This window comes from Ambystoma mexicanum, chromosome 4p (genome assembly GCF_040938575.1).
Source record: "Ambystoma mexicanum isolate Mex_15411 chromosome 4p, UKY_AmexF1_1, whole genome shotgun sequence".
NCBI classification, from domain to species: Eukaryota; Metazoa; Chordata; class Amphibia; order Caudata; family Ambystomatidae; genus Ambystoma; species Ambystoma mexicanum.
The window spans coordinates 979296133-979440311 of NC_090927.1; the positions used below are offsets into that span (position 1 = coordinate 979296133).

The 144179-nt window shown below is 46.9% G+C and overlaps 1 protein-coding gene across 1 annotated transcript; it reads right to left on the reverse strand.

The window, feature by feature from the left end:
- Positions 1-5745: 5745 nt before the first annotated feature.
- NR2E1 (nuclear receptor subfamily 2 group E member 1) lies at positions 5746-93877 on the reverse strand. The gene is made up of 9 exons (XM_069606552.1): positions 93546-93877; positions 54107-54252; positions 45152-45239; positions 39803-40038; positions 34217-34366; positions 14277-14373; positions 13736-13885; positions 11604-11709; positions 5746-6938 (listed from the first exon to the last, which is right to left on the reverse strand). The coding sequence occupies exons 1-9, from the start codon at positions 93568-93570 to the stop codon at positions 6776-6778; spliced, it is 1161 nt and encodes a 386-aa protein (XP_069462653.1). The 5' UTR covers positions 93571-93877; the 3' UTR covers positions 5746-6775.
- Positions 93878-144179: the final 50302 nt, after the last annotated feature.

Consider the following 144179-nt stretch of genomic DNA (forward strand, 5'->3'; position numbering starts at 1 on the left):
GAACACTACGGTTAGGCATGGGTCAGGGAGAATATGTACGGCCTACCAAGGGAAGGGACACACACCACCAAATCAAGATGACGTCACAACACCACCGAAGAGACAGAAAGTGACAGATGTCCCTAAAAAAGGTAACACAAAACTGGTGAAATTGTGCGAGGACATGTCAGAAATGAAACAATTGTTGTGCGAAATGAGGGGGAAACAATTACCTCAAACAGGGGAGCAGGGACCCACAAACCCCAACATACCCTTAGAACCTACCATAACGGTTACCCCCTCCAGCAACGATCCAAACAACAGCAGCCCCAGCCACACCACTGCCACAGGTGCCAGCAATACCAACAGCTGCAAGCACAATTGCGGCAACTGCAGCCACAGCAGACCCAACAGGTGCTTTAAAGCATGGGCAACCCGAGTACAGAACCACTGGGACTGACAGGGCAAAGCAACAGCAACCCAACAGACATAGCAATGATCTGCAATGCCCAATTAGAATTAAAATTGAAATCCTTCCAGACTTAAATACTGAATAGATATAAAAGATGCCTAGCATGGAATATTGACACCACAAACAAAGAGGCCATATGGGCCAAAGAGTTAATAGAAATCTTTTCACTTATAGAATACCAACGCAAAGGGAAAGATGCTTTTAAGGATCCCAAAAAGATAGAAGAGAAAGCCATAGCCAGAAATGCGCAGGTAGAACAGAATTGGGACAACTGGCTACAGGCCTTCGCCATCTTGGCAACAATACACGAAGAGACATTCCCCAATGATGGCAGAAAACTATGGGCTTACATGGATAAAATAAGAGAAGTAAAAATCACTCCAAAAGGGAAGACCTGGCTAGCATATGATATCAGATTTAGGAGAAGCATGTCAGGGAGGCAGCCATAGAATGGGACGAGGTCAAAAATGACTTATACATGTTAAACGCTGAGCCCCCATCGGAGGAAGAGGCCTCACAGAACATCTCCAAAAATAGCAAAAATGCACAGGGTCCCAGAAATAATGATAATGAGAAACATAAAAAGGGGGAACCGCCCTTTTGGAAGAACCAGCCATGGGCGGCTAAGTCTAATACCCACAGGCAGAACAAAAACCACTCTCCAAAAGCCAACATTCCATGCAGGAATTTTGGAAAAAACCTTTGCACTTGGGGTAAGGAATGCTGGTACAAACACACTTGCACAAACTGCAACAGTGACCACGCAGCAAGCAACTGCACCACAATGCCAGCCAAAAATTCTAAAGACTAGCACCAACAACCCCCCTTACATCCCCAACCCCAGGCTTAGCATCAGGCAGAACCCCCATCAACCCAAACAATTTTAGGGAAGCACTCATGAATTATCCGGACAAGGAAACCAGCGAAGCAATCAGGCAAGGTTTCACCAAGGGTTTCATCATCCCTTTCAAGGGCACACGGTCACAGATCATCCCAATGAACCTGAAGTCAGCCAGGGACAACCCCCAAGTGGTGGAGAGCAAAATCAAGAAGGAATTAGTATTAGGCAGGATTGCAGGACCCTGGGACCACATGCCCCTCAAAGATTACATAATAGCACCATTAGGGCTGGTCCCCAAAATAGAACCAGGGAAAATGAGGTTGATTCATCACTTATCCCATCGAAAAGGCCAATCACTAAACGACGGCCTTCCACACACAGAATCTGCAGTATCCTACACACACTTCCAGGTGGCGGTAAGACTCATACAGGAATGTGGTAGGAACGCCCTGATGGCCAAACTAGACATCGAATCCGCTTTCGGACTACTGCCAGTCCTCCCAGATTCCCAACAATGGCTAGGTTTTTTACTTTTAACAACAAATTCTATGTAGACAGATTCCTCCCCATGGGGTGTGCAGTATCCTGCGCCATATTCGAGCAATTCAGCTCCTTTTTTCAATGGCTTTCCAAAAACAGAGACCAGGTACCAAAATAGTACACTACTTCGATGACTTCATGGTAATGGGACCAGCAAATTCTGAAGAATGTAACAGGGCCCTGGCAAAACTAGAAGGAATGGCCGCACAGTGGGGCATACCTCTAGCAAGGGAAAAAACGACCAAACCGACCACCAACATCATTTTCCTGGGCATTGAAAACGACTCGGCACAGGGCTTATGCAAGATCAGGAAAACAAAAATAGCAGAACTCCTGGAGAAAATCCAAAGCCTAACAACAAAAGACAAAGGCACAGTAAAAGAAATTCAGTCATTAGCGGGAAGTCTCAACTTCGCAGCCAGAATTATCCCTCAAGGGAGGGCATTCTCCAGAAGTCTGGAACGAATAATCAAATCTTACACCAAACCCCACCTGCACATCCAACTAGGCACAGATGTGAAACTGGACCTGGAAATTTGGGGGAATTTCCTTAAAGATTTTAACGGGACATCACTTTGGCGTACGCCATTGAACACTTTAACAAAAAGGGTCCTTTTCTCCGATGCAGCCGGGAGCAGGGGGTTTGGAGCCATACTAGACTCAGAATGGGTGGCAGGACACTGGCCCATAACATGGCAAGCTGCAGGGTGGACAAAAAATATCCCCCTCCTAGAAATATTTCCCATCTGGCTTACTTTACACATCTGGGGCAGGCAGCTAGCGAACACGGAACTCTTGGTCTGGTGTGACAACATGGCCGTGGTAGGATCCATAAACAGAAGACCCACTAAATGCCCTTTAGTGCTGAAAGTCCTACGAGCCATTACAGCAGTCACACGACAAGGAAAGATTGTGATCAAAGCAAAGCACATCGCTGGAGCAGACAATAATATTGCAGATGCTTTATCTTGCTTTCAGTGGCCAAGATTCCGGGAGCTAGCACAGCACGCCCGCGAACAGATGACGCCAATACCAGCAGAATGCTGGACAATAATGGGAATACAAAAATAACGGCATCAACGCCTGCGCCAGAGAGCCCGGGCCGAGATGACCAACAAGAACCAGGCACCTGAAAAACGGGTGCCAACAAAATACCAACATCAACACCAGCGCCAGAGAGCCCAGGCCGGGATGTCCAACATGATACAGGCACCTTTAAAACGGGTGATAACAACTTGCTGCCCATAGAAAATACAAACCCTGGCTCAGGTTTCTTAATAGAGATGGCAGAGAAAGCCCTAGCAAGCACTACAGCAGCTCAGTACAGTAAGTGTTTGCAAACAGTATTTAGAGCCACAGAGTTAAACCATGTCGAGTTAATACTGATTAAAGACATAGAAACATTCTTAAAATCGGCGCATGAGCGGGGCTTTAAGAGAGACTGGGCAAAAAGACACCTAGCAATCTCATATTTTTATAAATACGGGGTGACTCAGATCCCACTCAGAACACCCTCATTTCCTACGCTGTGAAAGGATGGGCCAGAGTGGAAGGGCCCCAGGTAGACACCCGCCTCCCTCTTGATTTCAGCAAACTGGTAAAAATAGCTGACCAGTTAGAAGCCATATGCTGGCACCCATATGAGATCATATTATTCAAAAAAGCATTTTTTCTGGCCTACTTCGGGGCTTTCCGGGTGGGAGAGCTCATCGCCTCCAGCACCAAGGCCACAAACGGTTTAGGCGTTATGGAGATCAGGGTCAGACAAGACAGCGTCAACATAGAAATCCAACAGTCAAAAAACTGGGGCCAAAAGAACCATTAACATTTGCTGTATTGATGAGGTAACAAACTGCCCAGTATGTATTACCAACCTTTATTACGCACAAAGGCCCAAGGTAGGGGGGAGGTTTCTAATCCACAAGGACGCCTCGGCACTAAGCCGTTACCAATTCAAAGGGGTGCTGATGAAAGCAATCAGCAAAGCAAGGTAGGACCCCAAGGGCATTGGCACCCACTCCTTCAGAATAGGTGCCGCCACCTCAGCATGGCAAGGAGGCCTAGCACCCAAACAACTAAAAAACATAAGGGGATGGAAGTCTGATTGCTACAAAAGATATATCAGACCACAGCTGATATAGCCATCCGCCCCCATTTTTCTTTCTCCCACCCTCCCTTCAGTAATAACAGGCGAAGGGAGAACCTCTCTCCAATCAGCATGGATAGTTGGCCACTCATTTATCTTCAGGACGGGCCGATGGGCATAGGAGACCAAAGAAAGGCAACCTTCAGAAACACCATTGCTTTGTGGTGGGGATACAGAGGCCTACGATGGGCCGATATCCACGAAACACTAGCTGTGCTGGTCACATACAGAGACCCGCCAGAATTTCTGGTCATACACCTAGGTGGCAATGATCTGGTTGACATTGGAAGGAGAAATTTATTCGAAGACATTTGCTCCTCCCTAGCAGGCATTTCACACAATTGGAGGGAAACAGAAATAAACTTCTTGGCCATTCTAGCCAGAAGGAAATGGCAAGGGGCCAACTGCTTCAAATCTATAGACATTCCCAGAAGAAAATTCAACAGGGGGCTAGAGAAATTCTGTACAGCGAGAGGACTGGGCTTCATAAAGCACCCGCTCATTACACTGGGTGACCCGGACCTTTTTCTCAAAGACAGCACCCATTTATCTAACCAGGGCATGGAACATTTCTTTCAAGAAATTACAGCAACTCTAGCCTCCAGGGGGGGTCACTAGGAGATACTTTCGGGGAAACGCGGTCAGTCGCCAACCTGCCCACGTGTGGCGGCACAGGCCAGAGGGGGTAACCCCAGGACCCGGTGCCCAAAGGTATGTTACTATTATGATATGTGATTATTGTTATCTCCATAACCATATCTGTACAATAAAAACCTACGCCCTTTTATTGCCAACACTTGACAAACACTGTGAGCCAAATTATTCTGGGTGAGGGTATGGGGTCGACCAATAATTATGCATGCATATCGGTTCAGCAGTTATGGGCAATGCTGAAGGGCCGCCCAAAGCAAGGCAAGGTAACTGCTGTTACCATCAGCAGGCCAGGAGAGGGGCATCCCAGCTTCGCCCCCCGTCTGCTCCTCTCCTCCCCCGAGCTAGAGAGCCACACAGTCTATGCAACACAAAGCTGAGGAAGGGCGAGATGTGAACAATCACCTCACCCTTTTCTCCAGGCACCAAGCTGCTAAGCACCTAAGGAAACCAACAGTCAGGCAGTGCCCAGGTTCAAAGACCTGCCCCCACAGGGGGCCAGACAGTCGACTATCCGGCCGGGGGCTCGACCACAGCAGCCCCCACTACTATACATATCAAAGACCCAGGGCTTCCCTTATAAATGAGAGCAGCATGCTCTGAGAAAACACAGTCAGTTTGTAGCCCTGAACGGGGACCCAAACAAACAGGAGGTGCACTGTTTACTCAGTGCCTTCCAACCTTTGCTTCTTTACCACAGAACCCTCCCACCCTACAAACAAGGGAGAAGAACAAAGGAAAAGAGGTACAAGGCACTGTACAGTGACCACAACAAATCATGGGACATGAGAAGGCGGGCACGGGCCAGGGGGAGTAACCCCAGGACTCGGTGCTCAAAAGTATGTTACTATTATGATATGTGATTATTGTTATCTCCATAACCATATCTGTACAATAAAAACCTACGGCCTTTTATTGCCCATACTTGACAAACACTGTGTGAGCCAAATTATTCTGGGTGAGGGTATGGGGTCGGCCAATAATTTGCATGCATATGGGTTCAGCAGTTACTCCATCGCAACCATCCGTTTATGTTTTCAAAGAAGTTAATTTAACTCTTTATTAAGATGGTGTGTGCAAAATACAGGAACCACAAACCACAGGAACATTTGACTTAAAATGCAATATATACTTTTATTCTGTGTAAAGACGATGAGTACGACTCTTAAATTCACAACTTCGTTAATTCACTGTATACAAGAAAATATTTACTCATGTTGCGATAGGCCAAGTGCTGATTTGTTTCTTCTTCTGAGCTAGTACCTAAAACGAAACCAAACCTTACAGCAGCTATTGTAAAGGTTTGTGACTACGTGTTCCTTAAGTACATTCCAGTAATAAAGAAGCAGGTATTAAGGTTTTTTGTGATCAAGGATTCCATGTAAAACCGATGGTTTGGCATTTATTAGCCTGTCTGTCTGTAGTCTGTCGGCTTTTCTCCCTTCAATGTACATTGGGAAGTTTGTGAGGAGTCTGGCATCACTTTTTTCACATCTCGATGGCTGAAGGATGGGACCCTCTGGCCTTTGGTTTCAGCACTAGTCCAGTGGGCAGCATACCACTCACTGAATGCAGTCCTTTCAGTCGATTTGGTTGTATTATTACCTTTCCTTTGAGGGATTCATGTTGCCTTTTTTTAAGGAGATCTATCTTTGAAATGCTGACCAAAGTGCTAGTTTTACTGACAAAAATCACGAACAACAAATTGAATGGTTACAAGCTGTCTTTAAAAAAGTCTCCAAATGCTACTTTCAACATAGCAGCAGAGGGCATTAGTGGCAGCTATTTTGATTTTGTGTTTGCCAAAAATCAAAACGATTATTACAAATGTTGATCAAAAAATGTCCAAAGCACCTTTTTGTGTCTTTTGGGTCAATCAGTATCATTAACTGAATGAAGGAAAAGCACATCAAGTAATAAATGCACCTCCTATGGACCTTCCGAAGTGAAAATGACCTCTCTCTTGTGGCAAAATCATCTTGTCCAAAGCAGTGAACACCACTGAGTTCTGTAAATATATCCCTGCTAGAAAGGATAACATTCCAACCTCCAAGATGGTCACAGATTGCGCTGATAGTGGCTCCATTCCCATAGGCACCGTTCTTCCAAATGTCCATCCTCACATAGGATTGAACGGTGAGGTTGATTATATGTCACTGGATTTGTACATGTCTGAAAGGAGTCTTGTGATTGGCACATTGCCAATGGTCTTCTTGAAGAACACTTCTTCTATGGTTGATGGGCTAATGGAACGCAGAGCTGGCAAAAGCAATAAGAGCTTTCCGAAACGACATGGCTGTGTGGGGTACCTTGGGAGACAGAAAATTGAATAATTTAATTATTATGTTTCAGATTCCTGCCATTAGGGAAAAACAATACATATGATATGATTGTTTATTTATATAGCGCCTATACACAATGTGTTTCAAAGCGCTACACGACAAGGGAGGGAACCAGGGAAAATACAAAACATTCTTACAGGCCATGAACAACAAGAATGTGAAATAACTATTGTACTCGGCCTAGCGACATTTTAAGTGCTAAGCCACAGATAGGAAGGAAATGGGAACAGACAGGTGACTACAGTATTAGGCCTGGTGATATTTCCGGTACAGCTGGAGAATTACACGAGGTGAGGGAGAGGGGAGGAGAAGGAGGGAGAGGAACAAAACAAGCGAAAATCGTACTAGGCCTGACGACATTTCAGATAGTGCTGGAGAGGGAGGGGGGGGGAATAAACAGTAAGGGGGGGAGACAAACATTTGTTTACTGTCATACTAGGTCCAGGGACAATTCTGATAGAGTAAGTGCATAGAAAAAAGTAAGGGAGGGGGAGGAGAGAGAGAGAGAGGATGGGGGAGAGGAGAAGAGAACAGAATAAGAACAGTGAAAATAGCAGAGAGGCAGAGCGAAAAACAGTGGCAGGGGTCAGTAAAACACACAACGTTGCAAGGGAACAGAAAATGTAGGCAAGGATTCATGGTGACAATATGCACAGCATGATTTAGGGCCAACCTGAGTGCGAGATCCAGGGGAGGTCCAACATGAGAGTTGAGGGGTGGAGCACCCAGAGTCTGTGTGTTCAAAAGTGAAATCCAAGCATTGGCAAAAGTCATTGATGGTGAACCCTTTGTGAATCAAGACAACTCCTGCAATGAATGGGAGGAGCGGGAATGGAAGAAAGGAAAAAGGGGAGGGGGAGGAGGAAGAAGAGAACAGGGAAGGCAAGAGGGGGGGGCATGCACGGGGGCAAGAAGCGGGGCACACAGCGACATCACAGGGGACCAGAGGGGGTGGGGGGCACACAACGACATCACAGGGGTGCAGAGGGGGTGAAAGGCACACAGCCACATCACAGGGGACCACAGGAGGGTGGGGGCAAGCAGCGACATCACAGGGGACCAGAGGGGGTTGGGGGGCACACAGCAACATCACGGGGGACCAGAGAGGTGTGGGGGGCACATAGTGACATCACTGGGGACCAGAGGTTGGTGGGGGCACACAGCGACAACACAGGGGACGAGATGGGGGTGGGGGCACACGACAACATCACAGGGGTCCAGAGGGGGGTGAAAGGCACACAGCCACATCACAGGGGACCAGAGGAGGGTGGGAGCAAGCAGCGACATCACAGAGGTCCAGAGAGGGGTGGGGGGGAAACAGCAACATCACGGGGGACCAGAGAGGGGTGGGGGGAACATAGTGACATCACTGGGGACCAGAGGGTGGTGGGGGCACACAGCAACAACACGGGGGACCATAAGGGGGTGGGGGCACAAAGCGACATCACAGGGGACCAGAGGGGGGTGGGGGCATACAGCGACATCACAGGGAACCAGAGGGGGTTGGGGGCACACAGCGACATCACAGGGGACCAGAGCGGGTGGGGGCACACAGTGGCATCACAGGGGACCAGAGGGGGGTGGAAGCATACCTGAAGCGGACAGGCAGCAGACAGGGGCCTTCGTTGAGGGCCTTGTTTGAATGGGCCGGCTCCCGCCTCCCGGTTGCAGTGATTGGCTTAAACAAGCCATGAACAACCAATGGGGAGGGGGAGCAGGCCAAGCCAGGAAGCACTGTCTGATGGACAATAAGGCAGCCATAATGGAGTGCAAAAGACAAAGGGCAAAGGCTGCAGGAGTACTGGCACAGTCATTTAAATGGTCACAAAGGACAGGCAATGTCCTAAAGAGGCATCTTCGCTGGGCACTTTTCATTCAGGTATATGGGTAATATCTTTTGTCGAAAGGCCTGAGATTTAAAATGTGTTACCCCCAGATTCTCTACCCAAGTTGCATGCTTGACACCCTTCTACCTCAGATTCCCTGATGCATATCATGATAACCAGCCGTGAAGAAATCCCCTCACTAGTTCTGGGGACATCTAGTGGTATGACCTAGTTGGTAGGGTGCCTGCGGACTAGCGAGTAGTATGGGGAGTATCCCCTGGTCACCATCACTTAGTACCCCATCTCAAGGCAGAGGACAGTCACACAAGGCCAATTAAGGACGCTGCCTCTGCAAGGATAACAGTTCCCAACTCTGAGAATCTGAAACAATATGGAACTGGTAATAGATGCCTCTGACTATTCCTAAAGGGGAGCTCTTTGTTTATTCATGCAGTAGGGATGTTTACAAACACTGCAACACAAAGATTATAGCAAAGGAAATACAATTCTTCATTACAGGTAGTAAGCACTCACACAGACATCAATGCCATAGCACACTCTTCTGTGGTACTAATGCAGCACGTCTGTTGCAGATACAGCATTCACTTCCCCGCAGTGCGAGCACAGAGCTCCTGCAGGGGGATGGCAGCACATTCAATAATTCTTTTCCTCTGTCCACCTTCAAGTAAAACACCTGCTAAGCCCAGGCACACCTTACATAATCTTTCTGTGCTAGAGGGACGATATGAGGGACGATGTGAGGAGCCTGGGGCAGTGCAGGAGAGGGATGATAAATCCAAAATGGCTGGTTGGCATTTTAAAGGTTTTGCCATTCCTATGCACAAGTGTTCTTATGCCTGCCTATGGGTGACGGAGAGATGGAGAGATTTGTGTGGGCATTTTGCAGGCAAGAGGTTGCACGGTCACATCCATGAATACGCTTTGTTTTGCGCATTTGAGAGTGTGCTATGGACTGCCTACGGCCCGTCCCTCGTTAACACCCACTTTCCCCCTTGTTCTTCCTCATTTTCCGAGTTCCGCCCCCTACTCCACCCTCTGCGCAGGCCTCGCCCACACTCTGCGTTTTGTCTTGCGCAAGGCCATTGACCGCTCGCAGAGACATTCCACGCAAATAATTCCATGAATCGGGCCCACAATCTGACAAGTAAACACAGTTGGAGAGCTTCATTGTAAAATGTATTGCTTCAAAGGCACATTGCAGTGTGTTTTTGGGGCCAGATAAGAAAGTACAAAATTAATGTAAGACCAACAAGGGTAGGCAGAGAGAGAAGCGCCAGATCTCTGTCCTCCTTTATGTAGTGAAAGTCTGTTTTTATGTTATTGTTATGCTTTGACTGTTACCATAAGGTTATGACACTCTTTACTGCCTGTAGAAGCACGTTATGCCAATGTAAGGCAAGCTCACAAGACTGAGGAGCAGGGAGGGTATTTTTCTGGTTGCAAGCCAACAATGTGAACATCAGTGCATTCATAGATCAGGACTGGGGAACACTTGAGCCAGCGGGGAGAGAAGGGGTGTGAAACAGAAGGGAATGCGCTCCAAAACAGACTCCCAGGCAAGAGTAATGATGATCTAAGCAGCTTGTATACTTGGAAACCCTTTTAATGACCACATTTGAGAGGTCCCCCACCAACCCAACCACCACTCTCTCTACCCTCACCCACCCTACCACCACCCTCTCTACCCCCACCCACCACCACTCTCTATTGCCACCCATCTTACCACCACTCTCTACTCACACCCTACCACCACCCACTCACTCCCATCCCCCAAACCTCACTCTCTCTCTACCCCCACCCTACCCCAACTACCCCCATTCTCTCTACCCCACACCTCTGCCCTAACCCCACTCCCTCTCTACCGCCACCCTACCCCTACACTCTACCCCATTATCCCACTTGCTTTATTTCTTACCCTCTCACTCTCAAACGTTGTCACTCATATTTCCTCTTGCTCATCAATGATGGCATCCTCTCTCATCGGTGGTCAAAGTGAGTGGGAACAGTCGGGGACGGTGCTCCACTACTTTTATTTGTTACTGTTAACAGCTCCACTACTTTCTGTAACCATTTTCACCATTCCAGAACTGTTCTTTGCGAAGTTACATCACACATAGCCATTTTAGCACGCATATCGGTTACAGGTAATCGCAAATCTGCTTCAACTCAATTGGATGTCCACCAGCATAACTACAACCCTGGAAAAACGTGTTGCACTTTGCTACTTACCTTCATACTCTGTCCCCTGCCAGAGTCACAGTTCACCTACTTTTTTGATACACTTCTATCACTGCTCTTAATCATGTCCTCCCTTGCTCTATTCTCCTTCCTTCTCATTCTCTTGCACACCCGTGCCCCTTGTCGCATCCTCCTTTAAAACTTTGCACGCTCCTCCTTGCACCCTGATGACTATAAATGCATAATGCAAAGAACAACATTAAAAACGCCAAAACTGTTAGCATTTCCAATGCTTGTTTAGGGTGTCGGCGTGTTCATTTGAAGTTTGCAGAGTGACAGAACAAAACAACATGGCTGCTGAAAGCAATGCCTCTCCAAATTTCGGAAGACAGATTCTCTCCAAAAAAAGCTGCGTCTCTGTGACTATTCAAAGACGCCACCTCAAAAAATATGACCGCTTCCAAGAAAAGTAACCCTTGGATTATCTAAGAACCGAGAATGATTACTGGTAATAAAGAAAAAGGCTGATCTATAAGAAACCAACCTCAGAGATGCTGGTATTGTAAAGGCATGCACTGGAAACCCAGGCAGAATCCGTGTTGCTCACCTGCTGTGGATGTAACTGTTGAGGGTAAGTTGTGCTTCGTCTTGCAGAGCTGCAATCGCAGCAGCATTCCGAAAACTTCTCAGGTCCGCCCCGCTGTGTGTTGGCACTAAAAGACACATTCATTCCCGTTAAGTAACCTGGCAACTGTATTTTTTCACACAATAACTCTTAGGGCCCAGTGGCCAGTTCACAACGATATGATTGTACACAGGTCAATGTGCCAATATACTCCACCCACATGTGCCAGTGCAAATTACGCTTTTCCATTAAGGTCATAAAGACTCATGTGGCACATGTGCGTAAATTATGCCGCCATGAGTAATGTTTGCATGGAGTTGGACTTCACAATGATTGTGCATTTACACCTACATCAGTAACTATGTGTGCATGCGGGATGCAATACCTACATGATGCGTGGCGTGGGTGGGGATAAAAAATGACTTTCGGTGTACTAACTTTGGATTTTGCTTTTTCGGGGCCTGACGAAACACATGCTGAGAAAACCAACACCATTTGGGTCACTGTTGTACACGTGCAGCACTACTAATGACCACATTGTGTATGCGCACGTTAAGTACACGGATACATACGTGTGCCCAGACCATGCACAGGCATGGTTGTGAATACTCATGCAGTTTACGACTGTGTGGGTGGTCGGCAGCATTTTCATTCACCTCCCCCAACGCCCCCACCCTGACACTCAACTGGAAACAGACACATAGGCAGATCAGGTAACAGATGACATGCACATAATGTATGCATTCCTTCATACATGCATGAATTACTCACATCTAATTTATACTGGCGCATTTGAAAAACACTTCTTTTGAATTGTATGTTATTTGCGAGTGCGTAATGTGCAGTATGTCCCTTTGTGCTTGCAAAACCACACATTACAAGTTATCCTGCTTGTGAAAATAAATGCTTGTTGTTTTCTTGTGATTTGAAAAGGCACAGGGGGTTAATTTTTAATGAGCCGTACTGTAAAGAAAATGCGTAAAAGCCTTTTGCGCATTTTCCTTACAGTATGGCTCATTTGCATTCATTTGTATGGTGGAGAGGAGGGGCAGGACGCAACCTGCGTTTCTGTCGCCTCCCTTCCTCCCCGTCATACAAATTACATCCTGGGCATGTACGCCATCATGCATTTTCACGCTGGCACAAATGCCGGGGAACACCTATGGAGTCTGCTGACTTTGGGCATGGCAGACAGCATGTACAATTAAACACTACCTACCAAGCTCACATGTCAAGCAGCGTTTACAATTAATGCTGCCTGTCATGCTCGCATGGTAGCCAGCGTTTACTCATTTGCAAATGACCAAATTACAAAAATGTGCAGCAGGGACCTGGATACGCCTGTGAGAAAACATACTAGGTACCCAACAACAAATTATGATTTAATATAAAATGAGCTCCACAGTGCCACACTAGTGTCATCACTATGATCACTTTTTAAAATAAAGAAAATGCCAGTTTGACAAACACTTCGACAAAAAGCTAGAATTACGCCTTTAGTAAGCAGAAAGTAAAAGAAAATATACACTTTTTTTTTTAAAGGCAGAGGAAGGTGGCATAGTGTGAGCTGTAGGGTTAGGATTATGGTCAGAGGGTATCAGGTAATAATGTCCCCCATACATAGTGTCCCCATACATAATGTCACTGGGAAAAGCCATTGGCAACATTATATATGGTGACATTATGTATGGGGCGGGTTGCGGGGATGTCCCCTGCTCCCCTTGTAAAAAAAAATCCAAACAAATATCAGGGGTTGCAGGGGTGTACCCCACATGTTCAATGTAACAATGTCTCCGGGACATTATTACATGGAACCGGTCAGAGATAGTGATGAAGGGAAAACATGTAAAATGTGGAAGAAAGGGATGGGCGGATAAGGATCAGGGTTAATATTAGGGAGAGTTAGGGTTTGAGGTTTTTTGTTTAAAGTCGTTACAAGATTAACTCGTCAAAAGGGCACACGTCACCACAGGATTCAGAAAAGGCTGTGCATTGCCAACTGGGAATCCTCGCCCTGTCCTTAATTCACAACCCCATTTAGTGATGGTTTGCTGGCCCACATCTCCCACACACCGAACAGCAGCAGATCGCACACAAAGGCCTGAGCTTCTTACCAGCTTTAAAGGTGACAATGCACTTGAGGCAGGCAAATTCCGTGGCATCTAGCCGAAGCTGCCGAAATCTGGCCACAACCTCTTGCAGTGCTTGGATTTCTGAAAGGATCTTGTTCAGTTTCTGCGAGTCTGTGTTGTCGCTATTCATGCCTAAGACACAAGTATGAAGCGCAGGTTAAAAGATGAACCCAGGTCACAGTTGAAGCACTACCCCCTGACAAGGTCCTTGGGGTTCAGTGTCTATTAAACTGTCACTCTGGGATATCAGACTCCAGGTCGCCTGGCAGTGTTTTATGACAGCTAATATCAAATCTTTGCTTGGGATGGTAACAAACACAGCAATTTGCATTTGAATCATAATGCAAGCAGTCATGAATACAACAAGACAACATTATTTGCATATAAATGTGTATCTATAAATGACAGGTATACTCCATTGTTTGGAGGGGATTTGTTATTCTTCGCGTGTTGTTCTTTCTTCCCTGTAATGTATTTTAATGGTAATTCCTAGAACAAAATCATCAAATTGAGCAATTCTTACCCGATACAGCGAGTAGAGTGTTAGCGTCAACTGGAATGGCCCATTGTGCGATGCCCAGAACAAACAGCTCCCTCCAAGCATCTTCCAAAAGCATCAGCTGTCAGAAAATAGATCAATTACAGATTTATAGCCAACATGAGCCTGTGCACGTCCATTATTATGAATACTGCGGCAGATCTTCTCCATTTAATTGTTGTTTTAGATCCTGAACATTTTGCTTCTTACTCTATTTCTGTCAGTGATTACATTGGAGAGAAGAGTGGGTCAACCACACAAAGAACTATTAAGATGACACTCAACAGCTTTGTTGCTTGTGATGCATTCTAATTAAAGCGTCGGCTTCCAGTCCCTCAGCGATCGTTAATAAAACAAAAACATCCGAGAATGGGCACGGACGCGAAAACTGAGTGGCTCCAGAAAAGTGGTGCCATTTCCATTCTAAGAACTTTTCGGGTATGTCTGCTTTGGAAGTGAACAAAACCAAGGCACACTCCAAATATCCTGCATTTGGAGCACAATGTATTAGAGGAAAATCCTGTAGCCCCGCATATGCATCTAGATGTGTAGGCACATTAGTGGTGATTGGGATGTCTTTTGGGATCTTTTCTACATGGAACAAGAAGAGGTGCTCTCTTATACTTCCGTATCCGTTCTTGCGGCGCCAAGATTTGGAGCAAGGTTGGTGCCAGATACACACTGGACTGAAATGATTATGAAAATAGATGCATTCAATATGTATTTTGGCCATTGCAAAATGACAATCACCTGGAACCATCATGAAACTGACAAACCACAATGTCAGTTCAACGAGGTAGTTGGTGGCTTCTTTCTCTAACAAATGGTTGCCTTCTGTATCATACTTGGAGAAGTAACTCATTAATGCACCTTGGGCTTCTTTAATCAAAATAATTTAGAAAAAGTATTTTGAGTCTGTATGTGTGTGCTTGGTCTTAGATTCTGAGCCAAAGCATATACATGGAGAGGCTATGTCCACGCACGAATGCCACCAGAGGTCTTCCAGAAATACCACTTGAAATCATTCATTTTAGATAGTTCCCAATATATTTGTAATAGCAAAATTTGGACTTTCAAGGCTGAATACTATCTTGCAATACTGTGGTATTTTTTATTGCTGTGGTATTCACTTAGAATAATGCCAGAGATCAACACCTCCATAGCTGTAATGAGGTCGGTGCTAAAACTGTCAAATTGCAAATACAGCATGTTTTTGCGTTACCTCAAAACTCCTAATGAGGCCCAAAGTATGAGCCCAATGAGCAGCACATTAAAAGTGTCACTTTGTCTCTTGGCTGAAATAGGTCAGGGAACAGCCGAGTGTCTATCTGAAAGTAGTTCATTTTAACATTTTCTGACTCTGATGCCTTTGTGTAGAAATTAGGGGATATTTCCTCAACACCAACATAACAATAAAAGATAACCAGCTACGTGCAATAGAATACCACAAACCAACTGATCGGGACAGCTATTTGAAGAGTGACAGTTTCCACCCAGTGCACACAAAGCATGCCACAATATTCAGCCAAGAACTAAGATACCAGCTCAGACACAAGAGACCGGGAAAAAAATATACACAGTTTGAGATCAGATAAACTATGGATTCAGCCACAAAATTGTGGACAGCCAGATGCCTAGGGCAACAATGATCCCCAGGAGCAACCTCCAGCAATACAGAGCAAAAGAGACCCAAACCCTGGTGCAACTAGTAGTCACGTACAATCCAAAGTTGGACGCCCTCCACAAGATTGCTCAGGACCTACAACCCACTCTGCAACAAGATGAATGAAAAACGTTTTCCCTGAGATGACCCACCTTGCTTTCCGCCAATCGGCCAATCTCAGAGAATTTATGGTAAGAAGCAAATGACTGCAAATAGCACAGAAAATGGAACCATGCCTTTCCAAAACAAAAGATGCCTACTCTGTCTGCATACCTGAAGTTCATTAACAATCATGCTACCTCACACGGGGCAGGATTGCAATGTTCTAGGGTGATTTACATGTGCATTCAACAATGTTGTGTACTTGAATGTGTGCATGAAATGGCTAGGGGGCTACTGTGTGGGTGCAAACAGACAAAACCTACATAGGAACATGCATCCCGACTGGCAAAGTATCAATAAACAGATATAGTACAGCCAAATTAGTTAACATTTCTTGGAGCTAAATCATACCCTTGATGATGTTAACATTGTTATTCAAAGATAATTTCATGGCTGGCAAAGCCAGGAAGGCCTATGAATTCAATGAATTAAGATTTTAAATACACTGACAGGGTACTTGAAAAGACGTGGCTTCATGGGCTCCCATTCTAATTAACTGGCCCACTCTTTCCACCCTTACAGATGCGGGGGCTATGACATCTCCGACACCTCACATCAATTCCTACAAGGCCCTTCACCAGAATTTGGCTGACACTGCACCAGCCTCACAAGTTGTTCTGAGGCAAAGGTTTGTTGCTGGACTCCCTCCATATCCTACCTATCACACCCCACAAGCTTCCCAGAGTCCAGCGAGTGCTCTCATCTCATGCCAGACTCTGCCATTTCCTTTTTCGGTGTAGAGCAAAACAATATGTGAAAATGCTTTTTGAACCCCACATTGCCACACTTGACTACACAAATTAAAGGCCTAATAGATGATCAGCCTTCTAGAGACAAGTGCATTATGTGGATGAATGTGCAATCAAACATCTGGCAAAGGGACCATCCTGACATATTCAGGACTGCCCTTATTGTGATGGACACTACACCATCCCCTCGTAATTCCAGGGTGTGTTTTTCTCTCACCCCCGCCCCAGTAGAGTGTGCAATTCAGACCTTAAAGATTGCAATGTGTGGTGGATTTAACATCTGAAGTGAATACCTTAATGAAACGACAATTCAGGCACACAGACAGAATGGTCTGGCTAAGTTGTAAACATTTTTGAATCTTTCATTCCATCTCAGCCTGAGGAGGTGATCACAAGATCATAAAAGTTTGCATCGAAGCCCTATAGTTAAGATAAATGGGCTGATTCACGGAATTATTTGCGCCGAAAAACGGGGATTTCTGCGCCATTCTGCCTGCAAATCCCCATTTGTTAAACAGGGATTTGCGGGCAGAAAGGCGCACAAATCCCCGTTTTTCGTCGCAAATAATTCCATGAACCAGCCCCAAAATCTTTTCCCAAAATTATATTGCAAATAACCTTTGCTCCTCCAAACTGGAATTATTTTGGGAAAATTCGCTAAACAGTTCAAAAGTTATTAAGTGAAAAAAAGCAGACTTGGGCCAACTGCCATTCATTTTCCCATAGAGAAAGGGTGTTTCCATTGAACTCCTGTAGCTTCAGTTGAAAATCACTGGATGAATTACCACCAAATAAGAAATAAATTAGGCACGAGGCATCACAAAGGTGCCCTTTTTGGTTTGATTTATCTCAGTACAGTATTATATTTTCCCGTTATTTTAAATCGATGTAGAGGAGGGTGTCCTTGATATAAAATGCCATTCAGACTTGGATGGCTAATAACGGAATGAGTCTCAATGCAGCAAAACCGAACTGCTTTTTTTTGGCTCACCTCAGGCCCAAGGGAAACTTGGAAACTGCTATTCGGGTTTCATTATAGATAATCATTCCATTCAAGCTGTTGCTAAGGTTAAAACATTGGGAGTCATCTTCGAAGCACCAATGAGCTCAGATGATCGCATTCTAAACGTGGTTCATAAAAACCTATACCATAGACTATTGCAATAAAAAAAAAACGACGTCTCAGAAACCAACTGTACTACCCTGGTGAGACCATTGATTGTGCCTAGGATAGACTACTGCAGTGCATTACATCTTGGTCCCACTAAGGGTGGTTTAGGATGCCCTCATATGCTACAAAACAATGCTGTCGGTATCGTGAAAAAAGTGTGCAGACACACACCAGTTTCGGCACACAGAAAGAGCCTTCATTGGCTTCCAGTTGAAGCCAGGACCCGTTTTAAGGCACTCACCATTGTCCAGAAGTGTCATTATGGACATGCCCCAGTTTATCTAAAAACTTGTATAAAAGCCCACACTCCCAAGAGAACCACTAGATCTAGTAAGGGCATCTGTATGATGGTTCCTAGAAGTAACCGGTCTAGAGGCTTGGGAAGATCTTTTCCTGTTCAGGCTACTCGATCTTGGAACAACCTGCCCAAAGAGCTTCCAGTCATCACCTCTTGTTTTGCGTAAGTCACCCCGAGTGGCACACGTATGCCCAGAAGTGGGTCTTGTGCCTGCTGGGCTTAGAGACCCAAGTTAGTACTCACTGATGAGGCCCAACGAGGCTGAAACATGTTTGGGGATGCTTGTGATCTTGTGCAGCAAGTATGTGACCAAGAGGTTCAGGCTGGACTGCCCCCTTTGGGGGGGGGGCAAACCTGATTTGCATGCCAGCCTGACCAAGCCTCCCTGTTGTGTCCCCCCTTGTGCCTCCCTCCTGTCTGCCCCCAGTGTTACCCCCCACCTCCTGCTTGGGCTTCCCCCTCTTTCCGCCTGCACCCTCTATGGTGCTCTTGGTCCCCCCTATTTTCTCTAACTGCTATTCTATCGACTATCCTATCCCTCTCACTAAGTATGACAAGAAGCTCAAAAGGGACATCCTGGTCTCCAACCCATGCCTCCCTATTGCTGATACCTGCACCAGTGCTTCCTCCAGACAGACCCTTACCGACACCCTCTTTGTTGTTCCCTCTCCAGACCTATGCACCCCCCATATGGTCTCTGGTCTCTCTCCTTTTTTCTCTTCTCTCTTTAATGGTGGCACCGAGTTGGAGGCCCTCCTGGCCCCTTTGCACTCATCTAAGACCATCATTAATGTTTACTTAAATGACACCGTCTTGGTCCAGGGTCCTCAGGCCAGTCTCCTCCTTTTTGACAGACACTTCCGGCACCTTGTCAACTTACTTTCTTCTCCTGCTATCCCTACTTATCCCTCTCTGGCTCCTCTGCCACCTCCTTCTTCCGCCGCTTCTCCGGCACCCTCTGCTGCTTCCTTGGCCACCCTGTTACCTCCTTCCTGTGCCACCTCTCTGGCTCTCTCTTCTTCCTCTCCGACTACTCTGCCATCTCTTCCTTCCTCCCCTGCCCATTCCTGGGCACCTCCAAAATGTGTGCAGGGCGTACCTCTGGCCTTTACCACTCCACGGAACACTTTCAAAGGTGGCAACCTGTTCCACATCGCTACTCTCAACACTCACTCTGCTGTCAAACATTCCTCTGACATCTGCCGTCTCCTGGAAGAGCTTGATTTGGATGTACTCGGTCTCCTCCTTCCTGATAGGTACGAGATCCTCTCCGAACCCAGAACCAACCATCTCGGAGGGGGTGTAGCCCTGATTTTCCCAGAGTGAATCCCTGCTCTGTCATTTCAACACAGCACTTCTCCTTTGAATGCCTGGTCTGCAGGCCGTCTATCTCTCCAGGCCTCTCTCTCACTGTGGCCACTATCTACAGGCCGCCTGCCCAGGTCACCCTCTTCCTCTCTGAGTGCCTGACCTCTCCTCCTCTCTCCTTGCCTCTACCTCTCAACTTCTCCTTCTTGGAGACCTGAACATCCACCTGGATGCTACTAGCCCCTCTCCGGGGCTCTTTCGCAACCTCTGTGACTCTGTCTCTCTCCCTATTCTTCCCTCTGGCCTGACTCACACTGCAGGGCACACCCTGGATGTTCTGATCTCTTCAGACCCCCCCCTCTCTTACCCTCTCATCACTCCTCTCTCTTGTAGCGACCACTTTCTTCTTTCCTCTAACCTCTCTCTCTCTCGCTCTCCCTCTACCCCTCAGGTCAAGCCGACTCCAGCACTGACACCCACCTTCCCGGTCAACCAGCCCATGAAGCTTATGTCAGTTGAGGCTTTACTCGCTACTTTTGCTTGTCCTCCTACACCTTCGGCTGACTCACACTCTTACACAGCTCTCTCTAAGCTTCATCTCTCTATCTCCAACACTCTTGACGTCCTTGCTCCTGTCACGAGGATCCATTTGAAGCCCACATCCAAGTGCAACTCTTGGCATGATTCCGACCTCGCCACCATTAAAAGCAACTGTAGGGTGGCTGTGAGGAAGGAAAGGGCATCAGGCGCACCCCCTGGCAAACTGGCCTACCGCCTGCTCCAAAGGCAGTACAGACTCTCTGTTCTCTCTAAGAAGAGAGCCTACATCCAAGCTCTTGTCCAGGGGCGTTGCTAGGGGGGGGGGCTAAGGGGGATATAGCCCCTGATATTTTGGTGTAGCCCCGGATAGAATCTCAGGAGCTACAGCCAAAAGACTAGCTAGCCCCCAGTCCCAACAGTACCGACATCAGCGTTGCCCCGGGTCTTTTCCAGACCTAGCAACTCCCCTGCTCTCATCCCTGCAGCATCTAACAACTCGGCTGAAATGTTTAAAATCTGCAAGGAGCTGGCCAATCCTGTTGCAGTCTCTACCTCTACTGTTCCCTCCCAAGCCCTCTGCTTGGCCATGGCTTCTCATTTCACCACTAAAACTCAGGACATCCTGTCCACTCTCTCTTCCTCTACCTCATCTTCCTCCTCCTCTACAACCCTTGACCCCTCTTCTGACATTTCTCCTCCTCCTTTCCCCTGTTCACCCCGGACGATGTTTCTAGACAAGTCCAATCTATGAAAGTCTCATCAAAGCAGGTTCTCCCCTGCTCATCAGAACCATCAAGGACCATATATACAACTTGCTCCAGCCATGGGCAATTTCTGCAATCACTCTTTTGCCACTGGAACCTTCCCCTCTTCCCTTAAGCACTCCCTTTTGAGCCTCTTCTAAAGAAGACCTCTGCCGATCCTTCCTCTCCGGCTAACTATCGCCCAATCTCCATCACTCTTTTCATGGGCAAACTCCTGGAAAAGCTGGCCATCTCCCCGCTTAATCTGCATACTGAATCTGTTGGTTGGCTCCACGACCACCAATCTGGACAGAACTGCCAGGAGCACAGAAATTGCTCTCCTGAACACCCATGAAAACTTGCTCTCTAATCTTGACTCTAACCTTCCTTCTGTCCTCATTCTCCTGGATCTATCCTCTGCTTTCGGCACGGTCAACCACAGCATCCTGCTCAATTGCGTCTGCGACAACCTGAGTATCAGTGGTCCGGCCCTGGTCTGGTTGACCTCCTTTCTGACTGACCGACCCTCCCAGGTCCAACTTGGGTATTTCCACTCTTCTATCTCTCTCTCTCTACATGTGATGTTTCCCAGGGGTCTAACCTTTCACCCTGGTTGTTCAACCACTACCTGGCACCTCTTGCCCACCGCATCGCTACATCCTGCTCTAACATTCAGTGTTATGTGGCTCTCCTTCAGGCTCCCCTCAGACACCTCTGCTCCTTCTCTGTCTGGCCGCAATTCAGGAATGGTGTGCCGACAATGATCTCTGCCTTAATGCCAGTAACACTGAGATCCTCCTCTTCAAAACACCAGCTCCTTCCTTTCCTCTCTCTGGCCGCCCACTCTGGGCCCTCTTCCTGCTCCTTCCCGTGAGGCTAAGAACCTTGGTGTCATCTTCGACTCCACCCTCGCCTTATCTCCTCACATCTGACGGCTCTAAGAAGTCACACTATCAGCTGCACCTGCTCAGAGGTATTCTGCCTTTGCTCACTTTTCCCCAGAAGCTCACTGTCTTCAGTGCCCACGTCGTCTCTAGGTTGGACTATTGCAACAGCCTCTTTCTAAATCTGCCTGTCTCTACTCTTCGCCCTTTACAAATTATCCAGAATAGGACTGCAACACTTGTCTTGGCCCCAAGCCCAGGGATTGTATCTCTCCAGCTCTGAAATCCCTCCACGGGCTCCCTGTGGCTGCAAGGATCAAGTTCAAGACCCTTTGCATTGTCCACAAGGATTTCTGGGGCCTGGGACCACACTCCCTCCAACGTTCTCTTCCTAAAGACCTTCCTTCTCGAGCCCTCCGCTTATCCACCTCCAACTCTCTGAGTGTCAGACGCTTCTCCAAGCAGAGAGCGGGGGGTAGATCTCTTTCCCCAGCTGGGGCCTCCCTCTGGAACCACCTCTCCGCCTCTCTCAAACTTGTGCAGAACCATCTCCGGTTCCGGAAGCAAGATCTTCCTTTTCACTTCTGCTTTCTCTCTTCCTATCCCTTGCTGATGCCCCTGACTGCTCCGCACACAGGTCACCTGGCCACCCACTGGACCTCGGGCCCAGGCTCCTCCATGTCCAGTTGCCCTTGCACTGCCTCCAGGCTCCCCAGCACGTAAGTGCCTGTATCTGCAGCCCTACAGTCCCTTGTCTCTCTGCACTTATGAGCCACCCTCTGACAGCACTTATTGGGTTACCTGCACTTCTCCCTTCCCCCCACCCCCAGCTCCTCTACCCTCCCCCATCCATCTGGATGATACAAGGCCTAGGAAGATCACCGTTTTGTACTCCTGTCCCCCCTCCTTGTCTTATTGTGCCTAGAAACACTTGTGTACAGGCTTATCATATCATATTATAAGGTTTTTACCCTTTTGTAATGGCTTTGCAGGCGAAGAGCAACGCCAGAGGTTAAGATTAATTCTTAACCTTCCAGCCATCATCTCTTTTGTTTTGCATAAAGCACCCAAACTTAATTACATTTTTACCATACTTCCCATTGCCCTCAATTAATCGTGGTGGGCAACGTTGACAAGGGCATCAGCTCTTTTAAATGGGGAGGAGCCAAATCATGGCTCAATAAGAACAAAATATAGGCAAGAATAACTTCAGCAAGCTTACATTGCCCGAATATGCAAATGTACGTCTTAGCATCTCAAATATATCAGGTAGTCCATCTCCAAGCCACTGAATATAATTGCCCCTATTGGGTCAGTATAGAAGAACAAGTTACTGACCCCTGGTAATGTTCTTTCAACTGGATGTTCCTAACATGTATTCCGCATCTTTAGATTTCAACCCTTTCAGCGTCAGCTGCTTCGGAATGTTTTTTTTCGGCAGAGAGCACTGTGCGTCAATGCGGTCGACTCAATGTCCCTCGAGGCCTCTGTCTCGAGGTCGACCTCATCATGGGTATATATAACACGCGCATCACCGTTAGTTTCAGTCTGTTTTTGCACCTTCTTCCCACAGTATTACCGACATAAGCATATCCAAGACCGTATCAGACAAAGAAGGAGAGTAAGGTGTAATTCACAAAAATTCTACTGCGGGGTAGGCTGGGAGGGTCGATGAAAAATATGTGGGAGGCACATCAAGTCGAAAGAATGTTACCAGGTGGAAGTAACTTGTTCTTCAAGTGGATTGTGTCCTTCCACATATTCCTCATCTTTAGATAGATAGACTCCTAAAGCAGTGTCAGGTTTTGAGGCGAGAGTATGAATTTTTATGAATTATGAATTTCTTTCTCAAGTTTTGTCATGGACAGAATGCAAAAACGCCTTTCCAAATCCTGCTTCCTGGCCTAAAGACGAATCCAGGCAGTAGTGTTTTGTGAAGATATGAATGGTAGACTAGGTGGCTGTTGCACAAATGTCATTTATCAGCACCCCTCTTTTCAAGGCAGAAGATGTAGCCATGCCCCTTGTGGAGTGAGCCCTCAGGCCTTCTGGGGAATCCTTTTTCTGCAAGCCTGTGGCATTCTGTAATGCATAGGGTTATACATCTGGGTAATGTTTGCTTTGTGACCGCCAGACCCAATTTGTGTCCGGTGTACTCCATACAGAGTTGGTCATCTTGAGGTGGATAGAATGTTGGCAAAGCAATCTTATGAGAGATGTTAAATCAGATACAATCTCCGGAAGAAATGTAGGATTAAACCTTAGAACAACTTTGTCCTTATAACGAGTTGTAAACAGTGGTTTACTGGACAAGGCCTGTAACTCCCTCACCCTGCGGGCGGATGTCAAAGTGACTAATAAGATGGTTTTAAAAGTCATCAGTCTCAATGGACATCAGTGAAGCGACTCAAATGGAGCACACATAAGACATTTTAGCACAAGATTCAAATCCCAAACTGGGACCAGAAAGGGGGTAGGAGGGAACACATTTGTGAGCTTTTTAAGAAACTGGATACTCAATGGCATCTTGGAATATGAGGTTTCTTCCGACGTGCTCCTATAGATTGAAAGCACCGCCAAGTATCCCTTGATGGTTCCAATCTGGAGCCCCAGATTTGACAGATGTAATAAGAAAGACTGCTCTTGGAGGGAAATTCTGGAGCAGAACAGTTTTCACTTTCTGTTGACACAGGTCGCTAACACATCCACTTCAGGGGTCCCCCAAAGCGCAAAGATCTCTTGAAGGACATCCTGAGCTAGTTCCCACTCGTGGGAGACTGTGGTCTGCCTGCTCAGAGCGTCCGCTGCTGTGTTCTGCTCCCCGGCCAGGAAAACTGCTGCTAGGCAGATTCCTTCTTGAATTGCCATGAACCAGAGCTGCATTGCCTTTCTGCACAGTGGGAGTGACCCTACACCTACTCTCTTGTTGAGAGTAGAGGGCCACTGTATTGTCAGTCATTATCAGGACATTCTTTCCGCGTATAGAGGACAGAAAGGCCTTCAGCGCTAGTCTGATCGCCCTCAGCTCCAAAAGGTTGATGTGTAGTTTGGACTCTAAAGACCAATGACTGCTGACTGTCAGATCATTGGCCTGTGCTCCCTAAACCGTGAGTGAGGTGTCCATAACTACTATTATCTCCGGCAATGGGTGCAAAAAAGGTTCTCCCTTCAGAATGCTGTCCTTGCAGGCCCACTGTTACGCTCACCTGGTATCCACGGGGACGCCACCCAGCCCTGGTTGGATGATTTGCACTCTCGAACCCTCTCCCGGTCCCTTTGTAATGCCTCTGGTTAAAGATGGATCTGCAATATAGGAGAGCTGAATTCAATACCAGATTGTCTTTATGTTTTCCCACCTCCCTTAATATTGTAAAAGGTGGATTCTCCACCCTGCTCCTCGTGGCAGGGGCGCATAGATGTGGGGGTGAGCAGCGACCAGGTCACTTCACTGGTGCAAGCCCCCCTGTGGGAATGCAGGCCTGCTGCGACTCTGTAGGTTTGCTGCTTTACAGTCTTTATATGCAGTTCTTATGTTCCTCTTAGTTCGAATAATAATGTCTTGCTTATTTCCTTTTAGGTATGGAAAGGTATTTTGGTGCTGTCATGCAGTTTGAAGATGAGCATGGGCCGGTAGGCGAAAGCACGGTGTGCGTGATGCTGTTTGGTGAGTAATGCGTGATGCGCGGCGCTGTTTCGCCTTTTATATTGCTAACCTGTGTCTTTTCTCTCCTTGCAGGTTGCGATGTTCCTTGCCGAGCGCCGTAATGTTCCAGCAATGATACTGACCAGGAGATGACTACCCAGGTAAGAATTGTGTGGCTTTCTTCATTCAGGAGGAAACGTGGTAAACGCTTACTAATGATGTCTTTCTTTCTCCTCTTTCCAGGTTATGGTATTCCAGGATGCATGTGGTGCCGGATGATGGAGTTCGTACCTTCAGGTGAGTGGAAATGAAGTCAGTGATGGATTGAAGACAGGATACTATTCCAGGTAGGTTTTGTAGTGTTCTTTCTCTCTCTGCAGGTCCATGGTTTCAGGTAAGCTGGCATCAAAGAACTGGACATGGTGAGCGTTACACTGCCCATAGCAGAATAACGCAAAGCATGTTCTGCTGTTTGGGTGTGGTTTAAATAGTCTCAGGTAAAGTAGTCCAGGTAAAATAGTCCCAGGCCTGCCGCACCCAAAGTAGTCCAGGTAAAGTAGTCCCAGGCCTGCCACACCCAAAAGACTAGACCGCATAACTCAGTTCCTTGTAACTGAGCTATGTGTGTGGTTCCATGTTTGCTGAACCCCCCAAGTTAAATAGTACCAAGTAAATAGTCTCATTCTAATGTTGGTCTTCATGATGGTTATGAGCCTGGCGCCAAGACTGACTCCAAGAGAGTCTTGGATGAGGTCTTAATGCCTTTGACCTGGACCTAACTGGAAGGCTGACTTGCCAGTGAGGGCCAGGGGCAAGGGTCATGACACCCACCACAGGAGATCCTGTGTGACCCTGCTCGTAGCCTGAAGCCGATCTGACATCTTGCCCAAGAACTGAGACCTCTGAGTTTTGAGTGCCCATTAGATAGGTCTCATTCTCAGGTGAGCCTCTGGCACCAGGAAAATGCAGGATGCCATGAGACCTAGCAACCTCAGAAAATTCAAGGCTGGAAAATGCTGGCCACTCTGGAATTTTGTGATCATATGCAGAATGGGTTTAGCCCTCACCTCGGGTGGCAATACCTTTCCCAAGGATGGATCCAGGACTGCTCAGATGAACTGGAGCCTTTGAGATAGTAGCATGTGGGACTTCTTGAAATTTAGGCATATTATGCTGAGATGTTCCAAGACCTGTTCAGGAGAACAGGCCCTGATCAGCCAATCGTCTAGGTTGGGGTAGTGGTGAATCCCCCCTCTCCTGAGAATTGCTGCCACCACCGCCATCAACTTGGTGAAAACCCTTGGGCGGAGTTCAGCCCAAAGGCAGAACTCAAAATTGATCATTAGAACCGCAAATGACAAACCTCAGGTACTTTCTGTGCTTGTGATGGATCGGAACATGAAAGTAAGCATCTGAAGGTCCAATGACACCACCCAATGCTGAAGCTGGAGGGCCTGAAGGATCTGCAAAAGAGTTACCATCTTGAACTTGTCCTTTGTGAGGAACTTGTTCAAGCATCTCAAGTCCAAGATAGGTCTCAATCCTCCGTCCTTCTTGGGGATTAGGAAATAGGGAGAGTATCACCAATTGTTCCTCTTCACCACAGGTACTGTTTCTATAGCACCTTTCTCTAGCAGGCTTCACATTTCCTGCAAAAGGAACGGATCCAGAACTTTGAACAAGTGGCTCCCAGGCGGATGATCCCAAGGCCTTCTTAAAAAGCAAAGGCAGTACTGAGCTACTATTTCCAGCGCTCATGCATCTGAAGTAATGCCCCACTATGCTTGGATGGACTTGGAACCTCTTCCCCATCCACCACGAGGGAATTTTGTTTGGCCCGTTTGACTGGCCAGTCCTCTCGCTCTACCAAAAGAGGAGTAGTATTTTTATTTGTATCTTATTAGATATTTATAAGGCGCTTATACAGCGAAACAGTGTTTCAAAGAGCCGCAAGACATAGGAGAAGGGAACAAGGGAGCAAATAGACAATGAAAATGACAATGAGTAAATAGAAAGGAAAGCGGTACTACTAGGCCTTGTGACATTCAGAGCATGGAAGTGCAGTGAGAGACAAAGGGGGCGGGGGTAAGAAGTGCTATTAGGGAAACCCTAGGGGAGGAAGAGCCAGAGGTGCCTGTTGGGGAGGCAACAAGTAAGTGCATGGGCAGAGACATCCCAGGCAAGGGAGGTCTACTGCCCAAATGTAAGTGCAGAGCAGAGGCAACCACCAGACAGGCGGGCATGGCTCCAGAGGGACGTGCGGGGGGAGGGTTGCTGGGGACGAATGGGCAGAAGGCTAGGACCCTACTGGACTCTTGAGGGACCAGGCTGCCAATCTCAGTGATAGAGGGGATGGTTAGTACGGGAGCGGGAGAGGAAAGGAGGAGGAGAAGAGAAAAGTCTTCAGTTGCTTGCAGAACCTGAGGTGGTCCTGGAGGTGTCTGGCACTAAGCACCTTATGTTAACACTTACATACTGACCTTTGAGCACTGCCTTAGACACAAATATGGCCATTTCTATGCGTAACAGTGCACAAAAGGTCAGCTTTTAGAACTGTTTATGCTCATATACATTTTATGATGTTATTGTGTACATTATTTTTATTCTATTGTAATTTTTGATACTAATAAAATATGCTTCTATTAATTTAATTGCCTGACTGAGCCTATTCTCCCTTCCACTGTTTTGAGGCGATGGTACTGTATCAAATTGTGTATTTCCCTGTGTGACCATCCCTTTTTCGCTTTCTGAACCTATTTGCTCCCCTGGTCCACGGTTTAGAGGACACCCATCCGTTTGAACTTTATTGGCGGATTTTAGCACCATGTTTCAGGCTGAAAACACCTTTTCGCCATTGCGTCGAAATGCTTATTGTCCCTATCTGGCGGTAAGGTAGGGTATGCTGCTTGCTTGGACTTGGAAGTTGCTGCATGGACTAACAAGCTTTCTGGTGTCGAGCATCTGGATAAGTACTCCAGATCACTACTTGAAGGTCTTTATTTTCGGTAGGGGTCTTGTTGACAGCCAAACTTGTATCTGGTGCCTCCCAATTTGCCTTAACCTTCTTCTGGAGGGCAATGTGAAAGGGTAATACAGGATCCTTTTGTGGTCCCTTATTCAAAGTATCAGTAAGGTAGTCCTGTTCAAATGGAGAAGCCGGCTGCCGCATGCCAGAAATTTAATTACCTTAGAGATTAAGGGCCTGATTCACAGAGCATATTCCTATGGGATTGTTCCATTATGAAACACATCTGTGAATCAGGCCCTAACTGTCTATAGTAAGCATCTGCGTTCTGTGCTGGGTCTGGCTTGCCAAAATCTAGCGGTGGCGATGTATCAATGAAACTTGCTGACTGTACATTTTCATAGAGGTCCTTCATTCTGGATTCCTCCGAAATGAGGGCCTCAGGAACATTGGGTGTTCTAAATTCTAGTCCGAAGGGCTGTGTGTCCTGGTCAGATGGCTCATGTTCCTCATATATGGAGGACAAGGACTTAAAGAAGTCCTTTCTGGGCGGTAGTTTAAAGGTCTTCTCTATTTCCTTCGATGGACTTGCAGGTTTTGACGCTAACAGCGCTGATGACTTCACCGCTGAAGGCGTTGATGATTCCGCTGCTGATGGAATTGATGATTTCGACGCTGATGGTGTCAAAGACTTCAACGCTTTTGGCATCACAGGATTCGACACTATCAGCGTTGATGGAGTCCTCGAAGAACTCGACCCCCGACTCGATGGAGTCTTCATCGTGTCGTCGAGTCGAGACCTCAACGGTTCCCAGTGGGAGGGGGGGTCAATGGTGGTCTCCCAGGCTCGAAGTCTTGCAGGATTTGGCCTTAGATTTCTCCTTGTCGGCTTTTGACAGTGCAAAAGGAACATTACTTTTTGTCTTCTCCTTCAACAGGGATGGGGCCGCCTTCTCAAAGATGGCAAGCATTTGCTGCCTGAATACCTCCCATTTGGCCTGAATCACGACTTACTTGGGCAGGTTATTTTCCTTTCCGGCGTGGAATCAGAGGATGTGAAATGAGACCTATGGCGTCTTTTCTTCATCTTTCTAGAGGAAGATGAGGAGTGGTGTGAACCGCTTCTGGAATTAGAGCGTTTCTTCGACCTCTTCCTCCATGTAGAGTTGCCTCTCGACTCATCCGACGAGCGCCTTTTCAACGTTGTTGGCGAAGGGGATTTCGTAGGGGGCCTTCCAGCTGCTAACTTCCACTTACGCATCTTCAATGCCTTACCTGTCATGGACGGGCATGACCCACAGTTTGCTGTCCAGTGCTCGACACCAAGGCACCAGAGCAGACCCCATGGGGATCTATAATGGACATATTGGCGCCACAGTCATGACACTTCTTAAAATCGGTCTTCGGGGTTGATGAAGCCGATGATGCTGCCATTTTCTCGATGTCGCAGTTTCTGAGTAAACTGAAAGCGTGCTGTAATCTTCGAAGCGCAAGCTATCGCAGAAAAATGGAACTGAAGCTAAGGGGTGCTGTGCTTCTTATGTATACCTGTGATGATGTTGACCTCGAGGCGGCGGCCCTCGAGGGTCTTAGAGTCAACGGCATCGACGCACAGTGCCCTCTGCCAGAAAATTAATTCCAAAGCAACTGACTCTGGAAGGGATGAGATCAAAGATGAGGAATACGTGGGAGGACACAATCCACTCGAAAAGGCAGCTTTTGGCAGGAGTATTTAGAAATAGTATCTTTAGTACTCCATCACACAAACTAATGCAATTATCTTGAAATGAGGGTATTCATGTGTACATCCGTTTCTGCACACAGTCTCCGATATAGCATACCTGTTCCCTTTAAAATAGACTCTAAACTACTATACTGGAAGACATGAATGGATTGTAGCATTACAAACTGCAACAACGTTCTGATAATGGGCCTCATCACGAGTTGGGCGGTAACGCCATGCGCTAATAGCACTGGCGCTATCTGCCCTACCGCCAACCCCCCCGGCGCTATTAGCGCTGGATCACGGGTTTGGCGGTAATGGAAGTCCCCATTCCCCACTGAGCTCATTCGGGAATGCCCCACTCCCCATTGGGCTCAATGGGGAATTTTCACGCTCATACCGCCGGCGGATTTCCCGCCGGTAGTATGAGCGCGAATTTTCGTCGGATTTCCCCCCAGCTTATAGCTGGGGAGAAATCTGCCGAAGCCCTGATTTGGCGGACCCTTAAATCCGGCGGTAATAGCGCTACCGCCGGATTTAAGGGTTACCGCCAAACTCGTGATGAGGCCCAATGTGATGGTAACATTTAAAGATTTGATGTCTCAATTTTGAGTTGCTGATCACGGAACATGGAGATTCCTTCAATTAAGGCACGATGTCTCATCTACATTACAGACAGTTCAAACAGATTTGTACTCCTCCCCCTTCCGCTCCATGTTTCCAAAGGCCAAAGTTTGTGCAACATCTCTGTCGACCTTATACTTGACACTGATCACAAGGTACTATCTACAATATTACGGGAATAATCATGCAAAAAAAAAAAAATAGGAAGATAAACTACAATTACACAAATTCATAGTGGTCACTATGGTGGTGACTTCCCATAATCAGTGCATCTGGAAAGCCAAGTTAAAGCTCACACAATTTAAAATTCTTTATGAATTGTATTTGACTCCAGATAAACTAAAATTCCACGACTTGTGTGTTACCAATAACTGTTGGAGAAATGGGTTAGTGTGAGGGGTGGTATTGGACATGTCATGACAGTGCACTAAAGTAGATCATTGTTGTCTGCAACATGACTGAATTGGTTACAGGATTACAACTGCCTAAAACTGCTAATGTGGCATTATTGCATGATATCGGAGGGACGCCATCAGATGGATAAGTGTAGCAATAATGAATATCAAATTATGTAACCTAAGGTTATGGAAAAGAAATCTCCTCTAAAATGAAGCCTGGCTAAATGACATGGCAACGACTGGACATTATGAAAAGATTATGTATAGGCTTAATGATCAGGGGGCTCTCTTTCTTATTTTATTTATTCTGTATTTAAAATGTGCCTGTACACAAGGTGTTTCAAGTAGCAACACGACAGGGGGGTGGGGGGTGGGCTGAAGAAAAACAAAGGCCTTGTGAAATACGGATCCTGCAAGTGGCAGGGGAGAGCAGAAGTGCCAGTCAGGGCGGAAGGGCATGCGGGTTAAACGAGTGCCAAGGTGGGCCAAGTGGACAGAGCAAGGAGAATGCAGAGAGTGCAGGGGAGAGAAGGTCCACGTGCTAAGTGCGAGGGAAGGGGCTGGAAGGACTCAAAGGGTGCAGGCCCAGCTAGGCTAGTGCAGGGGAAGGGATACCTAGAAGGGCAAGTGCAGGTAGGGGGGAGTAGGAGTCAAGGGAGATGAAGAGCAGGAGTAGACTGGTCGAGGAGGGCCTGGTGCCCTGTAAGAATCTGAAGGAACTAGGCAGCCAGTCAAAAGAGGCAGAGGGGGCAATTAGCCCGGGAGAGGGAAGGAGGAAGAGAAAAGGATGGTTTTGAGAAGCTTCCGGGAACTAAAGGAGATCTGGTTCAAGTCTGAGAGGGGCAGGGAGGCCATTCCAGAGGGAGGCACCTGCGGAGGAGAGAGATGTACCTCTCCACTCTCTGCTTGGAAAAGCATCTGATCTGCAGAGAGTTGGAGCTAGAAGACCGAAGGGCTCTAGCAGGGAGGTAGTTAGGGAAAGAAAGCTGGTTGTAGCAGGCGCCCAGGCCCCGGACAACCTTATGGATGATGCAGAGGGTCTTCATCTTGATGCTCGCAACCAGAAGCCAGTGGAGAGATTTTAGGGCTGGAGAGATGCGGTCCCTGGGGTTGAGGCCAAGGATAAGTCTTGCAGTCCTATTCTGGGTTAGTTGAAGGGGGCGAAGGGAGGAGTTAGGAAGATTGAGGAAGAGGATGTTTCAGAGGTCCAGTCTGGATAGGACCAGAGATCTGTAGACATTGAGTTTCTGGGGTAAGGTGAGGAAAGGAAGAATGCCTCTGAGGAGGTGCACCTGAAATTGGGCCTTCTTGGCAAGGTCAGTGATGTGAGGATAAAAGGAGAGAGAGGAGTCGAAGATGACACCAAGGTTTTTTTGCCTCACAGGAGGGTGAGGGGAGGCGGCCCATGGAGGGCGGCCATAGTGTAGGAGGGAAGGAGGGAGCTGGGGTCCCAATGAGAAGGATATCAGTTTTATTGGCATTAAAGCAGAGATCGTTAGCAGTGCACCATGCCTGAATAGCTTACAGACAGTCAGGAATGGGAGAGGAAGAGGATGAGGCAGAGGAGGGAAGCTTGACGGAGAGTTGTGTGTGGTACGCCTAACACTGGAAGTTAGGAGAGAAGGCAGAGATCAAGTGGGCTAGAGGGGCAAGGTAGATGTTGAAAAGCCATGGCAAGAGGATAGAACCCTGAGGGACACGACAGGTGGAGAGTGAGATGGAGGAGAGAAAATGGCCCAGTTGAACCTGGGAAGGTCGGTCAGAGAGGAAGGAGCTCAATCAGTTCAGAGCTGGTATTACCCAAATTGATCATTTACAAACAATTGTATGGTAAATGTAGCCAAATTCGGCCTGTACCATTTGATCGTTTCTAAATAATAATTTTGGGTAATCACTACCAAACATAGGGAGCGGGGGTTGCGAGGGTGTCCCCCGCTCCCCATGTTTGGTATTGATGGCTTTTGGAGGTAGCAGGGGTGTCCCCCACTTCTGGACGTTTGGAGGCGGGGCACAGGAAAAAAATAAAATAGAAAAGCGGACCCTGCAGCGTTGCATCCAACCCGCGTAGGAGGGACGGATCCAACGCTGAAGGGTTACAAGATGAGCAGATGGCGAAAAGGTAAGTAGGGAGTGGGTGGGGATTTCAATGTGGGTGGATTTGGCCGCGGCAAAATTGGATTTGCAGCTGAATTGACCGCGGTCAATTTGACCGTGAATATTTGTGCCACAGCCGAACCGTATACATCTTCAGAGCCAGGTCAGTGATGCCACGGGTATCACAGAGCCATTTTATAAGGATGGCATGATTGACTGTATCAAAAGGCAGAGGAAAGGCTTGAGACATGGAGCCCATTCTAACATCGTCCATCTGGAGCCCAATACGGAAGGAGCCTATTAAAGCTAACTCTTTGCCCCATGACATGAGTTCAGCATGAAATATAGTCATTTATGCAGGAAAATAGACCAAGTTGGACGTGTGTGAATGTGAAATTTACAGTTGAGTTCAGGCCTTTTTATTGTTGCTCTGTTTTATTTATGTTTCCAGTTAATCCATGTTTTGGATTATGTGGTCTTGGCCATTACATAAAAATATAATTGCAGTAAAGAGTTAATGAATGGCTCAATTGCAGTTGTAAATATGCTACTTGTGTAATAAAAATGTCTTAACCAAGAGTGCCTCCAGCTACTTGATTGAGATATGTTCCTTGGATTGATGTCCTGTTAACAAACAGTTTTGGTTTGTGTATAGGTATTGAATAGTAATTGCCAGGCACTGCTATCATATGCCCAGGTAATCACATAATTTTCCAGCTGTTACCATATTATGGCCCGGAAGCACAATTATGACAGTGTGGAAAATTCCGATCCCATGCCCACACAGAAGCCGAAACTATTGCCCTGGATAATGCTTGTTAACTTTCTGTCTCATATCATCATTGATTACATTTTCACTTGCCAAAGGAGGTAAAACATCAGCATTTGTCACCAGAACTCACTGAGACACAGGAAACTGAATTGTTTTATATTGTCCAAGTCACATTCTTTTGCACATACCTGATCTTGTAGCGATAATGTGGAAAAGGCAGGGACACTCTTGGCCCACTTGATGCTCATAAAGAGAAGCCTTGCCGCTGATTCACAGACTGACTCCGTCGCCACTTCATATAGGTACATAGCAGGTGCTCCGCTAACTTCGTGAGGATACTGCACAGGAAGAGACAAGAACAGATGTAGGGCCAGTCTTCCTGCTTCCTGCTACAGTATTAAAACATGTTTGGGACATCTGATTTTTAGAAGCACCGATATTGCATTGCTGTATTCATTTAACAGTGTTGAGTGCCCATCCAGTGCTTACAGCTATTATTTGTGATGACATTGGGGGTCATTCCGAGTATGGAGGTAACCATGCCGCCATTAGCGGCATGGCTACCCCCATACCGGGTACCGGATCCGGGTTCCTTGAATGAAGAATTACCGGGCCATTCCGACCCTGGAGGGCCCGGTAATTCCTCATTCAAGGAACCCATCCCCATTCCCATTTGAGGCCCCATAGGGCTCAATGGGGAGCATGCTAACAACGGGCCCGTTAATGACGGGCCCGTTGTTAGCATGCTGGTCTGCTCGCGGGGACCCGCTAAGGATGCCTGGTAAAACCAGGCGTCCTTAGCGGGTCCCCGCGAGCAGACTCGTAATGGGGCGGTAAGGGGTTGACGGCTCCGGCACCTTTACCGGCGCCGTTAATCCCTTACCGCCAAGGTCGTAATGACCTCCATTATCAGGATCCACCTTACACACTGTAGGACCATGAACAATGTTACCTCCCCCCATGACTAATTATCTATCAGTACACAGCTGAAGCGTGATTTCCAGGTCCAGCAGCCTTTTGTGGTAGTGGGTCATTATTTGCGACTGTGATTCATTGGACCTTGTTTCCCCACACAAGTAGGAAATATGGGATGGGATGGGATTGTCCCCGTAAAAGGACGCCTTCTTCATCTACCAAGCACAACGGACATGGCCCCTGCATTGCGGGAAGAAAGAGAAAAGGGGACAGGAAGACCTGGGACCAGTGAAGGGCAGCAAGGTTAAAGCAAAGGTTATTACGTGGCTAGACAGGGCTACATTCAATGTAGGACAGTTTAACTAGGTTTAAAGGCTTGCCATGTTGGCTTTACCCTTGATGAACAGTTACTGTGTAGTACATTTCAGTAACTGTGCATGATGGGTAAAGTCATTATGACAAGCGTCATTAACTGGTTATACTGTCTTACATTGAATGTAGGCCAGTCTAGCCATGTAATAAAACTTATCATTACACTTAGCATTTACTTTCTTAATGTGGTATGACATTTCTTACTTGGCATCAAGGGTAAAGCCAACATGATATGTGCTATTGCGTCGCTAGTTTGCCATATGCCAGTCTGCATTTACTTTCTTACTGTGGCATGGCACTTGTTACTTTTAACTTGACATCAAGGGTAACGCAAATATGATGAGTGTTGTTATGTAGCTGGACTGGCTTACAATGGTGGCTCCTGTCTAGCCATATATTCTTTGTGTGTGTCACAGCACGTTTGTACTTTCCATTAACAGTAACAACAAACATAAGTGTGAGTACTTGGTACACTGGAGCATCTTGGTGTGGCCAATCTACATATACTTTCTGTCGCCTGGCATTTTTTTCGACCTAGGAGTCCTTATATGATACTAGCATATATTGGTGCAGCATGCATGGGCGTACATGGGCACAGACAGCATGAAGATGTTTTATGTACTGTCATATGGTGTGGCCAAAGCATCATGAAAATGCATTGGAAAATGGTCTTGTGCATTGTTGGTGACTTGCATCTATTGTTTTTTTTACATGTGCTACCATACAAAATTAAATGCAAACTGTGTGTCTTTTTACCCAGCCTTTCACAGAAAGTGCTGTAAAATGCACCATGTTAGCGCTTTTTTAAAAAAAAAAAAGGTCGTGGGAGGAGAATGTACCCTGAACCCCGCTGTTTGGTTTCGGATCCCCTCCTGCACTCGGTTGCTCCTGCATATTAGACAAATACATTTACGTCCCTCAAATTCACAAATCCACCAGCCACTGCTGCTTTTGTATCTAGCAAGTTTATTCAAACAGTATGAAGCTTTAGGCAACATTCAACTAGCTGGCCACCAGCCCGTGCCACAAAGTTTTGTCTTGTCCCACATGTGGACTTATGGATGATCTCTGGCAAGCAGGATCTGGGCATACATTTTTACATCTGTGCAGTGATATAAAAATCCACTGCACATTTTTAAAGCCACACGAAACGCACCTAATTGGAGGCATTCTAGAAACGGTCTCAAGGCAGCTATTTGGTTAGATGTGGTCCTTCTCTGTAGAGAAGGACTACATCTCCCATAGCACCCTCTCTATTTTCAGTCTCTGCAATTGATTGAAAACAGATATTAGTGTTCTTCATGAGTAAAACAAACGTGTGTGTGTATCTATCCAACTTTGGTTTGCTGGCATCTGCTTGCACAAAAATAGGCTTAGTCTGCATTTCACACTGGTCTGTTCCTGCGTGCTCGCTGCAGGTTACAATGCAGACTGAAAAGGCCTCTTACAGGGTGGATAAAGAATTTGGATGAGTGCCCTAATCATTGTTCTCGTATTTGGTATCCAGTTTCTTAACAATACACACAAGTATGCCTGGTTGATCCATTAAATTCCCTTAAATTATGCTCTGCTTGCCATACCTCCGAACGTGTTGAGTCTGCAGGAATGCTTCTGTCCGAGGTTTTAGGTGGGTGATCTCATAGAAATCAGCAGAGGGGAAACGTTTTTAAAGGTTGATACAGTTTCGCCTGTACAGCGAGGCCATGAAAGTGTGTGGGGGGCATGTGGCCATGGCATTTAGGACAAGCTGATTGGAAGTGCAGATCAAGTCAATACGGCCAGGAGACAGGTTTATCTCACTGTTAGGGTGATGGCTGGATGAAAGGCATGGCACTGCTTGTAATTGTGTAATCAATGTACAGATTCTTGCCCAGGCCATTAAAGGGTGAATGCTTGGATGCAGTGTGTCATGAGTTGCAATAAACGATGCAATGTTACGTACTTTATGGACGAATTATAATAGTTAACATTGGGTTCCCTGAAGCTATCAGTCCTACGGAAGTCGGGTTGAGCCAGCAAATTCGTTTTTTAGGGTCTAAGAAAGGCTATAGTGCGTGAATTCTCTTTCTTATTCAGAGTATGGTTTTCAGCTTGTCCAAGACTCTAAGGGGATGAAGATACATCAAATGTGCTTTTTAATAAACAAGTGAGTGTGTTAGTGAGTGAAGAGAAATTGAACTTATGTGGTACCCACTGTGGGCTGAACAGCTCAAAGACACTTCATCCATTTACCTAGCAACCACGCTCCCCGTGACTAGTTGAGCCGCTTTGTACTTGTCTCCTTCTCAAGTGGAGGGTATTCTAGAGCAATGGTCCTTTCAATGAGAATTCGCAAACCTCACAGAGATTGACACTTGACCCTCTGGCAGGTGCAAATGAATGAGCTTGGGAAACATAGGCTCCAGGTTGGAGCCATATTGAACCGCAGTGTAATCGGGTTAGAGCAGGCCTTGTTGGTAGTCCTGTTATAATAGCCAATGAAGATGTGCTGGGGTTGGTGAGATGCACCAGGTGATCGAGCAGCCCAGCAGCCTGGCAGCTGTATCCTGCGCTCAACATAGGCTGACATATTGTATGCTTGGATGGATAAGGTAGAGCCTGTTACCTTAGTCCAGCCAGCGGGAAGGATAACTGTAGAGAAATCCCACCTGGATGGGTGAGAAGGCAGCGACAAAGAAGAAGCCGGTGCTCGTCACTCTGATCCTCCTGGCTCTTTCTCATTAGTTGTGAGGAAGGGGCCTCTGTAGCCAGAGAAGGAAGGCGGTGTGTGGAGGTGTTGCAAAACGCTGATTTGCCTTACATACAAGTGAGAATATTTGCAACGAAAAAAACATTGCAATCATATTTAAAATGATAGGTTAGGATTGTTGAGAATATTAACCTAGAATAAAAACGGATAATGCTATAGACAAAAACGTCTTGCTGCATACTGCATTAGAAAGAAAATATGCAGGCAATGTTTATGACATCGCTAGAAAAGTATGTTGTGTGGAATTAACACGAGCATGTGTCACTTGGCATAAGCGTTGCACACAGGTATCATCAGCTGCTTGAGTTATACAGGTGATATGCCGGCCCCTAAATAGCTTTGTGTGGCCTGACAGTGCTCTGTTAATCTCGAGGAGGGGTCTGCAACCTTTGGGCCTCCAGATGTTTTGGACTATAACTTCCATCAGCCCTAGCCATGATAGTCAATCGTGAGAGATCATGGGAATTGTAGTCCAAAACATCTAGAGATCCAAAGGCTGCAGACCCTTGATCACAGGTGTCCTGGCAACGCTCACATCCAGCGTGTCTGCTGGCCTTTTTCGGAGCCTTTTACCAGGCCAGCCAACACGCCCCAAAAGCTCTATAAAACACATTGGCCCTCATTACGACCCTGGCGGAGATCGTGGTGCAATATGCACCATGGAGCACGGCGGAAAGCTGCCGATACCGCCATGGGGGTTGGCGGATTTACCGCCCCATTCCGACCTTGGCGGGGCGGTAAATCCCCATTCCCCATTTTACCCTTCCCCGTTCCCATTTTTGCCCCATAGGGTATAATGGGAGTGGGGAAGGCGTTAATTACGCCACCGTAAAATACGGTGGCGTAATTAACAACAAGGTCCCGTAGCGCCATGGATTTCTCCGCCCGGAAAAACCAGGCGGAAACCGCTCCATGGCGCTACGGGAACTCGTAGTAGGGCGGACGGGTCCGCCGCGAATACCGCTGGCGTAAACCCACTCCGCCAGGGTCGTAATGAGGGCCATTGTGTCACCCTCAACTACCATCCTACCATCAGAAACACATGTGCAAACCAACGTCCGCCCTGCCCTGAACCAGGGTTTATAGTGAAAGGTTCGAATACAAAAGGATCGAACGTAAAACTTGCGAATCAAAAGGATCTGAAAAAAAAAATCGAATGCACTTTTGGGGGGGGTCATCCCCCAAAACCCTTGTTCTTTGGGGGAAAACTAATATTTTTATATTTAATATTTTTTCCTATACGAAGGCAAAAAAAATACATTTAAAAAAAGGCATTCAAATTGTTTTTTTTCGGTCCTTCAAAACTATTGCAGTTCGAAACAATGTATTCGACCCTTTGACTGGACACCCTTAACCAGTCGGTAAACTGGAAATATATAATCTGGTAGCAGTTAGGGTTTGAAAGAGCCACTTCACCGTATGCCACTGCATGCCTTAGGGGGCATTTTGCAACGGGCGTTCATGAGGGAGGTTTACTCCGCACAATCCTGCTGTGAAACAAACGGGCTGGGAAGGGCAGCACACGGGGAGTAATATAGTTTTAGGGATATGGGGAAGCAAGCACTGCGGGCGCCACAAATCCAGAGCTAAAAACCTGCTGTTTCGAAGGGTCCCAAGACTTGGAGGATGAATACTCAGGGGCAAGGTGTCTAGACATCCTCCACTCCTTCTCAAGAGGTGACTGGAGACAACATTCGCTTGTTTGTTGAACTGTGGTGACAGTGAAAGTGCGTCTTACCTTCGGCGTGGGCTGGGCCAGCCCCACCAGTGTCTGTCGGTCGGGAGTGCTGGAAACGGCAGCGAGCTCCAGGTTGTGCGGCTCCAGCTGGGTCACCGCGGTGAAGAACGTGGGGGGCGGCAAGACTGACGAGGAGAAGTGAGGAGTCCCTCCGTGCGCTTCCTTGTGGCCTCGGAAGTACAGCGCCACTTGCTTCCTAATCGTGGACGTCCTCGGCCCCCTTTCGTGCTGAACAGCTGCAAAACAGTGGCTTTCGGTGAGTGGGACACGATGAGGAACTGATCACTGGTCTTGCTGGGTCAATGGCTAGAGTAACACAGGGGTAACATCACGCAGGGCCACCAAGGTCTACATAAAGTACTTGGAAACAGGAGGTTTCGGGCGCAAAATGGGGGTGCAGATCTTACTCCAAATAATATTTAACTGGAAAAAGACATTCTCATTCCTCCCGAAATTGAAAGTATGACAGTTCCAATGTTTTAGAAGTGTATAAACAGCATCTATTTTAGAATTCGGAATGGTTTAGTTTCAGGAATGAAATGTCGAATGTGGTAAACAGGCATTGTATAAGTAACTAAAGCACGTGCTGTGATACTTCCATTCCGATTCTGAATAGAATAAAGTAGGCAATTCAAATAATTCGGCCACGCAATACATAACAGGGCCAGCAAGCAAATAAAAGATTACAATTTGAAAACGCAACTTTCGGATCTTTAGTCTGAAATCAGAATTTGATGATAACATTTTGCCTTCCAATAGGTAGGCAAAAAGGTCAAGACACACAAACACTGAACATCACGTAAATCAGTGTTATCTCCTTGATTTCAACGGACAAATATTAATTATAAAAGGTATGTGGGTGTAATTTCGGTCGCCCAGCAATCTAAATAATAACGTACAATTTTAGTAAAGTAGAATAGGCCAACAAATATGCTGAACTTTCTCAAGGCCGATTGTTTGAAGATGAGTGTGGCCTAAATTCCAATCATAAACGGAAACTTAAATGTGCTTACACCACCTTAATAGTCATATTGTAATCAACAAAAGCTTTTTGTTGCTTCAAAATATATATTTTGTGAAAATTACAGACCACAGTCATCTCACTATGCGAGTATTTCAAAAACAATTCGCCCAAAACAAAAACAGGGCCAACATTTGGGCACACACAGTGGCAGGAAGAGCTAATCCCATGTTACTGCTTTGAAGCCTTGTGATTTAACCACTCTGATCACCAATGTTTTTAAAATTAGGAACATCTCCAGCTTGTTCTCGTTTTCTGAAAGGGCGTTTGTGCTTGTTAGCAATTGTTATTTACTACCGTAATTCAGTCTCATGTTTTCATAGGATAGCATTTGAAAACATACTATATAATGGTTCATCCTCATGGTCATGGGATGTCACTGAGGGGGTTTGAAGTGGTCCCCTGCCTGTCTCTTCGGGTAGTGGGTGCAGTGGCCACGGGGGCTGCCACCAGTGTAGGTAGTGCGGGTTCCATCACCTGGCCTATTCCACCCTGCCGCAGTCTTTTGGCAAGGGCTTATCACACTGTGTAGAGACATGCCCCTGTCTCTTTAAGAGGAACTCCAAGCACAGATAATAACATCCACATTTCGAGCATCTCTGTGCTACAACCACGCCGAATGGTTGTTACTTACAGCAGGTAGATTAGGGGACCCCTAAGCCCCACAATGTATCTTTACATGCCATTCAAAAACCTTGACAAGATAGCTCCGAGGTCGGCTGGGAGGAAGGGTTTGCCAAGACCTGGCCATGTAGATAAGACAGTATCAGAAGCAGCAAAATCTACAAACACATGGCCCACTGTAAGAATATGTCTCCCAAATATTCAAGCAGCGTCTGCAGGAAAGTCCACTGTTGGTTTCTGGTCCTGACGGGACAAGCGCCTGCAAAGACGACAGGCATCCTGGTGTCTACCGTAGCGCTTATCCTGGCTTCATGGCCGAAACCTCTTTCCCAGAACTACACAGCTCCTGTTCCTGACATCATCATAACTAATGGAATGGTCTGCAAACGACGAAAAATGCCTGGGACTATTCAGTGCATGCAGAAGAGGAGATGGCGCTTCTCAACAACTACAAGTATCTAGTATTTCTTTCTTGGTGTGCTTGGAGTGATCTCCGACCTTCTGGCTTGTTATTAGGAATGCCTCCTGGATCATCCCTTGAACGTGCTACCGACTGCTCCCTATTGGATATTGAACTCTGGGTGTGATTTGGATTGCCTCTAGGATTACCCCTATACTTGCTACCTGACTGCTCCCTATTAGTTTTTGGGAACTTTGCCTGAAGAGTGAACTATCTGCCATTTATCTAAGTCCTGACCAGATTGACTTTTCTTCTACCCTGACCTCATTTAGTTTTGTCCTTGAGCCGTTCAGGTGAGCCCCCTTATGGACTCTATTGAACTGCTTCAGCCGTCCTCTTGGCAACTATCGTTGAGCGGGATCCTCTGACCTATGGACTCTTTATTTTCTTCTGGACAGGAACTAGCTTTATAAGTTCATGGTTTTCTCTGGAAACTCCATGACGTAGGGGTCATCCCCCTTTTTGTTATAATATTTTTACTTTGAGCACGAGTAAATGTATAGATGGTGACATGTTCTCTTGCAGGTTTTGGTAAGATTGTCCTGCTTCACATAGGCCATGAACAAGTGTATGTAAATGCAGGATGTGGAACTTCACTACAGCAGACCCGCTCTCGGTGTTAAGGAAGTGATGTTCCAAAATGGTGTTGGCCTTCATATCGGCTTGAACCGCAGGCCCACGTGGTGGATGAAGACACAGAGGCTGCAGAGAAGCCACTAATAATTACCTCTTAAACAATCCAGTTCAAAGATTAGAAAAGATAATCACCTGAATGTGATTAAGCAAGGGCGGTATGAGTCCACTATATAAGCTTCATGCTATTTGCCAGTCAGATGCGCGTTTCGAGGTGGAGGAAGAGCTTTGGAGAGAGTTGGAGGTGCAAGGATAAGGAGATTGAGTTGAAGAAGCAAGGAGGCATTTCTCGAGAGGTGGCCAGAGGAGAAAGAGTAGAAGTGATAGAAGAGTAGGGGGGTGGTGAAGAGGAACATCTGCAGGAGTGAGGTGGTTGGAGGGAGAGCTAAAGGAGAAACAGATAGGAGGAGGTAGAGTAAGGAGGTGGGGGAAGATCATCAGAATGAGTGAGGTGGGGAAAGAGCAAAGGGAGGAGGGGAAGGAGGGAGTACAGAGAAGGTTGGAGGTGACATCTATGGAGGAGAGGAGGAGTATATCAAAGAGGTTAGAGGTGATGTTAAGAAAGAGGAGGAGTGTATTCAAGAGAAGGTCAGTTGTGGCACTGAGGAGAGGGAGGAGCATGTTAATGAGAAGCTCAGGGGAAGAATTCAGGAGGAGGCATAGACTATCAGAGAGGTGGTCACAGCAGAAGACCAGAAGAAAGTGAAAGTGGAGCAGAACACCCTGATACTCAGGTGAGTGGAGGAATGAAGGTACAAGTAAAAAGTGAAGCGTCAAGGAGGCAAGAGCAAGAGAGAACGAAGAGGAAAAGAGGGGAGGTGCAGGAAACGTATCTTTGGACACAACACCAATATGACTGGAAAGGGGGTGGAGAAGGTTCCCTGGCCCAAACTGGAGAGGAGTTCAGCTGGCTAACCTCTTGGCAGAAGCTTTGAGACTTCTCACAGTGTCGCCCAGGCCTAAACTGCTGGCGCTGTCCAGGCCTAGCATGCAGGCGCATTTGGTGTCTGAAGACCCAGGCAAAACGTCTCCCAGAAGTTGAGGATGAGAAGCAGAGGACCCGAATCTTCAGAAAAAAAGAGCCACGAAAGAAGTGTGGGAACACCCTAATCTGCAAAACTGTGTGAATGAAATGAGGGAATATATCTGGGAAGGGATCCTCGGATTCATGATTACAAAACCAAGAGACTTTGTTAGTTGAACCCCAAGGAGAAGGCACCCTGTTGTTAAGTTATATTTTCCTTAGTTGGCACACTTATGTAAGTGTCCCTAATAAATCTGTACTTTTTAACCCCAAACCTCTGCCTTTTCGCTTGTGTTGAACAGACTTGGCTTTGTGACAAGTGGTTAATAGGTGTGTGAGGTCAATTTGGCTATTCTCTATGGTATTACTGAAATGATACTACTGGCCAAGGGATTGGTAGATTACTGCGCTGCAGATTTGGTCGCAATTTAGGGATATAATTAATGTAGGGAGGTAAAGGGGGAGGAGATGCGGGGGTTCTCCACCCGCATAAATATGTGGCACAATGAACCTGATCAAAAAGAATTCTACCAATTCTCCAACGATCAAATTGATTTGATGAAATCAAACTAAACCCTGGCCAAACTTCTCGATTTTGGCTGTACAGCCATTAGATGCTAACCACAAAGAAGTGCTCACATAGTAATCTTATAAAAAATATATTTCATTCAAGTGCTGACTTGACTTGCATGGCTGAACAGCTAGCCATTTCCATGGGCTATCACAATTCCAAAAGCTGCACCATCACAAGACTTAAAAAACTGTCAAATACGGAAAGAGAAGACCCGAAAAGGCTCCATTGCTACTGTGAGCCAACACACCAGTGGACATCCAAAAAGCTCCACTACTATAAATATTTATGAAATCACTGACACCCCTCTAGTTCAAAAAGATATGTTCAGAGAGTCATGGCCCTTAAAATGCCTCCCAGTCATCCTCCGACACTGCCTTGACAAGCTTGTATTTAGCTTTTTACACTGTTCTGTTGCTTCCAAACTAAATGTGCGCTCTATCAATGACATGAATGCCTGCATGTTTTGCCTGCACACGCAGAAATATTTGATTAATTCACACATTGGGAAATGTGTCTGTCCGGGCTGCATACACTTGGTACTGCAAAGCACAGCATGAACTTCTAATAAGTTCACACCAGAAACATAAGTATATTTATTGTAGGGAGAACCTGTATATTGTTATGCGGCCACTTGGAGGAATGCCTCGAAGGGCAGAGGTGGATAACAAAATGGGGCCTGACATTTAGTCTTCTTCCAAAGAGCCAAGTCTTTCAAACTACCAAGGGGGGTGTTAAGGGGGGGGGGGGGGTACTAATTGGAAGAAAAGGGCAAAGACTGCTAATGGACAAACATATCCGGCTTACAAAAATACCCAATACAGTACATGACTAAAGCAACAAAGTGTCCAGAGGCCCGCTGCAAAACAGGAGTTTGGGGTCTACCTTAAGGTAATTGTCTATGGGCATGCCAAAATGTGGTTCTCCTGATGAAGTTAAATGGAAAACAACAATATTATATAAGTGAACGACATCTAAATAAAGTACTAATTACCATCCAAAAAAGTACTACTTACCATCTTTGTTCATATTGACCTCCAGACATTTCTTCAGTCGACACGCCCTGCATTGGTTCCTGTGGGTCTTGTCGACCGGGCAGCCACCCTGCAACAGAGAATGGCCCTTTCCATTAACACATAGTACATAAAACCTACAGCAGCAACATAAGGAAAATAATGTGTCCTGCGCAGCCCTTTGCTCTCTGACATGTCAATAGGGCGCGATCGCATTTATAGGTTGATGCAGAACATGCTTTTTCCTGCATTCTCGATGCACCCCCTGCTCTCAAACCCCTGACCTTATCTGAACTCCCCTCGCTCTTCATTGAAGCTGTAATTGTGCGTCTATTTGTGTTCAGAAATGGCGTCGGGTAGCATGCAGCACAGTACAACCCCCATGCTAACAAGTAATAGGCATATGCCCGCAGTTAGACCCGCCCCTATATGCACACACTCCTCAGGAGGCCTGCTGAACAGGGAGCAGAACACAGCTGCTCCACAGGCTGGGCATCTATCTACTCAGATGGACTGAACAACAGTGGAGCTCTATGAGTGCCAAAGGTATTTGTCAAAGTATTGCTTATTGTGAGACTGAGCAAGCATATTGCCATACATTACAGTTCCCTCCTTTTTATGTATGGCTTGTGCTAGCCTTGCTCACTGCCAGAACTAATGAAGATAGATAACATAGAGCATCCCTGGTGTTAGTCAGCTGCCATCCATGACCAGAGCCACCTGCTGCAAGCTCTGTAACAGTAACAGCCATTTTGAAGGAAAAAGTGAAGAAGCAGTCTGTGTTGCAGAGATAGATTTGCTGATAGTTGATTTTAAGTGCTTGTTTGTTTCCCTTCTGCTTGGTACACTGATGTGTTTTCACTTTTGTGCTGCATTACATTAGATAGAGTGACCAGACGTCCGGGTTTTCCAGAGACAGTGCGGGGAAATAACCCTCCGTCCCGGGGTCCCAGAAGTTTTTTCATTTTTGAAACCGCGTCCGGGGTTTGCATGTTTTGGGGGCTACGGTAATTAAACCCGTAATTATTTTTCACAACACTATCAGAATTCTTAACTTGGAGGTTTAGCTCGAACCCCCAACCTCTCCGGTACCAGTCAGAACACTTCCTGACTATGCCACAGAGACTGGCTTGGAAATTATTGCAAGCCATGTTATATCAATTCGAACTAAACCTCGTTTTGAATTAACATGCCAAACTGCACAAATGAGATTATATACTGTTTATAGAAAGGAGAAGTGCTGGAAATCTGGTTGGGGGGTGGTTGTGGGGGCGTGTTGAGGGAGGGGCTGTAATTGGTGGGCTGCGATGGGGTTGTCCCTCTTTTATGTTGTTGGCCGTCCCGTTTTTTTGTTTTGAAAATCTGGTCACCGTACATTAGAGCCTCTCGCCAACTCGGTGAAGTGATTTCAGGTTCTCACAACATGCCTGATTTTTTCTGCCCGTTTCATGTGCTCACGATCATTCATATTTCTTTCGTTTAATCATTAAATATGTATTTACTGTAGCGTTAATTCCACTTGGAATGTTTTGCTTAAAATAGGAAGAGCAGAATATGCTTAGAGTCATTCGGGAACGCATCAGTTAAAACAGGACACAGGCAGTTTGTGACGGACTGGAAGCAGAGAAGATCAGGCTTTTGTATGTAGCTCTCCGATGGTTATATACTAATATCCTTCCCACCTTGCAAATAAACCATTCGAAGATGCTACTAGGGATTGCTGGAAGAAGCTATGAGAAGTGGCGCAGAGAAGATACTGGTCGCCAGAATGAGAAGTGCCTATAGGAGGGCTGAAGAACAGAGGAGCACTATGAGACTCAGAGGCATTAGTAGATGTGCCAATAACAGCAGATTTAACATTGTGCTTAAACGCTGTGATAACATGTGCTGTAGGATTCTAGGATCTTTGGGGCAAAACAAAGGAAATTGTCCAAAAATATAGTTTAGAATGTTGCGAAATTGCTGTGAAAAAGGACACACTGGGAAAATACAGGACATCACTGCACCATGTATTGGTCACATGCTGGGCCCCTTTTGCAGTTTTATTCGTTTCTTAGATCTAAAAACCCCATGTCATTCAAGCTGTTTCTTACAAAGTAAAGAGATCCTTTGACCAACAACCCGCTTTGCAAAAATACAGACTTCACAGGGAAGTGAAAATTAAAGGGCAAGACCATACTGAAATAAGTTTCCATGATTTGCTGGCACCCCCTGCTGGAAGTGTATAAACAGCAGAGTTCGAAATTGGGGGGAGCTGAGAGCTGTTTAGCTCCTGCTTCTTTCCTAGGAGAGTCTGGTTAGCTTGACACCAACAGCTACCAGGTGACACTTTTGGCTTCCCAGGCCAGCTGATGTCAAACAAACACACCTACGTGTATTTAACTCCGTTTTTATTAGAACAAAGTATAAATAAACATTAGGACATCTTTATACGACATTTAAAGCAAGATGGGTAATAAATAAGGGACAAAATGAAACGTTTGCATTTTATGTGGAAGTTAGATTTGTGGAATACTTTGCACTAGCTCTTTGTTCTTCAGTGGTAGCTCCTGGTCACTGGTTACTGCTACCAGGAGCTGGTTTTAGCTCCTGCTTATCCAATCTCAAATTTGGTCCCTGAAACACGTGTCAATGATTTGCAATAAAAGAGCGAGGAGGGTGCCTAACGGTTTCGTCTATCAATGTCAGAAAGAGAAATTAATAAGTCAGTGTTCATGTCCAAACTAAATTCTACGAACCTCTGATATTCATATGTGCACATCATGATGACAAGATACACTCTGAAGTTGATGCAATGTTACAAACCATAGTGATGCAAGAAGGGATGGCTAGCACTATCAGTAGGGGTTCAGCTAACGCTGCATGGGAGACAGTATGATGGGGTGCAATTAGAAGAGGTGGGAAGTGGCATTACTTGCTCGTGTCAAAACGAGAAACGATAACAGAGGGGAAGAAGCACAAGTGTAGAGCTGTACTGCTGAAACCTGTTTTAATCAAGGCCTTTCCCTCAGAGATCTTAAGCTCTTTAACCATTCTTCGTGTTTCTCCACACCTACAATTAGACCCATAGATACTATGTCACAGCTCCACCAATTGACACAACCAGATCCACCCATCCACATAATCACACCAATGTATTTATCCAATCAATCATCCTCAGCCATTAATTAACACTCATCCAATCCCACCAAATACACACATATCTACCCATTGATCAGTCCACACAGCCACACTCATTCATCCAATCCCACACATCCTTGTAACCTATCCCTATAGATACATCCACATAATCACACCCCTCTACACAAGGTCATCTTTCATCCATCCACACAATCCCACGTATCCATTCTTCCAACCATAAATAACACGTACCTATAAAAAGACAGACCTATTGGCTTTGCCAATGCTTGTTAAAGAAGTCATGGGGCACTTACATCTTTATTATAAAGTGAAAATGGAGATGTATTAACAGATGTATTGTGTCAATGTGATTTGAACAGCGGCAACATAGGCCATATGGCCACTCTCACTAAATAAACTGGAAACATGAAAGCCACATTCCAAATATACAGACAGTCAAACTGGAGAGTAGAAGCCTTGCACATTAAAGTTATAAGGAAGGCAGAGTGGTGATTGGGAAAGAGCCTAGTACATGGTGATGCAGACAATCTGCATGGAGTCATAGAAAGTGAAGGCAAACAGGCCGCCAGGCATATTCAGTTAGCCTACTTTAACCCCATAACACCCTCCCCCGAGAAGTAAACGGTATCCCGTTGCTTTCTCGACAGTAATTACTTTGTAGTGATTAACCACGAAGTAATTACTTCGAAATCACTTTGACAAATAAGGTTATTTATGGGTTAAGGGATAAAAAGAGCGCGAGGAGGGTTTTGGGTAGGGGTAGTAATAAAGGGGAGGCACGGGGGTACCACCAAAAAAAAAATGTTCGGTGGCTTCAAAAGCCCAGCCCCAATAAATTCTTATATAAAAGAAAGACGTCTCCAGTTCCACCGGAATAAGGAGTGGAAGTTATGTCAATTCGGAACCTGAGACTGAAATAAAAGGAGTGCATTCCTCATCCTCAAATTGCCTATTCCTATATAAAATTGAAACTGCTGTTGTAAAAAAAGAAAATATCAACATGACACTGCCGCGCCCTGTGCTTTTTTATTTGGCCATTTTTAGGTATGCTATGCTGTTTTACACACCAAAAACCATAAGAATCCTTTCTCCATCTAATTGATATTTCATTCTCCTAAAGACCTCGCCTTCATTTACAACTTTGGTGAAAAGGATGTTACCACAGACAAAATCATAGGGTCCCAGGAGGATGGACGTGTTCACCCGTGAGGGTGACTCTGAATATCTGGTGGCAGACAACAAGGTGCAGTTCTGTTCAGATATGATGCAACCATTTTTGAAGAAAATGGGTATCGCACATTTTCAGACCTCCACATACCACCGCGATTCCAATGAACTGGTGGGTCACACGATCCGGTTGATCAAAGAGTATATATGCAAGTGGCCTTGGTCAATGGACTCGATTAGAATGAAGCCACCCGAGAAACAATGGGGGCTTACGGGGTGACACCCCATTCAGCTAAAGGGGGACTCTCTTCATGTTGATGTGGGGGAGAAAGGCATGTGATAGACTAGGCCCACACTGAATGACTGGAGGCATTGGCGTGGAGCAGGGGTAAAGGTGAAACAAGAGAAATACTAACAAGTACTTTGACAGGCAAAAGAGTTCTAAAGAATTTCTCTTTGAGATATCGGATGCAGTCGGGGTGAGAAACCGGAGCTGGGTGCACAAAGGACTTCTGGTCTACATGGTGCCCCAAAAGTAACCAGGGAAGGCGGTGCCTACCTGGTGTTAGAGGGTGGCAAACGATGGATGTAATATAGCACCAGCTGTCTGTCAAGGAATGTAGGGGTCACCAGCCTGCAGGGATGGACTGGGAACTAAAAGAGGCCCTGGAAATAATTACTGGGAACCAAAAGAGGCCCTGGAAATGATGTTCGAAGTGGCCCCATATGGCACATTTTCAGCAAGCCCAATGCCTTTCCTATGAGAACATTTCGAAATACCACACAAAAGAGGTCCAGGGTGAAGAGGCCTACCGGGAAGTCTCTAGAGTTTCCTATAGGCCAGTCCACCCCGGCCAGCCTGTTGTGGAGAGTCTCGCCTCTGAGAAGGGAAAAGGTGAAGTGAAGAGAAGAGAAGAGAGATGTCAGGATGGCCGGTGTGTGTGGGCCATGTACAAGAAAAGTAAAAAGATTAAGCTCCTGGGTGATTTATGTACAGACCTTGGAAGTGCTTGTGGGACTGCTGGATTCCTAGTGCTGTTCTGAAACTGTTTTATCATGTTGTCCTCATAGCCTGTTCTTTTTCTGTACCTTTTCGTTATTGTTAGTCTTATCATTTGTATGAGTGTAGCTATTGAACGCAGGTTTATGTTGGGATGTGCAGCCTGAACCCTTTCCATGTAACCAGGATCTAGTGCAGAATTAATACCTCTCATTGTGTTCCATCAGCGACACTAGGCCCATGATGGTGGGTGCAGTGGAAGAGAACCCTTATCCTCGTTTTGCTAATAATCTCTAATTCTTTCTCGTGAAGCCCAATCTTCTTTTGCAACATAGACCTGAGGTCCAATCCTGGCCTTCCACACTTGGCCAAACTACAATCCTTGACAAACCACATTCGCTTCCTGTGCCCCAGTCCCCTCATCTAGGAAATATATGTGCCCTCAGAAACAGGCTAGACATCTGTAATAGACACTATTAAAAAAAAAACAGAGCATTTACATTTGCTCACAAACCCATCTGGATGGCGCACGATTTATGGTTGAAATCAGCAATTGTTTGTGAAGAATTTGTGACATTTAAGCAGATTCACAAAGTTTGAGGGAAATTTGAGTAACTTACTCCAGGCATAATGTGCATTACTCCTCGGAGTAGGCCCTACATTTTTAGTGATTCCCATTAATTGCTTTAAATGACATGTGTGTAAAGTGGTGTAACAGTCATGGTCTAAAGTGTTCACACAAATGTAGTCATACACAGAAACAAACAACATTTTGGATAGCAATTCTGCCACAAGTCCTGAACAGAAACGTGATTTGCTGAACTTATAAACGTTCATTTGAATAGGGCAAGAGATCCTTTTTTTTAACCTTTCTTTATTGGTGTATGGTCTGACATAAAACAACAATCAATCATTACTGGTCATACATGTATACAAAGGTCTCGCCAAACCTCTGTCAACCCTGACAAGTCAGTACATACACCATATTTTTAACAATAGAAAAATCATAACCCAAAACAGACTACAAACAGTGTGGCATGGGCTATTCCTTTCATACAATCATAGCTGTGTTCTACACCTATTATGGCGCTTTCATTACAATACCGAAAAGTGCTTTAGTATAGAGGGTCTCTAATAATGATGTTCCCTATCCATTACCCACACGTGGAACGCATGCCACACCTGCAGCGCACCTATCTTTTCCATAGCCATAACATTCCATATTCTCAGCCACCATAGAGCCACTTCTGGCCGCTTTCCATTGGTGCGCCACACCCATTCCAGCAACAGTAAGCATGTGCGTAATCAAGTTGCTCATGGCCCGCTCGCCACATAAACTCCCGCCTCAACCTTCCCCAGAAAAATCACAATCAGTGCATGAGGCAGTTGCACCCCTACAATGTCTTTGATGTGCCCCAGGATCTCCTTCCATAAAAACTCTTGCCTTAAGGCAGGATCACCACATGTGAAACAAATCCCCGACCTCCCCACAGTTCCTCCAACATAGAGGCGAGTAGTGACTATGAATATTGTGGAGCCTCTGTGGCGTTAAGTACCATCGAAAACAGAATTTATATGCTGCCTCTTTGATTGTGGAACACCTCAATGTCGTGCGGGCTCTCCTCCAAATCTGCTCCCACACTTCCAAAGAGATCTCCTTTCCCCATGTCCTTTTCTCATTTCTCCATTTATGACAGTTTGTCTTCCAGGCCCGCTATATCTAATAACCAGTAGGTTCTAGGTACCCTCTTTTGATTAACTCCCTCCCTCATAGATATTTCCAACCCTATCGGGTGTCTAGCTCCCGCTGCTCTGACTTCCTTATGCGAGATCCTGTGTCAGAGTTGTATGTAATGGAACCACTCCCCTTTGCCTATCTGAAATTTCGCTTTCATATCTTCAAATGTGAGGGGGGATCCCTCCTTATACAGATCCGCAAGCGTCAGTGTAGAGGACTTGCGCCAATTTCCCCAAAATCTACCAGAGTAACTGGGATTCAAGTCTGAATAATCCCTCACAGGCGTGTAAGGACCCAAACCAGGGGTCAGGCCACTGCGTCACAAATCCTGCGTCCAGCAGCACAGCGCACATTTGGTGGCCTCCAATGGGACCCTCCCCTTCACTTGTGCTAAGTTTACTGAAACGGTAAACCCTGAGTGGTATGGACGTCGCACCCTGTTCCAAGCCGTGCCATCCCTTCCCACCACCGCCCCCTGCCCACACCATCATGGGAACTATTTGCACCGCCATAATATATCTTTCAATGTCAGGGACACCCATCACTCCCAAAAACGTGTCTCACATTATTACTTGCCTAGGGACCCTGGGCTTCTTCTTTTGCCGTATAAAGGTGCAGATCTCCTTTTGTATTGACTGCACCATGGCTGCTGGTATGGGAATCGGCAAACCATTCACCACATATAAGAGCCTGGGAAGGAGTGTCATTTTGAGAGCTGTTATGCGGGCGAACCATGACAGGCCAAGTTTATACCATTTCTAGAGGTCATCCACTAGTTTGCCCCACAATGGAGTTATAATGGCCTTATAAAGGCTACGGTAATCCGCGGTCAGTTTTGTCCCCAGGTAATCTATGTCCATTGTCGACCATTTCATCAGGAAATTGCTCACCATTCACTCATTTCACCGATACCTTGGATAGATTATGTGCCTTAGACTTTGCATAATTGATCCAGAAACCTGATGCCCCTGCAAAATCCTCCCACATTAATTTTGGTAAAGAGTGAGCGGTGTCATGCAGAAACAGCAGCACATTGTCCGCATATAAGGCAAGCTTGTGCGATTGTCCTTCCTCCCGTACCTCAAGTATCCCCTCTTTGCTATGTACCACGGCCGCTGGGGGTTCCACTGCCAGGGCAGAAATCAGCAGGGAGAGGGGGCGACTTGCGAGAAACATCCTGACAAAGGCCGGCCCACAGCCAAATGCTTCCAAAGCCTTTAGCAGGTAGCCCCAGTCGATGCAGTGAAAGGCCTGCGAGACATCCAGGGCTGTGAGTGAAAATCTCTGCCCCATTCTCTGGACTGCAGCAGGCACATTCTTTAAACCAAAGGGCATGGCCTTAAACTGTTACAAGCCTTCTGGGGTTGAGAATGCTGTCTTCTCCTTGGACTGGTCAGTCATGGCAATCTGCAACATATGTGGGAAGAGACGACTTTCTTAAATTGGAGCCACCCGTTACTGTGTCCATGAAAACATAAATAAGGTCACACCAAGCATCACAATGAGAGCAAAATTGACGTCAAGGGTGACATCTATGAGGGTGACTCTGACTTAAGATTGTCACATCGCAACAAAACCTATGAAATTCGGTTGGTTGTTGGAGAAGTTGCTTCATCTTAACTCTCTCTTAACATAGGTTTTTTCAATGAACATATATCTGCCATGGGGCCACACACTTAATAGTGTGAGCAGTTTTCAAAATCCTGTTGATTTCAAGTTAATAACATCTCAACCTGCTAATCAAAGTACTTTATTGTATTTCGTGTATGCTATGCAATACAGTCAAAGAAGGTGTTCACGCCTGGCATCTGGGATGCACTTCCAGCACTGGCACAAATCGCTTAAAGCCAGTTAATGTCATCAAGTGTACTTTCTAAGGTGTGCATTAAGGTCGGGGGCAACTGGTGGTTACCTGGGTTCCAGACTTGCAGACGTAGGTTCTGTTCCTCCGGATGCTTCGCTTGAAGAATCCTGAACACCCATCACAGGCGTAAACTCCATAATGCTTCCCAGAGCTTCGGTCCCCACACACCTTGCAGGGAATGTCCAAGATTCGACCTGGAACCGGGGGAGATATGTGGAAAGCGGGAGGTGGTGTTGGGGGTGGGTGAATTATGGCAAGATAGAATTGAGTTTATGGCAGAGAGAGGGAAAAGTTATGGAAATATGCACAGAAACAGGAATATTGAGAAAGGGTGAAATAAGAGAGTTTGGTGGGGTTGGAGATAAAAAGGGGAAAGCACAGAAAAGGAGTTGGATAGAAAAGAGCAAATGATGTGATGGATTAAAATATGAAAAGTGGTGTCCAGTGAGAAAGAATGGTTGGGGTGAGAGAAGAGATGGGATAATTGAGACATGGGTTATGGTGGATTGAAAGGAGAGAGAGGTGATATTGCAAAAGAGGGGTGTTGTGAAAGATTGAAGGGAGAGGGCAGGGAGGGAGGAAAAGAGAGAGAAATGTAATCCATCAGCAATCTGACTCCCAAGGTTTTAGAACCCACTCTGCAACATACACATATAATTGACTAGAGACATTTTGGGACCAAAAGCAACCCCCATTTTCCTTAAACAAGTGTCAGATACTATTAGTAGTGAGCTTTACTAATGCAATACTGTGTTCCTTCAGAGGCCCTCTCCTCGTGCGGAGCCCATGGTGAAATACAAGACGCTGTCAACAACAGATTTTCACCCATATCCTTTTCAGACAACAGTACAAACCAGAACAGGCCCAGACATCATATACATAGGAAGTACTATAATCTGTCAAGTAGTGACAGAAATGTTTTCGGGTTCTCCTTTGCCAGGTATTGCCATTATATACCAGGTAATGACATCAAAGACCCAGATAGTCAGACCATATCAAGGTTTTGGTATGAAATTCCCAAGGACTCCCACCATTGCCAAGTAATGCCATTGTCAAGGATATGTGTAGATAGCAGAGCAGCACCAGGTTCCACTGTTCCCAGTTAGAATAGCAGTGTCAGGTTCTGTCATGTCCAGTTAGCTAAGAACAGCCAGGATCAGCTATGCCTACTGTGGTGAACTCCACAAGTTGGATGAATGTCACATCTTGTTATGTGAGGAGGGCGAGAAGCTAGGTACTGGGTTGGTCCGGCTGTTACCCAATATGTCACCCAGACGGCAGAAGTAGATACTGCAGCTTAACCACCCCCACCAAGGAGCGGTATCACCTGCTCAACAGTGTTAAAGAGCCCTCAACCAAATACAACCCCATGTATACCATCAGGTTGGGGCATACACTCTAACATGCTCTTATCCAGGATTTCTAAAATAAACTCTAGACAACTCTCTCAAAGATAGACCTCACCATTCAGCGCAAAGACGCACACATAGTTTGTCAATGCAAGTGCAAAGTCCGAGAAGCATGATGACAGAAGTTCCCAAACTCACAAAATGAGGGAATACAGCAACCACGAGTCTTGCAGGTGCAAGGCGATGCAGAAATAATCTAAGTGTCACTTTCCTGCAGCTACGGAACACTGAGAATGGACAAAGAGTTGCAGTCAGGCTCGGTCTGGCCGATAGGGCAATAGGCCCATGGCCAAAACCAAAAACAAAATGTTGGTGTGCGCCAATTTTCTGGGTCAAAGTGGGCCATGTTTTTAGCCAATTTGGACCAGTTTGATGAGTTAATTCACTCTGCGGCTAGTAGTTTTGACTAGTGTTGCTGAATACATATTCTTTTAAATGCACAATTTGTATCACACTTTATCAAAAACTCCCCCTTAGTTACTATTCAAACGGTGCACAGAAGGAATGAAGAGCCATTTGCAACTGTGGGCCCCTTTTTTATCGGTGTCCGAGACAATTCTATGTCCCTGCTTGCAGAGATAACTCCAACATGGGGGTAACATTACGTGGCAATTATAAAGGAGCAGAACAAATGAAGTGAGAAAAAAATCTCCTTATTACCCATGCAACAAGACTCATTTAGACAGATTTCAAATCTGTTAAGAGAAACAGAAAGCAGAAATCAATCCAAAACTCAGACAAACGGCCAGCGGCCCCAACCAACCCTGAGATCTAAAACAATTACTAAAATCTCCGGGGAGCTATTAAAGGGAATGGATAAACCCGAAAATGGCAGACGACTGGGAAAATTCGACAGACTTTCCAATGTTCCCTGTATACACTAGGAACCCACTAGCTGGGGCAAGATAGTACACTTTTTAGCAGACATAGAGCTACTAGGGAAAGTCTGCTCCAAAGACCCGACTCACAAGAGGGTATGCCGTATAGTAGAAAGAACCTAGAAAGAGGTCCCAGAGCCAAACAGTGAATCTTGAAGGAAGCTTCAAAGATACCTCTAAGATGAGAGATCACTGCCAGGAGGGTGAATAATATTGTCTGTCTGAAAACGAATCTGAATGAGAGGGGAGAAAGTCACATTGATATGATATGATATTTTATTTGCATCACGCCCATACACAAGTGTTTCAGAGTGCGACAAGGCAAGGGAGGGGAAACAAGGGAGGACAAAACAACGATCTTACTAGTCCCAGTGACATTGAGAACGTGCAAGTGCAGGGGAGAGTGAAGGGGGAAAGTGTGAGCGGTAGGGGGAGTGGAAAGTGCTGAACATGTGATAGAACAAAACAGGTAACGTGGCCAGCGGGTGGTAAGTGCGAGAATAAGGTGTAGACAACAGGTTTCTGATAAGTGCTGGAAGGGGACTGCAGGGTTGCAGGGGTTACCAGGAGGCAGTGCAGGTGTGTGGCTTGGAGGGCAGGTATCTGGGCCCCGAAATCAGAGGGTAGCCAGGTGCCCGGTTACAACATTGTAACATCGTTGTTGAAATGTAATGCTGAGAAACCCAATGTCAGAGAGAGGCTCAATGTGAATGCTGAGATCCAAGAGATCTGTTGGGCATCCAGAGTGAATGCTGTGAAACTCAAGATCTGGGAGTGGCCCAAAGTGAATGATAAGAATTCCAAGGTCTGTGCGGAAACCCAAAGTGAATGCTAAGAAACCCAATATCTGAGGAAGACCCAAAGTGAATGCTCTGAAACCCAAGGTCTGGAAGAGACCTGAATTGGTAAAAGCTAAGTACCTGAACCCAAGATCTGAGAACAATCCTCAGAACTTATCTAAAGGGTAAGAAGATACAAAGCAGGTCAGCCAGGCGCACTGCAGGAAACCCACGTGCAAGCGAACCTTGCAAACTGGGAGAGTTCTTTAAGGCATTGTGAATGCAGGAAGACTGCAGATGTATGCAGACTGGGGGAAACCCCTGGAAGTGCCTCATCAGGACAATGTTTTGTTAAACTTAGGATAGTAATTTAGGAGTAGGCTTTGTGAACTCTTATAGTGTAGCCCAGAAGCTAAGGACTTAAGTAGTAGCTTGGAACTTTCTCTTGTCTATATCCTTGTAATACTGTATTATAGATTACTGTGTCCCAGGATGGACAAGGGCATATTTGAAAAGGCTGAAATCTATGATATGATTTAGACTTGCACCATGGGTGGTGCTGGACACTGGTAGCATGTTTTACTTGTATGTTGGCCCTTTCATGACACTGTTTAAATATAGATGTCCCAGTTTAGCTGTAGAAACTCCCTGAGCACCTATATGCGTCTGGTACAATCCCTACACTGAAAAACCTATCAATAAAGCCACTTGCCTAACTTACAAACTATTTGTAGTTACTTCTATCATTGCTTGGCCAGCTCCACATGAATTTAGCATCGCACAGCCAGATTCCATTATGGCCAATTAGGAAATCAATCACGTTTCACTTTGCTCACTTAGTTCAATATGGCCAGATATTATTATGCCCAATTACAAGAGCGCTAGATTATAAGGTGACTAGTAAATACAGCAAGGTCCCATTCCAATATTCATAGGTATCACAAACCAGCCTGAAATGATTGTCTCGAACGAATAGTAATCCTTGATTCCAGTACACTCAGTTAGCACTTCAAGGCCTGATTCCATTGTGGATATATGCTTGCATGATGCTGGGGTATTGTATGTGCAGTACTGTGGACAGTGTGTGTGCAGTGCTATTGGCAGTGTATGGTGCAGTGCTAGGGAAGTCATGGGTATGTTAAGTGCTTTGGGTACTGTGAATGCATTGTTAGGGATAGTCTGTGTGTGAACAGTCTGTGTGTGCAATGCTGGTGGTGGTGATATGTGTGTCAGTCTGCAGTGCTGGGGTGTTGTATGTGCAATGTGGTGCTGAGGTCTGTGTGTGTGCGCGCACACACAAACATATGCAATGCTAGGATTGTATGCATGAGAAGCATAGGACAAGGTCAGAGTGTTTGTACAGTGATATGAACAGTGCATCTGCAGTGCTGGAGGTGGTATGTGGGTTTGGGTGTAGTGCTATTGGTGTGTGCACAGTGCTGGGGCAGAGGGTGTGTGTGCGCTGTTCAGTGTTGGAGACCGTGGGTGTGAGTGTACATTTGTGTGTGCAGGTGTCACTGCACCTTATATTAGGATAAGTAAAATAAATAATGATCTTGAAAAAAGAACTGTGTTTGATGCTTCACAATAGAGAAGCACTAATTGGATTAGGCTGGGAAAGTTTCCATTCCAGCATGGTTGTTCTTACACCAAACACCAGCTGGCTGTATGCCTCCTCCTATTCATCTCCCCTCTAATGCCAATCGTTTTACCATCCTAGGCGTCACGTAGGGACATTTATGAGCCAACACTAACAAACAGGAGAACCGCCAAGGTGTAAGGATCTATTAGTTGCTGTCTAAACTCTACATTTCTAAAGTAATCTATAGGCTGGAGTGGAAAGGATAGAGGCAGCATAGCACAGCTACTGCTAATTCTGCAAGCAAAGCAAAAACACACCCGGGGTACAAATGGAACAACAGATGAGCCTGATCCTGGAAACGTACGTATAAACTTGTAGAAATTATGGAAGAGTCGTAGTTGTCTTTATGGGGTGAGGGATAATCACACTCCATGTACAACCCGATGTTCATGAGGCGGGGGGAGTCTTTAGGAAAATACATAGAGCCATTGTGTCAGGTGAAATTTGCAGGTCATAACTAAAAGGTAAGTTGTTTCTTTACATCTGGATTAAGCCACTTTGGCATGTTACCGTTAACAAAGGCAGCAGCAATGCAAATCTAATCCCTCCTGGTGCAATGTAATCTGAAGGCAACAAACACACCAAAATGGACAAGCACCACATGACAAGGGTTTAACGATGTTGGTCACAGTATCAGCTGTCGTCATTCGCACAGTACACAACTCAACAAAACTAAGAGAGTGCCGCTCATCTTTCTTGTCGTCTTCACCTTGCAGATGGAGTCTAGCGCACTCGATAAGCGATATAAGCATGGATCCACACAGCTGCACAACTTTAACTGTCCCGCACTGACATGTGCGATGAAGATGGATTGCACACTTCTGCACCACTTTAATACCGCCCTCCCAAAAGACCATATGGTCCGCAAGCATCGGAATACCTTCAATTCACCGGATGCCTCTGGGGAAAAAGGAGAATATGAGAACCATCGCCGTCAACCGCTATCATATTCCGCTCCCATAAAACCACAAAATGTTTCCTTTAAGAACGTGAAAAAAAGGACCATCACAGCCTACCTGGCAAAGCAAACTAAATCTTAATGATCGATTATCACCTTGCTGCTTGCATTCCAGTGGAGATTGGCCTTGGTTTCATCCTGTCATGATGATCTGCCTGAAGCCTGCCACCAAATGCAACTCTTGGTATGACTCTGATCGGTCCGTTCTTAAATATAAGTGCAGAGTAGCTGAACGGAAGTGGGGAGCTTCGGGTGCACCCTCTGAAATGCTGCCTGCACCAAAGGCAACACAGACTCTCCATCTTCTCTAAGAAGAAGGTCCTTATTCAAGCCTGCATCTCTGCGGCCTCTAACAAAACAGCTGAACTTTTTAAAATCTGCAAGCAGCTGGCCAATCCTACTGCAGTATCTACCTCTTCTACACCTGCCCAAGCCCTCTGCACAGCTTTGGCTCCTAATTTCACCACTAATACCTAGGACATCCTGTCCACATTCTCCTCCTCTTCTCCTCTCTCTCCCTCTACCTCTCTGAGCGCCCCCTTGCCAGCCCCCCTCATCTCCTTCTCTCCTCCCTCTCTCCTGTAACACCTGATGTTTCCAGACAAATCCGGTCTATGAAAGTCTCATCCAAACAGGTGACCCCCTGCTCCTCTAGAACCATTAAGGATAATATTGGTTATCTCAATCCAGTCTTGGCCAATTTCTGTAATCACTCCTTCACCACTGGATCTTTCCCCCCTCTTCTCAAGCACACAGTTGTGTGCCCCCTATTAAAAAGGCCTTCTGCCGACCCATCCATTCCGGCAAACTATCGCCAATCTCTATCACTCCATTCCTGAGCAAACTCCTGAAGAAGTTGGCTATCTCCCAGCTAACCCTCCACACTGAATCTGTTGGTTATCTCCATGGACATCAGTCTGGCTTCAGAGGAGCCAAAGGCATGGAAACTGCACTCCTGAATACCCGTGAAGATCTGCTCTCTAATCTTGACTCTGGCTCTCCCTCTGTCCTCATTCTCCTCAATCTTTCCTCTGCATTTGACACAGCCATCCACAACATCCTAATTACTCATCTCCGCGAGACCCTGGGCATCAAGGATCAGGCGCTTGTGTGGCTGACCTCCTTCCTCCTGGACCGACCTTCCCAGGTTCAGCTTGGGACCTTCTCTCCACCACCTCTCTCACCACATGTGGCGTCCCCCAGTGCTCTATCTGGCCCCTTTGGCCTTCCTGATCTCTACCTTTTACTCTAACTTTCAGTGTTATGCGGATGACATGCAGCTCTCTTGCAGGCTACCCTCGGTCTCCTCCTTGCTCATCCCTGAATGTCCACTATTCAGGCATGGTGTGCCTCTAATTAATGCTCGCTTTTACTCTCACTCTGGCCGCCCTCCTTGGGCCCTGTGCCTTCACCCTCTTGTGATGCAAGAAACCGTGGGGTCATCTTCGACTCCACTCTCCTGCTCTCCACACATCAGGGACATTTCCAGAAAGGCCCTTTTCCAGCTGCACCTCCTCAGAGGTATTCTCCCTTTTCTCGCCTTTCCCCAGAAGCTCACTGTCTCCAGAGCCCTGGTTCCCTCTAGGCTGGACTACTACAACGGCCTCTTTCTCAATCTGCCTGACTCTACTCTTCACCCTCTTCAACTCATCCACATCAGGGCCATGAGACGTATCCTTGGCCTCAAGCCCAAGGAATGCATCTCTCCTGCCCTGAAATCCCTCCACTGGCTCCCGGTGGCTGCAAGGATCAAGTTTAAGGCCTTCTGCGTTGTCCACGAGGCTTTCTTGGGCTGTGGCCCTCACTACCTTCAACTCTCTCTTCCAAGGTACCTTCCTCCTAGAGCCCTCTGCTTGTCTACTTCTAATTCTCTGTGGGTGAGCCGCTTCTCCAAGCAGAGAATGGGGGGTAGATCTCTCTCCTCTGCAGGTGCCTCACTCCGGAACGGCCTCCCTGCCTATCTCCGCCTTGAGCCGGATCTCCTTAAGTTCGGGAAGCTCCTCAAGACCTTCCTTTTCTCCTCTTCTTTCTCGCTCCCACTCCCCTGCTAAACCTCCCTGCTCCTGCTGTGTCTACTGACCGGCTGCTCAGTGTCCTCTGAATCGTACAGGACACCAGGCCCACCCCTGACCAGTCCCCCTGCATTTTCTGCCTGGCCCACCTTGCACTGCTGCCTGGCTAACCTTGCACTACCAGCCTGGGAATACCCTCTGTAGTCCCAGCCTTCTTTGCACGTAACTCAGGGTCCTGCTGCCCTGGGTGCACTTCTCCTTGTACCCTCCCCTCTGCACTTCTTGTTGCGCACTTGCATGATCTAAATGACACTACGCCTAGTAAGATCGCTGTCTTGTCCTCCCTTTGTTGCCCTCCCCTTGTCTGGTTGCGCCTTGAAACACACAGAGGCATAATAAATAACAAATCAATCAAACCAATCAATCCTGTCCTGGCACAGTTCGTGAATATAATGCTACCCATCGGAATGTCTGTGGTTAAGGAGACCTACATCAAACATTTCCACCCATCTCTTTTTCTGCACTGCATGCACGAAAAATTGGAACACATAAAATATATGCCTATAAAATCAATTTTAATCACCAAGGTAGCTGATCACCTTGAGGACGTTTTCCCCAAACAAAACTTCCAATCACCAGAATGCCATCCCCCACCTTCTCCGATCAGTCCTTCAGCCCATCATGGACAAAACATATACCATCTGAACCTCTGCCATACCCAGCTTACCTCATTCCAATTTCCTACCCAGGTTAACACCCAAGATATCATACCTCATGTTCCCTCCATCTCATATCTAAACAAACATTAAAAATGACTAAACCCTCCTGTATCATGCTCAGCCATGCATTTTTGTCCTCTGGTTCTCCAAACGCAATCCCTTCTGTATGCAGCGCCGCTGCCAATATTTCTTCTATCTGCTGAAAATGCTGACCCTTCTGGTGTAAACCTCCCAAGACCCATAACACCCTGAACCCCACTGATCATTCTCCAAACCACCACTAACTGAACCAGATAATTGAGAAACGTACATGTGGTGTGCATCTTGCCTGACCATCTATACTTGAATGGCCTACTTTGTCTCCACCAATCAGGTGCCTAGCACTATTGTTACTCAGGGACAAGCCCTTTAACAATTCTGAGAGTCCTACTTACCTGAGTGGAGAGAGGACACTAAGTTGCTGGTTCTTGATGACTTCTCAATGTTCTTCAATACTACAGGCCACAGGTCCTCCAACATTGGCACTTGTGCTGGGCAGGATCATACCTGTCCTATACAATCCGATCCAGTTCATCCACCACCCATAAGGTAACGCTAGCCGATCATGGGTCCAGTGCAAATTGTCAAGGATTTGCTACTATCCATCAGGATCTTCAAAATCTACATCGAGCATCGGGCAACCTCAGGGCAAATTAAATATATCCATCCACTAATATGAAGATGAGCTATCTGCCCCTCTCACCAAAGCTAAAATCTCAGATAGATTATGTGAAATGATCTAGAAATTGGAATGTCCTTTGCGTGTCTGAAAGCAAATGTATCAAGTTTTCTGCAAGCTCTAGGAAATGCAACATGTGGCCACTAGGGGACCAAATATATAGATCATATATTGGGCATAAAAAACGTAGACTATTTATGAGCATTGCATTCAACCACGTCACTCCTTTAAACTTTATGAAAGAATTGGGAAGTAGCAAAGTAGTGATGTGTCCTCTCAAGAAGCAATTTTCTTGACCATCGGGTAAACACTTAAAGTTGGCTCATGTACACATGAGAGGAAACTAATCTCCTTAATTCCTTCATGGTCGATTGCTGCTTGTCCACAAAACAAACTGAAACTTGATTTACAATTTTACAACAGCTGGACTAGTCAGTGGGTTTTATTGGTGTATTTAAAGCATAAAGAACATATCCACTGAAACCGAGTTTCGGTGGTTGGTAGGCTACAAAATACGTGTTGTATTTGTAATGCTGGTAATTGTGCAAATCAGAACGTGTGGAAAACAAAATGTATTATGACGTGAATATGCATCGTTATAGTGTTTGTAGTTTGCACTGGTATTAGAAAAGCATGTCTGTGCCAAGCTCAATAAAGTATATTTAATGGGAACATAAAGCAACCGACCATTCCTTCTCGACAGTTAAACAGACATCATAACCTGCGAGATTTAACTCTAGCAAGGCAGAAGAAGATCGAGATTTGAAGCATAGTTCAAACTTTAACTTTTATTGGGTCCTCCTAGAGTTTTCGCCCTGAAGAAAAATAAAGGCAGTCTGTAGAAAATGGATTAAAAAAAGACTTTGGGAAAAACACGAGCATGCGTTGGCATCATAAACACACACACACATCTTCCCTTTCACGGGACTTAGGGATAGCAGCAGGGGCGTTGCTAGGGGGGGGCTAAGGGGGCTATAGCCCCTGATCTTTTGGTTGTAGCCCCAGATAGAATCTCAGGAGCTACAGCCAAAAGACTAGCTAGCCCCCAGTCCCAACAGTTCCGACATCAACTTAGCCCCGGGTCTTTTCCAGACCTAGCAACTCCCCTGGATAGCAGCACAGCCCATCGTACTGTTGCATTGACACAATGACTGTGCTTTCTTATACAGGCAAGCCCAGACCATGCTGGCCTTGATGACTTTGGAGCTTTAACCACCTTGTCTCCCTGTGCAAGTCAATGCTGCTCCAATAGATGGCTGTATCGCCGACAGTGCTATTTCCACTAAAAAGCCTTATATAACTGCTCTTTGAACGACACACAAGCAAAGTGTACTCACCAACAAGTGAAGAATGGAAAGGTTTGAACACATCTTGATCACTGACATTGCTCTAGGCAGCTTGCATTTCATTGTTTGAGCCTGCCTGTGATCCCTCACACAAGGGCACAAGCCACATGCATATTAGTCTTGTTCTCATCATCAATGGGAGCAGTGCAGATCAAACTGCTAGAACACCACCCCTCTGCATGTCAATGCAAGGAATGTAAGGCCTGTTTCTAGCTTGTACTTCACAGTGAGATGCAGCTTGATTCTTCAGGCACCGTAAGCAGGGACCCATGTCTGAGCACACCCCACAAGCCCCGATGTGACGTGGGCTCCATGCTTCCTGTGCCTTGAGACACAGCCCAAACTACTAGGTCACATCTGCTCTGCACAGTGATATTGTATACTCCAGTCCCTTGCACCTGCACACTCTCCTGACCACCTCTCAGCACCCATCCACATGGCTGACCATCATGGGTAGCTTATTGGGGCACGGCCAGCCCACCCAAACCCCTATCTCAGCCTAATGCACACACACAATCTAATCTTCAGACAATTTTCCCATACACTGGACTCCGGTCCCCCGAGGACGTTCACCACCACAAGCGCGTTGAGGCCATACTAATGGGATAAAGGCGCTATATAAATGACAAACTACTTCTACTACTACTAGTACTACTAGTAGAATTAGCAGTGGCACAGTGCTAAACAGTCCCCGACACACAATTGGAGAATGTGCTGCTGGGTGCTTTTGTGCAGTGCATCTTCGTAGACTACACTGTATTACCCTTCTTGCAGGTAGTACATGCTGGCGATTCTATATCACACAACAGTTGAGATGTGTGGTACTCTTCTAAAGAATGCATGCGATTTATTCAAATATATTTCTCCTACTGGAGATTTCACCGAATCCATTTTACTGAAAAACCAAATCTTCTTTTTTCTTTTTTTCTTTTTTTAATGCGGGGGGCGACCCCCGCAGCCCCTCTCACCCCTCCCTACCTTAACTTATACCCTTACCCCAAACCGCACCGATTATGCATTATACATATACCATTTCACCTACCTTTTTCAGTGAAATATATTTGGTGAAATCAGATATGGGGAAATGGTATTCGAAGAAATCTACAGTAACGCTTCACCACTCTTCGGGTGCTGCCGCCATTTACTTTCTGAAGAAAAAGGTCACCGTTTAACATGACCTGGCTAGAATTCTTTATACATACATACTGTTTTCTTTATATAGGTTCCTACACATCCCATTACAGTTTTGCCCCACACTCCCCTGTCTTTTACCATCCTTACACATTGCCTTGGAATGATTGCTTGGGACACTGTTTTTGCACGCACTTCTCACTTCACGCCACATTGGCCTCTCTGGATTCTACACAGTTGTTCACCAGGTTTTCTTCAATTTCCTTAACCCCGAGATCCACAAACATACCATCCACGGGTGGGCCTTGTTTTTATATCAAAAACCTCCCATTACGACTGCATGGCGTCTACTCCATCCATATCCACCAGTGGAGCATTGACATGGAGCTGTTCCCTATTCGCATTCCTCTCAGCTGCTACCCGCCACCCACCCGCAGTATGTTCCCCCATAATTCCATGATGCACCCTAAGACCGCCATGAATCCCATCATGAATTTCATTTCTTTGGAAGCCTTGAACCAACTCACAGTGGTGCTGGAGAAAACACCAACATCCCATCCAACAATGGTAGCTCCGCCAACACCCAAACCAACAATGGTAGCATACCAAACAAATGCAATGGGCAGTGAGTACTGAAGTAGCACACAGCAACACTAATAATGATTTGTTTTTATACAGTGCTTGCTGCCATAGTTTAACTAACTGTATTCTAAAATAAGCAGTGAAACTGTTACTGAACCCAGTAGTACTGATTTTATCAATCTCAACTGGATGAAAGGTGGTGCTGCTCCATGTTGGTATGCACATGTGTAACCTGCAGGTTACTCATACATTTCAGGCGTGAGCACTTAACTCACTGAACTATCAAAGGACGAATAAAATAGAGTTGCCTTTAGTGGGTAACAACAGTACAGTAAACAGAACGTTGGCATATACAATAAGCCCACTACTGGGTACATGCACTTTAGAGCTGGGGAGCCAGAGGAGCCAAGATGGCTGCCTTAGCTCGTGGGGACAAACTCGATGGTTTTCGGCCAACTTCCTTGTGTCACACCACACGTGACTCCTACCTGGTATCCTGCTCCCCTACCCAGCCCAACACAACACGAGATCTGTACCAGGTGCCCTGCCTCCCTACCCCCTGACCACCACCACATGCGCCCCCTACCTGGCATCCTGCCTCATTACTGCTTCTCCCCCGCCCCCCCCCCCCCCACACTCAAAAGACATGTAATGGATGGATCTTCCAATTGTCATTTGGGCTTGGGCAGTGGGGAACATTCCAGCCCCCTTTCTCTCCCATAAACATTGTTTGAAAAGACGGATTTGAAACCCTGCGGAAAAACTAATAATGCAATACAAATATTGGCTGTTTCATTTATTTGTTTAAGGTGCAATGTTCATTGAGAAGTCAACAAGCGGTGATTTTGCAATTATCACAATTTACTTTGAACTATAACATCAACACCACTGTACCATCGCAGACAAGTGTGACAAGGCCATCCCCGTGTCAGACGGGGAGGGTATGGCAGGGGAAAGCCCAATGCCCACTAACCCAAAAGTGATTGGGAGGGGACACTCATCGCCCATTATACTTTTCCAACTAGTCTCACCTGTGTTCTGCATTCCTTGGGGGGAAAAGGCAAGTAGGCCAGTAGGCAAGTAGGCAAGTAGGCAAGTAGGCTAGCATACGCAGCACCGTGTCAGCCAGGAGCACCAGTCGGGGAAAATGCGGATAGGACAGCGCGGAAGAATAGACACAGCAATACAATCTGCTGCAAAGTGTCCCTTGACCCCGGCGGAAAGGTGACACCCAAAACAGCCGTGCGCGCCACCAACCTGGTCCCGAAGGTACTTCCAACGTGAATCTGAAACGAAGGGGCAGCTTTCTGCATATCATGGGAATTCCCGCAGAGTGGGTGGGCGGGGCTTAGCCCCCTTTTAAAGACTTGTAATTGCACTTACACTTCCCAGGGGTAGCTCAGAGATCTGGATTGGCCAGGAACAGTGCTCCAATCATGCCACGGGGAGGAATATTTAAGCTGGAAGCAGAAGGAGTCAAGTGTGACATTGTTGGCTGAGGTGGAGGTTGGGGAGGACCTAGAGACCAGCAGGAGGAAGGCATGCGCATCGATGATCGCAGCAGAAGTGGTTGGATAAGAGATTGGTAGTTGAATGTGAAAAGACCTTTTTATAATGGTCTCACGTGAAAAAGGCCGATTTCATTTTACAGTTTTTCCTTTGGGCAACATCCAGCATTGAAGCCTGTCTTTCTTTTATTTCTTAATTTTTATTTTTTTTTACAATTCAGTCTCCCATTGCTCCCCGGCCACCCCCCACCCTGACACTCTCCCATGTTATCGACTCGTAATTGGGGGTTTTCCCCAAGAACCACCCTTGCTCAACCCCCACCCCATCCCTCCCAACCCAAGGGTTCCCTAAACCAAAACACATACATACACACAACAAATACACCAACACAAATGCACGCGCGCGCACACACACACTCTCTTACCCATTCTCCCCTGCCTCTGCGCAGAGCCTGTCAGCCCCTGCGTGCACTCGTGTGCGTCAGGGGCATGACAGTTGCATTTAGAAAGACCGCTCTGTGCGGTCACAGAGCAGTCTTTATAATAAATCTGTTTTGTTTTGATGTAGTTCTATGTAAAACCTTTTCTTCACTTAATCCCAGCGTAAGAGCGAGTGTGTAAGTGATAGAAGAGGAAGGAAAAGCAGTATTAACAGCAGGAGCAGAGTAGTTGAGATCAGAGGAGCAGTAATAGTGACAGGTGTGAAAGTAGTCATGGCAGGAAGAGAGTAATAGTGGTAAGAACAGAGTAGTGACAGTAGTGGGAGGAGTGGTAGTAGAAGGAGAGTAGTAATAGAAAAAGTAAGGAAACTAGTGGGAAGGAGGAGTAGTATAAAGGTGTGGGAGGAGAAGTAACTTCAAATGGTGGAGGCAAGAGCTAGGAGGAGTGAAACATCAGAGGGACAGAAAGTGGTGGGCGGAGTAAGATGGGGTGGAGATAGTAAGAGTAAAAGCAAAGAGATATGAGTGGATGTGAGTGACTGACTCAAAAGCGTACCCGGGTAAGTGCAAGGCCCTTCCCAAACCCCATGGAACGCTACCAACTGGCTGGGATAGGGACAGCAAGGAAGCCCACAAGGGAGTTCAGAGATCCATCCTTTAGGGAGACCTAGAAACTAGACAGCAGGAATAACCAATCTGTAGTACTAATCTGGGGTCACGGATGCCTGATTTAGGGAGGGATTCCAGGGGAGACGAGAAAGAGAGGAAAGGCCCTAGGGCCCACAAATTACTAACAAGAATAAAAACCCTTGGACTCCGCCACTGTCTCAGCTGTTACACAAGCAACAGGTGGTTCTTCATGAAGAAGGAAAGTCGCAGAGCATCAGACGTGGGCCACTTTCAAAATCTGGTTGATGTGCAAGTCAGGGCCTTGACCTGATAGAGATAGCTTTTAAGGGAGACAGACTGGTTCGTGCTGGGGCTACATCCTGCTTGGAGCTTGTTTAAGCGACTTTCTACAACTCTTGCCGTATCTGGGCTTCGGATTGCCATTATAGTTCTTCTCTGCTTCTGAATCCTGCCCCCTCCTCAATCAGATGATTGAGACTACTGCCATCCTCCTTCGCTGCTTCCCTACCCTATGTCCTGGTCTGGTCATAGTCAACACTAGGGGTTGGTGATTTTTCTCGAGCAGAGCAAACATTTGTAATTCACAGCGTTATTACCGCTTCCACGGAAACCGACAACTTCAACACATTGGGCCTCATTACGGGTCCGGCAGTAACCGTGCTGGTAAAACCAGCAGGTAGACACCGGACTCGTAAATAGTTACCAGTGCCTGACTTGCCGGTAACACCGGGGTATTTGGCGGCTGGAAAGTCAGGCGCTGGTAAAATGTTGTTCCCCATTCCCATAGATTCCTTTTGGACTCTATGGGAATGGGGATCACAGAAACATTGGCACCGGTAATAACGCTGGGGGTGCCTCTGTGAAACTCTGTGGGCGGGTGCTGGTCCACCCAGCAGGTCAGACCTGCCAGGCGAGAGTTGTACTTTGCCAGTCCGGAGCAAACAGTGCTGGGACCGGCAAGGTTGTAACGAGGCCTATTGTTGTCACTGCTGTGGAATGCCACGATTATCAAACACCTTGTTATTGACTGCTTGCCAAATGTCCCACAATAATGTGTCACTGTGGATTTTCGCACATCGCTGTGGCCAGTGCAGTGGTCGAAGCAGGGTGCAGTGCTCCTCTGCTTATTGTTAATTACGTTTAACTGTTCCCATACTTTTATTTTCGAAAGAAACTGTACAGGAATTCTTTGGTTTTAAAATAAAAGTGTAGGAAGAAGTTGAAATGTGTACTTTAGTGCGGTGCACTGAACATTCCCTTAAAGAGCCGGTGGGTTTGAATTGTGTGTGGGAGGGAGCGTGGAGGTGGGGGTTGTGTGGGGAGCGGGGCCAGGCCAGCAGGGAACATAGTTCCACTACTTTTCACACATTTCGACCACTGGGCCAATACACAAACTGTCTACTGGATCAAATGCACGAAAGCATTGGAGGATTGGACGAAGATAACGTATGAGACAAGGAATGCTGGGACGAAAGCAACCGCGCTGCTTGCGTCATTGCATTCGTAGCAATTGGACGAACGCCTCGATTGGACAAACGAACTAGGGAGGTGGGGACAAATGCAACCGCGCTGCTCGCACCAGCTCAGCTCCCATGCAGGTATTTGATCCCTTAGCTGCCAGGCTATTATGCAACTGCACTTAATACATTGCCGGAGACGAGCGTGAGGAAAAAGGGAAACAATCCTGGTGAAATTCTACTTTTGGGTGGACAAAACATGTATCTGCTGGCGGGCAGAATTGACAAGCATTGCAGGAAAGTGCAATATGCCACAGAAAACTTCCAAGGGAGTGGGAAAGGGAATCCCGCCCACCCCTGTGCAGCACCCACTCCGGGGTGGTGGCGATACTAATGAGGCACTTGCAGCAGGCCGCAGCATTTCCTTTAAGGCCCTTCTTGTCAGCCTGTGAGGCGTGCGAACCCCAAAGCCCAGCTTCTTTCGCTCACAGGTGCACTCCTCTGTCAGTTTCCACTAAACAGCAACGTGGCCCGCGCTCCCAGTCGTCACATGCCTGAGGTCAGGCACGCAGAAGGCCTCTCCCATTGCCAGGCAAGCGGTTCTTTTGCCAAATCCCCCCACACGATGTCATTGCAAGCAGGTGGGGTTCGTGTTTAGTCAGTCAGTGGCTGCTGAGCCTCGCCCAACTCTAGGCACTGTACGCTAATACTAAACCTCTTTGAGCACATTGCCCTAATGCAGCAGCATAACACCGTACACTGTTGGGCCTGGGAGTTGCCATCCTTACCGCCTTGAGTACTGTACTATCGGGGCTCGAGATGTACGGCTGAGTGGGTGCACATGAAGATAGGGCCTCTGCTGGCCAAGCAGACATGTCCTGGGCTTAGTTTGCTTTCCTTTCAGCAGCTTGTGATGTTTGGGGTGGCAGCTGAATGTCCCAATAATGGTCCTAAAGGAAGCCCTGCTGAGGGTAAATGAGACCTTTGGTGGAATGAAACTGCCAGCGGCCTTGGAGTCTGACAAGAAACACAGCTATGGGCAGGGTCTTGATGGGCCACCTCTTCTGACCAGAGGAGGGGAGAGGCAGACACCAGGTCAGTGGAAATAGGTAAATGGGGGGAAAGAAATTGGGCACTGGAGGTGGAGATGTGATGCCTGCCAGAGTGGGGAAGATTAGAGAGAGACAACACACTGGCTGTCTAAGGCAGAAGTCAGAGAAAGTAGGTTTGAGCACTGCTGGAAAACGAAAACCAAAATGACATTGCTCTGGGATTCCACCTGGTGTTGGAGTAGAACATCAGGATATTGGCTAGGTGCAAAAACAAAGAGCTAAAATAAAACAATACTCTTTTTAGTAGAGGGAGCCTAAAACATTTACAAATCGCATACTAAACAAACTAGGCACTCAATGAATTCTTATATGAACATGTTGAGCAAAAAGAGTGTGGTTGTAGCTTTATTTCCCCATACTGAATGGAGGAAGCCTGTTAAGCATTGGGAACCTAAAAAACTATCTAAACTGGGTTTTAAACTAACTATTAAGACCGGAAGAAATACGGTGATAGAAAATGCACTATACCAGCCCCTGCTTGTAGTCGTTATTTCAAACAGCATGCAGGTTTATGCACCCCTCCGATTACCCACCTATGAAGGGGCAATAGCACTCCCAAGCATACACTAGCTGCTGTGTCTGCAGCCATCGGGAGTTAATCGTACCTTAGTATAAGAAATACATATAATATAAAGTGTGCCTCTTTTCAGCAGAACAATGGATGGAGCCGTCAGTGTACTAATAGCGGCCATCCTGCTGACACTGCAAGAGGTGAGTCGGTACCGTGCAAGAGGGCAAAGATGTGGGCAATGAAAGGGGTGACTATAAGAAGTTCTGGAGATGTGTGAGAAGTTAGAAGAGCAAAATGAGAGTGAAGAGGGAGATAAAGATTGCAAGTTAGAAATGAAGGGGGGCTTTCAGGGTGGAGGTACATCACCTAATCTGGGAAGAGCTAAACCGACATGGGAATAGTAAAAGAGAGGTGGGGCTTTCCTCGAACATACAGAGTGACAAGGAAAACATATGGGACTGCGTTGACACTTGCAGAAAAAGTGGAGAGGGTGCCAGGAAATTGGGACAAGGAATCTTGGGGGGACAAGAAGTCCTAATACATGGGAATAATGAAGAGACTTCGTGCTCTTTTTTTGAGCACTGACAACGGAATAGTTATCGGCAGGGACGTTTTCGAGATATTTGAAATCGTGTGCAGGGAGCTGTGCTGTAGGGCAGGGTCAACGGGAGCTGTGTAAAACTGTGAGTGCCCATGAGTGAATGCCATGCATTGGTCTTGGCATTCTTGAATTATGCAGGGTACGGACGGACCCTAGAAAGGAATGTGACTATATTTAGGTATCTATATGTGATATGCAAAGCACATTTCAGCTTCCTTGCGTTGATGTATGATATGATATGGCATTTATAACGTGCCTGTGCACAAGTGTTTCTAGGCGCGACAAGACATGGAGGGGGAAACCGATGGAAGACAAAACAAAGATCTTACTAGGCGTTGTGTCATTCAGATCGTGCAAGCGCAGGGAAGGGGAAGGGGAGAACTGCAAAGGGGAGGCAGAATGGAGAAGTGCAGGCAATCAAAAAGGGCAGCCAGAGGGTGGCTCAGTGCAGGTAATCACAAAATGCAGCCAACGGGTGTCTTATAAGTGCAGGGAGAGAGGACTGTAGGGTTACAGATACAGACCACAAGTGCTGGGGGAGCCAAGAAGCAGTGCAAGGTGCAACTGGACAGGCAAGGGACCTGTTCCCGGGTTCATATGGTGGCCAGGTGAACCAGTGCATGGAGTCATCAGCAGAGGAGAGAAAGAGAGAAAGCAGAAGCAAAGAGCAAGGTCTTGAGTTGCTACCAGAACCGGAGGTGGTTCTGCTCAAGTTTGAGAGAGGCAGGGAGGCTGTTCCAGAGGGAGGCCCCAGCAGAAGAAAGAGATCTGCCCCCAACTCTCTGCTTGGAAAAGCGACTGACCCTGAGAGAGTTGGAGGTGAATGAGCAGAGCACTTGAGAGAGATACTTAGGAAGAGAGAGTTGGAGGGAAGACCCATTCAACACCCTGGTTGCTGCTGGCTGGGCATGGACTTGTTATGCCAGTGGACGGCGCCTGCAAGTTTACCACTATTGCACTGACCACTCGATTGGTGCAAAACCTATAAAAGTGTTGGGATCTCAAAATGAGTCATGGGGTGCCTAGTGGCAACTGTTTGTGCAATACTAGCATATGCAGAGGCCCACATCGAGCAGAAGTTAGGGCTCAAGTACAGAAATGGGAGAGGTGGACAGTATCTGGTTCAAGACTATGGTTGGGGTACAAAGGGGTGCAGTGCAGCACAGGAGAGTCGGGAGCACTGTAGATACGGAGGACTCTTAACCAGATAAGACGGATAAAATGCAAGGGTTGCTGACAGCATATCCTAAAAAGACACGGGCCAAAGGGCTGCATACTGGCGTATGCAAGAAGTATAGACAGCTTGTCATAGAATCTGACCTCTGTGAAAGAAAGTGGATAAGCAAAACACTCCCGCCAGATCGCAATTATCTAAAGCATTTTATATCTTAGAAAACGTCAGGCACGTGTGGCTTCTTTGCATCAAAACCTATGAGGGGACTTATTGTGATGTGTCTTTGTGTGTGATAGATAGCACACTGGACGTGAGGAACCACTTCTTGTAAAACATAAAAGCGTTTTATTACTTTACTTTTAACGAGCAAATTCTTGCAAAAATGCACAGTATATTACAAAGGTCTCGACTTCACATCACCACATGCATCTACCTATTATTGTCAATATTCCCAATCAAAAAAGAAGAACCACATTGCCGGGCATCATTGGTAGGTCGAGAGCTTCACACACTGTAGGGTCTTGAGCGGGACATCTATATGATTACACGCAGCAATTATGCAAAACACATTGTGCACTAGCCACACACACGTGCACCTACCTACAGCATACAAGAATATTTAGCTTGTCATTCTGCCGTTAAAGTTACATACATCGAATACTTAATAACAGATTTAGGAATTATAATTGCACTGGTTACCTGGCCACCCTTCTGATCTCGGGCCCAGGCCCCGCCAGCTGCACAGCTGCACTGCCTCCCTGGCAACCACCGCACTTGCTGACTGTTTCTGTATCCCTACAGTCCCCCGACGAGCACTTATGTCTGCACTTACCTTGCACTTGCCCCAGTTGGCCGTATTTGTATCTCTCTATTTATTCTTTTATTCCATGTACTGCACTGTCCCCTCCGCCCTTCCCATGCACTTGCGCGATCTGGATGACACTGGGCCTAGTAAGATCGCTGTCTGTCTTCCCTCTGTTCCGCCTCCCTTGCCCCGTCGCGCCTCGAAACACTTGTGTATAGGTGCGCTATAAATGCCATATCATACCCTATCATCATAACATAGATATAACCTTAAGAGTGAAATACCGTCACATGTTCAAAACGATTCTACATTAAAGATACAAAAACAAAGTAAATCAGAAGATATCTAAAAAGTCCGGTGTTTTTTTGTTTTACACCCACCTAGAGTATATCGATATCTGTGCACGTGAACTTGTTCTCATCATGACCTGTTCAGCGTGAGCTTGATTCCATGTCATTAGCAACTCTAGGGGGTGTGTAGTCTATGATCTGCCACTTACTGGAATTGTACTCGGAGTTCCTATTCCATTTTGCATTTACAAAGTGAGGGGTTCACTAACTCTCCCTCCCACAATGGTGGATCGATTGCCTTTCAGAGCAACTGCTGTCCTCGGTTATCAGATTCACGAATTTGCATTTTCTGCAACTTTGTCCCCCTTCTGTTTATGGGGACTCAGGACGCACTTCCCGCCCACCCTGCAGTCGAAGCTAAACTACACTAACCAATGTTCCCTTCCTATTGACTTTTGATTGTTTGGGGATGTTTCGTTTCGGGATCAGGGAACTCTTGCTCTTTTTTGTTGAGGTATTTGCCATAAAGAGCTCTAAACCCAGCCCCGGGTACATTACAGCCCCCATAACACACTTCTTTGTGAACTCATTTCTAGCCAGGTCTTCATCACCTTTAAAAAGAATGAACCACCAATCTAAGTCAAGTGCCAATGTTACTACCAGTGGGAGGGTGACGGGGCGGGGGTGGGGGTTAGAGACAGCTAGACTGCCTCCGACAGGACAGACTGTACCTTGCAGGCTATCACTTTGATGCCACTCAAATTTTTGTCCCACTTCTTGGTTGTTATTACACCATTTATCACTCTGGTAGGGGTTTGGGGGGGGGGGGTGGTCAGTGCTCTCTAGTACTGTCTACTAGCAGAAAGTGGGGGTGCAAGCCAAGGAAGATCCAAAGGTGCCGAGAGAGGGCCATCTTTAGGCATCAGGATATCAGAGGGACCCACCCCCTACTGTTTAGGCGAGTCGTTTACGGATTATGCCAATTTCTGGGCTATCCCCTGGGCCGACTTCCAGGAGGTGGATAGGGTCTAGTTGGTCCTGCACCTCAGTGGCTTAAAGGGGAATAGGACAACCATTGTTGTGCCTGAACTGCCATATATCATGTTTTGTATATAGGTCATAAACACGTGCTAAAGATAATACATCTGTGAACATTACAAATGGTTTTCCAATCAAGCAACTTCTGCCTTGCAACTTCGCGCCAGCCTTACTCGCCCCGGTGGATGCCTCTGAGAAAAATGCAGCCGGTATCAGGCCATTTAATGGGTGCTTACATGATCAGATTAAAGGTGTGTTCTTTTTTTTAAAGAAACATGACCCTTCAAATGGCCAAAGCATGTAAACCACATAACAGGACCTGCACCACACTCAGAATTTACCAAGAATGTTTGCATTTACGCAATTTTAACTGAGTTTAAATAGGAAGTCAATGCTTTTCTCTACAACAGGGGCCGGCAACCTATGCATCCCCAGACGTTTTCCACTACGACACCACATGATGTCACCATTGATAACGCTTGCTAGGGCTGAGGAGGGGAGCTGTAGTCCAACATTTGAATATAAAGAGAAGTCAGAGTTCATTTGTCCAGGATTGGGTATCGGTGCCCTGCGAATTAGCCAGCAGGGCACAACAATGTCTGAGCGTTTGGTGAAAGTACATCTGCGGGGAGACTGGGCACCGGTACAAGAACGTAATTTTACTTGTGGCAAACATGTAGTAGTGTGCACTGTGAGTAGACCAAGGACAGGGGCTTTAGGGATCCTAAGAGTACACTGGTAAGTTTTAGATGTGTTTCAAATGGCGATGGCAACATTGTTGTTGGTTCTTTAGTGCCTTCTCAGTGGCCGAGACTCTGTAATATGGGCTTCTTAAAGGAGGGGTGCACTCGATTTTTTTTAATGTTTCAATTGTGTGCCCACCTAAAGAAAGGTTACAATTAATTACACAACGGAGAATTGGCAATTTTATGGACTTCAAACCTCTGTTTTTTTTAAACAAGTAGACTTCAGTTTTATGTTCGTTTGGTGTATCTGGTTCATGCCTCCAGTGCATTGAAGCATGCCAACACCAGCCCTCTTGGAGGAATTGCCATCTGGAAAGGGTGCAAGCCCTGTCTTTTTTTATTATTAATACAATTATGTGGGTAATTCCATCTCTGAAAGGGTAATCTGCTGATCAGATTCCCCTTTCATTAACTCCATGCCAAAAACAGTGTGTGCCTGTGCCCTGCTCCATCAGTATCCAGATCTGTAGCGCCTGCTGTACCAGTGGCACATAGCTGGGTCACAGGTGCCCGCTTGACAGCTGCAGTGACACCCAAGTCTCTGCGTCACAGGGGCTGAACTTAAGATATGCACCCCTGATCCAAAATCTGCTGATTATGAATAGCCCATGCTGGTGGCAAGGTAACCTATAAGAATAAGCCTTGCATGCGTTAGGGCATGGTACATGGCACGACTCACTATTGCAGCGACATCTACTTTGATATTACACATGTGTCAGCTCGTGTGAACCAGCTCAGCTGTGCAAGGTGATGTGCAATCTTGCCAGACAGGCTGGTCCTGCCAAGTGACAGGCTGGTCCTGCCAAGTGACAGGCTGATCCTGCCAAGTGACAGGACAGTAACCTGAATGTCATGCCTCTTCTTTGATTCCTTTTTGAAAGTCAGTAACGCCCTCCCCCAGAGACAGACACTCTACAGGAATCTGACTTGGCCCCAGGAATCAAAGGATCACACCTGTTCAAAAGGAGTAACCTCGTGCCAGGGTGCTGCATATCAAAGGGGCCTTTGCTCCTATTGAGAAGGGAAGGGGCAGGGTTAGAGTAGACCGGGAGAGCTCCGTACAGTTGGGGAAGGATTCCACCATATTGATTCCCTCTGCCTCTCTCTCTCCTTTCTGTCCCTCCACTTCCTCTAGTGCAAAGCACTTTGGGTGTGATGTCAGAAGGGCAGAGTCCATTAATTCCAAGAACAGGGATAGCTTTAGTCCAATCATCTGATAAGGGGTCTCACTCTGGAACAACACCTGAGAAGGATTCATTGGACCTCTTTTGGGAGAGGTGCACTTTCCAAAGCCTGCAACCATTGCAGTGAAGGTGTAGTCCAAGGCAGAGAAAGCTCTGCCGCCTACCCACACCCAGGGCACCAAGGATTCATCCTGTCCTTGACCCCCAGAAGTGGATCTCACAGCATCTGGAGGACAGATAAGCTAAGGCTTCCCTTTTTACTGCATCAAAGCCAGTGAAACTGCTGTCGAAGCCGAGCTCGAAGTCATTGATGCATAGAGATCCCACTGGTGCTGCTCCATGGCAGACCTCCGAATCTTCAAACTACAGTGCCTGCATCTCGAGCCCGCTCAACGCTGCATCATGCCCTTGCTGAGCCTGTAACCTGCTAGGCTCCAATCAACCACTCAACAATAATATGATATGATATGACATTTATAACAAGCCTTTACACAAGTGTTTTATTGCGCGACGAGGCAAGGGAGGGAAAACAAAGGGAGGATAAAACAACAATCTTACTAGGCGTAGTGACATTGAGATCGAACCTCTGGAGAGTCACTTGCCGACTCGAACCAGTGGTTATGCCACAACTCCATTGGACTCCATTGGACTCACCCTAGAACTGCTGTGTCGCCAAATTCCACACCGGAGCAAGAGGATTACCGTTTTGAACCATTGTGGTCTGCCGATTCGTACTGCTGGAGCACCACTCATCGACCCTTCCCGGCGGTTATAACCTGACTCCACATCAAGAACAGCTCCTGGTGAGCACCCCGACCTGCTTTGCTGAAATCCACATTCGAACAGCATAGAGCTACCGCAACCGAACCTCCTCTCTGTCCGCTTTGCCACTTGCGCCCACACATTCCAATATACCCGAATTGAGTTCGATATGCTCACATCACTGATCGAAGCCTGTTGGATGCCATTGACATACCAAAGAACCGAAACAAGGTACTATCGATCAATAATTACCACCTTTGTCCATTTTGGGCCCTAGAGATTGGGCTAGGTCACTTGTGCACCTTTTTCATCCAAAGACATATCCTTTTTGTGGTTTAAAATGTGCCTATCAGCCCTGTATTCATGCTCAGAGTGCAAGATTCTTCTATCTGTTGCATCCTCTCTGTTCTTTCCACGGGATGGGTTTTGTACAGTGCTTTTCTATTTAGCTTTCTGGCAGATGGTGTGCTTAATTAAATTATTGATATTTGTATAGAACCGCGATTGGACATTCTCTTTATTTTGGACTGTGTTGTTTGGGTCACTACTGGGTCACATTTACCCCCTCTTAAGAGCGTAGCCGTCCCTAAATCCACTTACCACACAAGGCAAAGGAGGTATCTCTCTTAACTGTGCCAGTTTTACCTTTACAATTGTGTTGGCTCTTGATTTGTAGAAGTTTGAGGACTGAGTGGCCATTTTAGCCTGCACTCATCCTTGTACTCCTTCAGGCCAGAATCCAATTAATCAAACTCTCCAGCATGCTTCTGCATTTGTTCGCTAGAGGGAGCTATGTTGGTTTACTGCCATCAATGCATTGAATTTTAAAGACACACTGTAGTGTTATAACTTTCTTAAGACTGGCGTGTCCTTAGAATTAAATTCTAAAGACACGCCAGCCTTATAAAAGTTATAACACTACAGTGTGTGTGTATCTTTAAAATTCAATTATAAAGACACAGCAAACATGTACAGGACATGGCTGCTGAGTCTTTAGAATTGAACTCTATAACTTTCATAAGACTGGGGTGTGTCTTTCACGTTATAACAAAAACACTGACCTTCTTGACAAGGTCTCGAGTGGTCTAGTGGTTAAGTGCTACCCCTCACAGCCACGCAACCTGGTTTTGAGCCCATGCTATGGGGCTGTTTACTTATTTGGTGCAGCAAATTATGTTTTTTAAATGACCTAACTGTAGTATTATTACTTTCATTAAAACTGCCGTGTCTTTAGCGTTGAATTCTAAAGACACAGCAGTCTTATGGAAGTTATAGAGTTTAATTCTAAAGACAAGGCACAATTGAAACATATACAAGTGTTGAGAGCACTCTTAAATGCTGAGCCCATCCACACTCTAGGGATTTGGGGTGCTAGGAATATGAAGACACTGCAATTCGTCAACAAATAACTTTGTGAAGGAGAATGGGTAAGTAAAATATGCCATGGCATTTTTACTGGGAAGCAAAGGCTAAGCAAATAAAATGAGTGTTATTAGATAGCAAGACTAGGCTAAATTGGTGACACTAGTCTGGCCATGTCTTCTTAATATAGCACAGCATTTTTTTTACTGGCAATTAAGGGCAAATGGGATAAGTGCTTCTATATGGCTAGACTATCCTAAATTGGGACTTCTGTTTGGTCATGTAGTCTTAATGTGGATAGAATTTTCACTCAGAATCAAGGTTAATGCAAATATGATAAGTGTTATTCATGGCACCACTGGCCTAAATTGGCGACACCAGTCTGGCCATGTATTCTTACTGTAACATTTTTATGGGGAAGCAAAGGTGAAGCAAACATGGAAAGTGGTATCACATGGCTAGACTAGCATAAATTACACCAGTCTGGCCATGTATTCTTAATGTGGCATGGCATTCTTTTATACTGGGAATCAAGGATAAAGCAAACATGATAAGTGTTATTACGTGGCAAGATGGGCCTGCTTTGGTGCAGTCAGCCTGACCATATAGTCTTACTGTGGAATGGCATTTTGTATTGGGAATCAAGGCTAAATCAAACATAATAAGCGTTTTACGTGGCTAGACTGGCCTACTTTAGCATAGCCAGTCTGGACATTGTTTTCTTACTGTAACATGGCATGCTTAGAGACAAAGTCAACAGAAGTAGGTTCTTACATGGAGAAAGTGGCAAATATTGGCAGGGTCAACGTGGACATGTTTTCTTATAGTATCACTGGCATTATGTGTAAAGTCAACATGAGTATGTTCTTTACCGATATTGATGCAGCCAGTATGGACATACATGGGCACAACTAACACGAACATGTTTTTATACTGACCTATATTGTGGGAAAATGTGTTGGAAAATGCTCCTGTGCAAGGTTGGTGACTTGCAGTTGTTGAATTTTTTCATGTGTTATCCTGCATAACCGATTGCGAACTGGGTGGCTTTTTACCAAATGTTTCACAGAAACTGTGCTGAAAAAAGCACCATTGTAGCCTGTTATTTTTCAAATGTCCTGGGGAAGGGGAAAACCCCTCCACTCAAAATAACAATTGGCTAGTTCAGGCTTCTTCTCTACTAGCCTGATTCATGGAGCATGTTGCTATGGGATTGCACCATTATAAAATGCTTCCATGTGACTTGTGCCTATTCATGGGAAATATTTACACCCCTCCAATTAAAAAATTCACCAGCTGCCACTGGAGGGCGTGCAGTCATTGACAGGCGTTGATTGGTTAACATGGAGAGAGAAAGTATAGGATATAAAATGTATTTGTTTGCGCTTATGTAGTGTTCTGGAATGACTCCATTAAAGGGAGCCATTAATCCACCGAACAGTGGCCTCCATTATGTGTGGCGCTGCCTGCACCCAATGGCCACATGCAGTGCCGGAGCTAGGCTTACAGTACAACACAACACGAGAACTGTACAGATATTGCGAAGAAATGACCTTGTATACGGTGAGGTGATTACGTTAACTGCCAATTATGTAGCGCATATCTGACATGTGTATAACTGGTGGAGATGTGGACGTTGTCCTGTGGTGCACTGATGCACAGTTCTAGGCAGCCTGGGAGCTCAGTACACGGGTGGCAAGTTACATTCTTAGAGTGTGCCTGAGTGGATGGATAGTGTGTTGTGTGGGGGGTTCAGAGACATGCTCCTACCATGGTGCTCAGTCTAGCCTGTCATAAAATGTCACTCGCCACACCAATTCTACACATACACTCAGCACCCCATTTCCTACTCGCCAATAGTCAAGTTTTCACTAGCAAGCGGCTCGTGGGGAGTGCAAACGTTGAGCCTTGCGGTTAATCTTATGTGCACTTGGGTAGCAGCAGTAGGAAAGTGCCAGGTGTCCATCCTGTGGAAAGACTATGTGTTCGGGTCATGCAGGGCATTTCACGTGAGCAGATGCCAGGGTGGAAGGCGGTATGGCTGGAGAGTATCATTGGTGGATGGATGGATGGATGGAGTCCGCTACAGCGTTGCTCGCGCACCAGTGGCCTGCCTAGAATCAAGGCCTCGCGGATGCCAAACAAAACCATTGCATTCAGATTCCTCCATTAAAAAAACAAAACAATACACAATGTTCACATATTACCAGCAATCAATTTAACTCCCACCTACACACGGCTTATTGAACGTATTGGGGACATAAACAGTTCAAAATTGTGAAACCATGTCATATCTCCACACAAGCGGTCACATCATTTCCAAGTACCGTGGGGGCCTCTTGCAGAAAAGTGCCAGTCCATACGACGCCTCTCATGTCCGGACCTGGGAACTGCCAGACCTCTCTGCGTGTTCGAATGGTGTCATTTTGCAGGTGTGGTGCCAACACGTCCCTCTGTACAGCTGCCTATCCACAGCAAGACGGGGGGCATTGAAACTTGGGAGACGTTCCTTGCCTCTCGCTTGGCGGGGAGTGGGGGAGGGGGGGGTGAAGGTGAGGCTGAGAAATAGGACATTCTGTGACAGTATTGTAGGGCGGAGGGAAGAGAAGCCGGGAATAGTGGAATTGTATGTCAGGCGTGAACTTGCTAGTATTACAAACAAGGCCCTGCGCGCTTTCAGCAGGTGCGCGGGCTGCTGCCCACCTTTTCTATGCAGTTACTAGGCGGGCGCTGCCTCTACACTTTTTAATGGTAGGGTGACAGTGTGGGGGCTGGCGCAGCGGTGTCTTCCACCCTAAGCCCGGGTCCAGGCACAGGACAAGAAGGGCAAAGGTTATGCAGTGGTCGAAGTGAGCGGAATGGTCGGGAGCAGCCTTCCACTACTTTTTATTTTTATTTTTACTGTTAAAAGCTCCATTACTTTTGCATCAATGTTCACTTTTACGGAACTGTTCTTTGTGAAGTTAAAGCACACATCTCCACTTTAGCACCGGATATCAGTTACAGCTAAACTGAAATCTGTTTCAACTCAATTGGCTGTCAACCAGCAATACTGCAACCGTGGAAAAACGTGTTGCATGTTGCTCCCTTCCTTCCTACTCTGTCCTCCTCCTGAGTCATAGTGCCACAACTTTTTTGGTACACTTCTACCACTGGAGAAGTGAAATTTGTGGCGTCAAAAAAAGGGGTTGCGAGTAAGGGGAGGGAGGTTTGGCATCGAGTACTTGCCAATGCCTAGATCACTTACTTGCAAGCACCGAAAAATGTACTCCTAGTTCTACTCTTGTTACAGTCACGATGGGCTCCACGTCTAACCGTAACTAAGTACTGGTGTTCAGGACTAAAACGGAAAGGCTAAACATGTATGCAAAATGTCTCCTGTCCTGCTCAGTTACAGTGAAGTCTGGTGTTTACAGCCTTATAGAGTCCCAGGATTCTGGCAGCAAGCGCCAAATATGTAAACAGCGGCGTTGAAAGGGGTGAGCGAGAAAACATGGGTGGCTTGAAACTTCTTTTGAATCTGGTCTAATTAGCACCCCTCTTCGCTTCTGTCTTGCCATCTTCCTTAGAGAATATGTTGTTTCTCGCAGTTTAGGCAGCCCTGCAGTTTTCCTCGGGCCTCTCCCGCCACTACAGACGTTCACTTCAGTCTCTTCCAAAAGTAACAGCAATGACGCTGCCACATCCGTTAGCTGAAACAATCTTCACATTCAATGTTCCCGAGTGCAGACGTTTTTTGAAGCATTTAACAATTAAACAACCTGTAACACTGCTTCCGAACCAGGACCCCAACCCCCTCATAAGTAGAGAGAAGAAAAAAAATACAAGTAAGGTTCGACTACCAGATGGTTGCTCGACAGCCTATGGCAGTCCCGACGGTCTACACACGCTACAAGAGAGGAGAAGGGGAGGATAAGGGCGGGGGGAGGGGGGGGTGCGGGTGTTATAATCGAGAACATTATTGCTGTGTTTAAATGACGATTTTTAGAACGATCTTTGTAATGTTGCTCCTATTCCTAATTGTGTTACATATAATGACAAACCGTTATCCTTTTCCTATGTTTCTAATTGCAGTATTTCTTGGCCTTCCTCTGTGTCTTTTTGTAGCATCATGTTGAGAAGGGTGGTGGGAGGGTTCCCTGAATTGTGGGGGTGCTTTTCAGTACACCGGACGCTACCCCGTTCCTGCTTCGTGCTTCCCCTCATTCAGCGTTCGCTGCTTATTCGGCTGGGAAGCATCCGTTTACCTTTCTTTTTATTCCGCCTCTGCTTTCTTTCTCTATTGATTTTTACTTTGCCCCAATACCGCCCGCACGACCCCCGCCCCCCAAATCTGTCGCGTTGCACTCCATCCTACCTTCCGATTTCTCCGCGGACATGGTCTTTTTTCCTGGACTGACTCATCCGCGACAAGCTGGCACTTGGTTTTACTGGATAGTGATGATGAACTCAGTTCTGCATTTCTATATAGAAGTGTGTTTGCTTCCTTTGGTCGGGGGCTGTAACGTCCACGGGGCCGATTCGGCCGCACCCCCTTCCGTGTTCGGTAAAATGAACGCCGTCGTGTAACAGTAACACCCGTTAGTTAAGAATCTAGACATTTGTGGAGTGGCATAAATAAATAAATACCAATGATTAGTGTCTACAACAAGCACACAGACACAATAACACATTCCCAAACATACTCCAGTGGGGTGTCCCCTCGCGTCTCTGTATTAGAACATATTTGCTGGGATGCTTCAGGCAACACTAAAAAGTTAAAATGCCTCTGTAATGCGACTTTGTCTGCCCCTCTTCACCCCCAATTACTTTTCCTTCGCGCCTAATAACAAGCAGTAATGTTTCCCGCATGCAACGCAGGCGGCCCCCTGCTCAAGAGTGAGGGGGGCCCCCCGCCCGGGAGCCGGAGCTCCGCGCCAATCACCGGACGATAAAGGATTCGCGAGCGATCGCTCTACGTTGTCCAGTGGGGAACATAACCCGCGTCCTCGGTACACAGTGCTAAGCACACAAGCACACGTGCGGGCGCACCCGCAATCACCCGCTAGTCTCAGCTTTAAAGGTCTTCGTTTTAGATGAGTTATGATCTGGGAACCGAGTTGGTATTTCAGTAGGAGATCATATTTAAGTGTTTGAAGTCATGTGCATTGTAGACTTGTCTAATCACTCTTTCTTATTTTCAGTACTGCATTCAGCCCTAACGTAAAACTGAACAAAGAAAACATCCAACAGGTGCTATTTGGTGTATGATACATGGGTACCGTAGTAGTGGGGTGGCAGTAGGGGATATAAACAGCGCTCCCCTTTCACACAGTTGGCACCACCCCTACGAGTGCTGCAGTGAGGAGATGCAGGCCGGGACAGGATTTGGATTCGCATATTGGCACATGTCAGAGGTGAGCGCTTAACTCACTGAACTATCACCTTGGATGGCAGCATGCCATGGGATCCAGCGTGCACTTAAAACGAAACATGTCTTATGCTATCTAGACACCTCCCGCCCCCTTTACCGTTATAAAATATCACATTAATTACACCACCACCACGTTTGTATGACGTGTCCCATCCCACACTCCCTATTTCTAAGCACCGTAATACTCCGTGTTATACTAATATGAAATATCATTCCCAGAATCAAGGCATTGTCTAAATCTATGGGTGCACACATTTTTAAAGGAGAAATTCCTACACTTTAGCATCACCAATTCCAAGGAAAAGCTCAAAACAATGCCAGTGTCTGAAGTGCGACTGCTGTAACGTTGTCCACTTCATACATGCCCGCACAAAAAGCTCACCCCAAGCAGTGCCTTTGCGTGTAAGTGATACGCCCCTTCTTTTGCCTGTCGCCACCTACCCCGCCCGCCCCCTAAATATGATCCCTGTTGACCGGGCTTGGGGTAAAGGGGGCGGTGAGATGGGTATATGGTTAATACAGCGCTAGAGGCCGACCTTTCAGATCCTGGTGGGAGAGCGCTAGGAATGCGAGGGGAGGAGGGGGGGGGGTCACACGTGTATGCGAGGAAGCAAGGCGATGCTGGAGCAAGAGGCACTAGACATGAAGGGGGAAAGAAGCAGGCGCTGCGGGTGATGCGCGAGAGGCAGCTGAGGTGTAACAGAGCTGCGCGAACACGCCAAGACTGCGGGGTCTCTACGGGGTCTCCACGGGGTCCAGGTTCGGAGTTGGACACTTTGGACGCCGCGCACTGTGTCCCCCGCGGGGAATGGACAATAATGAAAACCAGGGGGCTCAAGTCAACAGATAGAGAGAATAGAGGGGCAGCAATGCCACGCCATCTTAGTTATCTAGGTGGCACTTAGGCCGACCCCTGGCCGGTTGGAAGAGCCGAGGGGGAAACCGAAATGTAGACGAGAGAAAGGGGGGGGCATGCGAATGGGGAAATAAAGGGGTATGGGCTGATGCAGCAGATAAAATATAGACCCTTGGGGGGAAAAGCTATAGGGAGGGGTATTGGGGAAGTAAGATGTCATAGAAGTGAGACGAGGCCGCGGCCTTGCGGTGATCCGTGAGGAGAGAAGAGACAGGGGTGGATGGGGACTTCGAACTGAGGAGTGTAAAGGGTCGCTTCACAAAGCGGAAGGTGGTACTCCCCCGCAATGCAGATGTCTAATTTACCCAGGAGTAAAATCCACAGAAGAAAGGGAGAGCGAAACTTAGCAAACGCGGCGCGAACCTACCCTTCTGGTGCCCGTAGCATAGAGGCCAGAGTACTGTGCATTTGTATTTCTCTCGGGTACATATTGTTCAGGTGTAAATTACTGGTGTAAATGTAGGGTGTAAATAAATTGCCGCTGTATACTGAAGGACTCGGAGGAAGTCCTGGGAATTGATGAGATCGGGCAGGTCTGCGGGTCGTCCCTCTATCCCAGGAGGGGGGCCGCGGCTGGCTCCCGCATGCCCCGGCGCTCAGGCGCCTCCTCTCCCACCGGCCCCGGAGCGGTGCCCGGCCACACAATGGGCATATTAGGTAACGTGTTAACTTCGTGATTCCGCCATTGAGGCTCGTTTGACTGCCCCCAAACAGAGAAGGCCACTGGCCTCCCCGCTAAACGAAGCGGACAGCTGCTGTGCCCAGGCGAGTGGGTGGAGGGGAGGGGCGAGGGCGAGACAACTTCTAACACAATCTTTAAACAGCGTCTTTGGGCACCCCTGGCTGGTGAGGCGGGAGTCCAGCAGCTCATGAGTGGGAGGCTGGAAGAGCGCGAGTGTGTGTGTTGGGGGGGGGGGGATGCGGGGGCCTGTGTAAGTACAAGCCCCACTAGCCACCTGCCCATTAATTCCCCAGTGACCCGGCAAACAGGGTAGCATGGGAATTCGGATATCACGCAAGAGCTACAGGGGAAGGGGGTCTCCGCCCTCCCACCCCACCAGCGCCAGCTTGGGCTGTCACTGGCCCTCCCAGGGTTACGCACATGGAGACTGCACACGGAGGCGCTCCCTCTGAGACATCGCGAGAGCTCCGAATAGACTTCTCAGACCTGACAGTGGCTCAGAGAGGAACTGCGGGAGGGTCCAGGCGTCACTAAACAGGGGCATTTCGTGTGTGATAACGCACTGCCATTATCTAAAAATCCACGGGTCGTTTTCGTTCAATCTTAGGTTTTACCTACTCTCTGAAAAGTTTATTTGCAAAAAATGCACCTCACCTGTAAGCTTCGAAACGTGTACAATGCGTCGTCAATGCCTCGTTGTCTTTGATGTAGTGGGATGCAGCCAGACCGTTTCTTCATTCAGAACCTTTTCCACAACAGCGCGTATCATTGGGCGAAAAGGCAATAAGTATAGCTGGCTAGCGCCCAGAAGACTCAATTTGGACGGAGTATGAACACTGAAAAAAAGTAGACTTCACTTTCGATTTCTTAATAAAAACGAATACCTGTATTATTTTTATGTAGTTTGTTGCTGCGCTTTTTGCCGTTTCACGGAGCTGCAGAAAAACTAGCTTTAGAGCCCACTTCCATGGCATCACATATGTCGATCCTGCCAGGATGAAATGCTGAGTCAATCCTTTCCTATCACCAACCTGTGACAGCATGAAGGATGGCCGGCTCAGCTACACATACCGAACTCACAGAGCTATCTTATAAGGCGTGTCCATCTTGTATCTCACACTTAGCACGCAATACTCTCGTAACGCCTTAGGTGCACTCACAGCTAATTGTGTTTTTATGTGTACATCGTGGCAGTGCGATTTTATTGTGGCAAACACAAGATACGTGCTGGGTAATTCAATCAATACACTCAAAGGAACACCTGCTTCCGATCACGCCACGTCTAAGTTTTAAAACAGCTACTGGTGTTCCGCCCTGTGCACGAAGCGGTCAAATGCTCGCTGCACTTGCCTGTTTTTTAAGCAGCGTGCATTTAGCATATATAACACGCAGTTCCCGAGGGACGGCTAGCGGTGTCCATGCTTTGGAATAAGCCATTAAGATATTTGTGTTAATTTACTCTGCCTAAGAAATGGAGCATCGCCGTGCAGGCAGAATTAAACTGACCTCCGAGTTCTGCATTTGCCCGCCACAAGGATGGCTTAAAAAGAACTGAATGTAGGAAGTTCAAACGGATGAATGCCGCATAAAAAGAAAGCACGAAAAACAGGGACATCGCGATGTGCTTTCATGAGCGGTGCTAGCTCGGCGTCCTCATTGTGTGATCCTCGTCACATCTCTCGTGGCTCGGTCCCAGGGTCTGCCAACACTGGGGTTGCTCCAGTATTAAAGTAAATACATAACATTGCCCCCTCTAGTACCGTTGGCGGAGTTGTGCTTCCCCAATACGGGAGGAAAGGCGTTCCGTAGGAAGGAAGCCGGTCTCGATCCCATGGTATTTCTTTGGGACCAGCTTGAAGTTTCCCGGTCCAGATGCCAGGGGGGGCATTTTTTCCTCATCGCAGAGGCTACCCTTTGCCCTCTCGCACGTTAAACCGGCCCCCCTCGCCACTTCACACACTGGAGTCGCAGCGTTTAAAAAGCGGGCTCTGCTGTGCATGTGTGAAGCGAGGGCTGCCAGCTTCAGAGTGTTGCTAAACTTCGCGCAGAGGCCCCAGGTTGTCACGTGTAAAGAGGGCCTGGGTAGTTTCCTTGGGCTCATGGTCTTGGGTGTAGTTTTTGCTACCGCAGTGTCGTATACACGAGTCGGGTGACAGATGCCGATGGTAAGAGGACCAGGCGAGGGAGTAGAAACGGGCCAATGCAGACTAGCAGATAAAGTTCGTATATAACACGGCTAAGCTGGTTTTAAAGCATTTGAGCCTGTAACCTCAGCCTGGAGATTACACACGCCGCTGTTGAGATTTTGCACCCGCCCTTTGCAGTCGGGTGCCTTTATATATCGTTACTAGTTTTGAACAGTGCCACGCGTTTCAGACTTGGGGCCCGTGCTGCTATAATGGCCGTCGCCGGGGTATACGGCCTTGGCTACTGCGGCCCGTGCTGCTATAATGGCCGACGCCGGGGTATACGGCCTTGGCTACTGCGGCCCGTGCTGCTATAATGGCCGACGCCGGGGTATACGGCCTTGGCTACTGGGGCCCGTGCTGCTATAATGGCCGACGCCGGGGTATGCGGCCTTGGCTACTGCGGCCCGTGCTGCTATAATGGCCGACGCCGGGGTATGCGGCCTTGGCTACTGCGGCCCGTGCTGCTATAATGGCCGACGCCGGGGTATGCGGCCTTGGCTACTGCGGCCCGTGCTGCTATAATGGCCGACGCCGGGGTATGCGGCCTTGGCTACTGGGGCCTGTGCTGCTATAATGACCGTCGCCGAGGTCTGTGGCGCTATTGGGGCCCGTGCTGCTATCAATCAATAATGGCCGTCGCCGGGGTCTGCCGCCTTGGCTATTGGGGCCCCGTGCTGCTATAATGGCCTTCGCCGGGGTCTGCCGCCTTGGCTATCGAGCTTGCCACCTGTGTGAACGCTCTGTTGGGAGCGATGCTGTTGGGTGCAGGTGCAGCTCTGGGTCATTGCCGCTGCTGCCTCTTCTGCATTTGGCGCCGATATCACCCAGGGTCATTGTAGATGCTACATCAAGGTGCAGTTTAGGACCCCGTGCACCGGGAGGCAGGGATGCACTGCCCTACTTACTGTACTGTGCAGCATGAACGGAGCCCTGAACTGCACCGAGTGGTGCCAGCCTTGACCCGCCCGGGTCATGGGATAGCTGAGGGGTGCCCGTCTCCTCAGCGGTCCCTGGAGCCCCCTTTAGGCGCAGGCCCTGCTTTTCAGCAGGGAAACGGTTTTGCAGCCGGGCACAGCGTGGGGCTCCCGGGCCCTTTTTGTGTGCCGTAATTGCTTAAGGATATATGGCAGCTTCGATTACTGTAATTACCGTCAGAGGCCGCTGAAAGAAGTCAGTTGGGATTTGCGGGGCCGCTGGACGGGGTCTGCCGCCACCCAGGCAGGGAGCAGGGGGGCACGGCTATGCGACGGCGGGGAATGGGGGCAAGGCTGACTCTCAGCACCAGCGCAGGCCCAGTCCCTCTACCTGAGGCCATGTGTGAGTGCGTGTGGGGGTGCATTTACAGGGCAGGCCCAGCCTTGCAGCCAGGGGGAGCCTTGGCAGGCCCCATATACCAGTGCACGTGGGAAACCCCAACACAGAATGGCGGGGGGTGGGGAGGGCTGTCTCAGGATCTGGAAGATATACATCAAACTTCGGAGTGGGGGGGGGGGCGCTGTCCTTGGCGCATAACTCGACTGGAGGCCGAGGTAACCTCTCCAGCGCACGTGTCCACACAGGCCCCTCCATACTGCCCCCCCCCCCCCCATTTAACGGTACAGGTGCACCTACCAGCGGCGGAGAGCTCTGCAGGCATCCAACAACTAGACGCCAACCAAGTTTCCGTCCCAACACTCCTTGCCCCAATCCTTCCCTAAGTGGGGGCTTTGAAAGCCCGTCTTGTACTCGCTCCTTCGCGCTCTTTGTTTGGGAACGGACCGTAAACACTTAGGGCCTAATTCACAGAAGCATTATTTTATTATGGCAAAACCCCATTGGAAAAGTTATGTGAATATCTGTATCCCACCCACCCTTTCGCGTTACATTTTCAATGAATTCACGCGCGCTGCACTTCTGCACAATAGGGGCTGCCAATGACTAATGTTGCAAACGTTTAACTCCTGCAGGTACCCCTAGTTTCGAGGGCGTGCAGAAAAAGTGAAAGTCGTATATTAAATAAATACGCATGCAACAACAACCCTTTGCATATGACATACTGAAAGCTGCAACATAGCCCAGTGGGTTAATGCACCCGCTTGAGCGAACTGCGTTTTATCTGCATGTCACAATGCATGGCCAGTCAACCTTCCATCTTTCCCCGGGCCTTACAATTCATATTTTGAAGTGCCTTATTAAGACACGTCGATGGCAGCGTTCGAGAGTCATAAAACGGAGGCATCAGGAACTAAATTAAAGGTTGTAATTGAATCCGCTCACATCTCCCTCTCTGGATCTCGCTCACTCGATGCGGAAGTCTATTTACCAGCCCCACACCGGTATTTTGAAATAAATGTTTTTATGACAGAAATATGAATCGCCCTTTAAATCCACAAGAATTCACAGACAATCCTAGAAAACGCGCATAGAAACACAGGTCCTTCTGCCTCCTGTGATAAACCGACGCGACAGGGCCATTATTGTCCGTGGGTGCAAATAACCGTGAGGGCTCATAAAGAAACGCAAGCTTAACTGCGTGTCATGTTAACCAAAAATAAAAAAAATGCTAACATCTTCACAGAAGTGCTAGATCGGGAATCATTAGCGCCAATGGCGTTTCTTTTATGTTCCGTGGCATACAAGGGGCATCTAAGCTTCTGGCGCCCGCAGGAGTCACTGAAGTGTAGCAAACGCGATTTTCGCCCTCCTCCCTTTTGACTTTTGCAGAAATCCCCCGGGTCGAAGAATACGCGCTGATCCCTTTCGGTCCCGGCCTGGGACCTGGGTGACGCGCTAAGCGGCGGCACAATGCGCTTTCTGGGAGTTCCCACCAAGCTGCGCTGACCTGTCCGGCCGCAACTTCTCCTCCCAAGGCCCTCGGAAACACCGGGGCCGCCGCGCCGAGGGATGGGGGGGGGGGGGGCAACCTTGCCGTGACTTCTGAACGCGCACCGCGCCCTGTAACGGGGTAAACATCAGAGGAGGCCAGGAAAGGGAGACATATAGAGGCGAGCATCACCCAGCATACGTTTGGGATACATGTACCCATTTGCATCAAGAAAAACAGGCAAAAAAACCGCCCTTGCAATACAACATAGACTAAAAGGCCCCCTCTTCATTTTAAAATCGCGGATTGCTTTTTTTTCAACATTGCGATTTACCACACAACATTCGTGTTTTCTCTTCAGTTCAAGCCTTTTGGTCTAAAACGGAGTCGCACACTTAAGTATAAGCGACCTATTGCCCGAGGCCAACAACTCGGCCCTGCCAGACTCCGAGTAGAGAGAGGGGGTCAACCCACCCCGTGCACGCGCAGCCCCAAACTCCGCAGACCTGGCAGGTGTTTCTCCTCCTGGGCACACTCACAGCGAACCCCAAAGCAGCCCGCCAATGAACACTGACCCGCTATTGCGTCTTGAAATGGACCTCGGAATAGTGAGGCCTACGCTGCTTGCAGCGCATGGGACGAGGGGTCCCTGGCGGCTCTTCACACGCGCGTTGACTTCCTCGGCATCCTATGTCTAGTGTATTTACTGGCACCAGATCTGATGGCGGTGGGTTGTTGCAGATGCGCTTTTATTCTGTGTTTAGGTTGCAATTAAATGAAAGCGAAAAGAATGAACAAGGAATGTGCTAAGGCCGGCAATCAGCTGGGAAGTGGCCCCAGCGGAACCTGAAAAAGTCACTGTCCTTGCCCCCCGACACTGGCAGAAGCTACAAAAAAGAGTGAAGGCCGATGCGGATCGCGTCTCACAGGCAGACTCGCAAACAGCCATCGCGGCCCTCCTTTGCATTCCTAGCTATGAGTGGATTAGGATCTCAGGGAGAAAATGTGACTTTTAAATTGTTTCTGCCCTCTCTCGGCTTATTGGACGTTGGCGGGCCCTGGTATGTGCTGGGAAGAATTACAGAGAAAAGCCGCCGGGTCCTGCGCTGCTCACACCATCCACGTGCCGCTTAAGACGTCTTTAAAAAAATCACCATGGGAAGTGACAGATTTGGGGAGTCGATGCCCTTTAAACTTAAACCTATCGAAAAAAAAGCGGCCTACATGCCATCTACTGGGAGCTGAGCACAGACACGGGCAGCTTTCCCACTGAGAGCAAAGTGCACGCGAGTCTGTAATACCGAGTACCACTGGCGCTATATCGACAGACACAGCATTGACTTGGTGAGTAGGCAGGTGCAAGTGCATACTGGGGCCCACATCTAAGAGTGAAACCTCCCCCTCGACTAAAGGAGGTGAGAGTTCTTCAGCGAGTGATCACTTTTTTAACTTCAATTAAATCGATTGGCGTACAAACCTCGTAAAGAGTTGGGGACAGAGGAAAGTGCGAAAAAGAAACTATGCAAAACGTAACAAAAATCGAAACAAGCAGACAGAACACAACATACAAATACACAAAATAAACAAATAAGGAGGAATGAACCAAAAACTCTAAAAAGCCAAGCAAAGGAAGAAACATTGGGACAGCCGAGGGCAGCCCCGAGGCCGCCGCCACGCACACGTTACCCACTTGTTGAGCCCGCTGGTTTGCTCATCCTGTCCGGTCTGCGGATTCTCGGCGGTCTTTGGGGGGGGGGGGGGGGAGGTGGTAGGGTCTTTCCTCGGTCGCCCTGTGAAGGCCTGCCCGGGTTAGTTAAGGTCCTCCCTACTATGCCCCACTCAGCCTCGGGGCAGGGGCGCCTCCACGGCAGCACCTGGGCTCTCTCGCCGACCAGGGTGGCTGACTGGCCACGCAATTTCTTGTTTGTATTTCCCAAAACGACAACTCCTTTGCAGTATCCCCTTGAGCCAGGAGAAAAGGGGGACGTGGGGTTGCGTCACGTGTATGGCAGCCCTAATACTAATTCATAAAGCACCCGAGAGCAGAGAGCACGCACAGGGCGCCGAAGATTAGAGGGAGGCTGGCGGGCTGCTGCTCCTCGGAGGTGAGCCAGAGGTGCCCTGAAGTTCACTCCCCGGCGTGTGACTTTCTGCTTCGAGCTGCAGCCCCTATAATAATAATCCGGAGGGAGAGGAGCCGCCACAGGAGGGGGAGGAGGCGGCTGGGGCTCCCCCACTTTGCCCACTTGGCTCTCCCCTCCTGTCCCCAACTCCGTGGGGACGTCAGCGCTGCGCGGGAGGCGGTAGGAGGGGGATGCTAATGATATGAATGGCACATCCAGCAGGCGGTAGGGGCTGCCACCGCCGGCTCCCAAGCACTGTCTGCGGTGACGGGCGCCGGCGGGTGCTCCCCAGAAGCCCCTATAGGTGGAGGTGTCATTTCAAGCATTTGTTGTAAAATAATCAGAGGTAAGAGCGGTGCCGAGAGCGGACAGTTTCCAGGCGCCGATGATGCACCGACTGCGTCAAGAGCGTTATAGGAAGGGAGAAGCGTTATACGTGGAGAAAGCCGCATTTTGCACTTGCTGACTTTGGTCTTTCTCTGCGCCTATACCAACCGAAGAACCCGATTAATATGTTTTGCTAATGAAAACAGTTAATATACCTGTCAAAAAACTGCCACTCTTTCCATCAGAATGTACACATCGAGGCTAGTATTGTTCATATATGTATAGGGGGGCCGGAGGTTGTGGGTCGGCGGTGAAAGTTTAAGCATCCCCACGTAACACCTCGTGGTTATATATTGACCTCGGCAAGTGTCGTATGTCTGTAGTAGTTCTGTAGCTGTGTGGGCGTGCCGTGTTTGATCTCTGCTCCTGTTGTGTGTGTCAGTGTGTTGTGTTTGTATAGTGCGATCGATGCATGTCCGAGTGAATTTTCAGTTTGGGTGTCTGCAGTGAAGTGCATTTATGTATGCTTGTGTATGATTTACATTGCCTTTTGTCAACCTACTGAACACAGGCACATACAGTGTTAGTGTGTTGTGTTTGTACAGTGCAGTGCAGGCGTGTGTGAAGTTTATGTTTGGGTGTGTGCGGGGCATGATGTGTATGCATGATAGTGTATGGTTAACTTGGACGTTTTACTCCTTACTGAAGAAACACACAAACACACACTTACAGAATACACGGACGACCGCAAAACATGTAAAAACTGTTCTATCAGTCTAGTTGCGACTTCAACACTCTGCTCTAATGCGAAAGTAACACAACTGTCCAACTATAATAACTCATTGCGGCTGGATTGTGATGTGAATTCCAGCCACTACTAAAGCATGAAATTAAAAAGTGCTCAGATGTACAGATGTTTTCTTCTGAGTGGTCTGTGATATTTCACTGCTATTGATAGCAGGCAGTTGTGGTTATATGTTTATTTGGGACACTGCTGGAGTTTAGTGCACTCATGTTGTCACCTTTCTGCCTCCTGACACTTATTTTAAACCACAAATGTGGCTTCAAATCCATTGGATTAATTCTCCTTCCACTATTTGGTTGCAGCACATTAGTGTTTTTTTTAAACCCTTGACAGGTTCCACGTTTCTCCAAGTTATGAACAAATGGAAAACATCCTGCATCAGCCAGAGAGTGAGACCAAATAGTGAGGGGGATAGAAGAGGGATCAAGTATTATAAAGAAATAACACCGTCTACCAAATGTAAAAAGGATATTGCAACTTATCTCAGAGTTCTGTGACTTCACGATGAGACTGTGACTTTGATGTCACTCCTCAATTTGGTCACGGAACTTGGCCTTGACGTCATATCCGTTTGGCGTATGGTAGGGGGTCCAGTATCACGTTTACAAGCACCTGTAAATACACTTCTTGTTACAGTTCAATTGTGAAGCCACCATGTATCCTGCCAGATCCGGCACACTGCGTAAATGCTTTGAACAGAACATCAGCTGTCAATTCAACACACTATCAAAGAGATCAGTAGATTTTCTGGTTTCTTTATCCGTACTGATATTCTGTCAATTCGTGGCCACTAGATTATAGGGAGACATTTATGGTGCACTGTTTATTTACTGCAGGCCGGAACCTTTATATTGGAGAGCAGGCATTAGTTGCATGTTATCACTCATTTAAAGCTACAAAACTGCATTGTAAATACATGTTTGTTCAAGTGATTAACAAATGTGTGTTCAGTATTTTACAAGATGGACATTGGTGTTTTTTTTCTTTCGCACCCATTCATCATGCATTATGTATTTCTGCATCTTTAAGATCCCCTGCCTCAGAGCGAAAAAGAGACCAGGGCCTTATTCACGAAGTGGTTTTGAATGGGCGATTCACATTGAAAAACGCTTTGTGAATCAGGCCCCAAGTGTTAAGAGGACAACGGTGTGACTAAATATTAGAAGGAATAAAATAACCCGAGCATTCCTAAAACGCGGCTTGGAACTTTTACTAGCGTTAGAACACACAACAGGAGCGTTACTGCCTTATTCCATTTTCTTGAGTGGTTGAATCTACCCCCTACCTACCTACCCTACCTGCATTGGTGAGCCTAAAGCTACTCTGCGCGGGCTGTTGAAAACGTTATTTGGTGCCCTCTGGATGGTCTTGAAAAGCTTGATGAATACAGTTACTGGTCATGGGGAGAGTACCGTATGTATAGATGTAGCACTAGTACCATCTATCATTACCCAGACAATCTGAATCCCCACAGGGTCGACCCATCCTTTCCCCCTTCCTAGGTTCATTAAAGGAGTACACATAATTAATACACGGATGGATCAGATGTGCGTGTCTGCCGTGATGCACAGAATACTTGCTAGTGGAGCTAATATTACATGGACCAGGGGTTAGCCACATAAAAACAACCTTACCGTGTACAAATACACCAAAAAAAGATCGGACTTACTTGATCGTTTTTTGGAGACAGTAGAGAGCCCCGGGTTCCGTCTATGGCGCATTAAATTCAAGAGCACTGTTCATGATAACATGGATCATATACAGTTAATTTTCAAAAAATGATATGGTGTAACAAACACGTTCCATCAACTAACAACTGTGAAACGTCTGTGTAGTACGCATCTTATGATCTACCATTGTTATTCAAAACTCGCTGTAAATGATCCATGTTAGCATAAATAAAGCTCCTGGGTTCAAAAAAATATTGAGACCATCGCAGAGTCCTCACCTCTGTACCCACAATGGAAATCAAATCCAATTGATAAAATGAACCCCTTTAAAATTGGATAAAAAATAGCAAGTCTTTCATGATGTAAAAGTACACGTGTTGAACGTGGGCAATGAAACTAAATGGAGTACACGTTTATACAATGCACACACGCACTGCCGCAGTCAGCGTTCACAAGGCGCGAGCCGAGAAGGGGGAGCATCATTCCCTAGGCCCAGAGGTCGGGACCGAGTTGCTTTCGTGCCTAGGAACGTCACAGCTTATGCTGGCCTGGCAGGCACGGCCGGCCCAACTCCCTGAACTGCTCTAGCTATTCTTGCCGTTATGGGGGGCATGGTAGGGTCGAGCCCCTCCCTCTCAGAAACAAAGGCGCAATCAAGACTGGGCAGGTTAAGAAAGACTACTTAAAAACACATTAAAGCGTAACTGGTCAGCACAGGAAAAGAGTGAAGAGGCGGTCATGACAAGAACGCGGGTGAGTGGAATTTTCACACGTTACAATATAACAGCTGACTTAAATGATTCACACGGCGTTTCCCTATGGAATTACACCATTATAAAAAGCTTCCGTGAATCAGGCTCATTCTGTGGAGGGGAGGGCAGCAAAAGTCAGCACATCGACAGGTGTGCATTTTCCGAAAGCTCGAGAAGGGCCTTCGTGTGTGACCCCTTTTTATTTTGTAGCCTGCCCCTGGCATTTATGGATGTGGGGGTGTTTATGAAGACCTGCCAATAGAAGGTGTGGGCGACACAATTGCCCATACCAATATAAAAAGTTCATGGACCCGTGAATCCGATCACCAGAGCCTTCCTAACTAACCCCGACACCTACATCGCCTTTGGGGTGTGGGAGTAGAGGGGCGAGCGCCACGTGCCTCCACGAGAACCGATGCACTCGATTGGCTGCAACCCCCCTCCCCCACCACCTCCGAAACCGGTCACGGTGCATTTATACATCGGGGATTTGGCGCAAATCCCGTGTTTTGAAAGGGTGAACACACGTTTTGTTTGGGATCAGCCCGGGTCGGTAATTGGGGTTCTTTTCTATGTCCTGCGTGGTGTCGGGGTGATCGTTAGACGGCTCACCCCATCAGAAGACTTTCCATGAAGCCCTTCTCCGTCAGAATGCAGAACTGGGGGCGTGGACGCCTCCAACACGGCTTGAAAACACCCAGCACCTACCACGTGTACTCGCGTACCTTGCACCTCACTACAAGATAGCACAGCATTCTCGAATGCACGCCACAGCAAACATGTTCTGGGGCTCGCTTCATATACTGACACGGCTCTCTTCTAGAAAATGTGCCTCACCTACGGCTTATGCTTTGATTCAGGAGTTACATGTCCTGTGCAGGCTTACAGGTTGAAATGGCTTGGGGGCGGGAGAGTGCCAGAAGAAGATTTTGACCGAAAAAGTATCTTTTCGACTACACTGCACCTTATAATGGGTGCGTTTGCCCATTGTTATTTCAATACATATACTTGAAATCAGTGTGTGTGCAAGTGGAGAGGGGACCTGTAGGAAACCTTAATACATGCCTGTACTATCTGTAATAGATAAACACACTCCTTCAAAACCTGGGAAAATAGAGGCAGAACCGAAGGGTCCGGTGACACATTGGAGACTGGTATTTTGCTCGACATTCGAGATCAGTTTGTGGGCATGCTACCTGCCACTTTTGTGGCATGCTACCTGCCACTTTTCGGGCTACATCCTGCATAGTCTGGTGTAAGGGCGCACGCTGACACTCGTCTGACGCCACCTCTGCGCTCGGATGCCCACGTGCCAGCTGGGAGCGCTTCCAAGCGTGGTTTCCTCTCCCCGAGCGCTTTAAGTGGAACTGATGCCAAAACGTAGGGCTCCTGCCAAGAGAGTCTTCCAGTGCGAGGCCAGGTCTGGCGAGCGCTAAACACGCGGCTGTAGCATATGGCGCAGGAATCAACAACATTGACACTGGACTGTGCACACCCACCGCCTACTGGGATGTGACACGCTTAGGAAACCAGGGGCGCAAACCTTAAAAAAAAATCACCACCCTCTCTGGCAGAGGAGAACCAGTAAGTGCTTATACCAAAACAATAGTGCCCTTAATCCACTTCCTAATGGAGTTAGAAGAAGCCTTAGAACCCTTGTTGGAGCAGGTGGAGCCCGTTATGTCCCGGCTTTCCCAGCACCTTGCACTGTATGCGTGGAATGCTGTGAGTGACTGAAATGGAATGCTGTGTGTGAGAATGCATGTTCTAAATGGTTCTGTGAATGTCATTTGAGAAGATGGGTTGACAGAGAGGATGCAGGTGGATGTCTGCCCATGTAACTTACCTGATGTGGCCTAAATGTATTCCTGTACTCAGTACCCGGAGCTGGTACTCAGGAAAGATGTTTCCTGTTCTTACAGTGGTGTCAGTGTCCTACTTGGCCAGGACCCCCAACTTAACAGAGCCCCCAAAAAGACGACAAACTGTTAGGTGATCTGAAGGACGCAGTTCTTTCTAAATATGTCTGAATCACCGCTTTCACATACAAGGGAACCATCTGCAGCCAGACATTTAGAGGAAGATCATTCGGTTGGGCTGGAACCACAATCTCGTGGGAAAGATCGAAAGTGGACACCACTGTTGTAGGCCCGGTCTAAAGATCACACGCACACATACCACCAATGGTGGTAGAACTGGCCCTGACTTGGAAGGCCCTTTAATTCTCTGGGTGACATCATAAATCACATGGAGGCAGGACAGTATAATATCCCTCACAAACTACAAACAAACAACATGACAAAACCAACAATGAATGTACTCCCATCTGGAAAAGTACGTCCCAAAACGAATTCAGCCTCAAAGGCAGTCACCTATTTTCCCTCTTGGGGTATCTCCCCACCTGGCGATGGTTGTCCTTCACCCTCTGTATATGGCACATAGCTGTCATCACCATCCCCAGGCTGGGGAGCCGAGTACTTGTCCTTCTCTCGTCTTGACACGGGTCCATGTGTTGGTTGTGGCAACAACCATTTAAACCAGCTACAGTTGCATGTTACCACTTTGCCCTGTCGACAGGCGGTAAACATAGATCCTTTCTTTTTAGTTATTGTCCATGGAGCAACCTCATGAGGGAGATCCAATTTTTGGTTAACTTTCCTATTTCGCAGCAACATTGTATCTCCCTCCTGTATCTGCAATGGCACCAAACACATGCACCTGGATTCACTTTCATTATTTGCTTTTTAATTACTGCCATTACATCTATATCCATTGTTTCTCCAGAGGAGTGTTGTCAGGGATTAGTGATCATATTTTTCGTTGTAGTAAAGTTTCAGCTGGTGGTACACCTTGTTGTGGTTTATAATGTGGTCACATTCAATTCAGGGAGTTCCTTTCCTCCCCAAGCAAGGTGGCACACAATAAAGCACTTTTATTTTCTTTCAGGTTAACTTTGGTGAGGCCTCCAAAGCCATCTCGCACACAACCCCAACAAATACACAATCACCAATGGACTAGGAACCATGCAGAGTATAGTAAGAATATATATTTATTTATGTAATTAAGTTTTGACAAACAGACTAACATCAGCCACCAATGCAACAGCCAAGATCCCAACACTAACTCGGTTATATAAAACAACACAGGTGAAATTTTGAAACATGCAATAACTTACACAGATATCATTTCAATGAACCAATAGAAAACCTTCCAAATACAATACAAAATCCACAGAAATAACTTAATTTGAAACAATACTTTTCTCCCAGCCACCCCCACCCTCCGGGTGCAAGATGCAAGGAGTGTGAGCACAATGGAAAAATCGTTTTGCTACTGATTTAACAAGGCGCTGTTGGGGAGAGGAATTCAATTGGAAAAATCGTTTTTCAGCTTTATTTAAAAGGCAAGGCTGGAAAAAAAGGGCACAGATGAACATTGATTTTCAATACACATGAAATTAAAAGGCACAAAGTGATAACTTGGGGTCAGAGAAAAAAGGGAACAAAAGGGAAATTTCGTTTTGTAACACACATACAGATGAGAACAATACTTTGTAACTCTGATTTTAAATGAATGGGGAATTTCGTGTTGCACCCTCCACACTGACTTGAAAGGTGGTGTTTTGTGGATTACTTCTTTTTGGGATTAGGGACTCATCCTCCCCCCCCCGCCTACCCCGTTTCTATGTGGAAGTCAAGTATTTCAGAAACAGTCAACCAAGTCTTTATGAGCTATAGCAGCTCCAACACACTAGCTATGAATTTTGTTAGTTTCGAATTGTAACAACACACTCAACCCGTGATTTTCTATATGGGAATTAATTGATTTACTTTAATGAAATGTGCTAAGGGTCTACACAGCTACCCCCGCCCCCCCACCCACACACTTTAACAGAAGAAAGGATTAAGACTGGCTGCTCCCAACACAATGCAATTTTAATAGAGAGGGTGGTTTTCTATGAGGAATTTACTTTGAATGGATTTAATACATTGTGCGAAGGGCCTATCCAGTTTCACCTCCTCCTTGACTCACCAATGGAATGGGAAAAAGGCAGGTGACTCCCCACACAATTGATGGCTTTGGGATATCTACTTACATGGGAGGCTTTGGTCAGGGAAAACAGCAGGTCTCCTCTGAGGACAGCACAGGTCTGGTGAAGGGCTTTTAGTCAAGGATTTCCTCCTGCACCCGGACTCCTCCTGCTCCTCTGGTTTGGGTCCCAGCTAGCTTCTCTATGTCACAGCCACTGTCTCCAATGCAATGATTGAGGCCTCTCTGCTAGTTGCTCCTCGTAAGAGTCCAGCAGCAGCCCTCTCCGGGAATAATTCACAAAAAGCCCATTTCTGATGCAAACCCGACCTTTCATAGCCTGGATGACACTGCAATCTTGTCATAATTCACGCAGTCAGGATTGGCTTGTTTGCTCTATTGACCTCCCACCAAGACGCCCGCTGGCTGCTGATAGGACCCGAAGTTGGGAAATATGTATGATGTAGGCTGAGGGAGGGGAATAGATAAATCATTTCAAATTGACAAGGATTCCTGCATCTTTTGTTTTGAAAAATCACATACTGCAAAAACTCCCTTGGTCTTTCAAATAACTCATATATATATATATATATATATATATATATATATATATATATATATATATATATATATATATAGGTTCTATATTTTTATATTTTACAGTGAATCAGTCCATACTAATTTTACTTTAGAACGTCCTTTCTGAGCGGAGTTACATTTTCTTGCAGTATTCTGCTGTGCCGAAATAGCTCAAATTGGTATTTTTTTAAAATGTAGACCTTATTTTCATGATCTACCCCAGGGTCAACTTTCCCATTGCTTAGGTGTATGAAAATGACGAAAAGCATACATTTCAACATAACTTAAATTATGCACATCACGTTTTTGCAGGGTCACAATGGGCTTGTCCTCCTGTTTAATTTGAACCCAGGGTGGGCTCTATAGGACATACAAAGGAAAACTGTATTCAATGTGTAATCCATGGCAGGCATAACCTGTTTTAGTACGTTTAATTTCTCCTTAAGACATGTGACAAGCCATCTGGTTTATCCATGTTAATCTTAACATTTCTCCTGCTTGGCTTCAAATCCGTGCTCTGTGCTTAATGTACAGTTTTATGTGAAGCTTGACCTAGGGTTACTTCCGCAGGACATGTTATCAGCAACTAATTGAGAATCATACATTCTTCTTGGTAGGCCCAGCTCCAAAAGGTCTGGAGTTCAGATTTCAAAGAGTCTTTGTTCAGAGTTAAATGCACTTTTTATGGGGAACCTAACCGTAAATGTCATGTCTGTTGGCTGTGTTAACAACAATTCAGCACTAATTTGATCTCTAGCTTTGAATTTATTTCTATTTTACTGAATTTACAGGCCGGTTGTCTTGGTGAACCCATCCCGCAAAAGTCTGGGTCACAATTCCAGATACCCAGCAGCTCAGTTACCTGCATGGGCCTAAAGGAATAACATTTCCCATTGGCACTGTATGTTTCACATGTTCCATTTCAGATTACATTTAGGCCTGATGTTCATACATCCAGTCTTTTCTTTATATAATATTAACAGAAATGATTTCACACTATCCCCACAGACAGGCAATAGTTACATCAGGGATCAGTATTCAAATCTACACCAAATGAAATAGGCCTTTTGTTTGTCCATGCCGTCATTTTATATGATGAAACCAGGTCTCTTTCCTGCTGATGAACGTAATCTGTCCTTTACTTTATTTCTGGATTGCAAATGCATTGTTTCCACTTTTTAGCTTCCAATTTCACCACTATTTCTTTTCCTCCCATGTGTTCTGCCGCAGTTTTTAATCTGTCCATGTCTAATGTCTTTCTTTAATATAACAGTTGAAATAACAGGAGTATCCCTTCGGTATTGCCCACGCATAGGCCATAGTTAACATAGGAAACCAGTGTTCACTTCTACCACAAGTAGGCCTTTCCTTTTAGATTATGTCATTTTAAATGTTGACAGGTAAGTATTTTTATTCAGGACAAATGCAGAGTGCTTGGCTTCACTTTAGATTTCTCGATCACAGAATTGTGCTGCATTGAAATCAATGTCACCTGCTGCTATCTGTCACTTTAAGTAAAATTGTAGCTTATCATATTTTATGAAAACAGCATTTTCAGCCACATATGTCTTTTGCTATGCATTGGGCACATCCAGCAATTTTAAGCTTTCAGGCCCATTTTCCTTCACTTGAGCGCCTGTCCATTTTGGTCAAGTTGAAAGAGGCCCATTTCTGTTCATGTCCTAGGGCTTAAGTCAGAAAAAAAAGAAGTGTTTTGGGACTGGCCTGCATTTTCCAATGGATAGCACCAGTCAGCTTCACTCTAAATACTGGCCTGGCCTCTTTATTTCTGACATTCAGGGGCAATATTTTACCCCACATCCTGTGTGGGGTAAAATACCCTGTGTCATCCATATGAGGTGTTTTTCGATAGGTAATCATGAATCTTGTGAGCACTTTTTCTTGGGAAAACCTTATTCCAGTGCAATCCTAAACATTTTGTTAAGTGTGCGCATACAACGTTCCACAAGTCCGTTATCTCTGGGCCAACGCAGGATGCGATGAAGTTCAATGACATGGCCCTCCAAAAATTCTTTGAAACATGTTCCTTGAAAAGAAGGACCGTTGTCTGTTGTACAGAATGTGGCAAACCATGAGCCACAAAGATGTCCTCTAAGAAAGGTATTACCACTTCCGCTGCTGTGGAGCTTACAAATCGTACTACTGGATACCTCAAGAATTTATCAAGAACCTCTAAGAAATGTCTGCTCTGTTGTATGGTTCCAAAACCCATACTCAGAGCATGCCATGGTATGTTTGCTCTCTCGGATGTCTGTATGTAGGTGGGGGCCTTGGGGCATTTTCAGCTGATTGGCACCACTTGTACCTTGCTATCATCGTGTCCACCCGTGTTTCTAGTTCCAGAAACCACACTTTTTCTCTGAGGCGTGCTTTGCTTTTACACAACCCTTGGTGTCTCGAGGGAGCTCTGTCAAGAATGTTCTGAATCAATGCGGGAGGAATCCCTGTTCTGGTGTCACATAGCAAAACCCCTTCCTTTTTCATTTATTAGTGTTTTAGTTTATTACCAACTTTTAACATACATTGGAGTATACCCAACGGTTGCATTTAAGTTTCCAATAATCCAGGAGAGTAGTAAGGCCCCTGGTCTGTTTCATTCTTAAAATGTCTATAGGAGGCAGGTAATTGTCTATTATATTATAATATTATATTATTATATTATAATTGGTTATTTATGAAGTGCTAAATACCCAGACGTATCTAAGCGCGGACCCAGGGATCGAACCAGTGTTGCTCCGCATCGTCTTGCTTCCCAGATGAGCGTGTTGCCCCTGAGCTATCCTCCCAAGACCAAAACCTTGGAGTGGAGTGACAGCAGGGCCAATTCATTGCTAATCATGGTCACTGGAAAAGAAGGAGGTAGGCACATAACTTTGCGCCAAAAAGTGGCTTCCAAAATATCACAGATTTTCCAAGATAAATTAGCGCAGTTTCCGCTCCATATGTTAAAATTGGAGTCACCTTCTGCTTGTAGAAAGTCAACACTGGTAACTGAGAACTTTCCATATTTTGTATGTAATATCGACCCTAGTCTTGTCATACTCTCCACTCTTGTTCTCAATGCTACTTCCCATTCATGTTGTCTGATGCTCGAATTCACCATAACTCTTAGGTATTTTATTGAATGGACCTGGTTCAATTTCCTAGTCCCTCAGAATAACTTAAACTTCCCTCTCAACGTTCCCTGTTGTGCACAAAAAGTCATTATTTGGGTCTTTTTAACTTAATTTTTTTTTCTTGGATGTAGAGTTCAAGGTCTTTTACTCTCCTCTAGAGACCCATCAAACTCTCATCTAGGAGCACAAGGTTATCAGCGTACATGACACAAGGAACAGGTTGCTTGTTCAAAAGTGGGGTTTAGCCGTTATGTCCATCCGACTTTCCCCAAGATCAGACATACAACGATTAAAAAGAATTGGGATCAACGGGCCGCCTTGTTTAAAGCTTCGGAAAGGTTTACATTTTTTCAGAGAGGGTTCCATCACCTGATAAACCGACTTTCGACGGAGGTTGCCGAATAGAGGGATCGAATGGCATTGATTAAATCCAAGGGGCAGTTCCTCGATAAGACTTCTTGCCACAATTTCTCTCTATTGACGCTGTCGAAAGCCTTTTCAAGGTCTATAAAGGCCAGATGTGTTTTGGTCTTGGTCCTTAGGGCTTCCAGCTTTATCAGATTAAGTAGAAATAAATTAACATCTGTGCCTACACCATTAACAAAGCCAGTTTGTCTAATGTCCATCCTCTCGCTATCTATCGCCCAAGTTGATAACCGACACACTCAGTAGAATTGTGGCAAACAGCTTCCCCAAGGGGTCCAGGAGGACTATAGGTCGGTAATTAACCGGGAGGGATCGATCTCCCATCTTAAACATTGGCACTAATACATTGTTTTTCCACGTAGAGGGAACTTCTTTACTTTCCACAATATTTGTGAACAGGTACACACAGAATTTAGTGCAGGTCTCAGGGTTAGATTTCAATAAGTCATTGCATAGGCCATCGGGTCCGGGAGCTCAAGAGGATTTAAGTTTCTTGATCAACACCAAGGTTTCCTCTCTATCAAGCTCAATGGCCCAAGGCCTCTTCAGAGACAGCAGTTACTAGAAGATCGTACTGTTAGTGTGCCCATTTAGGGGGGCCCACAGATTACAAGTGTCCTGACTACAAATTGACCTCAACATCGTGTCTGCATCACATTGCATTCATTGAGCTTGTGAATTCAGTAGCCAATTGTTGTATTGTTGTTTCCTTTTTTCATAGCAAGAATCCTGTCTTGAAGTGGAAAATACTTTAGTTTTTTAAAATCTGCTCGATAGATTTTCCTTGCAGCCACTAAATATTTGTTGTAAGTGTGGTGATGTTTAGAAGTGATTTTGGACCCTTTTCCGTCTTTGGCCTGTGGTTTTAAATTGAAGTCGGACCCAATCATATTCTAGCGATTGCTTCCCAATCTCGCATGTTATCCTCTGGACACCATTTGTGTATGTACAGAGTCTATTTTTACCCATAGTTGGATATAGATGAGGAAGAATTGGGGTTTTCCGACCCGGCTGCAAACCATTCCACGTGAGGATGACCATTTGATGGTCACTATTATCGGTGGGAACTACTGCTAAAGATGCAAGAGATGAGATCATCTTGAGGGAAGCAAATATGTAATCTAAATGCGCTATCAAATTAACTCTCCGGCAAGTGGGAATTGCGGGTCTATCTCCTGTCAGTTGGCCATTAAGCAGATAGATGGAATGTATCATCAGTTCTTTGGACCATGTCTGGGCTTTTTCCGATATTAAGTGATCTGAAAGACGAGAGCCCTTCTCATCAAAATATCGGATTTTCTCATCACTGCACAGAATTACATCCGGGTCATTGAAGCGAGCAAACAGATTGTCCACTCAGCTCAGAGTTGTCCCTATAAACAAGGCATCGACAATTACATCCGAATTCCAATAAAGGTTGAAGATCACCAGAGGCTTTGAGGTGCCCTGAGCCAGAGCAATGCGCTCCACTATAACTATCTGAATAAGAGGATTAGGGTTGAATACGTTGATCAAGTTGAGACTTCAGGCAGATTTTAATAGTGTCAATAAGACACAGGAAGGGCGTCCGTCCATGAAGCCCTTTCGTGGACAGATTTAAATGCGCAGTGTATCCATCACATAGCGGAAGCGTCCGCAGCCACATCTCTTGAAGACACAAAATGTCGTATTTCGATAGGTCTGAATTCCCATCTGTAAATAGATGCCTAAAGCCTCTGGTATTCCAGGAGCACAGCTTCAGGGGCGAGACCCTCTTGCTTCCTTGTTGCTATTTTGTTTTTTGAAAGCTCCACAGAGTTTGATTCTGTGACTCCTTCTCAGCGTCGCTTTGAACTGTGGGGGTTCTGCTATGTATCTTGATGTTTCTAGCTGTACTAGATTTCATCATATTGAACCTATTATCTGTGAATAGTCTTACATATAAGGGATCTGTTCCTTCCGTTTTGGACGTAGAGCAGATCTTCGTACATATCCATTCAGAACTCAGTTATAGGATTTCCATTCAGAAGTAATTTTATTCCCAGGGGAAGTACTGTGCCTTTACAGTGGGGTCCCAATTTTGGCAGGTCATTTGCCATCTCTAAAAAGGCTGCTTCGACCAATGCCAAAAATAGATGTAAAATGACCCAATCCGATCTTCTTTCTTCGATGAATTGTACTATCTTTATGTCGTCTGAATCAATATACCTAAGTTTCGGTATATAGTGGAGAAGCTTTAGGACGTTGGCTTGGTTTAAGCTCAATCCATCCTGTGCTGTCAGGATACATTCTAACCTCTACAGTGTATTCGTTCTGCCTGATTTTTGAAAATTTGGAATGAGAAGATTTGAAGTTGGACTTGTTTAATTTCTCTGTATTTGGTTCTTGATCAAAGCCTTTCGGGTGGTTAGTTAGAGTTAAAAGGCATTTCTCTTCCAATGTCAAAAAGGGTTCTCTGCCAAGATTGTATGGTTTAATTTTAAATGCACATTTTTGTGATGTTCCGAGCACAAAGTCCTCTTCGTCATCGGTTTCTCCCTCTGAGGTATCCTGTATCATTTCGACTTCTGGGGTTGATTGTACAGCCGTATCATCCATCTCTTCCTCAGACATATAGACGGATAGATACAAAAGCGTATTTCTCATTTCTAATTTAGAGGTGTTCAGGGAGATCAGTTCCATATATCGTCTTTCTGTTTGATTAGGAGTAATGGTTTGGTTGTTGTTGTTTCCTTTTGCTTTGGAAAAACCTGGTATGAGCTCTGGGGAGATTCTCAAGTTTCTTAAAAAAGCTCTTGAGCCATTTGATTTTTGTTTTTCTCCCGTGGTTTGTTCTTAGGTTCCTTTAAATGGGCTCCTGAGTCTTTGTGTCTGGTTGATGGATTTTCAAATAGAGGAAACTTTTTTCTTGGCCTTCGAGGGATCGGAGCCAAGATCTGCAATAGAAGAGTTCAAGTACCATTGTTGGATAGGCTGGTCCAGAATTGGGTGGCATGATGGACTTCCACATTTAGCCGGGAGGCTTTGATTTATCACCATCTGGTTTATGGAATGAGCCGACACTACAGTATTCAAGAATCTAGTAGCCTGGCAAGGATCTCTTGTGTCTCCTTTGTAAGATGATGCGATCGTTTCCATAGATGGGTTCCGGAGGTTATTATCTGAGACCACTCGCGTGGCTACGTCCTTTCTAGAGGCTTCTAAGGTTTCTTTAGCTTTTAACATCGGGCCCTGCTCATCTGGGGAATCAATCAGTTTTGAGACCAGTTTGCCTGGAGAGCCAATTTCCCTTAAATGAGCTTGTTTTATCAGGTCCAAAATAGAGGCCATCATGGTTGTTTTATCATATTGTTCCCATCTCGCCAGATCAATCAGTCGTGATTGCCATTGGGCTGCTGCTTCCTTGTCAAGAGTCCTTTCAACTGTCAAGGTGAATGATTCTAATAAAATCTGTTTGGAATGAATAATTTCTTATGTAAGGGGAGCCAAGGAAGACCCAATATGACCTTGTACTGTGGAGCAGCTATGAGGTCGAAAGTGATGGTCTCAGAGTGGCCATTCTCAGTGGACATCAGTAGATGAATCGTCTTTTCAGTAACCATTCCAGAAAGCAGTGTGGTGCCGTCCACTGCATTGACAAGTTCGGGATATGGCTTGGGCACTACAGGGGCGGCCATTTTCTTCACATACTGCGTGTCCACGTAGTTACCAGTGGCCCTGAATCAATAACTGCGGAGACTTCCCAAGAAGTATCAGGCAAAAATGAAAATACCACGGGAAGTGTAAAGGGAAAACAAGTAGAGGAGTCCGAGGTAGGGGTACTCGACAAGTGAACCCAGTCTAATGTTAAGCCTTGGCGTTTCCGGGATGTTTGGCAAGACGTTTGAGGTATGACCATAAGAAATGTTCAGATGATCCGCAATAAAGGCACAGATTTTCTTTTCTCCTTCTCTCACATTCTGCCGTGGTCAGGGGGCCATGTATGGCCCCTATCTCATAGGCTCACTGTCCGCGGGGTGAGAGGGCAGCAGGACTTGCTCCGTGTGGCAGCAGTTGGTGCAGGCACCAGGTGGACGGCTCAATGACACAACGTACACCACTGTCCAGCGGCTGTGGGGGTGGTCGAGAAGGCATTGATCAGTCTTGTTGCCGTGCCAGGCCGTGGGTAACCCCTCTTCCCTCCGCTTCCACCCGACGCTTGGAAGGTCCTGCTGCAGCTATATGGACCCATCTGCCATCAGGTTGGCGGGATTGCTCTGCAGTGGTGAGGAGCCGGGTCTCATACTGGCGGTTGAGTTTGGACTACCCATACCGGATTGAAAAAACAGCGCGGGACAACCATGCCAACATAGGCGGTCCCAACAACATATAACAGACTGTGTGGATACAAGTACGACTGTGGGGAAGGGAAGGCATACATCCCAGTTGCTGCGCAGCCACCAAAGGCAAGGATGCCTTTCATAACACTGAAAGACGTTAAACAGAGGGAGGCATGCACACGAACACGGAGGCCAACCAAACCCCGTTCCCACTCAGTGGCCAGAGCAGATGAGGTATGCAGTGGTGACAAGGAAGCTCGGACAGGCAGAGGCCGCAGAACCGTGCTGAACCCATCCTAATGTTCACTGCAGTTGCGAGTGAATTGGGCACAACGCATACTGCGTGCATATAGCGTAGGGCAGAGCCTGCTGAGAGGGAGACTCACACGGACGTCTCCACCCATGGACTGAGTTCCGCCCCCATAGTATTGGTGGGCGTTGAGGCCGGATTGCAGTTGCCCAAGAACACCGGACACCAGGATAGACAGGCGTCAGTTTTGCGCACACAGTGGCCCAGAGACAAGACTTGCAGCGAGGTCGGCGGGCGGAGACACTCTTGAAGACAAGTGCGCAAAAGATATACAGCACTGGTTCAACATTGCGAGAGCCGAAAATCAGCAAAGGGACCTCACTAGTGCTGCACTGAGTGAGGCACAGTGACTGTGGGTGGGGGAAGGAGAGCATGACCTAGCGATTCCCCAAGGCAGCCCCAGCTCACACTGTTTGCATCAGAGGCCACCTATTAATATTGGGCACCTGTACAGACAAGACATCAGGATAATCCTAGTTCACCCCCCAAGTCAAGGTCTACACGGAGAACATTGGAGTGGAAGAACTAGCAGACAAGCGGCTAAGGTGGACGCCACAACAGTTTACTTTTGTAGGACTGTATTACATGCGTGATGCCCCTTCCTCTATTAAATATTTCCTTGATAATATTCCTTGGGCCTGAAGTGAAGGGGCCACAAGGGCTTCCCCAGGTGGCATTCCAGATTTATACAAAAGGGGACGCGCCGGGATAGAGGGTCAAACAGACACCGTGAGCCCACATCGTACAGACCCCAGAACGACTGAGATGTCTAAATCCGGCAAGGGGGGCAAACTGCAGTCCAAAATGCACTTCGACACGCCCTCTCAAACAAGAAACAGCAATACGATGGAGCTGTCGCGGAGGCACAACCCCAAGCGATGACTCAAGATCCAGCGGGAGCATTTCAAGACATTAAGGAAATGTTCACTCAGCTGCAAAGTAGTATACAATCTCTGGGCGGCAAACTGGATACTCTCACCTGCAAGGTTCACCACATGCAAGTCTGCATGGACAAGGATGGCGAAAGACTAGATGAGGTAGAAGGAAGAGTGTCCAGTGTGGAGGACGAGTCTGCATCGGTGGCTAGTGAAATGACACGGTGAAGCGGGCGTTGAAGGAGTTTACCGATAAACAAGATGACCTGGAGTCCAGATCTCAAAGGAATATCCTTAGAATAGTTGGAATCCGTAGTCGGTGGAGCAGAGAAACATGGAGCCCTCGTGGAGGAGATACTGCGGGACACACTGGGGCCGGAGAAGTTCTCAGCGGTGTGTATAGTTGAAAGAGCTCATCGGATACCAAGTGGAAGTGGGCCGATTCCAGGATCACCGCCTTGACCAATCATAGACTGCATGTTGAACTACCGTGACAGAGCCATCTGCCTCTGCAAAGCTCGAGAAAAGGGAACAGTGACCTACAAAGGAGACACAATCAAACTCTTCCCTGACTTCTCGGATAAAGTACAAGCCTCCAGGAGGACATATACAGAAGTTAAGAAACAGTTGCGAGACAGGGGCATTCACTAAACCATGTTGTTTCCGGCCAAACTGCATATTGAACACAAAGGGCGGGCACTCTTCTTTCACACTCCTGAGGAGGCCACCACCTTTCTGGAAATGCAACCAAGGTACCCCCAGCTGTGTGGGGATAATGGGTGACAGTGCACTCAATGAAGCATATTCTTTACTAATGCACACCACTGAGGACTGATTAGGATCAGATCCTGAGCTTGTCGGGCAATCATGTATCTGTGTAGGTGTGATGGAGGGCTGGACTCATAGCTATCCCTCAAGCGGAAGCTCATGTTTGTGTCAGCTGATGGGTTGGGGTATTCAGCAGGGGGTGGGGGCCGACAAGGCAACTGGTGAGGTGGGGTTGTTGGGGGGGAGTTAGGGGGAGGGCGGGCAGGATACTGATGAATTGGGGTTGTCAGTGGGGATGGGGGGTTGGGTACAAGCAATATACCACACACTGGTTGTGAGGAGCTGGCACAGTATATTCACAGGCACGCGGGGGGGGGGGTCGGGCCATCCGACGTTTCAGCCCCTCGGAAAAGCATGTATGCTTCTAATGATCTATGGCATCACTTCGTTTTATTACCTGGAATGTGAGGGGGCTGAATTGCCCGTCTAAGAGCAGGACGGCCTTGCTATATATGCAACACATTCAGGCAGGGATTGCCTTCTTACAGGAGACCCATTTAACATCGGAGGTAGAGTCCAAATTCAGGAGGAGTTGGGGCTGACACATATACTTATCATACTCCTCGTACGCAAGGGGTGTGTTTACGCTTATACACATCTCCATGGGGTTCCGCCAGACCAATGTTATCAAAGATCGAGAGGGAAGGACACTGGTATTATTTAGGGGAAAACCTACACTTTCATTAAATACTATGGCCCAAACCAAGATACGACAGACATGCTGGACTGGATAGAACAGCAGCTGGGAAATTACCCGATGGGGAGATAATCTGGTCTGGCGACTTCAATGCAGTGATGGACCCCGCATGTGATCAGACGGGAGATGGCCAACGCCCAAGTAGCAGGGGGACAAGTAAGCTGCAAGGTATGAGCCTCATATGGGAGATAGAGGAAGTGTGGAGGGTTAGAAACCAGAATAGACAGCAATACACACACCCCTCTGCACCCCATAACTCGGCATGGCAGTTAGATTTCTTTTTGGTATCGCAATCACTGTTGGCACAGAAAAGAGAGGTAGAATTCCTTGCTCGCATGCTATCTGATCATGCTCCCCTGCAGCTAAATGTTGAATTGGCGGGACGTGCAAGACAGAGACCTATCTGGAGATTCAAAAGTGAAGGGCTCACGGATACAGTGTTTAGAGAGGGGTTGACGGCGGCCATAGATACCTTCTTTGAAATCAACGAGGGTTCAGCGGAGTCTGTAGGAACATTGTGGGAAAGCTTTAAATGTGTGATCAGAGGGGACTGCATATCCAGGGAATCTGGAATAATAAATCAAATCAGAAGGGAGCTAGCCGCCAAGAAAAGTACTATACAAGCAATGCATGCGGCCGCATCCACCCCAACAAACCCTGAACAAGCAGAGATCCTGCAGCAGCTTCAGGAATTCCAGGAGTCAGTATGGGGAGGGGCAGACCCCAGGCCCAACGTTAGCAAAGGCAACCAAGATGTACTACCTCAGGGGCAGAATTCCAGTGATAGTGGATGAGCAAGGGGTGGATCGGTTTGAGGACCGGGAGATAGTCCAGCAATTCTTTACGTTCTATAAGCAACAATATTCCTCCCAAACTCTGGCCTCCCAGGCAGAGATAGATGCATACTTGAATCAGGTTGGCTTACACTGGTGCACAGGTGAACAGAGGGAGTGGCTGGGCCACCCACTTACATTGGCGGAAGTGCTGGGTGCAATTAAATCTTTGCCATCCAGGAAATCCCCCGGGACCCGATGGGTTTACGTCCAAATTTTACAAGCATTATGCCGACAAGCTTGCCCCCTATTTGTTGCAGATGTATCAGCACATCTTGGTAGAGGGACAGCTGCCAGAGTCCCTGAAGGAAGCAGTAGTGGATAAACCGGTCAATGACTGCTCCTCCTAGTTTAGTTTAGTTTAGTTTAGTTTATTCATTTGTATTGCGCACCAGACCCGAGGGTATGAGGGCGCATGAGCAGCAAGGTGATTCAAAGCTTGGTTACAGGATGCTTATACTTTACATTACATAATTATACTTTACATTACATAGTTACAGTGTGACGATGAAGGAACATGTGTACAGTTTGGCAGGAGAGAATGCAGTATTTGTATTTAAAGAATTACAAATATATACAAGTTTAGTATTACAAATTTACAGATTCTCTTAAAGCATGCAACGTGGAGAGCAGCCGTGTGGTGTTAGAGGTGTTAGTGGTTCGTGTTCTTTAACCAATGGATGTAGTTGCGTCTAAAAAGTGAGTAAGGTTGGGGAGTTCTGAGCAATGGTGGTAGGGAGTTCCAGAGTTGAGGTGCTTTCACCTGGAAGCTGTTGCCACCCATTTTAGTGCGTTTAAACCTGGGGACGGTGAGCAGATTAGCATTGGAGGTTCTGGTGGGTCTGATGGGGCTGTGTTTGCATATTCTGTCTGCCAGATAGCGTGGGGCAGCATTATTCAGGCATTTGTGGGTGAGCGATGCTACTTTAAGCAGGATTTTGTCTGTTGTGCTGAGCCAGTTATGGGATTTCCTGATATTGGAAATGTGTTCCCTCATGGGAATATTGAGTGCTGCCCTAAGGGCGTTGTTTTGTAGCGTCTGAATTTTGTTGGTGATTTGTTTGGTGGCTCCTATGTAGAGGGCGTTACAATAGTCCAGTTTGGATAATACCAATGCTCTGGCTAGTGTAGTGCAGCTGTGGGTGGAGAGGAAGGGTTTGGCTGCTCTTATGAGCTTACATGTGTAGGCCGTAGAGGATGCCATCGAGCTAACCTGTTTGTGGAAGGTTAGGGAGGAGTCGAGGTATATTCCTAAGGTTTTTACTTCTTTCGAAACCTTGATTAGGTTCCCATCTATGATGAAGTTGGCATAATTGTGGTCGAGTTTGGTTAGGTTGGACGTAGAACCAAGGATGATGAGTTCAGTTTTGTCATCATTCAGGCATGGACTGTGCGAAGCCATCCATGCCTGAATGATGAGATACACCCTGTTCACCAAGGCCAAATCCTGGTTGTAATCTCCTGTCAACGGGATGAGGATCTGTGTATCATCGGCGTAGTTAGTGTAGGTGATACCCAGGCCATCTAGATCATCAAACAGGGGCTTTGTGAACACGTTGTACAGAGTGGGGGAGACGCACGAGCCCTGTGGGACTCCACATGTAATGGGGATGGGTTCGGCGGCGGCAGAGAAGGAGAAGACTCGCATGGATCTGTTGTTGAGGAATGACTCAATCCAACTGATGGCTTCTTGTGAAAAGTGGGCAGCTGAGTCTAAATGATTACATAGGATTTTATGGTCAACTAGGTCAAACGCCGCAGAGAGGTCTAGCAGGAGTAGTAATGCAGTTTTCCCGTTATCTCTAAGGACGTCTATTTGGGCTTTCAGATCTATCAGGGCTGTTTCAGTTCCATGTTGGGGTCTGAAGCCGGATTGTCTTATTCCTAGAAGGTGGTTTGTTTCAAGATACTTTTGAATTTGTTGGTATGCTGTCTTGTCTAGTATCTTGAGCAGGAATGGGACGGTGGTAATCGGTCTGTAGTTGGTTGGGATGGACGGGTCAAGGAAGGGTTTTTTGAGGAGAGGGAGGACCCAGGACTCTTTAAGGTTACTGGGGACTGTTCCTGAGGAAAAAGAGGCATTGATGAGTCTGGTGATGAATGGCGAGAGGTCTCGTGCCGCGTCTTTAATGATTTGTGGGGGGCAGAGGTCACCTTTGCAGTTGGAGGGTTTAAGGCCAAGAATTATTTTTTCTACTTCGAGGGAAGAGACTTTGGAAAAGCTGAAGCGAGCAGTGTTAGGTGTGTGGTGTGAGGGTGGAGGGCTCGAGTGGGCGTTGATGGGGTTGGTAAGATTGGTGAGGGAGTCTTTCTTATTTTTAATTTTTGTTTGAAGGCCAGTGACTTTGTTGTTTAGTGCATTTTGGACACTGGTGCACCATTGTTTGTTTTAAACGCAAGTATCTGGGATTGTTACCGGGGTTTCCAATTCTTTCAGGATAGTAAATAATTCTCTGGAGCTGGAGTTGGATTGGGAGATTCTCTGGTTATAGGATTCTTGTTTGGCCGCTATGATTTCTTTTTTATAGTTGGCCGTTATTTTGTTAAGCAATAGTTTGTTGTGGTCAGTCGGAGATTGTCTCCAGACTTGTTCCAGTTTACTCTTTTCCAATCTAAGGGTTTTAAGATGGCTGGAGAACCATTGGTTGAGGTGCTTTTTTGGTTTGGATTTTCTAAGTTTCAATGGTGCAATGGCGTCTAAGGCTATGCGCATGGTGTTGTTATAGCCTTCTACGAGGTCATAGGGATTAGAGTCTTGGAGTTGGCTTAGTGTAGGAAGAATGAGTGGGATCAGTTTTTCTACTGTAATATTTTTTTTGCTTCTCGTGTGGATGGCTGGGGCTAGTGCCATGTTGGTTGTAGGGCTTGGGGCCTCAAGTGAGAAGGAGAGGAGGTGGTGGTCGGTCCAAGATTGGGGAGTGTTGTTAGTGATCGATACGGCACAGTTATAGTCTGCTATCCAATCAAGGGTTCTCCCTTTGTTATGGGTGGGGCTGGTTACTTTTTGTGTGAAGCCTAGTTCAGACAGGGTGTTACTGATGAGAGTGGCTTGATTGTCTTTGGGGTCTTTGTAGCCTAAATTGAAGTCTCCTAAGAGAAGGCATTGTGAGGAGTTTTTTAGGTTGTCGGTAAGGATGGCATTGAGGTCTTCCTCGAAAGATCCCGGGGGTCCGGGCGATCTGTATAGTAAGTGAATGGATATTGTTTGGGAGTTAGCGATGGGTAGTTTGGCTGTAAGTGATTCACATGATGGGAGGTGTGTGGCGGAGTTGAGTCTGATGTTAAGGTGGGTCTTGGCAATGATGGCCAAACCACCGCCTTTAGCTTCAGTTCTGTCTGCTCGGATGATGGTGTAGTCAGTGGGGATGGCTAGCGAAATGGCTGGGCCTGCGGCTGCATGAAGCCAGGACTCTGTTATGGCTAGGAAGTCTAGATCTTCAGCTAAAATGAGATCAGCGATGTCCGTGGCATGGGCAATCATGGAGCGTGCGTTGATGAGGGCACCTTTTATAGGTAGGGTTTTGGCATTGGCAGGGGTGGGGGTGGTAGCTGTGCTGAGCGCTCTATTGTTGGTTGTAGTGGAGTTGACGGGTTTAGGTTCGGGTTTTTTTAGCGTAAGGTTAGCGCAGGAGCTAATGGATGTTCGGTGTGTGAGTATGGATTGTGTGGAGTCCCTGGCTCTAGGCTCGTGTATTTTGGGAAGTCTGGATCGTAATCTGGTCAGCCTGTCCGAAAGGCATGGGGGAGCGAGTAGGGTAAGCATGATTGTGGTGCTGGGCTCTGTGAGGGTGGGTGATGCGGTGCCTAGGCTGGTCAAGTTAAGGGGTGAGCTGGGCAGGCATGCGGAATTGGTGATGTGGAGAATGGTTCTCAGTAGTATAGAGTAAAGGCCCGGGAGGAACATTGTGTGAGGGGGGTAAGGTGCAGTGTGTGTCCTGTCTAGGGTCGAAATCTAGCAGTGGACAGTGCGGCCTGCTTGGAGTAGCCGAATACTACCTAATCCATGTAGTGCAAGGTTGCAGATTGGCATCTGACTCAGGTACAGGTAAGCAAAGTGGTCATAGTAAGCGTTTGTCAATTAGCACAGCATTAGGTTTAGAATTGCGCCAGTGTACCAATTAACATCTTGGATCAGAGTAGCATGTATTCAGAATAGCGCCTGGAATGGGAATAGCACCTAGGTTCAGAGTAACACTTAGTTCAAGATAACACCTAGAATCAGAATAACCCCTAACTTCAGAATAGCACTTAGAGCAGATTAAGCACAACATTGAGTTTAGTGGCTATAAAAGTATGTTGAGCGGGGACACATTGGGCTGCAGGTCAACAGATCTAGAGGCAATTGGTGAGCAGATCAGCAGAACAGAGCAGATGGTCACAATGCGGTTAAAAATGGCAACTAGAATTGCATAGGGTAGCCGAGCAGCAGTGAGGCACAGTGCAGTTATATGTTACAGGGATGCCTAGCGACACAATAGTCTAAATACGACTGAGCACCTATGTACTGGAAATGGCAGCAACTTTGGGCACAGATACAGCATGCAATACGGCCTGAGTGCACGAGAGTGGCAATAAGTAGCTTGTGGTAACAAAGCCTTTTCCAGAGTCTAGGCAGTTCAATTTAAAAGCGAAGTGGCGTTTACCGTTGAGGTTGGTCTGGAATCCGGCAGGGGGTCCGGGCGAACGGCGAGGAAGGCTGAGGACAGGTGAAGACAGGTATTGGCCTTATTATCCTGGGCCTTGCTGGGAGTGGGCCGGCTTCGCCTACCGGCTGGCGATAGGCTGCTTAAGGTGGCTCAATGGCCAATCGGATGCGAGGACAGTCGGATGTGCTCAGTTAGGCACTGGGGTTCCTTGAGACATGGCGGGCGGCCATCTTGGAAGTGTAAAAACCTCGTGGTGGCTAATGGTGGCAGGGGCAACCTACCGCCCAATATCACTTATCAACCTTGATAACAAAATCTTAGCCAAAGCCCTGGCGTCCCGTCTCTCGCCTTTGTTGCAAACAATGGTGAGAGCGGATCAAGCTGGCTTCATCCCAGGGCGTTCCACGTCATATGGACTCAGGAGGATGTTTGGGTTGATGGCGGCAGTGCCACAAGAGGACTCAGTGGTGGCAGCCTTGCTCGATGCCACTAAGGCTTTCGATTCAGGTAAATGGCTGTTCCTGTTTTCTGTGCTACACCGAATGGGAATGGGGGAGCAGTTCATCGCCTTGGTGTCATTATTATATCAGAGCCCGGCTGCCAAAATACGGGTGAATGGTCAATTGACAGAATATAGTGCTGGGGAGGGGGTGCGTCAGGGGTGCCCTCTCTCCCCCGTTGTTCACCCTGGCGATGGAACCACTAGCGGAAAGAATAAGAGATATGCACATAGACAGAGGAGTCCAACTGCATACCCACAGAGTGGTGATATCACTGTACGCAGACAATATGCTACTGTTTCTCCAAGACCCCAGCACCAATCTAGACCCGGTTATGCAAGAGATTCAACGATTCGGTGATATATCGGGGTTAAGAGTGAACACCAACAAATCAGTCCTCTGCCCACTTACTAACAAAGTAGAGCAATATCAGGATGGGTGGGGGTTCCAATGGCACATGGTCCAGACACACTATCTAGGGATTAATATTGCAAGGGACAGTAGGGTTATATATAAGTAATTAAATAAGAGTTCTGAAACAGTGAAAGGCGGCTATGTCCAGATGGAAGACTCTTCCTCTCAACCCATACGTCAGCATATCAGTGATTATAATGACACTGCTTCCCAGGTTTCTGTGTGTCTTCTTAAACAACCCGATTGCGGCGCAGAGGGAATATTTTTGGGAATCGAAATCAGCAGTGTTACAGTTTATATGGGCGGGCAAACAATCCAGGGTCTCCTGGGGCAAACTAACAGCACCCATACCAGAAGAGGGCCTAGCGTTGCCAGAGTTTGAAACATACTATAATGTGGAACAGACAGGGTATCTCCTCTACTGGTTTGGGGTGCAGGGAGATAAGAGACAAATGGAAGTAGCGAGGGCAATTGCAGCACCGGCATTGTTGCGGTCAGTAATTCTCATGGCACCGGGCAGAGCCCACTGGGTACACAACGTGGTAGATCGTGTACTCACATAGATCACAAGACCAGGGGGAGGTTCTCTACTCTCCCAGATATCCCTTAATACATATCCATTAGGTCCCCATCCCCAGCGAGGTAGGGTTTGTGTCCTTGATGAAAAGACTGGGGGTGACACACTTTGAGGAGCTTTTCCCCAACGGGATGTTTATGTCTTTGGATTTGTTGAAGGAGCAGGGGGAATTATCCATGTTGGATACATTCCTAAACTACAGGCTGAAGGTGACCTTACATCAGTTCTTCACTTTCCCTAGGCAGCTACAAGTCGCTGGCTGATTCAGGGCAGTCTCGGCCATACAGTAACATCAGGACTATATACCATGACCCTCAACTCCAGGAAGGAAGTGGGACCTCCCCTCGAGAGAAATGGGAACAGGCCCTGGTACGGGTGTTTTCGGAAGAGATGTGGAGGTACTGTTGCAAGATGACTAGAAAAGGGGCCAGTAATGCGAGATTCAAATTAATCCACTTCAAATACTAACACCAATATTACACTCTGACTCATCTGAAAGAATTCTTCCCAGATACCTCGGGTAGATGTATTAGATGCGACAATGCATCTGCAGATTTTCTCCATGTAGCCTGTGGTTGTTCTACCATCCGGAAATTCTGGGAGCAAGTATTCGAAACAATTAGCGGCATCAATTGGCAGGAGGTAGAACCAGATCTACTACTGGCCCTGCTGGGTTACACCAAATCGATACCCAAACACACTAGGAAACTGGTGGGGCTGCTACTGATATTTGGCAAACGAAGGGTGGCTATGTTGTGGGGGGGATACCAGAGCCCGAGGATAGCTCACTGGAAAGCAGATATTTTGTATTGTAATGACATGGAAAGCAGATGGGGCTCCATGACCCATAATCAGTACGGTAATAGACACATGTGGAAAGCTTATGCACAATTTTCTTATCAGGTAATCCAATAATGGGGAGACAGAACCTTCCATCCTAATTTCAGCCTTGAGACCTGGAAAGATCAAGGTAAGCGTGGTACAGGTTTTACCCTGTTGCTGTAAGGGAGGTATTCAAAATGGCCGCCATGGCCCACAGAGGTTGGGCTGCCATTTTCACACACCTGGGGCGAACTGCGCCACAGGAGCAAGTGAGGCAATAGTCTCTTCAGGGGAGTCAGGGGACTTGTGTGCCATCTTAGCCTTGAAACAAGGAACCTCGGAAGAGCCGGTATTGGTAGATCTAGGGTGTTTACTCGACACCTTAAGTGCTGCCCCAGAATTAGCATCTATCGGAGGATCCTCGGCAGAGCCAGTACTGGAAGACCTGTGGTGCGCAACCGCCTTCTTTTGCCTCAAGAGAACTGGTATCACCACGGCCCTGCATGTGGGAAGGCTGAGGGATATACCTTAAAGCCAAGACCTCTGATGAGGGACCCTCAATTCTGTTGGTGTCCGATTTGGCCCCAAGAAGGGGAACCTCATGTTTAACCCCGGTCCATATAGCCACCTCAAGAGGGGCCTCGAGCCAAGACTCGGAACAGTTAGCTCCAGATGGAGAAGCCTCAGGGCAAACCCTGGTATCCAGAGCCACAGCAGAACTGGGCCCAACCTTAGCCCCAAATGGGGAACCTCGGAAGAAGATTCGGTATTGGCAGACCCAATGCGGAGGCCCCCAGAGAAGTCTCTGGTGCGTCTCTCAGAGCCAAGACCAAGAAGGGAGTACTCAAATAAGTGTTCTGTTCTCAGGGAGAAACGCCGATATTTCACATGCAGGCTCCACATCAGAATGCCAGTAGCCCTTCCGAAGAGAAGACTTTATTTGGCAGGGCGTGATCAACCTGAATTTCTCTTGGAAAGATCGAAGATAGTGCGCAGGCCAACCTGGTTGGGTTTGAGCATTATGAAAAAGACTGGCGCAATAACCCGCTCTCTGAGGGGAACAGGTTCCATTGCTCTGAGGTATAGAAGTTTCTGTATCTCTGCTCTGATGGTGGGGTAGGAGGAAAAGGCAAGTGAAAAACCCGCCTGAGCGATGGACAAACTGCACTGATCTTCGGTGATGGTCTGCCACCCTTCGAGATGAGAGGAGATCCGTCCTGCCACCGGAGTCTCGTGAGACCCAAAAAAATTACTTTTGGGTGATTTGTTGGCCGGGATACTACCTGTCCCTGTAGAGGAGGCAGGTGGCTGAGAGAAAAACCAACCATCTTGCCACCGCCGCTTTAGGCGGGGCCACCAACCGAAGCTTGAGATCGGTGCACATGGCGACCCTGAAACCCCCTGAATCCAGAAAAGGACCGAGTCTGGAACCCTGACCTCTGTGTATAAGGGGCCTTAGCTGAAGCATTTGCCAGGACCGATAAATGGGTTTCCATTGTCAATATAGCGTGGAAAAGCTGCTCAGCCCCAAAGAAATGCTCTCAGCACCAGACGTCATGAAAGATGGTGTAAGGGAGGTATCCAAAATGGCCGCCGAGGACGAAGGAGGTTGGGCCGCCATTTTGTCAACACCTGAGGAGAACTGCGTCAAGGAGAAAATGAGGCAACTGTCTCCTCAGGGGAGTCAGGTGACTTAAGTAACACTTTAGCCTTGAAACAAGGATCCTCGGCCGAGCCGGTGCAGGCAGATCTAGAGTGTTTAGTGGATATCTTAGGAACTGTTCAGGATTAGCCTCCAGTAGAGGAACATTGGCAGAGCCGGTACTGGAAGGCATGTTGCTTGACTGCCTTCTTTGCCCCCTCGACAGACTCAGTACCAGCACACCCCGGAGCGTGGGACGGTTGAGGAATGTATCCTACCGACATGACCCTTAGAGGATCCCTCGACTCTGTCGGTACTGTATTTAGAGAAACCTTGGGTTTTAACCCAGGACATATAGCTCCCTCAAGAGGGGTCTCGAGCCGTGCCTCTGTGTGACAAGCACCAGAAAGAGAGACCTCAGGGTGTACACCGGTATCAGTGTGGAAAGCTCCAGAAATTGAGACCTCAGGGCGAACCCTGCCTTCCAGAGCCACAGGAGAATCGGGCTGAACCTTAGCAACCAAATAGTGTACCTCGGAACGACGTCTGGCTTTGGCAGGTTCTCTGAAGGACCCTCAGAGAACACTCCGGTGCGCCTATTAGGCCCTTGAGGTACCTCACAGGAATCCCTGGTAACAGAGCTACACAAGCCCCTCCCAGTCATGGAATGCTCTCACCGAGCAGGGCTGCTCATAGCTGTCCTTATCTGCTTGAGGCTCATCCAACACGATGATAATAGAAAACTGGTCCCCCACGCCTACCGCCTCAGGTTTTAAAATATTGCCCCGGTCCTCTGGTGACTTCTCTATAGGAGACAGAGGAGAAAGGGATGGAGGAGGTCCAGAAGGAAGCGGTGGAGGGAATGGCACCACCAGAACTTGAATCGGAACAGCCATTGCTGGGGGTGGAACAGTAGTGAATAGACGCTTGAAATACATCCTCATGGGGTCAGAGTGCACGAGCATCTGAAACATCCCAAAAAACCCATCCTCAGCCGAGGGCTTAGGTGTTGCGAGAGGAAGAAGCCGCTCGTAAGGGGCCTACCCTCACAAACACAAGGAGGATGGTTGACAGGAGGGTCCACCACCGGTCGGGTCCACATAGATCAGTGGAGCGGAGCATGACAGCATGAGGCAGGGCAGCCCGCGCACGCCAATCGAAAGAAGGGCGGAAATAATTTTGTTGTCCACGTCGCGTGGAAAAGGCTACTCAGCCCTGAAAGGAATGCCCCCAGCACCAGACGTTGGCCATGCAGATTGGGCCACCATTTTGTCGCCACCTGAAGAGAACTGCGTCACATGCGTAGCTGAGGCAATTGTCTTCTCAGGAGAGTCAGGGGATTTAAGTAACACTTCATCCTTACAAGGATCCTCGGCAGAGCTGGTACTGGGTGGTCTCGGATGTTTAGTGGACATCTGTTAGCCTCCATGGAGGAACCTTGGACGAGCCGGTACCAGAAGGAAAGCGGTCCATGACCCCTCTCTCTGCCCCCTCAACAGAACCGGTACCACCACGACCCTGAGCGTGGGACGGTTGAGGGCAATACCTCACTGACACAACCTTCTGAGAAGGCCTCTCGGATCTGTCGGTACAGACCTTAGTCTCCACAAGAGGAAACTCAGGTTTCAACCTGGCACGTAAAGCTCCCTTAAGAGGGGCCTCGAGTTGGAACTCGGTACAGAAAGTGTACAGACTTTAGCCTCCACAAAGACGAACCTCAGGTTTCAACCTGTTACGTAAAGCTCCCTTAAGAGGGGCCTTGAGTTGGGACTCGGTACAGAAAACTCCAGAACGAAGCTGAGCTTATCATTAGCACTGTGAAGGTGAACCTTGGAACGATGTCCGGTACTAGCAGGTCTGTCAGAACCCTCAGAGGAATCTCGGGTACGCCTGGTAGGCTCTTGGGGCACCTCAGGGGAATTCCCGGGTGATAGAGCTAGTAGAGCCCAAACCCCGCTGTGGAGGACCCCGGGAAGGAGTTGCCTGGCCAGGGTTCGCAGAAAAGTAAAGAACTCACCGGGTGCTTCTTCTCGTCAATGAAAAGCTGCAAATGTGGTGGAGGAATGCGCTGAACACGACCTCCCACCGAAGAAGACGAGGCTGGAGTGCCCGAACAGAGAGGGAGTGCAGTAAAGGCACGAGTCCTAGCGATGTTCTGGGCCTAGACACTCCAAACAGGATGAGGATCAGCCCCTGTGAAACGATGCTCGCACGAAGAACAGACGCTCCAGCATAGATGGAGGACTGACAACCGAGGAACCGGAGCAAGAAGGAAGGACAATAGGAGCCAAAGTGAAAAACTCCCTGCGATGCAAGTGCATCCAACCCCGACCGCGCGGAGAAAAGGACTGAAGGGCAATGCGAGGAGGCAGAGCTCAGGAGGGCGGGGTTACTGCCACATGCGGTACCCCATGTAAAAATAGAAGAATGACAAAAATTAAAATTTTGATGCTTTTTGACAAAAGTGCTCCAGTCCCGTCCCGAAGGACAGAATGTCCCACAGGTATGGAGGAAAGGGGACGGGACGTAGGAGTATGTAACTTTAGATGTTGTAACCTTCAGGGGGAACTCTAGACATGGAGATGTGGTCTGGGGGACTAGTGATTCCTTTTCATGCCCACCGGCTATAGGTACTTCAGATGTATCACTTGTTTTAGTTGCTGTTATAGTTGTCATTAGACATGAAGGGGCTACATCGAGGTTCACTGTAGATGTGGTATTCGTGGTGGAATTGTTCGCTATCTTCTTTTCTAACGAACCACTCGTTAAGATGTTAATCTCCCCCTTAGCAGGGGAGGGGTCACCTTCCCCTTCCCCATCGAGTGGAAATTCCATACCTGATCCCCACAAGTCATTCAGATCATCCCCTGTGTTAGTAACGCCAAGTACGTTCCCGCTAGAAGGGATTAGTGGAATGTCTGGGTAGAGCTCTGTATTATCACTCACCTCTTTCATTGTTGCTACCCCCGGCTCTCGCTGTAAATCTGGAGCAAAGTCCTCAGTAGTTGCTGAGGTTGCCTCGTGGCATCGTACTTGCTGTCTCGTTCTTGGGCCAGTAGCTTCCATACGGCTGATTCACCGCGACCAAACTCCTACTCAACTCCTTTGCCAACACCAGCGCTGGTGCTTCGTGCCCGGCTGGGATTTTAACTGCAGCAAGTCTTTCGTCACCTTAAAGGCACAGAACACAGTGCAAGCAAACGTGAATAGAAGCATCGGCGTCCTCTCCCTCCAATAACACAGACTCAACTCCTTTGCCAACTCTCGCGTCAGCACTTCGCGCCCGGCTGGGATGTTAACTGCAGCAAGGATTTCATCACGCTAAAGGCACAGAGCACAGTGCAAGCAAGTGTGAATAGAAGCGGCAGCATCCTCTCCCTCCAGTAACTCCAACTCAACTCCTTTGCCAACCCCTCCAGCACCTACTGTGTTTCGCTCGCACCCACCAGAGTCCATTGATGAACACTTGAGTTTCACACTGACCGATATATGCCAACAGTGTTTTCCACTGACCGCCCCTTAACTGATCAACGAACCCTAGCATTCATCTATGGTGGCTGGTCGCCTTTGATATGTCCTCAAGCGACATGGATTTGTGCACAGCAGTTCTGGTGACCATGTTCACCATGTTCAACAGTTCTTTTTTTTTTTTTTTTTTTTTTTGTTTTATTTTCATTTAGTTTATACAAACTTTTGAAAAACTTTATCTTTAGTGTAAGATCAGCATTCCATCATAGTCCTTAACTATTTTTGTTGAAACACCTTGTTGGACTTCTTCTCTTGGCTTTTTCTATCCCTAATTTGTCTACCTTTGCATCCATGGATATTCTGTCTTTTTCCAGTCTTTTCGGATAGGTTGGTCTCTTTATCACAACCTATACGGGTTGTGGTTTTAGGCAACCACCGGATTCATTTTTAGGTGTTTCTGCAGAATCTCTAAGAATCGCATTACTGAGATCAACAGTGGCTTGCTTTCGGTCAAGTGTAGTTGTCTCCACCATTCTTCTTCAGATAGCGTCTGGTACTTTATCCTCATCTTTCCCAAGCAACTGACACGCTGGTTGTTTAGTTCTGTACAGCTTATGATGAGGTGTTTTAAATTTTCATCTTTCTCCCCACAGAATCGACATAGAGTGTTTTCCCTTGATATCACACGCCTAATTCCCAGGATTTCTTTGGTCTCTAGGATGTTTAAACGAAACATCAAATAATACTTTCTTAGATGTTTGCACGGAGCTAGTGCCAAATATTTCTGAAGCGTATTTCGTTTCTTTGCTTCTTTTGGTTGATTTATCATCGCCTTTTGGCGATCTCTTCTTTCCCCAATTGTAATCCAATCGAGATCTAGCAATTTTCTTTTTACAAAATCTGGATTATTCCATAACGTTGACTCGTCCGTCCCTAACTGTTTGAGGATTTCTCCACATTGCTGTTTCCAGTCTCTTAGGGCCGACGTTTTTCCGCCTGTTTTGTTTCCCAGTAGGATTTTGAACGGTGGTAGGTTTGCTTCATCATGCATTTTCCTAAAGAGCAATAGCTTATTCCAAGCAATCCTTGCGTTCAGTGTGGACATGCCTACTTCATATAGAACACACGCAGTCGGTGTGCTTTGAGGTATTTGAAGAACTTTTTTCCAGAAGAAACCTTCACACCTGGACCATATCTTGTGGTTACAGCCAAACATGTTCTCTGCCCCATAGATCAGGATCGGTGTGATTTTATTTTGGTAGAATTTTCTCACTGGCTCATACGTGAATTTTCCGAATTTCTTCTGCATTACGATCCCTTGAGAGGTTAATTGTTTGCAGCTATTTAGGATTTTCTTTACCATTGGTTCGTCATTTATGCTTGAGTTGATAATTGTGCCCAAATATTTTGTAAAGTGCACTTTCTCTAGCTTCTTTGATCCCACGAACCAACTCGATCTATACTTGTCAGATTTTCTTCCTCTTTTGTTCTCTAGGACTAGGATTTCTGACTTGGCTGCATTTATCTCCAGCCCGAGTTTTTCTGAATAGATCTTCAATGCAGACAATTTTCTCTGTAGGCCGACTGGCGTTCGGTCTAAAATTACCATATCATATGCGTATAAGATGTGATGTAATTGGTATCCATTGATGGTTGGTGGAAATGAAATCACGTTTGACAGTGCTTTCTCTACTTCCGAGATGTAGAAGTTAAACAGGGTGGCCCCTAATGGGCAACCCTGTTTCACTCCTCTTTCTGTAGGAATTGGCTTTGACAGATTTCCTTCTTTGTCTAGCCTTATTTGAATGTAGGTGTCAGAGTAAAGTTCTTTGATGGCTGCTATCAGACTCTCATCGCAGCCTCTCTTCTTTAGATTACACCACAGGATTTCTCTATTCACTCCATCAAACGCGTTTGCCATATCAATAAATGCCAGATAGATTTTCTGTCCCGATCGAATGGCATCTATTTTTAGTAGGTTTAATATTAGCAGGTTTGTGCTGCAGCCCACTCCCTTTACAAACCCAGACTGTCTGTCATCGTAGATTTTTCCTTGATTTATCCACAGTGTGAGTTGTTTGAGGAGCTGAGTTGCAAACACTTTGCCTATGACATCGAGGAGGGCGATGGGGCGGTAGTTTGCTGGCTCCGACCGTAAGACTTTCTCGAATATCGGAACAATGATTCCTAGTTTCCAGGTCGCAGGGATCCTTCCTTCTTTTATTATTGCTTTAAACAGGATCTCACAGAATTCCGACCATTCATCGATGTTTTCTTTTAAATCGGCGTTCGAGAGGCCATCCGGTCCAGCGGCTCTAGATGTACTGCTATTTGCAATTGAGATTCGGATGTCCTCTCTGTCCATTTGTAAGTCCCATGGAGTTTTTGCGTGGATCTCCGCTGTACTTGGACCTTCCCTTCTTTTAAACAGGTTTTTGTAGTGACACTCCCAGTCTGTTTCCGTTACCATATTTGTTATAATGGCTTTTTCTGAGTTAGATGATTCATTTATTAAGGTCCAAAAACCCCTGGAATTTCTCTGGTTCAACGCTTTCAATATTGTCTCTGCGTCGTTTTTCTCCATCTTAGCTCTATGTAACTTATGCCAGTTGTTGTATTGGTTTCTCACTTTTTTGGACTGGGTTTGATTTTCTACTCCTTTGGTGGCATTAATCGATCTTAATGCTTTCCTCAGTTCCCTCTTTTTTTTAGCCACTTCCGGGTCATACTTATGTTTATAGAAATTTTGGTTCTTTAGAGCCTTCGTTTTTTTGGATTTATAAATTTCTAGTAAGTGCTGGTATTCAGTTGCCTCAGTCAGGCCTTGCTCCTGGGACTTTTGCATTTGTTCAGATATCTCCTTAATATTCAATTTGTTTATCCTTAGTCTGTTGCGTCCAGGTTCCACTGAGATGTCACATCTCCATTGTTCCTTTTTTTCTGCTTTCCTCCATTTCCATTCCATTGATGTGATATTATGATCGCTTTGGATGTTTTTAGTGACTGTGAAGGAAACTATTTCATGTAGTATATTCTCCGAGACAAAGATGTAATCTAAAATAGATTGCTGAGTACCTCTTTCCCAGGTCGGGGTTGCTGGAATGTCCCCTCTTGTTGCTCCATTAAGCATTGATAGATTTCTATTTGTCATCTCTTCTAGCCAACAGTCATTTTTAAAACTCATCCCGTCGATCTTCGTTGTTTTTTGTTGGTTTAGCTCAATGAATTTCCTGTTGAAATCTCCACATAGGATAATTATTGCCTTTGAATCTTCTATTTTAATTGTATCTATGGCTTCAATGATATCATCTTCTAGCTTTTGGTAAAACTTTGATGTTGTGTTCCAATATATGTTTAATATATATAATCGGTTCGTCAGCTTCTCTGTGAGTTCTGATTGTTCTACACACACCTCCTGAAGGAAAGGTGACAAGTTGCGGGCAGATTTTATTCTTAGTCCACATGTTCTTTTGATTAAAGTCAATTGTCCTGCCATAGGCCGTCCTTTTTTTTGTTTTATTGCTGGATTTATTGCTACTTCGTAGCCGTCCACACATGGTAGTTTGGATACCCATGTCTCTTGCAAACATATCAAGTCTGCCTTTTGTATTGTTTCCGGTGGAGATCCTAGGAGGTGTGAAAATCCTCTGGTGTTCCACGAGGCTAGCGTCAGTGTCCCTATCTTGTCATAGCATTAGCTCTCCGTTGTTGGGTTCAATGATTTTGCCAACCAAGACCACTTTTTTCCTTCATCTTCATCTGCGTTTACATCCGTAGATTTATAGTTCCCTGTACCTAACTTTCCGCGATTATCCACTGTTATTTTGATTTTCTTCGTCTTTATGTCATCGGGAAGACCTGCTGCTTCAGTCTCTATTTTTGTGTCTTTGAGCTTGACATTAGACGCGGGTTCCCTTATTGCGCTTTTTTCTGTTCTTTTGAATGTCACTAGCTCTTTCTCGTTTGTTCTTTGTACTTTGGGTTCTTCTGTTTTTGCGTCATCATTTCCCTTTAAGGTGTTGTCTACTTCATATACTTGGTATCCCGCTTCCAGGAGTTGTCTCTCACTCATCATGATCAATTCAGCATCTTTTTTGTCGTCGATATGTAAAAGTACAGACTTCTGTTTCATCTCAGCCATGATTTCCACCCGATCAATCCGAGCGCTCTTTATTGCCCTTAGCACAGGAATCTTTTGGAATATTTGTAAAATGGTGTACCGATTTAGTGGGGTCCCACCTTTTCCTCCGTCAATTTTCTCGACCAGTAATCGATACTGGTGGTTTTTCTGTATTGTTTTGTTTCCAACAGTCAAGATAGAGTTTCTTGACTTAGTGGACTCATCGACATTCCCTCTAGGTTCTTCAACTTTTCTTGTGGATTTCTCGTTCAGAAGCTCAGTGCTGATTATATTGTTTTTCCGCTCATCTAATATGGAGTTTTTTGTAGCTTTCCTAATCTTAGGTATGTTTCCCTGTTTTAGCATACTCTTCAGTCTTTTCTCTTCTAAGGTAAAGAAGATTTGTGGCTCTTGCATCTTTTTGCTACTTTTCTTTGTTGTAAATTGAGATTTTGTAGGAGTTTCTGGCCACGAAATCACTCTTTTGTTTGCCGATCTATCATCTTTCTCTTTCTCGTACCCTTCGATGGGCGATTTCTGCGGGCTTGTCTCTAGCTCACGATTATCTCGTCCAGTATTTCTTCGATTTTCGATTATTTTTACTGCTTCATCATTGTCATTGTTTTCTTCAGCTTCAGACACACTGTAAGTTGACATGTTCAGCAATTCCTCCTCATCACCATCTGGGTCTTCCATGTCCAGCTCAATTGTTCTTCCAGTTGGGGTCATATTGTCTTCAGTCAGATTTGCTGGCTGTGTTTTTTCCTCCACGATTTGGATCTCATCATCTATTTTTTTTTTCTTTTCTCCTTTCAACGTCGATAATTCAGAATTATTTACAGTTATGTTCAATGCTTTAATGTTTCTGAAGAAATTGGCTGAGCTACGAGTTTTCTTGTTCTTTTTTGCTTGTTGATTCTTAGATTTTTTGTTACAATTATTTGAGTTTGGCTTGATTGTTTTTGAGCTCTTCTCATTACTCGCTCCTGAACTGATTTTCGGGTTTTCAAATATATCATACCATTCCCTCTCATTCTTTTTTCCGTGTTCGGTTATAGGCATACTTTCCAGATTATTTGGGTTTGTATCAATGGATTTTGACGTATTGGGTGGATTGGATGGTAGAAGAGCTTGCTCTTTATCTGCTTCTTTTTCGATTTGCTGTTTACTTTCCTCAACCAATTTTTCTATAGGTGTCGTGCAATCGATTGAAGAGTAAGTCCTTGTTTTTTGTGCAATCTCCACACTCTTCATCTCCGTCCTTCCACAATCACTGACATCATGGCTAATTATGAGTTCCTTATCATAGCAGCAGTTCTGTTTAGTTGCCCTTATCTCTATTTCTTTCTTTTTTTTTTCGGATGCGAGCTCAGTTACACCGAATTTCTCAGGTAGCTCAAATGTTTCTAGGTTGATCACTGAAGTCTGGCTCGTTTGTACTGTTTTTGCGACCTGTGTTGTGTTTGAATCTCTCCTTCTTTCTCGTTCATTTTGAAGTAGCGTAAGGGCTTGCCTTGTCACTTCTGCTAGGAGTTTCTTATCTTCAGAATTATTTCTTAGGGATTCCTTTAAAGCCATTAATGAGATATCATTCCCTCGTTTGGCTACCACAATCTCAGAGGTCATTTCTTTAAGGTCTGTCTCTAGTTTGATCATTTTGGAGTTTAGTAGAGCAATCAAAGTTGTTTGGTCCCTGTAATTCTCATTTAAGTTTTCATATAGCTTCATCAGAGGCGTGACAGCTATTGTCGCGGCCGACATCAGAATTGGACTTAACTTCGATATTATTTTTTCATCGCAGGTTGATGTTTTGTCTGTGTTACTTATTCCTGTCTGGTGTATCTCCGTGGATCTCCTCCAGTTTTCATTTCTCGAAGTTGTTGTATCATCCTCATCTTCCGAGTCCACAGATGTATTTCTTCCCTTGTTTTCCTCTACTCTCTGACTTTTGAGTTTTTTCCTCACACTACAGTCATCATTTTCGGAACTTTCTCTTCTTCGACATCTCTTTTGGGACACTATAATCTCCTCGTTTCTAGATTCGAATGCTGGTGAGTTTGTTTCTAGAGTCATTACTTTGTGTATACTCCTATGCTTAGGATAGTATGACTCCGCTAATGATGGTTTTTCCATGTTAGCATTTGTTTGAGATGACCTTCTAGTTTGCAGCAACTTTGCATTCATTTTTGCTAGATCTTTTATTACTTGATCCACAATCCCTACTGAGTTTCTTCTTTCTCCTAACTTTGGATTATTTTGTGGTATAGTTGTTGGCAGTGTAGAGCTTTCAATCCATTCATTTGATGGTAACCGCAGCTCTCTAGTGCCCTCCGGTTTCTCTAGCGTTGTGAGGTGTTCTTTTGCGTCTAGTTTGGCGTGGAGACCCCTTGTATCTTGTAGTACTTTGATCAAATGCTCATCTCCTTTACTCATGGTTATTGTTGTTTCTATTTTTTCTGACTCTGGATTGTGCATCTCAGCTACCTTTGTCCAAGCCAGTAGTTTTAGCGATGAGCTCGATTTTAAATGCTCTACCCTGGCTGCCGTTCTTTGTATCGTCATTATACTTATGTTATTTTCCTGAGTGTTATGGGCTGGGTCTCGTGTTGGGTCCTCAGGGTTGTGCTCGAAATGAGGGGTATTAGGAGATGGTCGGTCACTCAGAATACGGTGTATCATAGCAGTACAGACTTCAACATTCTTTGTTCCTGATTGAGTTTCCTCAGATTCGCTGTTTCTTCCCTGTGTTTCGATCACCTGCGTCTCCTTTTCCATTTCCGTGGTTACTTTGGGTTTTTCCCCTTGCAATATGGGAGAACCAGTGTTTTTTGACCCTTGCCTCCCCCTGTAATTCTCTGATTGCATTTTTTTTTCATTTTCAGGCTCGTCTTTGGTTTCCCTCTCGGTGGTTTCGTCTCGTTCTAGGTCTTCGATACTTTCGGAGTCACTTTCTAAATTGAAAGTATCCATCGAGTCATTCGCTTCTTCCCTTCTCGGCCACGCCATATCCATGTGTTCGTGTGTATTAGGAGACCTGGGTGCCTCGGAGCTAGAGTACTGCTGCTGTCTGGTATTGTCATTGAGGGTTGCAATTCTGGGGCCGTTGACTTGGGGAGTGACGCTCTTGCTAACCATTGTGGCAGCTACATGGACGTTAGAAGAGGCAGAGGACTGATTAGGAGCTCTCTCCATGTCAGTGGAGTTTCCTATGGTCGTGGACATAGTGTTCAGCCCTCGCTTAGCTTGAGCTCGTGTGTTGGCTTTATTCGTCATCCCCCTCATTGCTGCTGACATTATCGAGTTGTTTAGTTCTTACAACAGCCAATAAGCACCAACTCGAACTTACAGTACTTAAACATTTTTTTTTTTTATATTGATTTAATTTACCACGCTACTCGAATTTTCATCTAGGACTTTTGACAGTGTTAGTTGAACTTACCTTTTGTTCTTGGTCGGGATCAAAGAGGGAATACCTCCGCAGTCTCCCGTTCCCCGGCCTCTAGACGCGCCGGCAGCGCCTAACAGCCGCACAACAGCCCGCGCCCTCTACCCCTACCGGGCTCAACGCCGCGAGGGTGAAAGCGGATGTTTTTTCCGTGTGTTTTGGGTCACGTGACTCCTCACGTGAGCAGCGACAAGGCTCCGCCCCCTCCTGGGAACGAAGCGACACGCTGGCAAAGAAGCAGCTGATGGATTCTGGTAACCCGTGTGCCCTCGATTTCCTGGGTCCTGGGTTCAAGGTCCTCAGCACTAGCAGCACTGGCAGCACAAACAACGCTTCTTCCATTTCATGTTCACTATCCTTTGAGATCTGGCTGAGCGTCGTGACAAATAATCAGCTAGATTTGTCACCCCAGCCTCAAAGCATACTGACCCCGTAATCCTGCAGCTGCAACAACCAACATTCTAATCTGAATGGAGGACGTAACGCTGAACCATGGAGAATCGGCATCAATTGCTTGTGATCAGAGACCATTGTGATGGGGCGTCCAAATACATATGTGAAAGTGGCGGCAGCCCAACAACATTGCCAGAGCTTCCTGCTCTATCTGTGAGTAACATCTTTCCATGGGGTTAGTGCTTTGCTGGCAAATGCAATGAGACGTCTTACCCCATCTTCATCCACTTGCGCCAACACTGCCCCCAATCCAGCAGGGCTTGTATCGACTAGAATCTCAGAGAGCCAGCGCATATGGAAAAACGCAATTGTATCGTCCTCTGCTAATGCCGCCTTGGGGCATTCTCAAACGCCTTGTGGGTGGTTGGAGTCCAACCCCATTCAGTGTCTTTATGAATCAGATGCCGCAGAGGTTCTGTTATTGTGGCCAGATTGGGAATAAGCCTCCCACAAAGTTTATCATCCCTAATAAACTTCACACTTTAACAGGTGACTTGGGAGGCGCAAACACTTTGATCGCTTCCACCTCTTGAGGGTCAGCCGAGAATCCAGTATCCTGCAATACGAATCCAAATAATTGAACCTTTTGTTGCAGAAATTGACACTTTGATTAACATGAGACCCTTAAGCCTCAATCGTAGAAACACTTCTTTTAGTCGTTTCAGTCTTGCCATATATGAGCACGTCATCGCTCACATGTATCACCCATTCAGGTCTGGCCAGCACTGCCCTCACCATGTGTTGAAATACCTGCTGTAGCTGCTGATACACCAAAATTAAATCTTTAATATCGAAAAAAACTGATATGCAATAAGAACGTAGTTATTTCTCAAGCCCTGGTGCAGCAGAATTTGATGGTATTAAGAACGCAGGGCTATGGTGGAGAAAACCTTGGCTTCATGGAGGTATGCCAAGATATTGTCATGGGTCGGCGTGGGGTGACGCTCTCGCCTTATCTCTCAATTTGGGATCCGAATCTCCACACAGATGTGTACCGCTCCTGGTTGTTTGGGCTTTGCTGCAATTACTGTTGGGGACACTCATGGTGTGGTGCCTTCAATCCTTTCAATAATGTCTGCCGGTTCTAGCTGTCTGATCTCCTCTTCCACTTTTTTTCCGTAAATGAAATGGCATCCGTTGATGCCCTAGGACAACTGGTTGAATGGTTTCATCAATGTGTAAGCACACCCAGTGCTTCACCCAGTGAAGTAGGAGTACTTTAGTCCCTCATTTTTAAAGTTGGAAGTAAACTGATTTTTTAGGGAGTAAAAATGTAAGTCCAATTCCTAATGGGAGTATTTCATAAGACAATAAAAATATGTTTGAACTGTAAAACATGAATGTTGTACTAACTATTCCTTTGCACCTCGTTATTCATACACATTAAAAGATACATGCTTACTTCTACCGATCAGTCAGTAATAATAGTCGTTTCTTCCTGTGGTACTAGGTGCACTGCTGGTGCAAACATATTCATGGAACTGTGTGGCGAAAGAAAGGGCACAAAGTCCTATGTGTTTGTTTCCTATTTTTTGTTGGGAGTATTTTTACTCCCTATTTTTATTTTTTGGGAGTATTTGCCTATTTTTAGGGAGTAAAAGTGGCAGATACACCCCTTATCTGTAGGGCTGACCGAATCCTTTTGTCCTCTCAGACATCCAATGCCTTGGAAAATGGCACGCAACTCACAGAGCCTTTCCGTGTCATTTACATTTATATTTAAAGCAAAATGTACTAACCCCAAATCTTCTGCTGTTACAGCTCAGCAGAATATCGGTGGCTACCGACATGACGGAAAATGACACCAGAATGGCTATGCAGTCATGCACCATTTGCATGTAGAACACACCTTCCAATGGTAATGGCTGTTTGCCGCCATATGTGAAAATCTTTATCTTTGGAATGGTCAAGGGTGGTATAGGTGATAGCTTCAGAAATTGCTCTGTTGTCATCACATTGACAGACGCTCCTGTGTCAATAAGCAGAGGATCCATGGTAGATAAGATCTGTACCGCACAACATGGTTGTCTCTGCTTCCCTGGGGTGTGATATAAAATGGCTAACATGAAAAACAAATCTTCAGTGTCGCAAGTCTCTTCCCTCATCTCTTCTCCTTCTGGAACATCTTGTGAAATGACAGCCACTCTTGCTTGACTATTCCTTGTTTGGACTGGACATTTCTGGAATGGTGGGAGGCCATACTGCACAGAACATGCTGGTGAAGTGATTTATCTTGACACACCTTCCACATTGTCTTCCTGTCACTGGATATCCACGGGGGGCCGGAACCATTAACACAAGGGCTTCGAGCCTTCTTGCCATTGGTGCTGCTGTGGTCAGGACCTCATCCCGAACACCAAGCAATGGGGCTTTTGGATGGCGTCGTCTTGACAGCGTGTGCTTTTTCGAGCTTCATGCCTTTCATGGGTTGCCATTGTACTCGCCAGTTTCTGTGCCCTACCTAGCTCCAATATACAGATCAGTGGCAGACCTGGTTCCTTTAGTATTTGCTTTCTCAATTAGGAAGAGTGACACGTTTTGAATTATTTGTCCTCTAATGTTCCCCTTCACCCTGGAATGCACACAGGAATGCCAGTGGACATAATCTGTTATAGAATGCAACTAATGACTCTGTTATGTGGGGGATAATCAAAGGCCCAAAATCAACGGGACTGAAGGGCCATGTGAAAAAGGCATACCGTAGGAAAAGCAGCATTTTAATTCACAAAGGCAGATGACATTCAAAGGTCCCTTTCACATGAAAACAGGATTTCTAAACACTGACACCAAAACAGATTTGCATGTGTGTTTGCCAATTAAAGCAAGACATGAGAAAAAGGACCCCCTGCCAAAATAAAGATCTCAGGGAAAATACAAGATATAATGTATATTATGCTTCACATGCAAAATACCAGCAACAAGGGAAAAGAAAAACTTTGTTCCATGGGTCACATGAAGATTTCATTTAGGCCTAAGGCAGACCCTTTTGGTTTGTTGGTGGGCAGACTTCACAAAGAACTCCCCCACTGTAAGCCTGGCTTTTACATCCCCCAGCTATTTGCACCTGCAATAAAGTGTGTCCTGCTAAGGGTGTCATACACCAAGTGTCTGCCAGACTTCCTGTCTCTGAAGGCAGTTCTGTGTAGAGCAAATGGCTCTAACCAGTGGATCCCAAGTGTTTACACGCCGCAACCAACTTGAAAGAGACTAATGCAAAACTCTGGTCACAGGCTTGTCTGGAGTGGAAAATGGCCTGGAGGAAGGGAAGCTCATATTTTCACATATGAAGATTCCCTTTGTTTAAATGGACTGTCACAATGGTTCTATTTCCCCAGAAACCAAATGTCGCACTGATTACATGTATGTTTAATTTTTGGATAATTTCCATGCGATTCTGTTGAAATCAAATTCATCCACCTGCAATTCGGGGAACTGTAAAGGCCATCTAAAATGGGTTTCTGGCTGCTTTGAATATGTCCTGGATGTGAGAGTCTGCGTGCTGGTGGAGGGTCCATTTAGAAATATAGGTAATAAATTACTTGTTCCTTACTATTATGCTTTTTGTAAAAACAGCGTAAAATTGCCAAACGGCTGTGCAACATGGTGCAGACCCGGCTGTTTTATTAAATTCCCCATGATTAGCTGAAGCGGAATATATATATTTTATGTCAGTTACTAGTAAATCACCATGTTTTGACACATAACTAGTTTTGACAAAAAATGTGACATGAGAACAAATGGCGATTGCAAATGGGAATTGCCATATGTCTGCTCCAGACTCCTAAACCAATCCTTAGAGAGGGGCTGGAATTATGAGGAGAGAGAATGGTAACTGTCCGATTCCAATTTGCGAGAACTCTTGCAGGGTACTCCCCAAGCCTGTAAACTTGATGGTATCATCACTGCTATATAAAGTGAACGCACTACGAGGAAAGAAAAAGAGCTCCTAAAATTAACATTGTGAAAGGAGCTTCTAAAACCTACCATCTGATAGCTGCAAGGAAACACTGTGATGCTGGAAATGCATCAGAGGGACAGGGTCTCCGGATCCTTGTCCTTTACTGTTTTTATTGTGTGTTCTGTCGTGTTTTGCATGCAGGAGTTCATGTGGGACTCCTGGCGGTGCAGCTCTCTCTTTTGGTTTTAATGGGTGGGGGTACAACCCTGTGCCCCTAGTGTATGCTTTTGGGCACCTGTGGGTGGCCTTCCCAATGACCGTATGTTGTGGGTACGCCTGTGGGTGGGACCTGGGTGAATGGAGTGTGTGACGAATACGCATTCTGTGTTGTGGGTGTCTAGTATCTGGTGTTTGACACAGTGGGCCTCATTACACGTTGTGCGCTAAAAATTGTAAATTAGCAGCATGGCGCAATTAACGTGTCCGCCCTCGCAAGAGGGCGCTAATAGCGTAACATTACGAGTACGCAGACACGAGCATTGCGCCATGCCGTTAATGACCCTACCGCCATGCCGCTAAAGTGACCAAAAAGTCCCTTACCGGCCTCCCCGAAGGTGCAGATAGCACCTCCGCCCTCACGCAGCATGCAAATATCGGTGACCGCTATTGGTGACCGCTATTAGCGGTGACCGCTAAAAAGCGATGACCGCTATTAGCGGTGACCGCTAAAAAGCGGAACCGGAAATAGCGTCATCGCACAGGAACGGGAAAGAGCGCGGCGGCCATCTTTATAAACACAATCCATTGCCATCCTCTGCCCCCTGGACCTGTATGTGTTACCCTGCTGCCTGGAAACCATCGTCACACCCTTACCATGCCCAAGGCACTAAAGAAATCCACAGACAGGCAGCGAAAGGAGAAGTTCTCCACTGAGGAGTTAGTCATGCTAACTCAGACATTAGCAGACAATGCAGGAGTGGTCTTTGCTAATGACATGCGGAGGGAGACCCTCCTAAAGAAGAAGGCCATCTGGGAGGAAGTGTCAACCAGAGTGAGTGCCGTTGGCAGCAGCACGCGCACCGTACGCGACTGCCGAAAAAGATGGGACGACCTGAGACTCCGGGTCAGGATGATCCTGTCCGAGAATCACAAAACTGCCACTGCTGGAGGATCAGGGTCTCCTATCAAGTTGAAGGAGTGGGAAGAGACTTGTGCAAACCTCATCGGGGTAGAATGCATTGAGGGTGTCGAAAGGATGGAGCACGGCGTGCAAGACACATCTGATGGAGGTAAGTGCACTGATGCAAGCATGCAATGTGAATGTACAGGTCCCCACAAATGTCAGCCCGGGATCACTGCATGTTTGGCCCAGCACCCACACATGCATACATCAACAGAGCCAAGTGCCACACACAACACTGCATGGATGAGGCACTGAAATGACACCTCACCTGCATCCTCCACAATGATTTTGAAATGGGCCCAAATGTAATCATGATGTAGCCTGCATTGAGTAAATGCGACCATAACCAATGACATCCCCCTTCTTGTCCCCGACAGGGTCGTATTCAGACAGCGAGGGAGCTACCCAGGCACCCCCTTTGCAAAAGAAGCAAAGGCCACAGCCCAGCGAGGATGCCCCAATGACATCCAGGGGAAAAGGGCCAAGGCCCCAATTGCAGCCTCCACAACAAGACCTGCGCGCCACTGCCAGTGCCAAGCAACACCCTACTGCCCCGGCTCCAGAGGTCCACTCCCCCCCCAAATCCCCGCCACCGAGGGTCCACCCTCAGCTGCAGCCAGTTCGGCAGGGGAGGCTGCAGCAAATGGCCCATTGTCCGACGTGGATGAGCCCACGTATCTAGATCTGCCCATGCACACCCCAAGCCCTGCTGTAACCCCAGAGCAATCCCCCGCCCCCACACCTGGCTCACACGTCACTGCTGACGAGTCATTAGAGGCCTTCAGTAGCCCCCCAGAGGCGGCATCTGCAGACCGGCAGGCATCCGGATGCGCAGCAGACACACCACCACAGGCCGCCACTGCCCTTGACCTGGCCACCGTCATCCAGCGCCAGCAGGCTCTAACAGTGCTTGTCGGTCAACATGTGGACGAGGTTGCCTGTCTCAGGGCTGACCTCGCTGAGATATCCAAGCACTCCAGGGAGGGGATGGAGTCCTTCACGGACAGGCTGTGTGGTGAGCTATCACATGTCCGGGAGGTGTTGACCCGCATCGCTGATGCAATGGAGCGCCAATTTACACAAGGACTGTCTGCCACCTCTTCAACCGGCAGTTCGCGGCAGACGAGTCCACTGAGACGGTCTTCACGCACCACCAGGCGCAACTCCAGCCAGCCCCCAAATGCTGGCCCTGGTAATGAACAATAGGGCGTGAACGTCCATTGACCTCGGTGCATGCCAGAACACATGCATTGTTGAAGACTTATGAGGGACAGTTGTGGGGGTGGGGGGAAGGGAGTGATAGGACAGTTGTGGGGGTTGGGGGGAAGGGTGTGATGGGACAGTTGTGGGGGCTGGGGGAAGGGTGTGATGGGACAGTTGTGGGGGGTGGGGGGAAGGGTGTGATGGGACAGTTGTAAGGGTGGCGCGATGGATGGGGAGTTGCACATTTTTCTGTTTCTGTTCATTAATACACAGTTGTTTGAGCAAAACACAGGCCTGGACTCCTTCATTGTGTATGATCAATTTATTGACGCCAAGGTCCATTGTGAGCTAACAAACCGACACCAGTGCCCCACCAGCCATATACAGGTGACAGTATGACTACATGTAACTCAGAACAATTGGTTGATCAAATGCTGTCTCACAGCGCGTCCCTCCTGGCCATCCCCTCTTGCATGACCTGCATCCCCTTCACCTCCATCCTCATCCCCATCATCATCCTCATCAGGTGCCTCCATTTCAACCTCAGGGGCCAGTGGCACATTCCGTCTCATACACATATTGTCCAGCATGACACATGCCGTGGTGATCTTTGCCACCTTCTCATGGCCATATAGGAGTGCGCCACCAGACCTGCTTATGCACCTAAACCGTGACTTCAGAAGTCCAAAAGTCTGCTCAATGACAAGGCGGGTACGGGTATGGGCACGATTGTATTCTTCTTCATGCCTGTTCTGTGGGTTCCGTACAGGTGTGAGGAGCCACCCCTTCAGGGGATAGCCGGCATCACCTATATGGGGGGAGGAATGGGTTCCTGTTACTTTTCGGCACATGTGTGGCCTGTTCATGTCACATACTTTGACCTATCATTGAGAATCATGTGCACATTCAACTGCATCAATGAATATGGTCTGTGTGACTGCTTTGTGCAAAGGTGAGCGCAAGCATGCAAGTAGACATGCCCCATTGATGCCTCCTACAGTAATTCCCATGTCCTGGGTGAGGCCAGGTAATTGGTGTCCCTGTGGCCAGGCAGATTTGGTACCACACTGGTGGTGTACAGTGCTTCCGACATTGATCTTGCCATGCTGAGAGGCAACACCTCAGTGGTGCCATGTGTTCGTGGTGCATTGCCATGGCTAGGGGGGTCCCAATGCATGCATCCAAGGGCACAATGCATTGTTGATGTTGTGCTGTAGGAATGCTGCATGACTATGTTGATGTCATGGATGTCATATGTGCATTCCATGGCGTGGAGTGTCGTGCAATTTGGATGAGGATTGATCTTTAATGTCAATGGGTTTGGATTGGCAGCTGTGTCGTGTGCCATATACTTGCATGTACGTTCATCCCAAGTACGTTGCTGCCCTCACAGATGGCCATTAGCGTACATCTGTATGTGCATTTGTGCAACGGACTACAGGCCACACCCAGTTGGAGGATCTCTCTAACCCCCACTCCATGTACACCCAGTTGGAGGATCTCTCTACCCACCCAAGCACACCCAGTTGGAGGATCTCTCTACCCCCACCCCCCCATGCACACCCAGTTGGAGGATCTCTCTACCCCCCCATGCACACCCAGTTGGAGGATCTCTCTACCCCCCAATCACACTGCCATGTGCTTGCCCTGCTACTGACCAAGTAGCCACGAACGTTGTGCCTTTGTCGCTCCATGTAGCGGGGGATAGTTGAGTTCCGCAGGACCATGGAATCATGGGTAGATCCGGGAAATCTGGCACAGCAATGTGTGATTATATTGTTTGCGTCACATACCATTTGGACATTGATTGAGTGGAATTGCTTCCTGTTTCGGTACACTAATTCATTGTGATGTGGTACAACCAATTCCACATGTGTACAGTTGATGGCCCCAATGCAACTTGTAATGCCTGCCAGTGTATAGAAGCCAACTTTGGTGTTTGCAATCTCCTGGGCAGTCCGTGGCATGGATATGTGTTTGGGTGCATGCTTCGGGAGGGCATCGAGTACCTGGTTCAGTGTGCGTGAGAATACTGGTTGGGAGATGCCATGCATCTGCCCCACTGTATGCTGGTAGGTTCCTGTGGCCAGGAAGTGGAGCACTGACACCACCTTCAGTAGAGGGGGGATGGCAGTTCTGATGTCTATGAGGCTCACAATGTCGTTGTGTATCATGTCCGCGATGCTGGTGATGGTGTCCCGGTCCAGACGGTACAGGGTGTGTATCTGCTCAGGTGTTAGGTTGAATGGACTGGCTCTGATCCTGGGAATTGGTGGGTGCCTCTGTGGTATGAATAGGTGGCGTGGTGGTGCTTGCTGTGCCTGTCTGGCCCTCCTCCTCCTCCTGCGTCTCCTTTGTGCAGCCTGTTGTTATAGCAGCAGCACTGCAATGAGGTCCTCTAGGCCATGTAATGCTGCCAGTATTGGAACCATCTTGGTGTGGGAAGGGGTGTGGGAAGGGGTGTGGTGTGCTCCTTTTGAGCTGCCACAGTGTCCATTGCCTCCACCTGTGCTGATTGTGTCCACCTGTGGCAGGTGGGAACAATGCTCAGTTCTATTAACGGGTGGTTCGCGATGCCGGTATTAGCATCATGGCGGTAAGGGGTTGGGGGCCTTTACCATGCCGCTATTACCATGTCCGCTTGCCTTGTGATGGTGTGCTATTAGCGGCATGGCGTTATTTACGGGATGGAGGGTCGCGCGCACGCTGCCTGCCCGCTATTAGTGGCACTGTACTTAGCGGTGCCGCTAATAGCGGTGAGCCAGGTCGTGATTGGCATGGGGATTTAACGTTACCGGTATTACGTTACCGGTAACGTTAAATCCCAACCGCCTACCGTGTAATGAGGCCCAATGACTGAGACAGCCCTGCCCGAAACTGGTATGAATGCAGTGTGGAGTATTGAATGGCTGGGTACTTGTCCCAATACACATAACTTGTTGTGAGTGTCTGGAGAGAAGTGAATGGCCTGAATGCACTATGCACCTGATTGGCTGCCTGCCTGCATGAATGCCCTTCTGACCGATTGGTTGCCTGAGTGAGACCCAGCAGAATGATTGGGAGATCAACTAGCTAGAATTCATATTCAGAAGCTGAAGAGTAACTGGAGTGAAACTGAAGCTTGACCTTGAAGCCCTGCTGGACGAGAAGAATTGCTGTTGCTCTCCTTCACAATCTGAAAGCTGCTGTGTCTCCAAGGACTGACCCAGAGAGGACCTGGTAAGGCGCCCTCTTCCCGAGCTACGAGGGACCATCGTGCAGCTGATCTTTGCCAATGAAGTTCTTAGGCAAACAGGAGCACGGCGGACAACAGTCCGTGCGCTTCTCCTTGGGATTCCGCAGCAGTCCCCGTCTCGGGTCAGCAGCCTGTCGAAGGTCTGGCTGCCCCCTGGTAGACAGACCTTCGACAGGCTACCGACCCGAGACGGGGACTGCTGCGGAATCCCAAGGAGAAGCGCCCGGACTGTTGTCCGCCGTGCTCCTGTTTACCTAAGAACTTCATTTGATCCAAGGACGCTCTTGTCCGCATCGTCGCCGCTGTATCCTGCTGGGGAAGGTCTGACCGTTGACGCGCCGAGGAGCATACACCGGTGGGTTTCCCGCCACCCAAAGCCCACAGAGACACCGACGACTCAACACCCTTGCTGGACCAAAGTTCTTCAAACACTTGCGGTCTAGAACTATCGACACCGAGGTGCCCCGCACGCCTCCTCCTTGCAGGATGTTTACGCTTCCCCATCAACGAGCACTGCTAGGAACGAAGCTGCCACTTCACCGTCGTAGCTCACCCTGTTCTCCATCAGATGTTCGACGACCCGCGACTCCTGCCTTAAAGGGAGGGCACTCAAGAAGGGCTGTTGATTCCCTGACCAGGAACGCTACAACGCCAGGTACTTTGGGGTTGCAGAACTATTGGGAAGTCTAGTGTGAACAATATATGGACTGGGCTTGTATCTTTATTCTACAGGTTGCCCAGGAGGGGGGATCTCCACCTAGAGCTATGTTTAACGATAGCGACCAGTATTTTGCCAATTGTCCAACCATTTTGCTTTCCTTCCCTCTCTACTGCTGGTTTCCTCTTGATTGATCTGTGTGACATTTCGACAGCATAGTTGATGCACTTTAATAATGAGATCTGATCATATTTGGGGTACCACTGTAGAACTGTATATATTTACCATTGTGGATTTTCTGAGCAGAAAGTGAGTTATTGTGATAGTGTACATAACCTTGAATATTAATTATATAAAGACTGTGTTTTAAC

What these genes read in the sequence shown, in the direction of transcription:
- NR2E1 (XM_069606552.1), bottom strand. Translation starts at nt 93,570, where the DNA reads ATGAGCAAACCAGCGGGCTCAACAA. An exon ending in CAAACCAGCGGGCTCAACAA is followed by an intron (nt 54,253 to 93,545) that starts GTGGGTAACGTG and finishes CCCCGGTTCCAG; the next exon opens with GTCGAATCTTGGACATTCCC. An exon ending in CATTGTCACCTTTAAAGCTG is followed by an intron (nt 11,710 to 13,735) that starts GTAAGAAGCTCA and finishes TGTGTCTTTTAG; the next exon opens with TGCCAACACACAGCGGGGCG.